Source organism: Orcinus orca, chromosome 8, assembly GCF_937001465.1.
Source record: "Orcinus orca chromosome 8, mOrcOrc1.1, whole genome shotgun sequence".
Taxonomy (NCBI): domain Eukaryota; kingdom Metazoa; phylum Chordata; class Mammalia; order Artiodactyla; family Delphinidae; genus Orcinus; species Orcinus orca.
The window spans coordinates 89,189,405-89,333,583 of record NC_064566.1 but is presented as its reverse complement, the minus strand read 5'-3'; the positions used below and the strand labels follow the sequence as shown (position 1 = coordinate 89,333,583).

At 38.8% G+C, this 144,179-nt stretch overlaps 4 protein-coding genes and 1 long non-coding RNA gene across 12 annotated transcripts; 2 read left to right on the top strand and 3 right to left on the bottom strand.

Moving 5' to 3' along the window:
* The first annotated feature begins 10,386 nt into the window (after positions 1–10,386).
* PLET1 (placenta expressed transcript 1) lies at positions 10,387–20,705 on the top strand. Its single transcript, XM_049713840.1, has 4 exons — positions 10,387–10,570; positions 14,084–14,285; positions 17,728–17,789; positions 19,775–20,705. The coding sequence occupies exons 1-4, from the start codon at positions 10,387–10,389 to the stop codon at positions 20,239–20,241; spliced, it is 915 nt and encodes a 304-aa protein (XP_049569797.1). The 3' UTR covers positions 20,242–20,705.
* Positions 20,706–24,326: 3,621 nt separating this feature from the next.
* LOC125965129 (uncharacterized) lies at positions 24,327–141,621 on the bottom strand. The gene is made up of 3 exons (XR_007478669.1): positions 141,577–141,621; positions 31,099–31,737; positions 24,327–26,929 (listed from the first exon to the last, which is right to left on the bottom strand). It is a non-coding gene; the product is annotated as an uncharacterized LOC125965129 (long non-coding RNA).
* Positions 38,465–45,267, bottom strand: PTS (6-pyruvoyltetrahydropterin synthase). Its single transcript, XM_004273397.4, has 6 exons — positions 45,104–45,267; positions 43,597–43,676; positions 42,391–42,413; positions 41,962–42,018; positions 39,083–39,153; positions 38,465–38,893 (listed from the first exon to the last, which is right to left on the bottom strand). Exons 1-6 carry the CDS (start codon positions 45,184–45,186, stop codon positions 38,770–38,772), a joined length of 438 nt encoding a protein of 145 aa, XP_004273445.1. The 5' UTR covers positions 45,187–45,267; the 3' UTR covers positions 38,465–38,769.
* BCO2 (beta-carotene oxygenase 2) lies at positions 47,818–106,008 on the bottom strand. 6 transcript variants are annotated; one of them, XM_049713110.1, is made up of 14 exons: positions 105,779–106,008; positions 104,123–104,198; positions 103,245–103,356; positions 92,636–92,840; positions 77,939–78,150; positions 77,635–77,750; positions 76,136–76,238; positions 69,886–70,014; positions 68,429–68,589; positions 67,127–67,294; positions 57,172–57,309; positions 56,393–56,575; positions 55,755–55,865; positions 47,818–49,121 (listed from the first exon to the last, which is right to left on the bottom strand). In XM_049713110.1, the coding sequence occupies exons 1-14, from the start codon at positions 105,799–105,801 to the stop codon at positions 49,008–49,010; spliced, it is 1,851 nt and encodes a 616-aa protein (XP_049569067.1). In that variant the 5' UTR covers positions 105,802–106,008; the 3' UTR covers positions 47,818–49,007. The 6 variants fall into 6 exon arrangements, with proteins under 6 accessions (XP_049569067.1, XP_049569066.1, XP_049569068.1 ...); XM_049713109.1 differs by having other exon boundaries at positions 105,939–106,005; XM_049713111.1 differs by lacking the exon at positions 105,779–106,008 and adding an exon at positions 104,493–105,764.
* On the top strand, positions 109,244–132,963 carry IL18 (interleukin 18). 3 transcript variants are annotated; one of them, XM_033434603.2, is made up of 7 exons: positions 109,260–109,406; positions 123,327–123,468; positions 123,954–124,040; positions 124,832–124,843; positions 129,020–129,154; positions 129,969–130,102; positions 132,719–132,963. In XM_033434603.2, the coding sequence occupies exons 3-7, from the start codon at positions 123,962–123,964 to the stop codon at positions 132,938–132,940; spliced, it is 582 nt and encodes a 193-aa protein (XP_033290494.1). In that variant the 5' UTR covers positions 109,260–109,406; positions 123,327–123,468; positions 123,954–123,961; the 3' UTR covers positions 132,941–132,963. The 3 variants fall into 3 exon arrangements, with proteins under 3 accessions (XP_004273447.1, XP_033290497.1, XP_033290494.1); XM_004273399.4 differs by lacking the exon at positions 123,327–123,468 and having other exon boundaries at positions 109,244–109,406; XM_033434606.2 differs by lacking the exons at positions 123,327–123,468; positions 124,832–124,843 and having other exon boundaries at positions 109,251–109,406.
* Positions 141,622–144,179: the final 2,558 nt, after the last annotated feature.

Here is a 144,179-nt window from a genome sequence, read left to right as displayed (position 1 = left end):
AATAAAGCCAACTTATTTCTTACTTTGCCAAATAAGGACATTTTAAAAATAAACAGATGAGTGGGAGGGGGTTCTACTATCTACAATCTACGAGGACGGTATTTTCATTTAAGAAAAAGGACATTTTAATAATAAAATGTCAAAAAGCTGTAATGTCGGAATAAAAGGCAGACCTTTAAATTAAATAAATTTTTGTGTTTTTTGTGTGATTTTTGTTTTTGTTTTTGTTTTCTGCGGTACGCGGGCCTCTCACTGTTGTGGCTTCTCCCGTTGCGGAGCACAGGCTCCGGACGCGCAGGCTCAGCGGCCATGGCTCACGGGCCCAGCTGCTCCACGGCATGTGGGATCTTCCCGGACCGGGGCACGAACCCGTGTCCCCTGCATCGGCAGGCGGACTCTCAACCACTGCACCGCCAGGGAAGCCTGTGTTCTCTTTTAAAATCTCACCATCTTAATCTCATTTCTCTCATTCCATGAAGACAAGTGAACGTTGATCAACCCTCTCCCTGGTGGCCCTTCCTCTTAGATTTGCACTGTGACCTGCCATCAGTGGCTAAGAACCACTCCTTACAGAGCGCTGACTGTGGCAGGCACATTATCGCTTAAAGCTTGACACAGTCCTGCTGTGTCAAGCTGGTATTATTTTCTCCATTATATGCATAAGAGAACTGTGGCTCAGATAGTTCTCTTATTCGTAAGTGAAGTACAATCCAAGGTTACGATGAGGTCTGAGGCCTCTCTGACTCTAAAGCCTGCGCTCTTTCCCCCATGATGCCCATGTTGCATCCCAAACACCTTTGACATACCCAGGACACTGGATCAAGAACCCCGAAGCACCTCAGGCTGATGATCCCTGCAGTCGCCAGGGGTTGCTTCTGGTGAATTTCAGGGGACCTCCTCTCAGACTTTGACCTTAGAAGAGCAGCTGCCCTCTCCTCTCTGACAGCTCTCCTTCCCAGAGAAAGCAACCAGGTATTTAAGTGCCCACCACACTTTCTACAGCATGAAGAGTTTCAGCAGATAAGCTCTAGGCGGACTGGAAAGTTTGGGGTGCACGGTACAGTCATAGAACCCAGCTTTTTCAACTTTAACAATTAGTCTAACATTCAGCTTCAATCTGTTTTATGCAGATCAGCTGCTAAACCTTTGCTATTCAAGGTGTGGTCCATGGATCAGCAGCATCTTGGCATTACCTGGGAGACTGTTAGAAATGAGGGGCCTCAGGTCCCACACCAGACCGATCGAATCAGAAACTGCATGTTAGCAAAATGCACCAGGTGATTTGAATACACGTTAAAGTTTTAAAAAGCACTGTTCTAGAATCACCTATGGAGTTTTTTCAAAGTGTGCATTTCCAGGAAATAGAGTCCAAAATTTCAGAGAAAGGGGTGGAGGAGAGGGAAGCCCAAAGGAGTGCATTTTTTAAAAACTAGTTTTCTTGTGTTCCCTGTCCTGAAGAAAAATAAAGTCATTTCTGGCTGGAATCAAAGAACAACTTTGTTTTGTCAACAGCTATCCCTGTAGCTAATAGCTCCCTCCTTCCTAGAGGCAAAGTTGATGACTTCCTACAGACCCTCTCTTGGGCTGAGCTCCACATTGCAATGAATGAATGGAAGACTTCTGCTTAAATCAGAGTTTTCCCCTCTGAGTTGTCCCCCATTCCCCCCAGTCTTCTGCCCCAATTCACAGGGAAGGTTAGACTATTGTCTCCATATAATAGCAGGACTCCTATATTTTTTTTTTCTCCTGATCCAGTGCCTTAATCCAGTATGAAGGAAGAAAGGAAAGAAGGAAAGGAGGGAGGGACAGAGGAAGGAAAGAAGGAAGGAAATAAATTACCATGCGTTATACACCTACTATATGTCAGACCCACCCCATCCCCCAAAACAGTTTACATATATTTCTCATTTAATGTACATAAAAATATGTAAGATTGGTATTAATGCCTCAATTTTCAGCAGTGGAGACTAAAGCTCAGATAGATTAAAACTCTCCTAAAGCCAGGTTTCTAAACAGGATCTAATACTAAAGTTCTGTCTCATTCTTTCTACTACCCCAACTTGCCTTCACAGAATAGTATATAAATAAAAGAATTTACTGAGGTATAATTCACATACCATAAAATTCAATTCAGTGGTTTTTAGTATATTCACAAGATTTTGAGACTGTCACCATGATCTAATTCCAGAACATTTCCATCACCTCAAAGAGAAAACCCAAACCAAGTAGCAGTCACTTTCCATTCTCCTTGTTGCCCAGGTCCCTGGCAATCACTTTCTATCTCTATGGATCTGTGTATTATGGATATTTCATATAAATGAAATCATAGGATAGATGCCTTTAGTGTCTGGCTTCTTTCACTTAGCATAATGTTTTCAAGGTTTATCCATGCTGTAGCATCTATCAGTACTTCATTCCTTTTTATAGTTGAATAATATTCCATTGTATGGATAGGCCACATTTTTTTACTCATTCATGAGTAGATGGACATTTGGATGTTTCCACACATGTTGGCCATTACAAAAAATGCTCCTATAAACATCCATGTACACGTTTTTGTGTGGACAATGTTTTTAATTATCTTGAGTACATACCTAGAAGTGAAGTTGCTAGGTCATATAATAGTAACTCTATGTTTAATTTTTTGAAGGAAAGCCAAACTCTTTCCCAAAATGGCAGCATCCGTTTACATTCCAATCAGCAATGCATGAGAATTCTGATTTCTCCATATCCTTGCCAACACATGTAATCATCTGTCATTTTGATTATAGCCATCTTAATGGCTGTGAAGTGGTATCTCTTCACAGTGGTATCACTTTGTAGTTTTGATTTGCATTTTCCTAATGACTAATAATGTTGAGCATCTTTTCATGTACTTATTGGCTATTTATACATCTTCTTTGGAGAAAGTATTCAAATCCTTTGCCCATTTTTAAATTGGGATATTTGTCTTTTAGTTGTTGAATTGTTAGTGCTCTTTATATATTCCAGATACTGGGCCCTTATCAGATATATGATTTGCAAATATTTCCTCCCATTATTTGGGTTGTCTTTTCACTTTGACAGTGTCCTTTGAAGAACAAAAGACTTCAGCTTTGATGAAGCCCAACTTATCTATTTTTACTTTGGCTGCCTTTGCTTTAGGCATTATATCTATTAAACTGTTTTGTTTTGTTTTGTTTTTACATCTTTATTGGAGTATAATTGCTTTACAGTGTTGTGTTAGTTTCTGCTGTATAACGAAGTGAATCGGCTATATGTATACATATATCCCCATATCCCCTCCCTCTTCAGCCTTCCTCCCACCCTCCCTATCCCACCCCTTTAAGTTATATCTATTAAACTGTTGTTTAATCCATGGTCTTAAAGATTTACATCTCTGTTTTTTTTCTAAGAGTTTTATAGCATTTAGGTCATTGATCCACCTTGAGTTAATTTTTTATATGGTATGACATAGGAGTCCAATTTCACTCTTTCGCATATGAATACCCAGTTTTCTCAGCACCATTTGTTGAAAAGACTAGTTTCCCCCCATCAAATTGTCCTGCACCCTTGTCAAAAATCAGTTAACCATGTGGTGATCATTTTGTAATGTATAAAAATATCAAATCACTATGTTGTACACTTGAAACCAGTGTAACACTGTAAGTCAACTATACATCAATTTTTAAAAATAGTTTTTAAAAAAAGAATGTGTGATGGGTAGAAGAGGTTATAAGGTTCAAGACAAAATGGAGTTTGAGAGTGTTTCCAAGCACATAAATATATTATTTCATAAGAATTCTTAATTACATAAAAGGAGTCATAGGACCAATAAATTAGCAAATTGTTTTAATTCTAACATTCAAAATGATTTCACTCTTTTTTGAAGCAACATGCAGCAAAAGCACTCTAGAAGATACATTCAGTAAAATTCATTTACTCAGATTCATTGGGAAAAGGCGTTTAATCTTGTATGAATCTCCTCATAACAGAAGTTTAATCTTCATGTAATAGAATTTATCTTAAATGACCAAAAAAATCAGTTGATCATAAATGTATGTGTTTATTTCTGGACTTGCAACTCTGTTTCATTGATCTATATGTCTATTCTTATGCCAGTACCACATTTGTCTTTTTTTAATTAAGGTATAGTTGATTTACAATATTACATTAGTTTCAGGTATACAACACAGTGATCCACAATTTTTATAGACTATATTCCATTTAAAGTTATTATAAAATATTGGCTACATTCCCTGTGTTGTACAATATATCCTTGCAGCTTACTTATTTTATACATGGTACTTTGTACCTCTTAATCCCCTACCTCTATCTTGCCCCTCCCTCTTCCCTCTCCTCACTGATAACTACTAGTTTGTTCTCTAAATCTATAAGTCTTTTTCTGTTTTGTTAAATTCATTCATTTGTTTTATATTTCAGATTCCATATATAAGTGATAACATACAGTGTATGTATTTTTCCGTATGATTTATTTCACTAAGCATAATAACCTTCAGGTCTATCCACATTGTTGCAAATGGCAAAATTTCGTCCCTTTCTATGGCTGAGTAATACTCTATTCTATTACATATATATATGTAATAGTAGATAGATAGATGCACATACACACAATAGAATATAAATATAAATATAAATATAAATATAAATATATATATATATATATATATAAAAAACAGATTCTTTATCCAATCATCTGTTGATGGACACTTAGGTTGCTTCCATATCTTGGCAATTGTAAATAATGCTAGTATGAACACTGGGGTGCATGTATCTTTTCAAATTAATGTTTTCATCTTGTTTGGATTTCTGGATCATATGATAGATTCTATTTTCAGTTTTTTGAGAAATCTCCATACCATTTTCCATAGTGGCTGCACCAATTTACATTCCCCCCAACAGTGTACTAGGGTCCCCTTTTCTCCACATCCTCACCAACATTTGTTATTTGTGGTCTTTTTGATGATAGCCATTCTGACAGGTGTGAGGTGATATCTCATTGTGGTTTTGGTTTGCATTTCTCTGATGATTAGCAATGCTGAGAATCTTTTTGTGTGCCTGTTAGCCATCTGTATGTCTTCTTTAGGAAAATGTCCATTCAGGTCCTCTGCCCATTTTTTAGTTGCATTGTTGGTTTCTTTGATGTTGAGTTATATGAGCTGTTTATATGTTTTGGATTTGGATGTTTTGGATATTATATATTTTGGATAAGGATATTAGTCATATCATTTGCAAATATTTTCTCCCACTCAGTAGCTTGTTTTTTTCTTTTGTCAAGGGTTTCCCTTGCTGTGCAAAAGCTTTTAAGTTTAATTAGGTCCCATATGGTTATTTTGGTTTTGTTTCCTTCGTCCTTAAGAGACATCCAAAAAATATTGCTACAATTTACATCAAAGAGGGTTTGCCTATGATTTCTTCCAAGAGTTTTATGGTTTCCAGGTTTACATTGAGGTCTTTAATCCATTTTGAGTTTACTTTTGTATATAGAGTGAGAAAATATTCTAGTTTCATTCTTTTACATGTAGCTGTTCAGTTTTCCCAGCACCATTTATTGAAGAGACTGTCTTTTCCTATCGTATATTCTTGCCTACTTTGTCAGATTAATTGACCAAAAGTGTCGGTGTTTACTTCTTGGCTCTCTATTCTGTTCCATTGATCTATGTGTCTGATTTTGGGCTAGTATCATACTGTTTTGCTTACTGTAGCATTGTACTGCAGTCTGAAGGCTGGGAGCATGGTGCTGCCAGCTCTGTTTTGCTTTGAGATAATTTTGACTATCTGGGGTCTTTTGTGTTTCCATACAAATTTTAGAATTATTTTTTCTTGTTCTTTGATAAACATCAGTGGTATTTTAATAGGGATGCCACTGAGTCTGTAAATTGCCTTAGGTAGTATGGTCATTCTAACAATATTCATTCTTCCAGTCCCTGAACATGGTAAATCTTTCCATCTGTTTGTGTTGTCTTCAGTTTCTTTCATCAGTATCTTATAGCTTTCTGAGTACAGGTCTTTTACCTCCTTAGCTATTTTATTTGCAGGTATTTTATTCTTTTTGATGCTATTGTGAATGGGATTGCTTTCTTAAATTTTCTCTGATAGTTCACTGTTAGTGTATAGAAATGCAACAGACTTCTGTATATTAATTTTGTATCCTGCAACTTTACCAAATTCATTGATGAGCTCTAGCAGTTTTTTGGTGGTGCCTTTAGTGTTTTCTATGTATAGTATGATGTCATCAGCAAACAGTGAGTTTTACTTCTTCCTTTCCAATTTGGATTATTTCTTTTTCTTCTCTGATTGCTGTGGCTAGGACTTCCACAACTATGTTGAATAAAAGTGACAAGAGTGGGCATCCCTGACTTGTTCCTGATCTTAGAGGAAATGCTTTCAGCTTTTCACCATTGAGCATGATGTTAGCTGTGGGTTTGTCATATAGGCCTTTATTATATTGAGATATGTTCTCTCTATGCCCACTTTCTGGAGAGATTTTATCATAAATAGATGTTGAAGTTTGTCAAAGCTTTTTCTGTATCTATTGAGGTGATTATATAATTTTGATTCTTCAGCTTTTTAATATGGTGTATTACGTTGACTGATTTGCAGATATTGAACCATCCTTGCATCCCTGGGATAAATCCCACTTGGCCATGGTGTATGATCCTTTTAATGTATTGTTGGATTTGATTTCCTAATATTTTGTTGAGGATTTTTGCATCTATGTTCATCCACGATACTTGCCTATTATTTTCTTTTTTGGTGATATCTTTGTCAGGTTTCAGTATCAGGGTGATGCTGGCCTTGTAGAATGAGTTCAGTGAAGTTCCTCTGCAATTTTTTGGAATAGTTTAAGAAGGATAAGCATTAAGTCTTCTCTAAATGTTTGGTAATATTCACCTGTGAAGGAATCTGGTCCTGGACTTTTGTTTGTTGGGAGTTTTTCTTTATTACTGATTCAATATCACTATCTGTAAGTGGTCTGTTCATATTTTTTATTTCATCTTGGTTCAGGCTTGGGAGATTGTACATTTCTAGGGATTTGTCCATTTCTTCTAGGTAGTCCATTTTTATTAATATATAGTTATCTGTAGTAGTCTCTTTAAGCTCCTTTATATTTCTGTGATGTTGGTTGTAACTTCTCCTTTTTCATTTCTGATTTTATTGATTTGGATCCTGTCTTGGGCCCTGGGACCTCTGGCTGCAGGGCCCTGGGCATTCCAGGTCTAGTGCATGTGCACTAGTGTGTGGGGCCAGGTCCTGAGCCTTCTAGTGGACAGGGCCTTGACCGGGGTGGCTGTGGGCTCTGGGGGTATTAAGGTAGCCTGCCTGCTGGTAGGTGGGACTGTGGCCCCCACAGGTAGTTGCTTGGCCTGAGGTGTCCCAGTATTGGTGCCAAAAGCCTGGTGGGTAGGGCAAGGTCCTGGCATTAATTAGCTAGAGGGAGGATCCCAAAATGGTACTTGCCAGCACCAGTGTCTTTGTGGTAGAATGAGCTCCCAGAAATGGCTGCCACCAGTGTCTATGTCCCCAGGGTGAGCCCCAATTGCCTCTTGCTTCTCCAGGAGACTCTCCAAGATCAGCAGGTGGGTCTGACCCAGGTCCCTTTCAAATTCTGCCCTGGGTCCTGGAGCATGTGAAATTTTGTGTGCACCCTTTAAGAGAAGAGTCTCTATTTCCCCCAACCCTGTGGGTCTCTGCTGGCCTTCAAAGCCAAACATTCTGGGGGGTTGTTTTTCCAGTGTAAGACCCCCAGGATGGTGAGCTTGATGTGGGGCTTATATTCCTCACTCCTTGTAAAGAACCTCTGCAATTGTCATTTTTTTCTCAGGGATATGGGTCTTGATAACTCCTGACCTCCTACTTGTCTCCTTGTGGTTCCTTCTTTATATCTTTAGTTATAGAAGATCTTTTCTGGTAGACTCCAGTGTTTCTCATCAATAGCTGCTCTGTAAATAGCTGTACTTTTGGTATGCCCACGAGAGGAGGTGTGCTTATTGTCCTTCTACTCCACCATCTTTCCACACTGTCTTGATTACAGTACCTTTGCAGTTTTGAAACTGGTAAATGTGAGTCCTCCAACTTTGTTGTTGTTGTTTCAAGATCATTTTGGCTATTATGAGTTCTTTGTTATAGTTTTCAGTATACAAGTCTTGCGCTTCGTTTGTTAAATTTATTCAGTATCTTCACTGAATATCTTCAAGCTTATTGATACTTTCTTCTGCCAGTTCAAATCTGTTCTTAAGTCCTTCTAGTGAATTTTTCATTTCAGTTATACTTTTCAACTACAAATTTTCTGTATGGTCCTTTTTACCATTTCTATATCTTTATTAATATTCTTTTTTGTTGAGACATCATTCTTAAACTTTTCTTTTATTCTTTAAACATGGCTTTTGTTAGTTCTTTGAACATATTTATAATGACTGAGTTAACGTTTTTGTCTAGTAAGTCCAACATTTGGACTTCCTCAGGGACAGTTTCTATTGGCTGGGAGTTTTTTTCTATATACAGAACACACTTTCTTGTTCCTTTGTATGTCTTATAATTTTCTGTTGAAAATTGAACATTTAAAAAATATAATGTGACCATTGACCATTATGCACACCAGATTCCCCTCCTTCCCAGGGTTTGTTGTAGTTCGCATTAGTTATTATTTGTTGTTGCTGCTGCTGCTGCTGCTGTTTATTTAGCAGCTTTTCTGAATTAATTCATTCTGCAAAGTCAGTATTCTTTATTATGTGTGGTCACTGAAGTCTCTGCTTAGTTAGCTTAGTGGTCAGCTAATGAATAGACAGAGATTTCCTAAATGTCCTGAACGAGTAAGTCTCTCAATCTTTGCCAACTTCCTCTCTGTGTGCATGCCTTCACTGGTCAAATAGGCAGTTTACAACTCAGCCTTTGCCTACATTTCTTACTTGTATAGACCCTCAAGGTCAGCCAGAGATAAGTGATTAGGGCTTTCTCAGATGTTTTCTGGGCATGTGCATAGCTCTGTACATGCAGATGACCTTTTAGATCCCCAGGAATTTGTCAGAGCTTTCCAAGGCCCCCAACCAACATCTCAGTCCCAGTTTTTTCTTTTAAATTTTGTGCTCAGCTCCTTGTTAGTCCCAGTTGCAACCACTGCTTCAGACAGCTGCAATGTTAAAAACTTCCCACTGATTATTTTCAACAAATACCCTAGCAATAAGGCTGTTTGCAGAGAAAGTTCTGAAAGCCCTGAGAATTCAGCTTTATAGGCAATTTGCAGACAGGTCATATAGGGACAATTCTCTGGAAATGAAGCTTTTTGGAGCACTCCAAGCCCATTCTGTCCCCTCCCTATTGGCTGCTAGTTTGCTGGTCTTCATGGCTATCATAGTTGCAAGGCTGTTGGTTTCTAAGGCTACTTGAAGAGGTGGGGTAAGAGGGATGGGAACAGGGCAAGTTAAAATGCCTCGATGCTCACTATGTTTAGAGATTCAGCCATTTTTCTTAAACAAATGCTCCTTGAATTGTTGCAAGTCTTTGCTTAATTTCTAGAGTTCTGAAAAAGTTGATTTAGACTGTTTTTGCTCATTGCTTTTCTGGAGGAGTAGGTTTTTCAGAGGTCCTCACTCCACCATTCTGTAAGTGCTTCTCCTGAAAAAACATTTATAAATATCTCTTTGATTCAATTCTACATTTTTTGTTTTCTTTCCACTCACACAGAATACATCTCTCCTCTTTTCTCCTTCAGTGAGTGAATTAAAATCAGAGAAGAAGTATGAAAAAAACATATTTTCTGATTTTTTTTCAGTAGTTTCCTTGTGCTACAGTAGTATAGAGGAAAGTGTCAGGCAGAAGCAAGGTGAACCAAAGCTGTTTCTTTCCAAAGAAACAAATATAAATCCAGAAGGACAGTCTTTCTAGTTCTATGATAGTCGCTAAATGAACTGGGACAGGAGACATGTTCGATTAAGGAGACTTGGAAAGGATACGTAATATTCCATGAAGAAAAGTGCTTTAATGCCTGAGTTTCCTGTAGCGAGAAGAGTGTAGTTCCTAAACAGGACAGGTAGGTGATGATTACTCAACTCTGAATTTCACTTTGCCAGTATTAACCCCTCCTCACAGCTTCCTTCAAATGTCAGATGCTGAGGTGAATGAGAGGCAAAATAAAACCACGATCAGTACATTCCCCTTCATGAGCAAAACTGGAATTCGCAAAGGGTCATGGTGACAGATACAAGGAGATTCATTCCTGGTGATATCTTGGGCCAAATTCCAGAAGCCCGTTCATCTTAGGGAGGAGTGGGCAGGAGATTTGCATGTATGACCTCACCCAGAAGTTCCAGCCCCAGAGCATATAAACAGGTGAGTTGTAGCTCTTACCCAGTTTCAGGCCCAGTAGTTTCCAAACAGATCAAGACCATGGCAATCCTCGGGTCCCTGCTGCTGCCACTGGGGCTGTTTCTGTGCCTTGGACTGCTGTGTTCTCCTGCCAGCTGCATAAGTCACAATGGCAACTGCATGCTCTTCAATAAGGTTATTGTCGCCACTTACTCAGGAATCCATGCCAACCCAAACGTCTATAAAAGCAATACAGTCTACACAGGTAAGTAGAAGCCATTCTCTCTGCTGTCCTCTGTTTTCTGAGGGTAGATAAAACTGGAATTGCAGAACATACCCCTCCATCCCTGCTCTCAATGACACAAACAAAACATGTGTTTTTGACCCGTCTGGGACACAGAGGCAGAAAGAGGGAGAATGAGAACATGTGAGAGGATGGGTTGGGTGGGACTATTTCCTATTTCTGCATGTCCCCTGTGTGAACCTGAGCCATGGGAGTCATTACATCCCAACACTCAGGTTAACCGAGTCCCAGCAAGAGCACAACTGCGGCAAGTCCTCTCACTTAAATAATTTGGGCTTTTTTTTTTTTTTTACTTAAAACAGTCTGTATTGGGGGGGCATTTTTATTATTTTAAGGGATTAAAAATTGCACCACAGTTTGTAGTCTTTTTCCATCCACTTGATGAAACAATGCCACCATGAATGATTGTATACGGCACAACTCCAGGAGACGCTGTTCACTTTTAGTCTGTGGGTGGAAAATCTAGTGAGCTAGACAGGGAAAGTATTACTATCCCACCTGATAAATGAGGAGCCTGAAGCTGAGAGAAGTTAAATGACTTGCTCAGGGTCTCACAACTAATAAGTGGCAGAACTGCCTCTTGAATCTTGGTCTTTTCATTCCTAATCCAGTGCTTTTCTTTGAGGTGCCTAGAAATATTTTACAGACATCCCTTTTGGGATCAGTCAAACCTACAAGTCAAGGCAAGTGCTCTCGAATAACTTTCATAATAACAACAAATTTAATATGGCTGTTTACATGTACTAATGTATTTAGTCCTCACAATGACCTACTAGGTAGATACTGTTGTCATTTCCTGTGTGTCAATGAGAAAACAGAGGTAGAGATGCTAGTGACTTGCTCAGGTCACAGAGCTGCTTAAATGATGGACCTGGGACATGAACCCAAGCATTCTAGCTTCAGAGACCCTGCTCTTAACCACTAGACTATACGCCTCTCAGTTAAGGTAATGAGAGCTAAGACGTCATACTGTGTGCTGAGTACTGTTCTAAGGGTAAATGCTATTATCTTCCCCATTTTACAGATGAGAACTGAAGCACAGGAAAATTAAAGTTTTACCCAAGGTCACTAGTAGGTTGCACAGCTAACATTTGAACCTAAATAATAGCCAAGATTTGTCCTGCTTTGTCTAGCCAAGGCGTCCAGCTTCAGAGCCTGACTCATCTACCATGTTATCCTGCCTCTCTTAGAACTCTAACCAAATTTTGCACAGAACACCAGGGTGATATCTATACCCATGCTCTACAGATTCCAGGCTTCAGCAGGAGAATGACTATGGCCTGCCTTCACACACTCATCCTGGCTAGTCCTTTTTTCTATTTTTTCTTGGGGACTGTCACTAAGTGCCTCAGCTGTGGTGGGTCTCCCTATGTCCCACTCCCTCAGGCAGCAGATCTTGTCCTAAACAGGGCAGGGAGGGTAATCTTGTGCTTCAAGATGAGGACCAGGAGGGCATGTGTGTGACCTTGTATACAGAGCAGGACCTGGATGGTCAGGTCTCATACCTCTGACTTAAGGTAACACATCACGAGGTGAAGAATTTTGCTGTTGAAATGGAAAAAAAAGAAACCTATCTTGTGAAGATGCAAGGGGTGCGGGGTTGGAGGTGGGGGTGGCAGAGGAGCCATGTGAAAGTAGGAAGACAGAAGAAAGAAGAATCAAAAGATGATCCGTAAGACCCCTTGAAAGGGAACGTGCTGGATGAGAGGGACAACACAGCATTTACAGAGGCACCGGGTAGAGCAGAGAGAAAGGAGAAGAGGAACTAAGGCTCACTGAATGCCTACTACGTGTCATGTACTTCTTATGAGGATCATAAGAGCCATGCACTGGGTCCTGCAAGCAACAGAAGCAGAAATATAAAACCAGAAACGTTTAGAGGCTCTAGAAGAGCACTTTGAAGGTTTTGGACAGGTGTGTGTCCTGATGGAAGTGTTGAGTGTGGAAGTCTGATCAGTCTGAAGCCTGAGGGAGGCCAGGAATCTGGATAATACAGATAACTAGGAGGGACGAAAGGCAGATTTAAGCCAGAGAGTGGGGTGGAAAACAGAAGAAAGGACAAAGGCAAGCCCAGGGGAGAGCTGACAGGCTTGATGACTGGATGACACCGTCACTCATCACCATCCACCTTAGCACCATGCACACACATCTAGGACAAATGTCAGGTTCTCGCTGAGCAACTCAGGGCGGGGGGATCTGGCTCAGCAACCTTGACTGGCAAAAACAAACAGAACAGAGAAATGTTTCGTGCTAAGAATAACAATGGCAACTTATCCAACACCCACCAGTATTAAAGTCTTTACATTCTTCTCTTCAGTCTCCCAGGAACCTTTCAAGATAAGGTATCATGATCTCCATACAATGAGAGATAATGTCATTATCCTCAGACCTAGAACCAACCCTAGTGCAAAGCGGGCATTCAATAAATATTTGTGGAGTGAATGATGAACAGGAAAGAAACCAAGGATCGGAGGGGAAGTGACTTGGTCTTAAATGTTAGGGCTAGGATTCAGATCCAGGACTGTCTAATCCTATTGTGCTGCAAGATCAATTTTCTTTATTTTGTAAAGGAGAAGCCTTTAAAATAAGTTGGGGTGGCTGAGAGGACCCTAGCATTGAGAAATTTGTTCAGAAGGGATCTTCTAAGGGAGGAAACGGACAAACTGAAATAGTCTCTTGAAATTCCCTCCCTATTACACATCAGAAGGCTGAAAATAACAGGTGGAATTAACAAGTGTCAGTGGGGTCCCTGTGGGCACACGCTGGGCTAGGTCAACAGGTGAGACTCACCTGAGTGGAGGAGGTCACGGAACCCTAAGTGCTTACTTAGAGGTACTTGGATTGGGGCTTTGGCAGGTACTTGGACTAGGTACCTGGATTAGGGCCTCTGGGTCTCAGAGGCCCCCCCTTCCCTCACTCTCAACAACAAAGACCAAGAACATCAGCATTTCTGGAACCAGGAAATAGGCTTTGCTTTGACTTGGCAGTAACAGTTCCTTACTTCTGGAAGCACTTCCCAGGAGGTCCGCTTGACCCTTTCACATGCATCCACCCCTTCTCTCCCCACACTGCATTCCTCCTGAGAGAAGGGCAGAACTCTCATCTGGCAGAAAGGAACAGGGCTCAAGAGGTTAAAAGTCAGCCAGGACCTCATCCCTGATACGTAGCAAAACCAGGGCCAGAGTACAGGTCTTCTTTTGTTCACCTTTTCCTGTAGAAAACTTGGAAAACACAAAGAAGAACTAGGAAGAAAATAAAAACCATCTATAACCCCACAACCAAGAAATCCTCATAGTTAATATCTTCATGTATTTCCTTCCGGACTTTTTTCACCTTATTTCACAAAAATGGGACCACACTATATTTACATACTACTTGTAACTTTCTTTTTTCACACTTAATTTTGATTTCATCACCCCCATCTCTTGTCTTACTGCACAGACGGCTGATTGTTTCCTTCTCATTTCCTCCTAGTGTCAGTTCCTGTGAATAAAAATATTACCTCTGTGATCCTGCGAGCAATAGACCAGGACAACTCACTCATTGGCTCCTGGCAAAAAGCTGACAAGTATTGCAGCAGCAGCGTCTTGTACCACATGAAGAGCCGATACAGCAAGTTCTTCGAGGCAAAATGGGTATCTCCTAGTTCCATGAACATAACTACAGTCGAGCTACAGTAAGAACCTATCCATATATGATTTGCTTTGGGCTTTTACAATTTCATATTATGTTTGTACAGTTTTATACTGACTTTAGAGGACTCAAAATGCAATCCAGATATGATGTGGATAATTCAGTAGCTGTACTCCTTTTCTGCCTCACCATTCTTTGTCCTACCTTTATCTGTAGAAGTTTATACATCACACACACACACACACCAGGTATGCTCAACATAAACAGAAAGAATTGGTGTTAAAGAAAACCAGAGCTGGATAGTAGTTAAAGCAAAACTAATGAATGAATGAACAAAAACAGATTGTATTCAGGACTATCACAATAAGAGAAAAGAGACCTCCGTATGGAACAAGTCTCAACTCTGAATACAACATGGGCAAGTGGGAATTTACAGCCCAGGAACAGGGTGAGGGCTCAGTGGATGGAAAATCACTAAGAGGAAACATCAAGACCTGTAAGGGGGCTCTGGCTAAACTGACCTAACAGGATTCTTGCTTAAGGGAGGCCAAGGCTGAACCGATATCACCTGGGGGATAGTAAAGGATGAGGAATTCAATCAGATAATAAAGGTGATCAGATATCAAGGGTGGAAGGTTCTTGCTAAACCGACTTATGAGGATTCTGGCTAAAACTGGATTTTATAAGGAAGTACACAGATGGGCCTAGGAGAAGGTTCCAGAGCCTGACTAAAGTTTGGTCAAGCAAAGAATCCTGGCACCCAGTTTGCTTCAAATTCTCTATATTCCCTCCTACTCCCACCCAATTCATTCCTATTAGTCTGGGGCAGACAGTACTCCAGAGCCAGGCAGGGTTGGGGGCAGCAGCAGCAAACAGTTAAAAATAAAGACACTCCTCTTGAAACCATCTGGCCACCTGAGTGTTCCCCTCTCTGCCAACCCCCAGGGCAGTCCTCCAGGAGGCCTTGCTAAACTGGGGGTGCAGAGAAGCTGCCAGTAGCCAAGAGCCTGGAGGAGGGGTACTCAGTCCCCATTGTTACCAAACTGAACTTGGGTCCACTCGCCTGCCAAACAGCAGAGACAATTTACTGACTCCGGGTTGTGGTGAAGGAAAGTGCAGCGTTTATTGCAGGCACCAAGCAAGGAGAACAGGTGGCTCATGCACAGAAGACCCGGCCTCCCCAATGGCTTTCAGGGAAGGGCTTTTAAAGGCCACATTTGGGGTGAAGTTTTCAGGGGGCATGACTTTCTTCTGATTGGTTGGTGGTGGTGAGGTAACAGGGTGATGCTTCAGGAGTCTGAATCATCAACCTTCTGATTCCAATCAGTCTGGGGTCTACGTGCTTGTGGTCACCATGTAGTCACCATCCTCCACTTGGGCAGGGGTCTTAGTTTCTGCAGAACAACTCAAAGATATGTGTCAGATTGTTATATGTATCCCTTGAGGAGAACTAGGACTCTGTTTTATCACTGAAGTATTATTTCTTGACTGCTTTCCTTTGTTTCTGCATTCCCTCACTTCCCTAATTAGTAACTGCTTAAGTCTGCTCTTTGGAACTCGAGGAGGGTCTAGGAGACTAAAGCCTTTTTCTACAAACAAGAAATGGGGGGACACAGAGTGGCTTTTGTACTAGGGCGGGCCCCCAGGGTCCTGCTTGGTTTCAGTCCCCCCGTTTCTTTGATACTCTTCAATCCTAAGGGGAATGGGGGTGGGGACTGGGACAAGAAAGAGAATAAAGTTTTTGAGAGTGGTTAATCATAAACTCAGCAGGGGATCTCAGTTTTAGGGAGACTCGGTTTCACCATGACACAGAGAATCATTTTTTAAAACATAGATTCATTTTGGAAATGCCTTGCTGGCAGAAAGTGTGATGATTGTACAGTAAAACCGGCTTCCTCCTGTTGCACAAAATGGACACACTCAGATTCTGAGGTGAGGCCACCTGGGGACTCTAACAAAAAACTTCCCTCCCAGCTAGGGATTTATTTTCAAGTTCACTTTAAGAACCAAATGTTGAGAGGTCCTTACACTTTCAGACTGCCATTTTGTACTGAAAGGGCAGGTCTGACCATCAGGCCATGTCCACTATGAACTGCCACTAAGTCTCTGTAGACAGCGGTGATGGTGATGCTGCCAAGTCACTCCAGCCTCTCCAGCCATGCCCAGGCTTGGTTGGACCTAGCTGGCTCTGGAGGAGGTGCTATTATGCCCACAGAGCGACCTGCAAGACTAAAATCCAAAGGGAGGTGCTACAACCCAGCCTCACGATGACAGCAGCTCCTTAGAAGCCGGCCAGGGCTAATGAGGCAATGGTTTTCCTTTCATCTCACCTCCTTAAGGCCTCCACACTCCATGCAACAACAGATAAAACACCAAATGGTGGTGACAATCTTCAATGGAAACAGCACATTCTCACCAACAGTGCGGTCTCCAGACCCCTCTTCACTCGCACCTGCTGTGATGCACTGGCCTCTCTGCTTGTTTACGATGTACACACGCAGCCTTGATCAGCGAGGCTGACAAGGGGAGGGGAGCAGCACATATGATGGGGGAAGCCCACTACGCTGAGTAGCGCACAAAAGGCAACATGAAGAGGTTCCTGCCCACCGAACTTTACAGTGTGGGTTGGGAGGCAGGGCCTATACAGAAATAATTATTGAGGTTACACAGCACTTCCTCAGAAAGCACTCCCTGAACCCCCAGATCAAGTTCCGCTCCCTGTTTACTCACTCTCATCACTGCCACTGCTTCGTTGCAATCACTTATTTGTCAGTTGACTATTCGGTTAAAGTCTCCAGGGTAAGAACCACGCCTGCTGTGTTCACCACTGTTCCCTCAGCAGTAAGCACAGTGACTGGCATGTACTTCACTCTCATTAATTGTTCAATGTATGAACAAGAGACTGATATAATAATGGACCCAATGATATCAGAACAACAGACCAAGCTGTACAGGTCATTTAATGAACATTAAGCACCTATGACGCTACGTGTCAGGCGTTGTTGACAAAAGAACTTGCCCTCGAAGAGCTGGCCCTCCAGTCGGGGGAGAGGCTCACAGCAAGGCAGTGTAGTAGAGGGGCATGCATGTCTCTCTGATGGAGCTCTGTCTGGGTCCATGACAACCAGGAGAAACAATTTCATAGAGGCTACTGTCGAGTCTGTGGGCAGATGTGCCCGGGACTGGTATTACAAGCAGAAAGACTAGCCTGAACAAAGACCAGCCGTGTATACCAGCCTGTGGGGAATCCAGGGTGCTGGTGTTGGTGGGGGAGAGGGATGGACATGATCTTGTCTGGAGCAAAATTGTGGAAGATCTTGGTCAAGACAGTATACAGCAGACCAGTACTGAATGATCTGCTACTTGTGCTGTAAAGAATTTAAGCACAAAAGAAACTAAGAAGTTGGGATCCCCTGGGAAGGCAGTAATGTGAGCTGAGCTTGTGAATTCCCCACCATTATCTCTCATCAATTTTCCCTCCACAGAGTCTTCACAGTCGATTTGCACAAGGTGGCTAGAGTTTCTTTTAAGATACTGAGAAGAAATGGTAAGTTCCTCTGCAGTCTATTTACATATCTGGCAGTGAAATCCATTGGCCCGGAAAATTATCTTGTGGGTACCCAGAAAAAAGTCTTCTAATCATGCGTTACCCAGGTACCAGTTGAGTCTCCCAGCACCCTGAGGTCTACATAAGATTAGCTCAACCCCTTATCCTGTGCCCTGTGGAAAACAAAAGCCAATTCCAAGGGGCCTTCGATTCTCATGGTCACTTGTGGCTCCAGACGCCGGCTTCCTTAAGAGCTGTTTCCATTCAACACCACAGAGACATGGATATGGAAGTTGGTTCCTTCCTCAATTTTCACAAGAATACCACCTCACACAGAGCCTTCATTGGTATAGCAGACTTTACCAAAGGGTTTAAGGGATGAGAAGGGAGATTTGCACAAAGCAGGGTTGATAGCATAGAAAACCAATAATTTCATTAGTTCTCAGAGTGGCCTCTGGCCTCCAGCACAACCACCAGGAATTTCCACTGGCCTTTCCCAGGCTGTAGTCCTCAACGTCAAACCATTCTGAGGCTCCCTGCCCTTCTCCCTTCTCTGCACCCTTCCTTCTCTCTTATCTCTCTCTCGCAAGCAAAAACAAATTCAAGAAACTGAGGTTCAGAAAAGATAGGTAATTTGCCCAAGGCCACACAGAAAGTAAATGGCAAAACGAGGACTCAAATTCCACATCTTATACTTTTCTCGACTTTTCTTAAACTTACTTTAAAACTAGAAAGACAATCTTTTTTTTTAAATGAAGTTTTTAAATACAAGCTTCAACCAAGAACAAGTAATATTAGTCTTTCTCAGTGTCCAGATAACAGGTCTTCCTCGTGAGCCCCCAAACACTGAAATGCATCTAGTACGCTGCCCATTTTCGGGTCAGTCAAGCATTGCAAATGTGATCAAAGGCATATCTATCTTCAACAACCAATATTAAAGTGATTATGCCTAATGAAACTATTATATGAAAGCCTTAACTGTTTCCTTGGTGGTTTCCCCTCTGTGAAAAGTTTGGGATGTTATTTTCTTTCTCCAGGACATTTTTGAAATGAACACTCGTATACATGCTAGGAAAGGAAAAAAAAAAAAAGTTTGTCTCTAGTCAGGACTCCTTAGCTCCATGCTAATAAAATCCAGATTTTAAAAAAGGAGAAGAAAGCGGTTCTGTTCAGACTTTGGGCTCAGTGGTGTCCTAGAGAAACATTTGCCCTGAGGAAATGCTAAATGAGATAAGACAATGCCACAGAGCTGGAAGGCACCCTGCAAGTGGGCAGAATGTACAGGTCTGCGCAAACTGCTTTGCATTTCCCTTCTTCGTCCTTATAGTCCCCTCTGTGGTTCACTCAGATCCTTGGAAGTATCATTGCCAAGCTCCAGTTTTTCAGGATCAGACAACCGCCCAGGGGTGTAGGCCTGGCTTTCTCTGCTTCTCTGCAAAGCAACCTCAGAGAACCAACGTGTGGTCAGATCAATGCCTGTGAAAATGACCAATGCCTCAGACACCACAAAAAGGGATTCAAGCATTTGGACAGGGCCTCCTTCCACTTCCTTTAAAGCCGAGTCAGCCATCCTCAAGTCTGGATGGTGTCTAGTTCTTATAACCTTTACATGGAAACTTTGAAATTAGCAAAAATAATAAAATAAAATTGTACCACTCTGGATCATATTTGCACTGATTGAGCAAATATAATATTAAGGACATGAGGACATTTGAAGGCAGACTACCTTCCCAACAGCAAATTCAATAGTTATGTAAGTTCAGTATAAATTCCTTCTTCCATAGGTCTTAAGGTCAGAGTGTTTCTTATTTTTTGTTAACATTCTGTACCCCTAATTTCCCCTCCTCTAAATACACTTGGCCCTTGTGAAGTGTTCACTGAATTCTGCCCATGAACTCTGGCTCCAGCATTCCATCACATTAGCCTCGTTTCTCTAGTGCCTACTCGCCACCCAAAAGAGATCCTGATGCCATTTTTTTTTCCAGGGACAACCTCAGACTTGACCACCAAGATCTCCACAATCAAGCCAACCACAGCCACAACCCCAATCCCAACCCACAAGCTAACCACAACCCCAACCCACAAACTAAACACAAGCCCGATCCACAAACTAAACACAACCCCGACCCACAAACTAGCCACAACCCCGACCCACAAACCAACCACAACCCCGACCCACAAACTAGCCACAACCCCGACCCACAAACTAACCACAACCCTGACTCACAAACTAGCCACAACCCCGACCCACAAACTAACCACAACCCTGACCCACAAACTAACCACAACCCCGGCCCAGGAACTAACCACAATCCACAAAATAACCACAACCCATAAATTAACCACAACCCAAACCACAGCCAAAAGCTTGGCCAACAGAGCCTTCCTCAGCCCCATGAGAGATGCCATTCAGATCCTGCTCGTCTTTCTCACCAGCAAACTCCTCTTCTAGAAGGAAGCTGGGGGAACAATTGCTTCTGCCTCCACTGCATCCTTCTATGTTCAGTCCCAAGACAGGGCTCTGACCTGTGTGAATGAAGACTCTGCGTTCTCAGGGTACAACTCTACTGCCACTGCTTCAGACCCAAATGGAGACCTGAGGGTCACTTAGTGGAGGGTAGCCAGTCTGCTCACTGCTGTTCAACTGGATCTCTCAGGACACAAATTAGGCTTTTTGTAACCTGGTCTGGGTGTAACTTGGAATTCTGGCTCTTAATTTAACATGTTGACAGCCAATTCCGCAGTCAGTCTAAACTTTTGTTTAGATGCAACGCCAGTAGTATTTGAAGGGAAAGAAAATAAGAATGTACCATGTCTGAGTAGCCAAGGATAGGGAAAGATTATGGTATAAAGGCATTATTTTCTGTCATACCAAATACGCTATGCTTCAAGCAAGAATAATGAATGTGTTAAATTCAAATATGTCTTTAATGAGTGATTAACTTAAAATACAGAAAATGTCATCTAATTTTATTCATTTATGTGAGCATTTAAAAATCAATGGATATAAAATAGGTAACTAATAAGGACCTACTGTATAGCACAGGGAACACTACTCAATGCTCTGTAATGGCCTATATGGGAAAAGAATCTAAAAAAGAGTGGATATATGTATATGTAAAACTGATTCACTTTGCCGTACACCTGAAACTAACATAACATTGTAAATCAACTATACTCCAATAAAAATTTTTTTTTAAATCAGTGGGATGGTGAGAGTGTGTATATTTTAAGGCCAGATATAAAAGTAAAATTTTCTCAATTTTAATTTTTCTCAGGTGCAAACTGGTCATTTTTCCCCTAATGGTAACTTCCACTAAGAGAAATGGGCAAAATATTTATAATACTCATAATATACATAATACAATACATAATACATAATACAATATAAACCAAAAGTAAGTATGGTATTTCCCGTAATAAGCAACTGCGTTTTAATAGTTATGCTAAATTCCAGTATGCCAACATTCAGTGACTGGATGCCAACTTGCAGCTGGCCTTCCTCAGGGACAGTTTCTGTCAATTTCTTCTTTCTCCCTGTGAATAGGCCATACTTTCCTATTTTGTATGTCTAATTTTTGTTGAAAACTTAACATTTTCAATATTGTAATGGTGACTCTGGAAATCATATTCTCCCTTCTCATCAGGGTATGCTGTTGTTGCTTGTTGAGGGCTGCAATCATCCATTTGTCTAGTAACTTTTCTAAACTAGTTTTGCAACGACTGCGTTCCTCGTTGAAAGTGGTCACTGAAGTCTCTCTTCTGTTCTCTCAGTGGTCAGCCAGTGACCTGACAGATTTTCATGTATGTCAAAATTTAGCAGCCTCTTTCCTCATTAAGCATTCCCCTAACAACTACAAGTTTTTTTTTTTTTTATTAGAGTCTAGAGTTCGGAACAAGTTGACCCTGACAGATTTTGCCAGTTTAATGGCTGCTTCAGTGGAGGGACCAATGCTTGGCACTCCTGACTCCGCAATTTTCTGTGATGTCACTTGGTAGCCACTATAGGTATCTGCCAGGCGCTATACTCAGCACTTTATAGGCGTCATCTCACTTAATCCTCACAACAACCCTATGAGATATAGCCATTTTACAGAGGATGACACTCAGGCAGAGAGAGAGAAATAATTTGCCCAAAGTCAATCAGTGTATACACAGTGAAGCTAGTGGGTTTTGAAGAGTGGTCTGTACCACTTTAGAGCCTGCACTTTAACCAGGACACCCTAAGGGCACTGTTGAGAAGGATTCCGAAGCAAAATCCAGGTTCAAAAATACTTCATATTCAATTAGTGATATCTTCCTTGGGCTCAGGAGGCAGGAATTGAAGCAGAACAGGCTCCAAATATTTGCCATCCTTGGTCACTCCTTAAGTGAATCAGTAAGTGGCAAGCGCAGTGAGTAGCAGAAGAAGAGTAAAGGGCTAAAGAAGTATGTAGCTTCACAGTCTCAGGGACAGCTAATCCTGATCTTGACTAATGGGAAGTGATAGACCAAAACAAAAAAAAAAGGCATACAAGCAATGGCAAGGAAGCCCACAGGCTGCATGCACCTCATGCACAGACAAGAGACAGACTATTTATCGCTCCCATACTCCCTTGCCCAATCTTGTTCTTCCACTTGTGGGTTTTCTTGTTTGCAGCTTCGTGTTTTGTAAATTCAATGCATTCCTATTCTGTGTCAGAAACAGCAACTGCCTACCCATTGTAAGGGAAGTGATAATTCATTCTGAGAAAGTAGAAAAGAAAATTAATGTCTTCCAAATCCCGTTACCTCAAAGATTTTTCACACACCAGAAAGGTTCCAGACCTGGTCAACACAATACCTGGTATTGTAGTCCAACTACAATACCGACCATTCAGAGCAAGAAAAAGACTCAGAACAGGGAGAAAATGTAGACAGTATCTTATGGTCTATCAACCCCCAAGTTATTTTTTAAAGTAAGTGTTGAAAACTTTCAGTAAACTTTATTATTTCATGAGAGGTAGTTTTGGCAATTGTCTTAAAGGATAAATTCTGAAGCCAGACTGCAGGGTTCAATTTCATTTTATTTTACCCCTTATAAGTTACCTTATAAGGTATAAGACCTCGTATAAGTTACTTAACTTCTGTGTACCTTGGTTTCTTCATTTGTAAAATAGGGAGAAAAATAGTAGCTACCTATTGGCTGTTGTAGAAATTAAATCAGTTAATATATATAAAGCACCCAGAACAGCACCTGGCACAAAGTTAAACACTATATAATTATTTAATGCTTTAAAAAGGCACCACGAACGATACACTGATGTACAAGTAAGCCAAGCATTTCAATACTATATATATATATATATATATATATAATATAAATATATACAAATAAAATGGTGCCCTAACAAGGACTAAAATTTCTCATTTGTAACTGTTGTAAGAAATGGCTAATGTCTGACTTTTCACCGTCTTTCTCCCTCCAGCCCCACCTTCACCTCCACCCCTCAGGATTCTAAGTAGAATGTCTTCTGGCTTTCTGGGTCAGCTCCTAGGCTCTCTCGTAAAGAATCTAAATAATGAGTAAAGGGGTTAAATTATTCTACATAATAGAGAGCTGGGACAAGGGAGAGGGTGGGAGAAGAGGAAGCAAAGGCAAAGTTTGGGTTGAGTATTGTGTGGGCTGAGATAGAAAGAAGCTTTGGAGCCTCTGTGGACTGAAAGGAGAGGCAAGGCGTTTCCCAAGCACTACTCTTGGTTACAAACCAGTTCTGGCAATGTCGTTCAAGAGATACAAGTGAATATCAGAATTATTTTAATTCTGATTGCTGGGCTGTATTTCTCTGAATGTGGCACAGCAGTGAAACCAGGACATATGTACCATCCCACCCTGCTTTTATGTAAGTTATATCCATATATAGATAAAGTTAAATGTATATAGCTAATATAACTGGGAAATAATGTAACATATGCAAAAATACCTGCTTATTTATCGATGCATACATATATAACCTATATGTAAAAATAACTTCAGACTCAGATGCTTGAGTCCAACAAACTCAAAAAGACTTTGGCGAAAATAAAATGTGTAGACAAAGCATATTTAAAAAGCTTGGGATATTTTTTGAAATAGTTATTATAATTGTTGAGTCGGGGTTTTTTTCTTTTTTCTTTTTTTTTTTTTTAAGCCACACAAACCTAGGTTCAAATCCCAGCTCTCAATCTACTGAAACCCCAGATTCCTTTTAGTAAACTGGAGCTGACTCCTACCTTAAAGGGCCTGATGACTGAGATACTGGACACATTGTGACTGACATAATGCTAATTTACAATAAGCCAATAAACGCCAAAAACTTGTTAGTTAACTACACAGACATCAACACAACTTCAAACGAAGGTGGAAGACGTCACACCCCACACCTGGTTAGGCTGCATTTTTTCTTTTCTAAACAGTTTTCTCCTTCAAGAAAGGAACCTTGACGTTCCCCCTAGTTCTTTGGGAATTACTGAAAGTTATTATGGCAACAAATTGAGCCCTAGTTTGCTGAAAAACACATATTGCCTCAGTGTTGCCACCGATCTGTTAGATCTACACTCTACAAGGAACCCTGCTCCTAGGGGCTAAACAGATGGAATGATAAAAGGCATTCTTTGCAAGACCAGCTGAGGCCTCTCTGCCTGGGGTAAATCCACTCTCCACAAGCTGGGACAGGAACTACCCACCAATCTTCATTGTCTGTCCTGCCATAAAGGGAGTACCTTAGTGAGCCCCTGAGTGAGCGCTGCTAACAAATGATGGTGTGGTCATAAGGACAGCAATTTACTAAAAGACCCGTGATTCAGAATTCTAGCTTATCTGTGCTTAAATTAGTAGTTGAGGACTAAGACAAATTTTACCCACAAATGGAAATGGAAAATCCCCACGAAGATAAAGTTAGCCAGACAAACAAGTTTGGAGGAAGACGGGATTTTATTTCATATTGCAGTGGTTGTTCTCTAAGCTGAAGCATGTAAAAAATAACACCTATCTGAAGTATACTTTAAAGTTTGGTGTTAAACATTGTAAATCAACTACACTTCTATTAAAAAAAGACGTTTTGGTGTTAAATCTCAAAATTTTTACCAAACCAGTTTCAACCAGTTCTTTACTTTCGGGCACTTTCATACATGCAATAATTATTCAGCACCTGCTCTGTGGGAGGCACTAGGCTAGGTCCTGGGGAAACAATGAATAAGACAGGGCTCTGGTCCTCATGAAGTTGACATCCTCGAGGTGAGTATAGACAATAAACTAACAAGCAAATAAATAAGACAAAAGGAAACATATATGTAATTTTAAAACTGCAAGAAAGGGCACTGTATAGGTATTATGATAGAAAATAACAGAGGATTTCTACCTATACAGGGTGACCAAGGAAGCCTTCAAGAGGGTGATATTTAGGGTGGGATCTGAAGAACAATTAGGTTTTATGAAAGGAATGAGGAATGGGCCAGGGGCAATGGTTGGGGCAACATTCTAGGCAGAAGGGAAGTAAACACAAAGCTCCTGAGAGACACTGCTTTGGGAAAGATCCCCGGTGTTCTCCCTACTTGCTGCAATTAATAAGTTTTTCTCTCGCTTACAAAAAAAAAAAGATCCTGAGGCACGAATGAAGTGAGTGTTCATTAGGATGAGCAAAGGCCAATGTGACAAAAACACAGTGATCATTTTAAGGCTGGGGAAGTAGGCAGTGACTGGATCATAAGGGGCTTGGCAGGCCAATGTCAGGAGTTTGGATTGTATTTTAAAAACAAGAGGAAGCTCTCAATGATGGGGGATGAGGGGGATGACAGTGTGGAAGAGAACCAAAGTGGAGCAGGACACCAGTTAAGAGGCCATGTCAGAAATCCAGGCAAACAAATGGTGGCAATCCGGACTGCCGTGGTGACATTGGAAATGGAGAGAGAGAGGCAAAAATCATTGTTTATTTAGAGGTAGAACTTTCTGATAGATTGGAGGTAAGAAGTGAAAAGGGGGAGTGGGAATCAAGGACAACTTCCAGATTTCTGGCTTGAAAAAAATGAATGGATGGTGGTCCATACTCATTCCCATGAGTATTTTTAGGGAACTAGTAAAAGAAGATTCTGAAGGAGAAATCAGAAATTCAGTTTTGGAAGTGTTAAGTTTGAGATGTCCACAAGACACCCAACCACCCATATGCGGTTCTATCTGTGCAAACAAAAACTTTAAAAGGTAAAGGCCAACACTAGTTCTATTTCTTCAGGTTGTCCCCAGCCATAGCACTCACATTTATTAAGATATTTGTGAAAAGTAAAAAAGGGTTTTTAAACTTAGTTCATACTTCTTATCATACTAAATTGGGATTTTTCATTGACTAGTAAACTGGTTGTATGAGGGTGAACCTGGGCTTAAGTACCGATGACTTGTTTCTTGGGCATCTTTAAGAATACATGCCTGAGATGTCACTTCTTTAGCCAACAACCAGGAAAGAAAAGGGAAAGGAATTCTAATTCTCTTTTTTAATGATTAATACTTCTGTCTAGATGGTGACAGAATACTGGTAGGAGTGGGTGGGTGGATTTTGAAGGAAGCAAACTAACTGATGAAAGCATAACTGCTGCTTTGAAAATCTTCCAGTGCAAGAATCACTTTCCCCTACTTTTCTTTTATGGTGATAGCAGTTCTCTCAGTAGCTATGCAGAGATAGTGTTTATCTGGGGCATTTTCCAAAATGTCTGTCTTGCAACAGAATCTTGTTATAAAGTTAAATTGCGTGAAACTAACAATGATTTTTCTATGTGCAAGGGAGGCTAGAAATATCCCAGACATAACAAAAGCAAAATGAGCACAATCTGTTTCCCGTCTTTAAGATAATTCCATTTCCAGGAGGAATGTAAAAGTTTGCAGTTTAAAAAACAAAACGGACACTTATCATAGATCTTTTTCACTCTTGCAAAATGAAATGTGCTTTACTCCCCTGGGGTCAAAAAGCGCATGCTACACACTCCCTGCCTACCTCTCCAGCCTCATCTCCTGCTATTCTCCATATCACTTTACACACTAGAATATGTTTAATCCCCTCCCCTTGAGTGTGGGACGGATCTGGTGACTTGCTTCTAAGGAACAACAAACAGAAAAGTGATTAGGTTACCAGGCTGTGGCTTCCATCCTGCTAACGCTCATGTTCTCACTCACACACACCCCACTTTTCTCCCTCCCTCCTCGCCCCCCTCCTCTCACTCTCACTGGCACTCTCCCTCGCTCACTCTGATGAAGGAAGCTGCTCTATGAAAAGGCCTACATGGCAAGAAAGGAAGGCAGGAATGGAGGCCTAACTCCAACAACCAGTGAGGAACTGAATCCTGCTATCAACCACACAAGTGAGCAAGGAGGCTGATCCTTCCCAGTCAAGCCTTGAGATGCCTGCAGCCTTGTGAGCGACTCTAAGCCAGAGGTCCTAGCTACGCCACATCCAGATTTCTGGCACATTAAAAATGTGAAATAATAAATGTTTAATATATGTAATAAATGTAAACATTCATGTAATAAATATTTAATAAATGCTGTTTTAAGCCCCTACGTTTGGAATAATGTGTCATGCAGCAGTAGGTAAGTAGTATGCTCACCCCGCAGAGTGGTTATAAGGATAAAGTGATGTAACATAAAAAGTATTAGCAAAATGCCTGACACCACAGCAAGGGCCGCGTGACATCAGCTCCATTTCCCTTCCCATCACTCTATCTTCACTGCCGCCACCACACGCATGACACCGTCACCTCCTGTCTAGATTCCTGTAATGACTTTGCAACTGGTTTCTTTGCTTCCCTTTGTGCAGCTGGCTATCTTCCTTAAAAAGCAAGCAAATAAAACTTCAACAGCTCCTTACCCCTGGGTTAAAAAAAAAAAAATTTCACATATTGAGGTATGGGGAAGTCATTCTGGCTTATACATGAGTTAACTCAAATGTTATTGCTAACTAAAATAGACTGTTTGTGGCTTACCAAACCTGCACTGTCCATCTGCTTTAATTATTAAAGGAAAAGGGCATGGTGACCAGAAGTGTAAAGAACAGCCATATTAAAAATAAAGATTAAATGCCTCCCTTCCTGGGACGCCAATGCTGGTACTCCTTCGATAAGACTCCCTTCTCAGGTGCCAAGGCCATACTGACTCGCTATGTACATGCTGATCTGGTTTTTTTCAAACGTTGAAGGAATGTATCCCCGACTTGTTTGACATTCTCTGTTCTGACAAGACACAAAACTGTGCTTTGAGCAGTTCCTCAGAGTTATCTGAGAGACTGTCTTCTGGACTATAGTCCTCAGTTTGGCTCAAATAAACCTCTTTCCTATTCCTATTATAGACTGTTTATTGATTATTTTCATCAACACCCTTAAAGAATAAAAATCAAACAAATATTTAAGGCTCTCTAGGCTGTCTGCATCCTGTATTTCCAAGCTAACTTCCCATGGCTCTCTCACACAGCATCACCATTCTATTAAGATTAATCTACTCATTATATCCCAAATATACTTTGTACACTCCCACCCTGGTAATCTCACTTATGAAATTTTACCCTTTCAGTATTTTCTCCCCTTTTCTCCTGAATTCTAAACCAACACCCTCCCTGTCCCATCACTTTAAACACCATTCAGGACTAACCTTGTCCACACTAAGCTTTTCCAAACCTAACCACCCCATAACAATTTTTCCCTTCTCTAAATTAATATTTACTCATTTGGTATTTAAAGTCATCGAGATACAAAATCTAAAAACAGGCAGAAGCAACTTCAGAAAACATCTGTCCAACATTCATTTTGGAGAACTAAGGCTCTGATATGAAAGTGACACAAGTGGGCAGTAATGGCACTTGGACTAGAACTCAAGCCTCAAATTTTTCATGTTATTCAATTCTAAAAATATTTCCCAAATGTCCACTATGTATAAGACACTGTAAAATTTGAGCAGTTTCTACCATTACGCCATTCATTTATTTAATCAGTGAAAATTACTGAGTACTATTTACCAGATACTCTGCTTAGAATAATTTTGCCCACAAGGTATCGGAGTAGTGAAAAAACGAAAAGGTAAAGCAATAATAAAATAGAGCTTACTAAAGTCTCTGATAGCAGGTTCTAGGGAGACTTAGAAGAAATCATCTATATCCTATCTTTGGTCCTTCACTCATCTACTCACTCACTCATTCACTAAATAGACAGACAGACAGACAGTAGGTACACAAACAGAATTCTCACTTTCCTAAGGAGAGCAAGTAGGAAAAAAAATGTTCTCTTGAAGCAACTCATGAACAACAAACACCTGGAGTGTCCCTGTTACTATTTAAAAAATGATGTTTTTCTAATATGATATCAGATCTGCATAATGTGGTATTAAAAAATCTTGAGGGCTTCCCTGGTGGCGCAGTGGTTGAGAGTCCACCTGCCGATGCAGGGGACACGGGTTCGTGCCCCGGTCCGGGAAGATCCCACATGCCGTGGAGCGGCTGGGCCCGTGAGCCATGGCCGCTGAGCCTGCGCGTCCGGAGCCTGTGCTCCGCAACGGGAGAGGCCGCAGCAGTGAGAGGCCCGTGTACCGCAAAAAAAAAAAAAATCTTGAAATGTATACACTATCCTTTTTTTAAGAGTCTGTGCTTGACCCCTCCATGCCACACGGGTTCTTGGGGGCATAGGAGGGAGGCCGGGGAGACCAGGAGAGGAAGGCGGGAGGGGTCCTCCAGGAGGAGCAGGAGAGGAGCAGAGGGCGTTTGCCCTGCCCGCTCGGGCCCAGGGACGCTGCTGAGCTCCCAGGCCAATCCCCTGCCCTCCAAAGCCCGCTCCAGGTCATGTGGGTCCTTGGGGGCATAGGAAAGAAGCCTAGGGGAGAAAAAGAGAGGCAGGCGGTAGGGGGCCTCCTAGACTGGAGGAGCAGGAGAGGAGAGGAGGGCATTTGCCGTGCCCACTTGAGCCCAGGAAGCCTGCTGGGCTCCCAGGTGAGGTCCCCCATCCTCTGAGGCCAGGGGTGGGGGGCACGCCTGGGCCCCTTCTGTTCTATTAAGCCTAAGCCCCACCCCCACAGCCTTTTCCAGCCCTGTGGGTCCTAAGCATAGGCCCCACCCACCACCCAAACTTCACCCTTGCTTAGGCCCTGCCCTCCACAGCCAAGTCCTTCCCCCACCCCTTTCTTTCCCTCCTCCTTTTCTTTTACTATTGTGGTACTGTTGTACCTTCTAGTTGCTGATTCATCTATATTTTTACTTTTATATTCTTTCTAACGTGTCCCTTGGTTTCCTCTGTTATTCTTAGCATTTTTTTTTCCTGCTGCCCCATGCTGCTTGCAGGATCTTGGTTCACGAGCCACGTGTCGGGCCGAAGCTCCTGCAGCGGGAGCTCCGAGTCCAAACCACTGGACTAACAGAGAACCTCAGACCCCAGGGAATATTCATCAGACTGAGGTCTCACGGAGCTCCTCATCTCAGCACCAAGACCCAGCTCTACTCAATAGCCTACAAACTCCAGTGTTGGAAGCCTCAGGCCAAACAACCAGTAAGACAGGAACACAGTCCCACTCATTAAAAAAAAAAAAAAAGAGAGACAGCATAAAAATACGTCACAGATGAAGGAGCAAGGTAAAAACCTACAAGACCAAATAAATGAAGAGGAAATAGGCAGTCTACCTGAAAAAAGAATTCAGAGTAATGATAGTAAAGATGATCCAGAATCTTGGAAATAGAATGGAGGCACGGATTGAGAAAATTCAAGAAATGTTTAACAAAGATCTAGAAGAACTAAAGAAGAAACAGAGATGAACAGCACAATAACTGAAATGAAAAATACACTAGAAGGAATCAAGAACAGAATAACTGAGGCAGAAGAAGGAATAAGTGAGCTGGAAGACAAAATGGTGGAAATAACCGCTCAGGAGCAGAATAAAGGAAAAAGAATAAAAAGAATTGAAGACAATCTCAGAGACCTCTGGGACAACACTAAATGCACCAACATTCAAATTATAGGGGTCCCAGAAGAAGAAGAGAAAAAGAAAGGGTCTGAGAAAATATTTGAAGAGATTATAGTCAAAAACGTCCCTAACATCTGGAAGGAAATAGTCACCCAAGTTCAGGAAGCTCAGAGAGTCCCATACAGGATAAACCCTAGGAAAAACACACCAAGACACATAATCAAACTAACAAAAATTAAATTCAAAGAAAAAGTATTAAAAGCAGCAAGGGAAAAACAAAAAATAACATACAAAGGAATCCCCATAAGGTTATCAGCTGATTTCTCAGCAGAAACTCTGCAGGCCAGAAGGGAGTGGCAGGATATACTTAAAGTGATGAAAGAGAAAACCTACAACCAAGATTACTCTACTCAGCAAGGATCTCATTCATATTTGATGGAAAACTCAAAAGCTTTTCAGACAAGCAAAAGCTAAGAGAATTCAGCACCACCAAACCAGCTTTACAACAAATGCTAAAGAAACTTCTCAAGGCAGGTAACACAGAGGAGAAAAAGACCCACAAAAACAAACCCAGAACAATTAAGAAAATGGTAATAAGAACATACATATAGATAATAACCTTGAATGTAAATGGATTAAATGTCCCAACCAAAAGACATAGACTGGCTGAACAGATACAAAAACAAGACCCATATATATGCTGTCTACAAGAGACCCACTTCAGACCCAGGGACACATACAGACTGAAAGTGAAGGGATGGAAAAAGATATTCCATGCAAATGGAAATAAAAAGAAAGCTGGAGCAGCAATACTCGTATCAGATAAAATAGACTTTTTATTTTAAAATAAAGACTGTTACAAGAGATAAGGAGGGATACAACATAATGATCAAAGGATCAATCTAAGAAGAAGATATAACAATTAAAAATGTTTATGCACCCAACATAGAAGCACCTCAATACATAAGGCAAATGCTACAACCATGAAAGGAGAAATCAACAGTAACACAATAATAGAAGGGAATTTAACACCTCACTTACACCAATTGACAGATCATCGAAACAGAAAATAAATAAGGAAACACAACCTTTAAATGACACAATAGACCAGATAGATTTAATTGATATTTATATAACATTCCACCCAAAAGTGGCAGAATACACTTTCTTCTGAGGTGCACATGGAACATTCTCCAGGATAGATCACATCTTGGGTCACAAATCAAGCCTCAGAAAATTTAAGAAAATTGAAATCGTATCACGCATCTTTTCTGACCACAATGCTATGAGACTGGAAATCGATTACAGGAAAAAACCTGTAAAAAACACAAATACATGGAGGCTAAACAGTGCACTACTAAATAACCAAGAGATCACTGAAGAAATCAAAGATGAAATCAAAAAGTGCATAGAAACAAATGACAATGAAAACACGACAACCCAAAACCTATGGGATGCAGCAAAAGCAGTTTTAAGAGGGAAGTTTATAGCAATACAATCTCACTTCAAGAAACAGGAAAAATAAACCATATAACCCTACACTTGAAACAACCTCAGAAAGAAGAACAAAGAAAACCCTAAGTCAGGAAAAGGAAAGAAATCAAAAAGATCAGAGAAGAAATAAATGAAATAGAAATGAAGAAAACAATAGCAAAGATCAATAAAACTACAAGCTGTTTCTTTGAGAAGATAAACAAAATTGAAAAACCCTTAGTGAGACTCATCAAGAAAAAAAGGGAGAGGACACAAATCAATAAAATTAGAAATGAAGAAGGAGATATCGGGACTTACCTGGTAGCGCAGTGCTTAAGAATCCGCCTGCCAATGCAGGGGACATGGGCTCGAGCCCTGGTCCGGGAAGATCCCACGTGCTGCGGACCAACTAAGCCCACGCGCTACAACTACTGAGCCTGTGCTCTAGAGCCTGCGAGCCACAACTACTGAGCCCACAAGCCACAACTACTGAGGCCGCATGCCACAACTACTAATGCCCACAAGCCTAGAGCCCATGCTCCACAAAAAGAGGAGTCACCACAATGAGGAGCCCGCGCACCACAACAAAGTGTAGCCCCCGCTCTCCGCAGCTAGAGAAAGCCTATGCACAGCAAAGAAGACCCAACGCAGCCAAAAATATATAAACTAATAATAATTTTAAAAAGTAGAAATCACAACTGACACCACAGAAATACAAAGGATTATAAGAGACTACTACAAACAACTATATGCCCATAAAATGGACAACCACGAAAAAATGGACAAATTCTTAGAAAGGTACAATTATCCAAGACTGAACCAGGAAGAATTAGAAAATATAAACAGACCTATCACAAGTAATGAAAATGAAACCGTAATTAAAACCCTCCAACAAACAAAAGTCCAGGACCAGATGGCTTCACAGGTGAATTCTGTCAAACATTTAGAGAAGAGTTAACACCGATCCTTTTCAAACTCTTCCAAAACATTGCAGAGGGAAAAACACTCCCAAATTCATTCTATGAAGCCATCGTCACCCTGATACCAAAACCAGAAAAAGATATCACAAAAAAAGAAAATTACAGACCAACATCACTGATGAACATAGATACAAAAATCCTAAACAAAATACTAGCAAACAGAATCCAACAGCACATTAAAAGGATCATACACCATGATCAAGTGGGATTTATCCCAGGGATGCAAGGATTCTTCAATATACGCAAATCAATCAATGTGATACACCACATTAACAAATTAAGAAATAAAAACCATGTGATCATCTAAATAGATGCAGAAAAAGCTTTTGACAAATTCAACACCCATTTATGATAAAAACTCTCCAGGAAATGGGCATAGAGGGAAACTACCTCAACATAATAAAAGCCATATATGACAAACCCACAGCAGGCATCATACTCAATGGTGAAAAACTGAAAGCATTTCCACTAAGATCAGCAAGAAGACAAGGATGTCCACTCTCGCCACTCTTATTCAACATAGTTTTGGAAGTCCTAGCCACAGCAATCAGAGAAGAAAAAGAAATAAAAGGAATACAAATTGGAAAAGAAGAAGTAAAACTGTCACTGTTCGCTGATAACAAGATACTATACATAGAAAATCCTAAAAATGCCACCAGAAAACTACTAGAACTAATCAATAAATATGGTACGGTTGCAGGGTACAAAATTAATGCACAGAAATCTCTGGCATTCCTATACACCAACAATGAAAAATCAGAAAGAGAAATTAAGGAAACACTCCTATTTACCACTGCAACAAAAAGAATAAAATACCTGCCTAAGGAATAAACCTGCCTAAGGAGGTGAAAGACTTGTACTCAGAAAACTATAAAACACTGATGAAAGAAATCAAAGATGACATAAACAGACGGAGAAATATACCATGCTCTTAGACTGGAAGAATCAGTATTGTGAAAAAGACTATACTACCCAAAGCAATCTACAGATTCAATGCAATCCCTATCAAACTACCAATGGCATTTTTCATTGAATTAGCACAAAAAATTTTATGATTCTTATGGAAACACAAAAGACCCTGAATAGCCAAAGCAATATTAGGAAAGAAAAACGGAGTTGGAGGAATCAGGCTCCCCAACTTCAAACTATACCACAAGGCCACAGTAATCAAGACAGTATGGTACTGGCACAAAAACAGAAATATAGATCAATGGTACAGGACAGAATGCCCAGAGCTAAACCTACGCACATATGGGCACCTAATTTATGACAAAGGAGGCAAGAACATACAAGGGAGAAAAGACAGTCTCTTCAAATAAGTGGTGCTGGGAAAACTGGACAGCTACATGTAAGAGAATGACATTAGAACACTCCCTAACACCATACGCAAAAATAAACTTCAAATGGATTAAAGACTTAAATGTAAGTCCAGACACTATAAAACTCTTAAGAGGAAAACATAGGAAAAACACTCTGACATAAACCACAGCAAGATGTTTTTTGACCCACCTCCTGGAGTAACAGAAATAAAAACAAAAATAAACAAATGGAACTTCATTGAACTTAAAAGCTTTTGCACAGCAAAGGAAACCATAAACAAGACAAAAAGACAACCCTCAGAATGGGAGAAAATATTTGCAAATGAAACAAGAGACAAAGAATTAGTCTCCAAAATGTACAAACAGCTCATGGAGCTCAATATCAAAAAATCAAACAATCCAATTAAAAAATGGGTGGAAGCTACACTCAACAATAAGAATGAACCATAGCTTAATAATATCAAATAGGAACTTCCCTGGCAGTCCAATGGTTAAGACTCTACACTTCCACTGCAGGGGCATGGGTTCAATCCCTGGTTGGGGAACTAAGATCCCACATTCTGCGCCATGTGGCCCAAATAATAATAATAACAACAATAATAATATTAATATCAAATAAAATATTTAAGTAATTAAGTCTAGAACATTAGTGTACAATGTTCTGTTTACAAAGTGAAAAAGTTAAAAAATATGTTATATAAAGATATATAGTTTTAAGGAATATATATGTGTATATATATTCCCTATAAATTGTATACACGTATACATATACATACATATATGCAAATCAAAGGAATAATGAACCCAGATTTTGAATGATGGTTACTTCTAGCTGAAGGAAAAGGAGGATGGACGGAGTACATATGACTAGATGTCAGTTGTCAAGATCTCAGTTTTTATACTGGGTTGTGGCTTTATAGATGCTTATTATCTTATTAAATATAACCAGCTAACAGACTGAAAAGAGGTTCTGAATGGATCAGTGGCAAGAGTGTGTCATAAACCAAGGATTATGCATAATACAATTCTGTATACCTGAATGCATTTTAAAAAGGTTTATGGCTTTGTATTATATAAAATTTTGTCTATTTAAAGAAAATGTTAAATTTAATGTAAAGTACTTATTCAGGCTGTGTTTATACATTAACTAGACGTATATAAAAACATTATATAAAATATTTTTAAAATCCTAAAAAAAAAAAAAAAATGGGTGGAAGACCTAAATAGACATTTCACCAAGGAAGACATGCAGATGGCCAAGAGGCACGTGAAAAGATGCTCAACATCACTAATTATTAGAGAGATGCAAATCAAAACTACAATGAGTTGCAGATACAACTACTATGGAAAACAGTACAGAGGTTCCTTAAGAAACTAAAATTAGAACTACCATATGACCCAGCAATCCCACTACTGGGCATATACCCTGAGAAAACCATAATTGAAAAAGACACATGTACCACAATGTTCACTGCAGCACTATTTACAATAGCCAGGTCATGAAACCAATCTAAATGTCCATCGAGAGATGAATGGATAAAGAAGATGTGGCACATATATACAATGGAATATTACTCAGCCATAAAAAGAAACAAAATTGAGTTATCTGTAGTGAGGTGAATGGACCTAGAATCTGTCATACAGAGTAAAGTAAGTCAGAAAGAGAAAAACAAATACCATATGCTAACGCATATATATGGAATCTAAAAAACAAAAAGAAATGGTACTGATGAACTAGTTGCAGGGCAGGAATAAAGAGGTAGACATAGAGAATGGACTTGAGGACATGGGGTGGGAGGGGGAAGCTGAGGTGCAGTGAGAGAGTAGCATTGACCTATATACACTACCGAATGTAAAATAGTTGGCTGGTGGGAAGCAGCTGCATAGCACAGGGAGATCGGCTCAGTGCTTTGCGATGACCTAGAGGGGTGGGATAGGGAGGGTGGGAGGGAGGCTCAAGAGGGAGGGGATATGGCGACATGTGTATGCATATGGCTGATTTGCTTTTTTGTGCAACAGAAACTAACACAGTATTGTGAAGCAATTATACTCCAATAATGATCTATTTAAAAAAAAAAGAAGAAGAATATACATTTCAACTTCAGGATAGCTGTTCTTCTGGGGAAAGAGAAAAAATGAGCCCCCCATATTTTCCTCCAGAGAAAAGGTCACTCTACCAGGATGGACTGATGGACTCTTGAGATGCACAGTTCAAGATTAGGAAGAGGTGGGAAGAAGAGAAAAGCTAATTGATGTAGGGTAATTTAAAAATAAGTGACAGGGACTTCCCTGTTGGCGCAGTGACTGGGAATCCGCCTGCCAGTACAGGGGACACTGATTAGAGCCCTGGTCGGGAAGATCCCACATGCTGCGGAGCAACTAAGTCCGTGAGCCACAACTGCTGAGCCTCTGCTCTAGAGCCCTCATGCCACAACTACTGAAGCCCACGCACCTAGAGCCCGTGCTCCTCAACAAGAGAAGCCACCACAATGAGAAGCCCACACACCGCAACAAAGAGCAGCCCCTGCTTGCCACAACTAGAGAAAACCACGCGCAGCAACAAAGACCCAATACAGCCCAAAAAGTAAATAAATAAATAAGTGACAAAGAGGCATGGACAGAAATGCAAACCAGTTGAGAAAAGGGGAACTGTATTGGAGTGTGGTTTGTAAATAAGAGGCTCCAGAGTAATGTGGGTTTACAGAAAATTGAAAAGGAGAGAAAAAGAGATATAGGAAGTGTTACTGGGGTGTATCAAAGGGAATTTATTAACAATTTTAGACGAGAGCCAAGTAAATTATTAGAATTCCTTAAAAAAAAAAGTGTGTGCTTGAGAGTCAGACTGAGTATCAAACACTCAGTTTGCTATTAATTTGCTGAGTGAGCTTAGGCAAGTAGCTTAAACTCAGTTCAATTTTAATTTTCTCATCTGTAAAGTGGGAATAATACCTTGCATGGAAGCTGTGGGAATTAAAACATAAAGTGCCTTAGCAAATTATCGCTATCCTGCCTTTCAAGTAATCAATACAAAATATACATGAATAAGTAACATAAAAATTGTGTTGATAACTAAAACACATTTAAATTTAATCAAGTGGGCATTGTATTATTGTCAAAATTTACCATAAAATTCCTGTAGTTAATAACTCTCCAAAATAAAAGTGTACTCCTTGGAAAATTTTTTTAGTATAGTAATCACCACACATGTCCTTTTACTATTTTCAGGCAGCAACATTCTAAGAGTCCATTGTGTACTAGTTGCTATGTGGAGAGAAAAATGAAACCCTATATTTAAGAAGTCCAGAATACAAATGAGAACACAAGTGAGAACAGTTCTTTTTGCAAAGAAAGCAAACACGTTCTTGTGGATTTAGGCATCAGAAAAAGATACCAGGGATGAAAAATATAGTTCAACTAAGCAGATAAATTTAGTGATCAGAACAAAATGGAATTAATTAGGAAAAACTGTATATAAGAGATCCTTTACAGAGTAATATATCCTTTTCATGTTGATTATTTTAACAGGGTTTAATACATGTGATTATTCTTCAGCCTTCTGAGTTTAAATTGTTCATGTAGCCACAAGGTCTGGAAACACAGACAAATATACATAAGCAGTTTACTGATCTTCCATGATTATGTTCAATGTGCTATTCCTCACTAGCAGTTCATAGTTCAATAAGCTGTGCAAATGTGCAATGAACAATGTGTATTAAAGCAACATTCCCATCAGTCCTTGTACACCTATTTACAATGCATTGCCTCAGATGATTTGTGACTAATTTTCACTGAATAAACTTGCACCTTTAGCATATTCTAGAAGTGATCAAGGGAGCTCAATCTACTAAGAAATAGAATGTTGTCTATGTTTCTAGACTTGGTGATCACCTGTATTTTATTTTTTATAAGATTCACCTACTGTAAGTCTTATAAACATTTTTGCCATTTACATTATACCAAGAAAAAAAATGAATACTACAAATGATATAATGGAAAAAACAGATTTCTTTTGCTTTCATATAATTCTACACCAAACATTTTGCTGAAATGATTTTAATCTATAGATGAAAGACTCTTTAAATGATACTCAGAATACATTACAAATTTGATTTTAAAATAGATTTGAGTCTAAAACAGGTCTTATTCACAATGATTCCAATAAATCAAGTGCTCCAGAACTCAATATGGAGATGCAACAATTATGTGATGACTTCTTAATCATCCAAGGGGATAAAGATCTTCTTCAAATATGGAAAAAAATTAAATCATTCTATAGAATTAACTTCTAAGAGTTATTCTCCTTTATAGACTACAATATTATTATCAGTTTCATATACTTTTACTTTATAAAGAACTCCTATAGGAAGAAATTTCTGGAGGTTTTCCCAGATATATACAGCTACATTTTCTGTCGTGCTGTAGAAGAAAAGGAAAGAAGATCAAAAGGCAAATAAACAAAACTTCATGTTTAATACTTACAGAGAATAGAAATTCTAGTTTTAAAAGATATTACACTAAAACTTTAGAAATCACACAATAATCAAGTAAAATGTTAAAATCGATTCTTCTTTCTTACTATTTACATAAAGTAAAATAGTCACTCACCTTACAACATCTGCAAAATACGGCACATCCAGATCCAGATTCTTATGATCAAGGGGCTTCATAATTGCCTCCTATAGACAAAACAAAGGAAAAACATCACTAATTCCATTTATGACTCATATTCCAAAGTATCCTACCTTTGCCTCTAAACCTTACCTTATCATTTAGTCACTAACTCGATACTTGCAAGTACTTGGTGTCTTATAAAACAATCTCAGAAAGTTTAAAGTTGTAAAATAAAGTAAGGCCTAGCTCTCCACAATGACTGGATATCCTCATTACTGAATGCAAAGAGGTAAGAAACCAAAAAATAGAGAATTCACTGGAGCTTTCTCATAACAAGCCATTGTGATTCAGAATTTAGTTTAATACTTCTTGAATTTTGTCCAAAATGTTACTAGAAATACTAACAGTCTCACCTTCAGCACAATGCCACAATTTAATTAGGACAAACATTCAATGAGTACTACATTTATAAAGCAGATTGAGACTAAAATTATGTAAGGAGTTCTAAATTTCTGCTGTAAGGTGTAATTTAAGAATGCTCTCGAGCTCTTAGAAGAAAAAATAAAAACATGTAAAGACTATTGCTTCCTAATACCTGTATTAGGAATATTAAACATAATGTTTTTCTTTGTCAATGGCAAGAATTGTAATTGCCTTATTCTTTGTAAATTTTTACTTTTAGCTATTGTAAAACATCTAAGCAATCTAAAAAATACAACAAACTAGTGAATATAACAAGAAAGAAACAGACTCTCAGATGAAGAGAACTAGTTGTTACCAGTGGGGAGAGGGAAGGGAGGAGGGGCAGTAAAGGGGTAGGGGATTAAGGGGTACAAACTATTATGTATAAAATAAGCTATAAGAATATATTGTACAACATGGGGAATATAGCCAATATTTTATAATAACTATGAATGGAGTATAACCTTTAAAAATTGTCAGTCACTATACTGCACACCTGTAAATTATATAATATTGCTCATCAACTATATTTCAATAAAAAAAGCATTTGTGAAACAATCTAAGTTTCCATATGGTATGGTTCCAAGAAAGGTACATTAATGACAACAACAGCAATCACTGTCTGAACAAAATCAGAATCATATTAAAAAAAGTAAGTTCTAAACCAAACAACTTTTAAAATAAATCAAATGATATCCATATGGATATCAAGAAAATAAACCTTTGTTTAATCTTTGTTTTAATTGAAAATTCCAGTTCAGATCTCAACTTTTCCATTGAAGCCTCTTCTACAGGGCTCCTTCTAATTTGACTCTGTATGCCATGATCAGCCACTTTTACTCATGTAAAAGTACTAAAGTGTGTGGTGTGTGGTATCCCTCAGGTATGCAAATATGGAGAAAAAGTGTAGAGAACCTCTCCTTTAGTATTTAACTGTATGCCTGCTTGGGGTGCCTCTTATATTTCTCAAGTTGTTGTCTTGTATTTGTGTGTGCGTGTGTGTGTGTATATATATATATTTTTTTATGTCACCAGTAAATGTAAGCACTCTGACTTTACAGCTTTCCTACAGTACTTTGAGCACAGTACTGTTTGTTCATTCACTCATTCTCCTATTCATTTATTCAAGCAACACTTATTGAGCACTCACTATTCTTTACCTGCTATAAAAAGTCACGTGAGAGCTTCCCTGATGGCGCAGTGGTTAAGAATCCGCCTGCCAATGCAGGGGACACGGGTTCGAGCCCTGGTCCGGGAAGATCCCACATGCCGCGGAGCAACTAAGCCCATGCACAACAGCTACCGAGCCTGTGCTCTAAAGCCCGCATGCCACAACTACTGAAGCCCACACGCCCAGAGCCTGTGCTCTGCAACAAAGAGAAGCCACCGCAGTGAGAAGCTCTCACACCACAACAAAGAGTAGCGCCCGCTCGACGCAACTAGAGAAAGCCTGCGCACAGCAACAAAGACCCAACACAGCCATAAATAAATTAATTAATTAAAAAAAAAAGAAAGTTTAAAAAGTCATGTGAGCACTCTGTGGCTAACAGCTATGTCTCATTCATCATTGGATTCCTAGTACTCAGCTCAAAGACTGATGCAAAGCAGGCATACTTATTGAATATATGGGAGATTAGTAACGTGAAAGAAGTAATGATTATTAATAACAGCATTTTTATGAAACAAATGTCAAATTTTAGAACAAAATAAGGAGCAAAGCTGAAGCAAAGTAAACAGGTGAAATGAAGGCATTTTAAAAACTAAGGTGGATGGAAGAAAATCTAATCTCAACTTTGTAAAGGACTAACTACATGACCTAGGGCAAGTCAGTTGGTTAACTGTTCAGCATCTCTCAATCTCAACCTATGGAATGAAGAAGTTGGCTTAGATAACCTCTGAGGTCTCTTACAATCCAAGAATTCTGTAATGATATAATCAGTAAGTCTTTTACCGAACAACCTCTTTTTTGTTATCCCTATGATGAACTGCCCCAGTGAGTTTATAATAAAGCTAAAGTGAATAAAACAGGGTAGTACTAAAATCTGTGATCAAAGGTGTAAGGAAAATTCACAGAAGAAGCAGAAAGTTTCAAGAAGAAAGCTGTGTCTTGAAAGAAGGGCAGAATTTGTTAAACAGAGAAAATCAGGATACACCAACAAAAAATACAAGATGAGCACGCTACATTTATTCCTATCATTGTAAGACAACCATGACTAATTTCCATTAAGTCATCCAAACACCTTTAGGAGAACATTGAGAGAAGTTCCTCCAACTACTACCCCACTCCCTCACCCAATTCCACTTGCCAGGTCATAGGACCTCTGATGATACTTGGTTGGGGAAGTGAAAAGGGGGCCATCAAATATTATATTCAGAAGACAGCACAAAATAAGCATCCAACATGCCATTACCTCCATATACTCTTTGAGGTCAGTCAAATTCATGACCATTCCTGTAACAGGATCAATCTAAAAAGTAAACAAAGGTGAATATTACTATAACATGCTCTTCATATTTAAACCTCTGGTAAATTATTAAGCTGCACAATGTGCAGAAATTGTCCCCACATTGGCCTTCATCCCCGAGACAATCCATCTCAGCATGGAAACACCAAGTGCTCTAGGCTTCCTTTTCACTGTACTGCTCTTCTATCTGTCCACATACAGCACATTAAAGAGGACATTTTGGGAGAGGAAAGGCCTGAAATGGCAGCAGCTCACCATACACAAAGACCAACAATGAAGCAATACTGATTTGAACAGAATTTTTCAGCACAGAATCCATCACGTTGGCTGAAAGAGGGCCCAGCAATGTGCACAAACCACATTTTCAGCACGTACCTCTCCATGTACTGTCACCACAACTATGGGGAAGAAAACAAAATACCAAAAAGAAACATGACTTTCAACAGAGTAACATCCAAACACAAGTTACTAACATAAATTATTAGATCTCACCCCACAAAGCTATATTTTCCCCCAGAACATCTTTTAGTTTAGATCTTTTTATCAACCAAGACAGAGGAACTTAGAGGTGCTTAGCCAAGGCCAAAAAGGGTATAAATTCTGTTTATGATGCACTTGGAAGGAATCTCCACTAGGTAAGATCAAGATGCTGCTTGATCACTGCCTGTAAAAGTAGAAAATATACAGGAAGAAATTCAGCTACACACTGAGCTGGTCCAAGTACCTTTCTGAGCAAGCAAAACTACTACTGGGCCTAAAATTCTTATTCCTTTACTCATGTGAATGTAAACACAGTTTATAGTAATGCTCTGTAAATTAACAAGTACTTGTATGAAACTTCTGAAAAATCTTGATGATCAGAGTGCTCTACAAATTAATGACTTTTTCATATTTTTTTCAGCTCCATACAGACACCATTAGGTATTATGTGATAAGTGAGCAAACGGAGAATGAGAGATATCATAGGTCAAGTAAGTTAGGCAGTAACTAAACTAGAAATCCCAAACTTCTGACATCTTTTCTGGTCTTTTTACTCCATCATACCATATGCTGTGATGCTCTATGGCTTACATAGCTGTTTTGTGAGATATCATCTGTATCTCAAATAATCAAGTCCCTTGTCCTTGCATAAATTAATTACTTTCTTGGAACACTACTGTCAAAGTTTTAGACCCAACCTATTTTCCTGCCATGCCGCATATCTTGAGCCAATATGCTCCTTTTGTCAGTCATTATTTACTCAATGAATACAATCTAATTTTAACATTGACCTCAGCAATACCTAATTAGAAGGAAACATGGTGCCAAAAGAACGTCATGTACTCTTAAGGCCAAGGAAAAAAGTATTTAAGCCATTCATTGTTTTGATCTATAACAGCAGACAATTGCATAGTAAAACTTAAGATACATCCAACTAAGGCAACAGATCTTTTCATTTTGAACTTCCATTTAATTTCTCATTCAAGGCTCAAAGCATTCATGTTCTGTCCATAAGGTTTCTTATACTCATTTAGACTGTATATGCTGAACACTCTTTCATCACTACCGAAAGGGCTAAAATTTCACCAGTTTTTCTCTCACCTTTATAATTGTGCCCATGGCCATTTGGGTTGTTGCATTTCCCAAACAGTTTCAAGTTTTCCTCATTACTCAGAGATTTGCTGACCAAAAAAAAAAAAAAAAAGTCAACATGATACATGTTCAGATACCTTCTCTGTTCCCTACACTTATTGTTTGCTCTAGCCTTTGAAAAACTTCACAACTTACTATTCTTTAGCTCATCAAATGGAGAGTCATAAATCAATTTGATTTCATTACTCAATTTTATGTCAGGAACCAGTGTATGCCCCCTAATTAGAGGACTATACCATACAAATTAGCTTAAGTAAATTCAACATCCTTGTTCCACAGCAAGACTTCAACAACTGATCTGCTCAAGGCCCTTCCATTTTTCAATTCAACATTTACTGAGTACCTACTACATACTAGGCACAGGCTGAATGAAGCAAGGGCACATGGTGATTAAAAAAGAAAAAGACGCTTATCCTCAAGTGGCTTAAAATCTCATTCCCCCTGAAAAATAATTACATGACCTAGTACATCTTCTCTTTAAAATCTTGCTTCATTATCCCTCAACTATTGCCTACTGATAACTTCAATCCATTCAGGGGTATTCAAAGCAGGTTAAATTTTAAAAGTACAATACTCAGCCGTTGTTCCAGGCAGAAATCCGTTTTCTTAATGGATTTTTATACATATACCTGTCCAATCAACTGTGCATCTTCAATGAGGCCGTACCACTCTCATATGTTTGAGCTTCCTATTACATAACCCCTTTCTTTTTTGAGACTCTCTTTATTACTTTCCTTTCTCCTGCTCATCTACTTCTTACATTTAGAGTACTACAGTTCACAAAGCTTTTGCACAAAATTATCTCACTGTACTCTCCACAAAATTGGCCAGTTTGTACACTGCAGATAGAAAACTGTGACAGGTCTTGATCACTGCTGCACCCGTTACCTAGCACAAGACCTGACAACAAATACCTGTCCAAGGAATAAATGGATAGGTGAATACTGTTAGGTAGAAATTATCCTCATTTTGCAGACGAGGAAACAGATGCTCAGAGAGTGGAGCTTGCTAATGAGTGGCAAAACCCTGCTCAAAATCAACTCTTCAGTGCGATGAAGCAGTATGAGTACTCTGGGCTCAAATCCCAACTGCGCTGCTTGCTCTCAGGAAAGTGAACATCTGGGTTCATTTTCTCTTCGGTATAAAGTGGACAAAACTCGCCTTGCTGTAACTATATTAGCTATGGGTAGCTAACATGTACTGAGTGTTTACGATGTGCCTGGCACTGTGTAACCTGGGCGAGTTCAACACCTTTCAACGTCACATCGATCCCCAGAAGGCTGGTAGACGCCGGTCGCGGGTGTTATGACGTCATCAACGAAGCCTGGTGGCCGCAGGAGTGCACCGCGCCCCCCGCCCTCTCATCAGCGAGCACCCGTACCCCTCCCGCACCCGGGACCCAGCTCCGGAGCTCGAAGGTGCTGCCCCCACCACTGGTACTGTAGGCACACCCCACCTGTGGAGCCGATGGGTCGCGCTGAAGGAGACCAGGCGGGACACTCGCGCCCGCCGGCCAGGGCCCGAAGCCGCCGCGCTCATAGTTTTGCAAGCCCGCGTCCCCTCCAGCGCTTCCCGCCCTAGGCCCGCCGCCAGGCTGAGAAAGTGGGTGGGGGAAAGGCCCGTCCGCGGCTGCGCAGTGCGGACGGCGCCCGGCAGACGTGCTCTCTGCTTCACCCTGCGACTGGGCTCCCTCTGCCGGCCTGGAGGCCGTAACAGGCGTTTCTTGCTATCTCAATCTCTTGGGAGAGCAAGCGATCAGAGAGCTGGGTCCGCCTTAGAGCGGTCAAATAAGGTGGGTGGGGTCTTAGTGTACTTCATTTTTACGTCTGCTCAATGAGGTCCCTCTCACTCCCTTCTAGAAAGCCCTGGGTTGTAGAAACCTCCAGTCGCTGCTTACTCTGCGACGAGTCCCAGGGCCAGCCTACTTATAGCTTAAAGGGAGCAGAAATTTGAGTGCACGTGTGGGACCACGTGGCTTTAAGAAATGATACTACCTTTGGACTATTTGTAAAGATTCTTACAAAGGGAAACTCTCGAGCTGTCCTTATCATCCATATGCATGCATGGAGCCGTTTATCACTCTGGGTTGCTGCAGTATAAACACATGCACTCATGAACACACACACGTTAGCTATTCTCTGTCCAATGTAGACACCTCCAGAGTGAAAGAATCTTGTTCCCTCGCCATCTACTCATAAGCGGTGGCCAAACTACTTATAGTTCCCAGTACGCACCAGTGCATTTCTCGCCTACATTCATTCTTTCATTAATTACTGAATACCTACTGTGGCTGGCACTGTTCCAGGCACTGGAAAGGAGGGATAAAATCATGGACGTGGTGGAAATATAAGCCCCATGATGGTTTCTCCCAGATGTCTCCTGTCTCCAGCTATATATGCTGTTTGTTGTGCATTAAATTATTAATGTGTAGCAAACTTCCTCACACGTTTTCAAATATTTTTCTCCTTTCCCCCATTGGGCTGTAATGAACTTTAAATAATTATAAACCAGAGATTTTTGAGATGGAAACTCAAAATCTAGTTCAGTCCTCTCACTTTACAGATAAGAAAACACAGACCCAGATAAGTGAATTATTTACCCAGGATCACTTATAAACAATGTTTCCCAGGCATTGACTGCATCAGAGATAAATACTATAACCATCAATGGTTACACAAACACTTCCCTTGTTCCCAATTCAGTTTAAAGAATCAAAATAAAATAAAAGGTAAAAGGTAGAAAGAATTTCTGAGAAATTGCTTTAGTTATTTGCTTTAGTAAAATATGTCACTGCATTTGCAGAGTTCTTACTCTTTTATTAAAGCTAATTCTATGTAAAGGTGCTCACCAAATTCACCCTCAGTCATCCTGTTATGCATTGAAACCTATGTACCTATGTACCTCCCAGATGTCCACTGGAGTCTTCTTCACCTTTCAGATCCAAATAAGATCTGGATCAAACTTCCATGTCTGATCTGGGGGAGTACAATGCCTTTTTGAAGACTTCTGTGAAACACCAAGGGATTTATGTTCTTATGGTTATCTCAGCCTCTACGCTCCCACATCTGCTATATTAGTTCTGTTTAGGCATCTTCTATTCCGTACCTATTGCTATTGCTCTGTATCTCACCAACACAGACACAAAACTTAGAACCTTTATTTTATTGCCACAATGCAAACCCTGACATGTGGCATTTGTATGTATGGAACCCTTTGCTAAGGTGAATAGGGTTTGTGATGTTTATAATAACTCTCAAGGAAAACTGAAGAGAAACTGACTATGTTGGTCCAGGACTGTGCCGTGAGCCTAATGAGTTCACACTGCCCCAAACTACATGTTTGGGGGGCTTCTCCAGCACCATTCAACATGCACATGGAACATGCACAGTTTAACTGGCCTGGGCTTGGAGTATAACTGAAGGAAAAGGGAACACGGTATTTTGACGTGAGGTTTAAATGACAGATCTAGGCTGATTTGGGCTGTTGGTAAAAACTAACGGGGTTGGGCTTCCCTGGTGGCGCGGTGGTTGAGAGTCCGCCTGCTGATGCAGGGGGCGCGGGTTCGTGCCCCGGTCCGGGAGGATCCCACATGCCGCGGAGCGGCTGGGCCTGTGAGCCATGGCCTCTGGGCCTGCGTGTCCGGAGCCTGTGCTCCGCAGCGGGAGAGGCCACAACAGTGAGAGGCCCGCGTACAGCAAAAAAAATAAAAATAAAACTAAAGGGGTTTAGACATGCAAAGATTATATGGTCTCTAGTGCCACCTGTTGCCCAATTAAATGAAGAACTACCACCTTTTTTTTAACATCTTTATTGGAGTATAATTGCTTTACAATGGTGTGTTAGTTTCTGCTTTATAACAAAGTGAATCAGTTATACATATACATAAGTTCCCATATCTCCCTCCCTCCCACCCTCCCTATCCCACCCCTCTAGGTGGTCACAAAGCACTAAGCTGATCTGCCTGTGCTATGCGGCTGCTTCCCACTAGCTATCTATTTTACGTTTGGTAGTGTGTGTATGTCCATGCCACTCTCACTTTGTCACAGCTTACCCTTCTGCCTCCCCATATCCTCAAGTCCATTCTCTAGTAGGTCTGTGTCTTTATTCCTGTCTTACCCCTAGGTTCTTCATAACCTTTTTTTTTTCTTAGATTCCACATATATATATATATATATATATATATATATATATTAGCATACAGTATTTGTTTTTCTCTTTCTGACTTACTTCACTCTGTATGACAGACTCTAGGTCCATCCACCTCACTACAAATAACTCAATTTCGTTTCTTTTTATGGCTGAGTAACATTCCATTGTATATGTGTGCCACATCTTCTTTATCCATTCATCTGTTCATGGACAGTTAAGTTGCTTCCATGTCCTGGCTATTGTAAATAGAGCTGCAATGAACATTTTGGTACACAACTCTTTTTTTTGTGTGTGTGTGTGGTTCGCGGGCCTCTCACTGCTGTGCCCTCTCCCGTTGTGGAGCACAGGCTCCGGATGCGCAGGCTCAGCGGCCATGGCTCACGGGCCCAGCCACTCCGCGGCATGTGGGATCTTCCCAGACCGGGGCACGAACCCGTGTCCCCGGCATCGGCAGGCGGACTCTCAACCACTGCGCCACCAGGGAAGCCCCACAACTCTTTTTGAATTATGGTTTTCTCAGGGTATATGCCCAGTAGTGGAATTGCTGGGTTGAATGGTAAGAACTACCAACTTTTCATCGTTCTCTGAAGAACTAGACACCTGGAGATTAGGAAAAAATGCCTGATTTTAACAACATCCCTCAAAACAACAGCCTCCCAAGGCTGAGCTGGGGGCAGGGTAGGAGGTGGTACTTGGTGGTTCAACTGCAGTGGCGTCTGCTCTGGACAGCAGAGAAATAGCCAGTTTAGAAGGAGCCTCCAAGCATGACAGCCTCTGTGAGTACCTTAGGACCAGTAGCAACAGGCAGGCTGTAATGGAAAAAACAAGGGGCTTTTCAGACCTATATTCGTATTCTACTAGCTATGGTTATCTGTATTTCTTCTCCCAAGTGTGGGAACCTCTGTCACCCACTTATCTGGTGGTGATAATCAGGTCTAGTTTTTCTTTCATGTATTCTTATTACCTGTAAGATATATCCAGTAAATATAAATTTAAAACTCTCTTCAAAAGGTTGTATCAACACTTGCTTAATGTTTTCAAGGAAGATCCCTAAGAAAATATAAAACCATAATTATCTCATGAATTCCATTTTTAATAGAAATTTTAAAACCAGGTGTCTATGGTTTGGAAGGTAAGGTGCACCTTTGCTCTCTCTTTTGTACAGAGCACATTCATTTAAAACCTAGTTCCCAGACCTTGTGGATGTTCCATCAGATGGTCACGAAGGTGCCATGGAACCCGTAAGGCATTTGCACAGGCACCTCTGCTCGGCCCAGTTCTTCAAAGTTCTTGGCATCCAAGACTAGGAGAAAATTTCTTTCATTCTAGAAAAGGAAAGCCAATACTGAATATTCTCTCTTATTTTTTTCCTACAAAAAAATCTGTCTGTTTCCTCCAGTGGGCTATAAAATTCCTAAGAGACTACATATTACTCATCTTCATGTCCACCCCCAGCATCTGGCACAGTGCCTTGCCTATTCATTCACTAAATGTCTGCAGAATGCTGAACTGAACAGAAAAGGAAATTACACCTGAAGAAGTACATATGTAGAGCAAAGAATAAGTTCTCTGTATCAATCACCTTCATAGGATCTCTTTGGGTTTAAGGATCTTTTTACCTGCCCCTTTCAATCTCCTAAGAGACATAAAAATTCTTCTAAAATGAAATGTCTCCATTTTGTGTTACTTTGGAGCTGTTCAAAAGGTAGCATTGCAAGGCAGACTGAGATTTGCCCTGGTCTAATTACAGGAGGGGCAAGTACCTGGCATGAGGACAAAGTCCTCCTAAGCCCATGGCAGGCATTATTAATTGATCACAGCACTTTCCACATCTAAACCTTAAAAAGCCTCAGAATCCAACACCCCAGGTAGCCAGTAATAATTGATCAAAGCTGGTACTCAAAGTGAACCTACTGCCACAAGACTGCCCTAGACAAGAAGTTATATATCAACATTATTGGGACTTCCCTGGTGGTCCAGTGCTTAAGACTCCATGCTCCCAGTGCAGGGGGCCCAGGTTCGATCCCTGGTCAGGGAACTAGGAGCCCGCATGCCACAACTAAAGATCCCATGTGCTGCAACTAAGACCCAGTGCAGCCAAATAAATAAATAAATATTAAAAAAAAAAAAGATATCGAGATACACCAGAAATACATCTACGCGTGGAACAACTCCTACGGAGCACCTACTGAACGCTGGCAGAAGACCTCAGACCTCCCAAAAGGCAAGGAACCCCCCACGTACCTGGTTAGGGCAAAAGAAAAAACTAAACAGAGACAAAAGGATAGGGACGGGTCCTGCACCAGCGGGAGAGAGCTGTGAAGGAGGAAAAGTGTCCACACACTAGGAAGCCCCTTCGCGGGTGGAGACTTCGGGAGGCGGAGTGGGGGAGCTTGGGAGCCGCGGAGGAGAGCACAGCAACAGGGGTGCGGAGGGCAAAGCGGCCGGATTCCGGCGCGGAGGATCGGGCCGACCGGAACTCACCAGGCGAGAGGCTTTTCTGCTCGCCCGCCGGGGCGGGCGGGACTGGGAGCTGAGGCTCCGGCTTTTGTCGGAGCGCCGGGAGAGGACTGAGGTTGGCGGCGTGAACACAGCCTGCAGGGCGATGGTGCACCGCGGCTAGCCGGGAGAGAGTCCGGGGGGGGGTCTGGACCTGCCGAAGAGGCGGGAGACTTTTGCGTCCCTCTTTGTTTCCTGGTGCACGGGGAGAGGGGATTGAGAACGCTGCTTGAGAGAGCTCCAGGGACGGGCGCGAGCCGCGGCTAAAAGTGCGGAGCCCAGAGGCAGACATGAGACGCTAAGGCCGCTGCTGCCGCCACCAGGAGGCCTGTGTGCGAACACAGGTCACTAGCCACACGCCCTTCCGGGGAGCCTGTGCAGCCCGCCACTGCCAGGGTCCCGGGATCCAGGGACAACTCGCCCGGGAGATCGCACGGCGCGCCTCAGGCTGCAACGTCACGCCGGCCTCTGCCGCTGCAGGCCCGCACCACACTCCGTGACCCTCCCTACCCCCCGGCCTGAGTGAGCCAGAGCCTCCGAATCAGCGGCTCCTTTAACCCCGTCCTGTCTGAGCAAAGAACAGACGCCCTCCGGCGACCTACACGCACAGGCGGGGCCAAATCCAAAGCTGAGCCCCTGGGAGCTGTGAGAACAAAGAAGAGAAAGGGAAATCTCTCCCAGCAGCCTCAGAAGCAGCGGATTAAAGCTCCACAATCAACTTGATATACCCTGCATCTGTGGAATACCTGAATAGTCAACGAATCATCCCAAATTAAGGAGCCCTGTGGATGAAAGGCTCTTGGTGCTGCAGCCAGGAATCAGTGCTGTGCCTCTGAGGTGGGAGAGCCAACTTCAGGACACTGGTCCACAAGAGGCCTCCCAGCTGCACATAATATCAAACAGCAAAAATCTCCGAGAGATCTCCATCTCAACGCCAGCACCCAGCTTCACTCAACGACCAGCAAGCTACAGTGCTGGACATCCTATGCCAAACAACTAGCAAGACAGGAACACAACCCCACCCATTAGCAGAGAGGCTGCCCAAAATCATAATAAGTCTACAGACACCCCAAAACACACCACCAGACGTGGACCTACCCACCAGAAAGACAAGATCCAGCCTCATCCACCAGAACACAGGCACTAGTACCCTCCACCAGGAAGCCGACACAACCCACTGAACCAACCTTAGCCACTGGGGACAGACACAAAAAACAGCAGGAACTACGAACCTTCAGCCTGCAAAAAAGGAGACCACAAACACAGTAAGATAAGCAAAATGAAAAGACAGAAAAACACACAGCAGATGAAGGAGCAAGATAAAAACCCACCAGACCTAACAAATGAAGAGGAAATAGGCAGTCTACCGGAAAAAGAATTCAGAATAATGATAGTAAGGTTGATCCGAAATCTTGGAGATAGAATGGACAATAGAATGGACAAAATGCAAGAATCAGTTAACAAGGACCTAGAAGAACTAAAGATGAAACAAGCAACGATGAACAACACAATAAATGAAATTAAAAGTACTCTAGATGGGATCAATAGCAGAATAACTGAGGCAGAAGAACGGATAAGTGACCTGGAAGATAAAATAGTGGAAATAACTACTGCAGAGCAGAATAAAGAAAAAAGAATGAAAAGAACTGAGGACAGTCTCAGAGACCTCTGGGACAACATTAAACGCACCAACATTCGAATTATAGGGGTTCCAGAAGAAGAAGAGAAAAAGAAAGGGACTGAGAAAATATTTGAAGAGATTATAGTTGAAAACTTCCCTAATATGGGAAAGGAAATAGTTAATCAAGTCCAGGAAGCACAGAGAGTCCCATACAGGATAAATCCAAGGAGAAATATGCCAAGACACATATTAATCAAACTGTCAAAAATTAAATACAAAGAAAACATATTAAAAGCAGCAAGGGAAAAACAACAAATAACACACAAGGGAATCCCCATAAGGTTAACAGCTGATCTTTCAGCAGAAACTCTGCAAGCCAGAAGGGAGTGGCAGGACATATTGAAAGTGTTGAAGGAGAAAAACCTGCAACCAAGATTACTCTACCCAGCAAGGATCTCATTCAGATTTGATGGAGAAATTAAAACCTTTACAGACAAGCAAAAGCTGAGAGAGTTCAGCACCACCAAACCAGCTCTACAACAACTGCTAAAGGAACTTCTCTAGGCAAGAAACACAAAAGAAGGAAAAGACCTACAATAACAAACCCCAAACAATTAAGAAAATGGGAAAGGGAACACACATATCGATAATTACCTTAAATGTAAATGGACTAAATGCTCCCACCAAAAGACACAGATTGGCTGAATGGATACAAAAACAAGACCCATATATTTGCTGCCTACAAGAGACCCACTTCAGACCTAGAGACACATACAGACTGAAAGTAAGGGGATGGAAAAAGGTATTTCATGCAAATGGAAACCAAAAGAAAGCTGGAGTAGCAATTCTCATATAAGTTATATATATATATATATATATATATATATATATATGTAGTTTGCTTGAGTGCAGTGTTTTTTGTTTTCTGTACTGAATTCATTAGCATGGGTCGGTATAAAATTTAGCATAGGTCAATATGTAATTTGTAAACTAATAAGGTCTTAAAAGTGAGGAATTAAGTCTTTTAAATTTAATTATTTATTGTAAAGAGCAGAATAGCATACATAAACAGGTGCCTAAGGAAAACTTGTATTCTAATATGGAACTCTCATGAACACCTTTTTTTTTTTTTCTTTTCAAAAAAAAAAAAAAAAAAAAAACAATACCATTTACATTAACACCCAGAAAAGTGAAATATGTATAAATCTAACAAAATATGTATAAGATCTATATAAGAAAAATGAAAACACTATGAAGAACAAAATCAAAGAAGATCTAAATAAATAGATATTTCAAGTTTATGACAGGAAGACTCAATATGGTCAAGATGTCAGTTCTTCCCAACTTGATCTACAGATTCAATGCAATCCTAATAAAAATTTCAACTAGTTATTTTGTGGATATCAACAAAATGATTCTGAACTTTATACAAAGAGGCAAAAGACCCAGAATACCCAATACAATATTGTAGGAGAAGAATAAAGTTGGAGGACTGACACTACTGGACTTTGAGACTCACTGTAAAGCAACAGTAATCAAGACAGTGTGGTATTGGCAAAAGAATAAACAAATAGATCAAATAAACAAATGAAACAGAACAGAAAGTCCAGAAATAGACCCACATAAATACAGTCAACTGATCTTTGACAAAGGACCAAATGGAGAAAAGATAACATTTTCAATAAATGGTGCTGGAACAGCTGGACATTCACATGCAAAAAAAAAAAAAATCAGTCAACATACACCCTTACAACAAGACCTTACACCCTTCAAAAAAATTAACCCCCAGTGAATAACAGACATAAATGTAAAACACAAAATGATGAAACTCCTGGAAGATAACATAGGAGAAAACCTAGATGACCTTCATTACAGCAATGAGTTTTTAGATAATATGACCAAAGGCATGGTTCATGAAAGAAATAATTGATAAGCTGGACTTCATTAAAATTTAAAATTTGTGGTCTGTGAAAGACAATGTCAAGAGAATGGGAATACAAGCCACAAACTATGAGAAAATATTTGCAAAAGACACATCTGGTAATGGACTGTTTCCCAAACTACACAAAGAACTCTTAAAACTCAACAAAAGGAAAACGAACAACCCAATTAAAATATGGGCCAAAGACCTTAAGAGACAACTCACCAAAGAAGATACACAGATGGCAAACAAACATTTGAAAAGATGTTCAGCATCATATGTCATTAGGAAATTGCAATGAGATACCACTACACACTTTATAGGATGGCCAAAATCCAGAACACTGACAACACTAAATGCTGATGATGAGGATATGGAGCAACAGGAAATCTCATTTATTGTTGGTGGGAATGCAAAACGGCACAGCCACTTTGGAAGACAGTCTGGCAGTTTCTTAGAAAAATAAGCATACTCTTACCATAAAATCCAGCCACTACACTCCTTAGTATTTACCCAAAGGAGCTGAAAACTTATTCCCATACAAAAACCTGCTCACCAGTGTCTATAGCAACTTTATTCATAATTGCCCAAACTAGGAAGCAACCAAGATGTATTTCAGTAGGTGAATGGATAAATAAGCTGTGGTACCAGACAGTGGGATATTATTCAGTGTTAAATTCAGGGCTAAAAAGAAATGAGCTATCAAGCCCTGAAGAGACCAGAGGAATCTTAAATGCATATTAATAAATGAAATAAACCAATCTGAAAAGCCTATATACTATATGATTTCAACTACAGGTCAGTCTGGAAAAGGCAAAACCATGGAGACAATAAAAAGATCATTGACTGCCAGTGGCTGGGGGTGAGAGGAAGGGATGAATAGGTGGTGCACAGAGGATTTCAAGGGCAGTGAAAATATGCTGTAATGGTGGATATGTGTCATTATTCATTTGTCCAAACTCATAGAATATATAACACCAAGAGTGAACTGTAATGTAATATAAACTCTGGTCTTCCAGTGATTATGATTATTAATGTAGGTTCGTCAATTGTAACAAATGTATCACTCTGGTAGGGGATGTTGATAATGGAGGATGGTATGTGTGGGGACGGGGTTATATGAGAAATCTCCGGACCTTCCCCTTAATTTTGCTGTGAACCTTAAAACTTCTCTAAAAAAATAAAATAAATGTTAAAAAATTAAAAAAAAAAAAAAAAGATATCAACATTTTTGAGACACTAGGTCAGGGCCTATCACATTAGATTTTTGGGTCACTCTATTTATTTTATTTTTTTTTTAGGTTTTTTTTTTTTTTAATATTTATTTATTTTGCCTGCACCGGGTCTTCGCTGAGGCATGCAGACTCTTTAGTTGCGGCATGCATGCGGGATCTAGTTCCCTGACCAGGGATGGAACCCGGGTCCCCTGCATTGGGAGCACAGAGTCTTACCCACTGGACCATGAGGGAAGTCCCTTGGGTCACTCAATTTAAGTTGGCAGCACAGATGGTGGTATGAAATATTAGACTAGAATTCAGAAGTTTGGGATTTAAATACTGGCTTTACCACTATGAGATCTGATGCAAGTCTCTTTCAACTTCCTTAAGTTACAAATTCTACGTGTAAAATGGTACCCCACAAAGTTGTTTTGATGACTAAATAAGATAATATGTATGAAAGAGGTTTGTAAATAAATTCCTATGCAAATGTTAATTATTATTATGGTTCTAAACTAGAACTTTAAAACAGTAATAAAGTACTGATTATGATAAAAGGGTACCCAAATAATAAGGAGAGGAAGAAAAGGGAGAAGGTGCCAAATTGGAATCAAAATAAACCATCAACAGCATCACTAAATATAACCCTCAGAAGGCCCAGTGCTATTTCTCTTTCTGACGATGACGGAAATACATTTACCTGGTTGGGAGTGATCACCACAGAAAGAATAACCCCACCATCTTCTTCATTGGCTCCTGGTACTGGAACAAAAACAGGTTCTGAGGGATAAAAGCCATCTTCTCTCCAAACCTGTAAGTCCCCAAAAAAGTATTTGATAAAAGACTGGTTATGAACTGGAAGCTTTCTATAGTTATTGTCAGTCCCAGCATGAATTTGACTGTCAGTGCGATGGTCCAACAGTAGAAGAATCGGGCTTACTGAGTTAAATATAGAAGAGGGAGCTTTTGCAGCTGTAGATTCCATTATCATCAAACACAACTGGTGTAATAATAGTTTCCCATCAACTTGAAATAGAGGTGTCCCATGATTTCTCTCAAAATACTATCAAGCATAGAATTGTTTCTCTGGGCTTGTGGTTCATTTAGATTCCCTAGAGGGAACATACCCCTAATCTATGTGATTCCATAATTTAATAAAAGTAAGTGGCTGAGCTGCTTAAATAGTAAAAGTAAGTGGCTCAGATTTAATAAAAGTAAGTGGCTGAGGTGCTTAAATAGTAAAAAATCTCAAGACCTACCTTAAAAAAAAACAGAAATTAATTCAAAGGGCAGAATAGGTTTTTTAAGAGTTCAGAAAAGGAAAGAGAATTTCATTACCGTCAGTGTCTTGTTCACCACGTCAACCTTGATCAGAGAATCGCCCACCAAATGCCGAAAGCCACAGCCATAGAAGAACTGATACTTTTTGCCACTGAATTGGCCATAGTTGATCTGGGGAAATTCAACACCTCCTTCCTCTTCTAGGTCCTCAGGATATAGATTTTCATAAGAGCACAAAATCTAAATGAGGGCATAAAAGGATTTGTAGTGATTGCTTAATTCTTACTTTTTTCAGTGTAGGTCAGCGTGGGGCTAACACCCTATAAGAGTTTTTGACAGGGCTTGAAAACTGAGGTTCTATGTCATTTTTTAATATTGTTCCTCTTTTCATCATGTGTATGAACATATAAAAGATTATCTGGTTTTGTGACTAAGTTATCAAATGGCATAGGAGGTAAAAGTGGGCTTTTATTCTACTAAAGCTGAGACATTGTTAGCTACACAATGATATGTAAGTGCAAATTATCTAAAAGGTGGGGATGGTCAATTCCTATCTCAAATACTTAGACATTCCACAACCATTAGAAAGTTTCATATATTTGTTTCAAAACACAAAAGGGATAGGTAACTACACTGCTCACTCCCACCCAGAATTCTGTGGCTCTTTTGCAAGCCATGCTCCATGACCTTACCCTGCTCAGCTGAATGTTATAAAACTTACTGGGCACCAAACATTGTGGAGAACAGCCACACTACATAGCCACACTACTTTACTAGTGAATGAAGAAACACTACTGAGGATCAAAGTGTTAGTCTAATGTCCATTCATAGCATACCTTTCCATCAGCCTGTTTCACAGCACTGGCTGAAGAATAGGTCAAGGGGCTGAGGTTCTTTCCCTCAGGGGCATTCAAACCGACATGTAAGGGCAAAACAAACCTTCGAGGGAAAGATCTGGCTACTGAATTATAGACCTGTTCAGGAAAGAGAAATAAACTGTTGAGAAAATTGTCATTCATAGAATAACAGCATGTCCCAATAACTGAGATCCAGCCAGTATTATTGGCATTTCTAAGTAATTGCATAAATGATCATTTTCATTCATTCATTTACTCAGCAAATATCAGTTGAGTACCTACAATAGGCCAAGCTCTGTTTCAGACACTGAGAACACAACAGTGAACAAAACAGTGTCTGGCCTTCTATTCTAGTGGAGAAAGAATGATAATAGATAAGAAATATATGTTACTTAAGTAGTGTCAAATAAATAAATGATTATATAGCTCAAAGTCAGATAGTGATAAGTGCCAATAAGAAACACACTGAAGGGTGAGGGACTAGAGAGTAAAATGGGTGCTTCCTTCCTCAGGTTTGGTCCAGGAAGAACTCTGTGTGGAAATGGGCTAACTTAGCAGGCCTGGGTTGCTCAAACCCTGCACATTCTCAGGGAAAGCCCTGTTTTCATGACTGGTCCTTGGCCAGCACCTGGGAACGGAGCTCTTTGAATGTTCAGTCTGATAACAGTATGTTCGCATGCCTGAGGCCTTGAGGCGTGCGGTACTAATTTGTTCTTATAGTTTATGCTAACAACGTGATTTATAATGAACACCTGCCTTCTCTATGGGGCTCTAGAACTTCAGTAATTGAGATTACTCATGTAGGGGCCATATATGTTATGTGTTGATCCCCAACAAACACCCTGGACCACCAGCTTGGGTGGGCTCCCCTGGCAGGCAACATTTCACACGTGTTGTCACAACGAGTTGCTGGAGGAATCAAGCATATCCTGGGAGAGGGCTCTTGAAAGCACGCACCTGGTTTCCTCCAGACTTCATCCCATTTACCTTTCTTTTTTTCTGATTATTCTGGGACCCATGAGCCCTCCTAGTGAATCATCAAAACAAAGAGTGGTTTTGGGGACCCCCAACACAGCATCTCTGCAGAGATGATGCTTAAGCAGGAGACCCTAATAAAATAAGTGTATTTTTTATGACAGTAAGAATGGCTTAAGCACATCTTCCTCTCTTGAAATATTGTAAGATGGGGAACAAACTATGCCATTTTCCCCCATATACCTAGCCCATATCATCTCCATAACATGCAGAAATGTTTTTACTAAGTAAAGACTTAGTGCAATTTTTAAGCTTCATAAACAATTAGCTTTTAAAAATTTACTTTTAAATTTATGTAAACATTTTTGTCTTTTGCAAAACCATAAGTGAACAAAAAGAGAGTGCCAATAATGGTGAGTTAGGCAATATGGATCAACTGTTTCCCTGAGAACAGATAGAAAAACTGGACAAAAATGTTTAAAACAGCTATTTGAAGGTGCTGGTGAGCTTAAAAAAGGTAATGAAGAACAACGGGGCATAGATTTGGAAGAAGGAAACCCACAGAAACTACATATTGGGGGCAAATTTTCCACTAAGGACATCAGCTGCTTTTAAGAACAGGCAGCTGAAAGGCTGAGAAAATATAAAAGAATTTTTTATTAAACTTTTTAATTGTGAGATATATATTGCAGACCCACAAGCAGCTGTAAGAAATAATACAGAAAAGCAAACAACTGATTTTAAAATGGGCAAAGGACTAGACTAGACATTTCACCAAGATATACAAATAGCCAATAAGTACATGAAAAGATGCTCAACATTATTAGTCATTAGAGAAATGAAAATCAAAATGACAATAAGATAATACTTCACACTCATTAGGATGGCTATTATAAACCAAAAAACAAAACAAAACAACAAAACAAACAAAAAAATCCAGAAAACAAGTGTTTGTGAGAATGTGAAGAAAGTGGAACCCTAGTGCATTGCTGGTGGGAATGTAAAATCGTGCATCTGCTGTTAAAAACAATCTGGCAGTTCCTCAAACAGTTAGATATAATAGAATTATCATATGATCCAGCAGTTCCACTTCTAGGTATATGCCAAGAAAGAACTGAAAACAAGGACTCAAACAGATACTTGTACACCAGTGTTCATAACAGCATTATTCATAATAGCCAAAGGCTGAAAACAACCCAAATGTCCCCCAACAGATGAATAAACAAAAGGTAGTATATACATACAAGGAATATTATTAAACCTTTAAAAGGAATGAGATTCTGATACATGTTACAACATGGATAACCCATGAAAAGATTATGCTAAATGAAATAAGCCAGACACAAAAGAAAAAGTCTTGTATGATTCCATTTATATGAGGTACCTAGAATAGGCAAATTCATAGAAACAGAAAGTAGAATAAGGGCGACCAAGAGCTGGGAAGAGGGAGGAGATAGGGAGCTGTTATTTGATGGGTACAGCGTTTCTGTCTGGGATGATGAAAAAGTTCTGTAAATGAATAGTGATGTTGGTTGCACAACATCATTAATGTATTTAATGTCACTGAATTATACACCTAAAAATAGTTAAAATAGTAACTTTTGTGTTATGTATATTTTACCACATTAAAAAAAACAAACAATGCAGAGACATCCCATGTATCCTTCATCCAGTCTCACCAATGATGACCTCTTACATAACAACACTACAACAGGGAAACTTACATGGATATAATCCACCAACATTACTCAGATTTCACCAATTTTACACACATTCATTTGTGTTTGTATGTGTGTTTAGTTTTATGCAATTTTATCACATGTAAATTCATATGATCACCACCATACTCAAGGTACAGAACAGTTCCATCACCACAAGGCTCCTTCATGTTACCCTTTTATAAGGATATTGCCACACCAACTCCCCCATCACTTGGCCCTACTGAGAAGAGATTTTGATAGTTTTGAGGAGCCAGAAAAATAAAAGTTGTAGTTCAAAGTCTCCAAGAAGGGGAAGCCTTGATAAACCTCTAGCTCTTTGGCTGTACCCTAGAAGTAAAAATAAACAAAAATAGTCCAGCTCTTGCAGCAACTGTATCATGTTTCAAATTTTCTCAATCCCTATAACTAGATTAAGAATATCTTCAATTGATAATGTACCCTAGCCATCTGCCAGAAGCAAATGAAAATCTTCCCCAGAGGAAGATAACAGAGTCTCAAAATATCCCTCCTACAATTTTTCAAACACAGTATTCTGTATAGAATAAAAATTAGCACATGAGATGACAAGAGAGCATGATTTTAAAAACAACAAGAAGATAAACAACAAATGATAGAAACAGAACCACAAGTGATCCAGATAATAGAGTTATCAGACTTTAACTATTCCGAATACGTTGGAGGAAATTATTTTAAATTGGGATTGTAGCAGAGAACTAAAATTAAAAAAGAGAAGGGAATCAAAATTCTAGAACTGAAAAATGCAATGAGTTTAGGAACATAGTGCCTAGGTTTAAAAGCAAAATATACACAGCTGAAGAAGAATGTTTGGGGCTTCCCTGGTGGGGCAGTGGTTGAGTCTGCCTGTCGATGCAGGGGATGGGTTCATGACCCGGTCCGGGAAGATACCACATGCCACGGAGCTTCTAGGCCCATGAGCCATGGCCGCTGAGCCTGAGCATCCGGAGCCTGTACTCCGCAATGGGAGAGGCCACAGCAGTGAGAGGCCCGCGTACCGCAAAAAAAAAAAAAGAAGAAGAAGAATGTTTGAACTGTAAGATAGATAGGAAGAAAATATCCAAAGCAAGATACTTAGACCAAAGGATAGAAGATACTAAAAAGAACATAAGCAACAGAGGGTTAGAGTGAAAAGGCGTAGCATATGTGTACCGTAATCCCAGAAAGAAAAGAGAGAAAAGACTTACCAGATACAATATTTGAAGAAATAATAGGCGAAATTTTTCAAAACTAATGAAAGACATCAAACCATTGATTCAAGAATCCTTAAGGGGGCTTCCCTGGTGGCGCAGTGGTTGAGAGTCCGCCTGCCAATGCGGGGGACACGGGTTCGTGCCCCGGTCCGGGAGGATCCCACATGCCGCGGAGCGGCTGGGCCCGTGAACCATGGCCGCTGAGCCTGCGCGTCCGGAGCCTGTGCTCCGCAATGGGAGAGGGCACAACAGTGAGACGCCCGCATACCGCAAAAAAAAAAAAAAAAAGACTCCTTAAGGAAAAAAATAGTAAAAATAAATCAAAAGAAACTCATACTAAAAAATATCATAGTACTAACTACAGAAAACCAAAGAGAAAATCTTTGCGGGGGGGTGGTAGTTCAACTTCAAAGGAGCAAAGCTTTAGACTGAATCAGAAGACAATGAAATGATATCTTTAAAGTTTCAAAAGAAAATAACAACCTAGATTCTTTATCCAGTGGAAACATCCTTCAAGAAAGAAGGTAAAATAAAGACATTTTTCTGACAAGCAAAAACAGAGATTTCATCACCAGCATATCTGAACTAAAGAAAATACTAAAAGGTGTTCTTCAGTCAGAAAGAAAATGATTCCACATGAATGCTCAGAGAGGCTAGAAGGAATTAAGAGCAAGAGAAGGTACAGATGTGGGTAAATGGGTAATATGGGTAATTATGACTACATAAAACAACATTAATAATAATGCCTTATAAGGGTTAATATAGAGAGAGAATTAAAATATATAAAAACAGTAGCATATAAATCAGGAGTAGAGTAAATGAAGTTAAAGTGTTCCAGAGTCCTTGCATTGTCTGGAAAGAATTAAAAGAACTGATTTATAATATACTGTGTTAAATCAAGGATGCATATTGTGATTTCTCAAATAACTACTTAAAGAATGTATAACTACCAAGCTAATGGTCAGAGGGTGGAGTGATGTTTGGGGGAGGGGAGGTGGAAATGAAATAATAAAATATGCTCAACTAATGTAGAGAAGGCAAGAAAGGAGAGAAAACAAGAACTAGTGAGACAAATAGGAAGCAAATAGTCAGATGGCATATTTAAACCTCAAAATATTAATGACTGGTTTAACTAAATGTGCCAATCAAAAGTCAAGAATTAGCACAATGGGGCTTCCCTGGTGGCGCAGTGGTTGAGAGTCCGCCTGCCGATGCAGGGGACATGAGTTCATGCCCTGGTCTGGGAGGATCCCACATGCCGCGGAGCAGCTGGGCCCGTGAGCCATGGCCGCTGAGCCTGTGCGTCCGGAGCCTGTGCTCCGCAACGGGAGAGGCCACAACAGTGAGAGGCCCGTGTACCGCAAAAAAAAAAAGAATTAGCACAATGGATTTTGTAAATGTATATTGCTTACATGGTACATATTAAGAAAGGTTAAAAGTAAAAGGATGGGAAAGTTATAGCACGCAAACATCATGGCAAAAAGCATTACTTAGAGATAAATATTCAATAAACCGGGAAGGTAAAACAATTCTAAATTTGTATGCACACAGAGCACCACCATATGTAAATTTAAAATTAGCATAACTATGAGGAGAAACAGAAAAATCTATACTCCAAGCAAAAGATTTTAATATACATTTCATGTTATATGATAACTGATAGAGATCAATAAGAATAAAGAAGATTTGAATAATATTATTTTAAAATATGACCTAATCAACATATATAAAACACTACATCCAAAATTTATTATTTTAAATGCACATAAAACAATTTTTAAATTTTTTTAAAATAATCTTTTCTGGGCCATAAAGCAAATCTCAATAAATTTTATAAACTTCAAATCATACAGTAAAATTAAGCTAGAAATCAATGGGAAAAATAACTAGAAAGATTTCCATTTGTCTGAAAGTTTAAAAATAATTTTCAAAGAAGAAATCTCAGTGAAAGTTAGAAAATACTTTAACTGAAAAGTAATAAAACATATCAAAACTTGTGGGATGCTCTGCTAGACAGAAATTTATCATCCCAAAGGTATATATGTTGAGGAGGGAAAGGTAGAAAAATAACAAACTAAGGTTTTATATCCTTAGTTAGAAAAGGAACACATTAAGTACAAAGAAAGTAGAAAAGGAAATGAAAATAATAGCAAAAATTGATGAAACTGAAAATAAACACACATTAAAGAAGATCAACTAAGCCAAAAAGTTGGTCTTTTGAAAAGCCTCATTAAATTGATGAGAACCTAGCAAGCCTAAAGGAACAAAAAAGACAGCACAAATAACCATATAAGGGATAAAAACAGGGGCTATCAATTAACCCTACATACATTTTTTTAAAACATAGAATATCATGAATAACATTTGGTCAACAAATTTGAAATTTTAGATGGCATTAATAAATTTGTTAGAAAAAGACTATTTACCAAATCTGACACAATAAGAAATAGAGAATCAGAATAACCCTATACTATTAAAGAAATGTAATTTATAATTTAAGATCTACCTATAAAGAAACTTACAGGCCCAGATGACCTTACTGTTGAATTATTCCAAACATTTAAGAAATAATGCCAATCTTATACTTTTCATGCAGAGAGTAGAAAAGAGAACAATTTCCTACTCACTGTATGAGATCAGCGAAACCTTAATAACAAAACCTAACAAGGGGGCTTCCCTGAGGCGCAGTGGTTAAGAATCCGCCTGCCAATGCAGGGGACATGGGTTTGAGCCCTGGTCCAAGAGGATCCCACATGCCGCAGAGCAACTAAGCCTATGCACCACAATTACTGAGCCTGCGCTCTAGAGCCTGCGAACCACAACTAATGAAGCCCACGCGCCACAACTACTGAAGCCCGCGCTCCTGGAGCCTGTGCTCCACAACAAGAGAAGCCCCTGCAATGAGAAGCCCGCGCACTGCAACGAAGAGTAGTCCCCGCTAGCTGCAACTGGAGAAAGCCCATGCGCAGCAACGAAGACCCAACACAGCCAAAAATTAAAATTAATTAATTAATTAATTAAATCTATTTTAAAAAACTAACAAGGACATTATAAGAAAGAAAAATTACAGGCCAATCTTAATCATGAAATTGATGCCAAAAAATGCTAAATAAGATATTAGCAAAGCAAATCCAGAAATATATTAAAAATACAGTGCAACCAACTGGGATTTACTTCAGGAATAGAAGGTTAGTTTAACATTCAAAAATCAATCCATGGCTATTATAAACGTTTTAAAATCAATCAGTGTATCTCACCACATTTGTAGAAGAAAGGATAAGTCATGTCATTATCTCAACAGTGCAAAAAAAAATTTGATAAAATCCAACATCCATTCATGAGAAAAATTATTAGTAAATAAGCACATCAGCGTCATGCTGTACACATCAGCGTCATAGTGCATGATATGCTCCCTTTGTCTCTCCCCTTCAGTCTACAACCAATAACATAATGTTAACTCAAGAAAGGTTCATCTGCTCAACACATTGGAAGGCTAGAGAGTTCCACACATTTGTACATCTAAAGGTGGGTGGACTGGAGCACACTGAAGAGGCAGAACTGAGAGGATAGCAGAGGTGGTGCTTATAATCCCGACTCCCAGCTACAGTAGCTGAGCCTGCAGCCCCAGAGAACCCAGTAAGAGCAGGGGAGGCAGCACACATGACTCCGACCTCCTGGCTGCAGGAGCACCCACAGCCGCAGGGAATCAAGCAACAGTGGCAGCGGGGCCTGTGACCCCTCCAGTCATGGAGGTGGCCATGACCCAGGCCCCTATCCACAGCTGTGGTGCCTGGGAACCCAACAACTCCAGACACAGCAGAGGCCCCAGCCACCCTGGCTACCCCCACTACCACCCTCCCCCAACAGCAGCAGTGCCTGCAACACAGGCAACCCCAACATGACAGACGTACCCATCACCCCGATGCCTGAGGCAGCAACACCAGCAGCAGCAGTGACACTGGCAGCAGCAAAGCACCAGTGACCCTGGAGGCATAAGCTATGAGAGGGAGGGCACCAGGCAACACTTCTCACAGAGGTGGTAGAGGGTGGAAAGTGCTGATTTTCAAATATAGCCACAGGCAGCTCAAGTAAGAGAAACCAAAAACTTGTGCCACCTACTTATGAACAAAAGAAAGGCCTCTAATAACTAACCTGTTGAAATGCTAGCATCTAGTAAAAAAAAAAAAAAAAAAAAGCTTTACCTAAAGAAGAAAGGTGTTTGCTACTTCAAACGTGCTGGCTACATCAACTCATTAAGCACCATAAAAAAAACATGGTAACACAGTATCACAAAAAGAAAAAGACAAATCTCCAGAAATCAAACCTAAAGTCATGGAATATTGCAATCTAACCGACAGAGGATTCAAAATAGCTGTCCTGAAGAAACTTGATGCGCTACAAGAAAACTCAGAAAGGCAGTTCAATGAGCTCAGAAATAAAACAAATGAACAGAAGAAATACCTTACCAAAGAGATTGAAACTATGAAAAATAACCAACCAGAAATTCTGGAGCTGAAGAATTCAGTAAATGAGATGAAGAACATGTTAGAAAGCACTGGAAATAGAGCAAACCATATGGAAGAGAGAACTAACAAGCTTGAAGATAGAAAGCTAGAAATTAGACAGAAGAGGAGAGGGAACTAAGATCTAAACAAATGAAAGATTTCTACAAGAATTATCCAACTCCATTAGGAAGGGTAACATAAGGATAATGGGTATCCCAGAAGGAGAAGAGTGGAAGAAAGGAGCAGAGAGTTTATTTAAAGAAATAATAGCTGAGAACTTCCCAAACCTGGACAACTGGATATCCAAGTCTCTGAGGCAAAGATAACACCTAATTATCTGAATGCAAAAAGACCTTCTCCAAGATACATTATGTTAAAACTGTCAAAAGTCAATGACAAAGAAAAAATTTTAAAGACAGCCAGGGGAAAAAAAGATAGTAACCTACAAAGGAACCCTCATTAGGTTACTGGCAGATTTCTCAGCAGAAACTCTACAGGTCAAAAGAGAATAGAATGACTTACTCAAGATATTGAAAGATAAAAACTGTCACCCAAGAATATTCTATCCAGCAAAGTTATCCTTCAGATATGAAGGAGAAACAAAGGCATTCCCAGACAAACAAAAGCTAAGAGAGTTCAGCACCACTAAACCTGCCTTTCAAGAAAGGTTGAAAGGAGCTCTTCTACCTGAAACAAAAAGGCGGAAGAACACAAAACTTTGAGTAAGGTCATAAACAGAATCAGAAAACTGCAACTCTGGACTTCTCTGGTGGCACAGTGGTTAAGAAGCTGCCTGCCAAAGCAGGGGACATGGGTTCGATCCCTGGTCTGGGAAAAGCCCATATGCCATGGAGCAACTAAACCCGCAAGCCACAACTATTGAAGTCCGCGCACCTAGAGCCCGTGCTCCGCAACAAGAGAAGCCACTGCAATGAGAAGCCCGCACACCATAACGAAGAGTAGCCCCTGCTCGCCGCAACTAGAGAAAGCCTGCACGCAGCAACAAAGACCCAACACAGCCAAAAATTAATTAATTAATTAATTAAAATAAAACTATAGCAGAAAACAATTTACATTACATAATCCAAGGAAAAATTCTGCCTTTAACTGCTTATCAGGAAAAAGTAAATCCCTTCAAGCTAGATGAACTGATACACTTTTTTTTATCGAAGAATTAATATTATAGTCCATTTTACTATTCCGTCCAGTAAATGTAAGTATGTTTAGTGCCCAAGTGTAATAAGGAACTAATCACAAGTGCTTCAAAACATATTTCTTGGCTTTCTTTAACATACTTTCTATTTATTAGGTATTATGTAAATACATACTTCAAATTATTTTGAAATATTAATTACAAAGCTGTATCTTCAACGCTTTAAAACCATTCTCCCTCCTTATTTACAAAAGAGGCAAGAGGAAAAAAAAAGAAAAAGAGGCAAGAGAAACAGCTAATTCCAAACGCAAAGCCAGAACTTGGCTAGATCAAAAATATTTTGACAACTCATGACAAATCAGAGAATTTTACCTGATCAAGCTCTTTCCCAGTTTTCCTAAGATTCTGTAGTTGGTAAACTTCTAGGCTTCTTCCATCATCCTGACAGCACAAATCAATTACGACACAGTCCTGGTCCTCAAAGGCATTGATTTGGTGAAAAGTAACAAAAGGTTTACTGTAGTACATCCCTGGAAGAAGCTGCAGGGGAAAACACAAACAGTGAAAAATAGATTTTTTTTTTTTTTTTTTTGCAGTACGCGGGCTTCTCACTGTTGTGGCCTCTCCCTTTGCGGAGCACAGGCTCGGGACGCGCAGGCTCAGCGGCCATGGCTCATGGGCCCAGCTGCTCCACGGCATGTGGGACCTTCCCGGACCGGGGCACGAACCCATGTCCCCTGCATCAGCAGGCGGACTCTCAACCACTGCACCACCAGGGAAGTCCAAAAGTAAATATTTTATTTATTTCCTTTAGGGTACAGATCCACAAAGCTCAAATTAAGAAGATTTCCCCCTCTTTAAGTGACAGGCTTGGTAGGTATAAAAACCAGAATTTGGAATGTAGAAGCAAATATGCTTTGATTTAAAATCATCTCATCTCATATTAATCAATGAACTGGGGCTATTTTATATAGACCAATCAACTGTTTCAACTAACTTTAAAGTTCTCATGAAATACGGCCCAATATTTTGAAGAATAAATCCTAGACTCTTAACTACATGGTTAAATAGAAAATACTTCTATTAAGAATTTATGATAAATTAAGTGACTAATCCTTTGAAAAATGCACTCATTACTAAAATGGGATTTTTTTGGTAATGAAATTAGGGTACAGTAAATTTAGGATACTATTTCTTTAGAGAGGTTAAAAAGTAGACAAATACAATAGTGCTATTAATCAGGAGTATATAGAAAGATATTTAACTAATATGCTTTAGACTTTGGTAGGATTATCATATTTACATATCAAGAAATCATAGAAGCAGCTAATAAAAATATCACTGCAAAAGTTACAGAAGACCTCTGCATGAACAATATCCTCTTTAGCAAATATTATATGGAAAAATCCATGCTAAAATGCTAAAAGGATTTCCTAGATGTCATTTTAATTGAATCAGATAATTTAAAGGATAAAACCATTTCCTACAATTTTCTAAAATGCAAAATCCACTGTACTAATTAATAAATAACTAGCCCTACTTATGGAAGAAGGTAATATCCTTGATTAAGATTGTCTTATGCAAGTAATGCCCAGTGAAGGCAAAAGTCAATCACATGGAAATTTGCCTTCATGTCCAATCATTTTCAAAATAAATACACTCAAAATTCTCCACCTGACCAGTGTGCTTATCCACCACATGAAACCATGTATTATACTGGGGTTCCCAGCTTATTCCATCTGAAAAGGCCTTTCCCCGAATTTTAGAAGTGATGATTTTCCACAGATTCATCTTTAGAGGCTGTTCAATGAAGACAATGTAGTTCCTTGTCATTCCTAAAAGGTTCAAGCAAACAATAAAGTGTTATTTGGCAAACTAGAGTTGTCTGAAATGTGACAGTTTGGGAACTTGTCTGAAGGCTTGGACACATTACTGCTGACCTAAACAAATGCCAGCCAGAAATAATTCTTCATCATTTCCCAGCTTTGCTATATATATTTTCTGTTCCTACATAAAAATAGGAACTGCTTAGAATAGCTTGGGTTGAATGCCCTCAACTTGCTTTTTGTCTTTTTTTTTCTTTCTTTCTTTTCAGATTGTTTTGGTTTAGGAACAAAGAAGCATTATATTAAAGTGTCATTTATGATCTGGACCTGTATTCCTTAATCCTTTTGCTATTTATACTGGAGGTAACAATCCAGCAGCAGATTGGCTATAAAGGTTTAGGATGCAGAAGATAAATATTCTGAGAAAAAGCTGAAGCAATCTACATGGAATATGAATTGCCTCCCGCAAAATATAATCAAGGTCTTTCCTGTATGTTTATTATTTGTGGTCCTTAAAGTTACCTAAAATATTGAATTCTGTCAATTTTTTATGGTCAAATTATTTTTTTAATTAAGACTTTATATTTTGGAGCAGTTTTAGGCTCACAACAAAATCGAGGGGAAGGTACAGAGGTTCCCCATATACCACCTGTCCCCAAACACGCACAGCCTCCACATTATCAATTTCCTCCACCAGAGTGGTCCATTTGTTACAACTGATGAACCTACATTGACACATCACAATCACCCAAAGTCCATAGTCTCTGTTGTGGAAACATACATAAATGTATTTTTTTCCTTTGTATTTAGATATTCAATGACATACAACATAATAAAAAACAAACCAAAGAGACTGATTTCTATGACTAGGGGTTACTCATTGTGTCATCCTGGAGCAGGGGGCTGAAGGGAGAGGCTGTTCTCCATAAAGAACTGAAGTGGAGTTAGTGCTGGGTGACTAAATCTCAGCCTGACTCAATGTGCTGGGAAGGGACCAATGATTTCTTAAACTGACAACTATTTCCTAGAGCAGTCAATTAATTAAAAACTTTAAAATTAATTGGTGTTTCCAATTAAGTTTTTAGTAATTGCTTGTATTAAAATATCTTTTCAATCAGTCAGTTGGCTAGGATAAGAAGTACGTGACTAAACAGAATAAACTTAATTGGCATTAAAATGCAACCTTCGTCTCTTATCACCATACTCTGATAAACTGTATTAACACAGTACTTGCCAAAATTAATCCCTCTGCAACAGTAACTTTAAGGCAGCCCCTATTAAAATTTGCCTTATCTTTGGGCTCACCAAAGCTGTGGTAGTAAGAAGGTTTCATCCTCTCTGCAGAAGCAATAGAACATATCACCTGGGCTCCATGGATTGTCTCCCCAGGGTCTACTTTCTCCGGAGGAACCCGAATAACATTATAGCAAGAACCTGGAAAATGGAAAGTCCTGTCTTAACCGTTTTACATTCATTTTAAGAAAAAAGATAAGCCTTGCACTTGTGAATTAGGCAAAAGCAGTTAAGAGATTTATACAATATGCGTGACACCCATATTTCTTTTTTTTTAAACATCTTTATTGGAGTATAATTGCTTTACAATGGTGTGTTAGTTTCTGCTTTATAAAAAAGTGAATCAGTTATACATATACATATGTTCCCATATCTCTTCCCTCTTGCGTCTCCCTCCCTCCCACCCTCCCTATCCCACCCCTCTAGGTGGTCACAAAGCACGGAACTGATCTCCCTGTGCTATGCGGCTGCTTCCCACTAGCTATCTATTTTACGTTTGGTAGTGTATATGTCCATACCACTCTCTCACTTTGTCACAGCTTACCCTTCCCCCTCCTCATATCCTCAAGTCCATTCTCTAGTAGGTCTGCATCTTTATTCCCATCTTACCCCTAGGTTCTTCATGACCTTTTTTTTTTTCTTAGATTCCACATATATATGTTAGCATACAGTATTTGTCTTTCTCTTTCTGACTTACTTCACTCTGTATGACAGACTCTAGGTCTATCCACCTCACTACAAATAACTCAATTTCGTTTCCTTTTATGGCTGAGTAATATTCCATTGTATATATGGGCCACATCTTCTTTATCCATTCATCTGTTGATGGACACTTAGGTTGCTTCCATGTCCTGGCTATTGTAAATAGAGCTGCGATGAACATTTTGGTACATGACTCTTTGAATTATGGTTTTCTCAGGGTATATGCCCAGGAGTGGGATTGCTGGGTCATATGGTAGTTCTATTTGTAGTTTTTCAAGGAACCTCCATACTGTTCTCCATAGTGGCTGTATCAGTTTACATTCCCACCAACAGTGCAAGAGTGTTCCCTTTTCTCCACACCCTCTCCAGCATTTATTGTTTCTAGATTTTTTGATGATGGCCATTCTGACTGGTGTGAGATGATATCTCACTGTAGTTTTGATTTGCATTTCTCTAATGATTAATGATGTTGAGCATTCTTTCATGTGTTTGTTGTCAATCTGTATATCTTCTTTGGAGAAATGTCTGTTTAGGTCTTCTGCCAATGTTTGGATTGGGTTGTTTGTTTTTTTGTTATTGAGCTGCATGAGCTGCTTGTAAATTTTGGAGATTAATCCTTTGTCGGTTGCTTCATTTGCAAATATTTTCTCCCATTCTGAGGGTTGTCTTTTTGTCTTGTTTATGGTTTCCTTTGCTGTGCAAAAGCTTTGAAGTTTCATTAGGTCCCATTTGTTTATTTTTGTTTTTATTTCCATTTCTCTAGGAGGTGGGTCAAAAAGGATCTTGCTGTGATTTATGTCATAGAGTGTTCTGCCTATGTTTTCCTCTAAGAGTTTGATAGTGTCTGGCCTTACATTTAGGTCTTTAATCCATTTTGAGTTTATTTTTGTGTATGGTGTTAGGGAGTGTTCTAATTTCATACTTTTACGTGTACCTGTCCAGTTTTCCCAGCACCACTTATTGAAGATACTGTCTTTTCTCCACTGTATATTCTTGCCTCCAGCTATTGTATTTTAATGTCCACAAATGGTTCCCCTCTAGCTCTCTGAAGATGAACTCAATCCCATCTTCATAGGAAACGATAAGGTAGCAGCCAGGAATATCCTCAAATTCTATTTGTCCTTCTTCCCACTCCCCAGCTCCATAAACTACAATCTCCATTTATACCCATGTCCAACTCCTTCCTTTCAGTGTTCTAGATCCCTGGGGTCACTTTGGGTCCCATGTCATCCTGTCTCATCAACATTCATTCATGCAATCATTCATCTGACTATTACTACTTCCTCAAGTTACCCACTCCTCAAGTAGCCTTTCCTGACTTTTCCCCACCCAAAGGCATTTGGTGTCCCTCCTTTATGTTTTAATTATATCCTATACTATCATAGTACTTATCTCATTGTACTATAATTTTCTGCTTATTTATCTGTTTCCTAGTAGACTGAGCTCTTCTGGAGCAGGAATTTTGTCTGATACATCTTTGCATCTTCAGTACCAAACAATGACTTGGCATTTAGTAGGTACACTATAAATAACTACTGACAGATTAACTAACAATATATGTTTGTTAAATCACTCAATGAATGAACAAATATTGAGGTCATATTGAATTATCTTCCTAGTGTTAGAAGTGCCAATGTAGGTCCTGAAGAACTTAGGTAACTTATAGAACTTCGCAATCACTAAGCTTCCTTTGGAACAAGATAACCATACAGTTCCCTACTCATTATCAGCAACTACTTACTGAGTGTCAACTATGTTCTAGGCACTTGTAAGAGTCCTAAGTACCATATCCTAAACACTTGTATACACCAGTGTACAAAATAGACAAAAGGCTCTTCATTTATAAAGCTCAAATTCTAAAAAAAAATCATACAATAAGTAAAAATATAATGTATCAGATGATGAGAAGAACTATATTGAGAAATAAACCAGGGAATGGGGATTAGAAGTGAGTGTATAAGGACGGGGGCTACTGTTTGCAATTTTAATTATGGTGGTCTGGGAAGGTTTCACTAAGAAGGTGACATTTGAGTAAAGACCTGAAAGAAGTGAGGAAGAGAGCCTTGAGGATATCTGGGAGAAACACATTTCAGGTGGAGAGAAGATCAGATGCAAATATTCTCAGCCAAGAATAAGTTTGGAGTGTTCAAATAAGAGCAATGAGGCCAGCGTGGCCCTATCCATAGAAAGCAAAGAGAAAATTCTAGATGAGGTGGGGTGGGTTAAAAGGATAACTGGCTGATATGCTAAGAATAAACTGAAGTGGGGCAAGGGGAGAAGTAAGGAGACTAGTTAAGAAGCTACTACAATAATTCAAATGAGAAAGAATGGTGGCCTAAACCAGAGTGGTGGCAATGGAGGTGATACGAGGTAGTCGGATTTTTGATATATTTTGAAGGCATTATTGAAATTACTTTTTGACCCATTAGATGTGGATGTGAGAGAGGTATAAAAAATGATTCCAAAGTTATCATCTTAAGCAAGTGGAAGGACAGAGTTACCATCAACTGACATAGGAAACATTTTAAGCAGAGAAAGTTTAGGGGGAAAGATCAAGAGTTTGGTTTTAAAAAAATTAATTTTGTAACATCTATCGACATCTTAGTGAAAACACTGAGTAAGCAACTAACTGATGGGGAGGTCTAGGTTAGGACATTATATGTTTTGAGAACCAATTATAAATAAAACACCATGCTTTATACAGTGATGAGTTATAAAAGAAATGAAAGACAAACTCTAGAGTTCCAAGAGTACCATACTACTATCTAACTGTTTATGTATTTTAAATTAGTACTTAAAACTAGCTGGATTAATGTTTAGAGGATTTTTTTTAATTTTAAAAAGCCTTTTTAAAATACCTGGAAAGGTAGAAATTATTAGCAAGCACTTTATTTACAAAGAAAATCACTAAATTTCCCCCAAATGCATACTATCTAGTAGAGCTCCCTGCAGCTACATGTACATTTGCGTTCCAGTTTAAAAATTCATCACTGAACCAAATAATCAAGTAAGAAAGAAGTAAATCCAGTTTTAGTTGAGATTAGAAGATCAAGAGAAAAAATTTCTGTCTCAGCAATTGGATTAAGTGACAATTACTCAATTCACTAAATTTGAACACTGCTAGTTAATGAACTGTCCTAACTTCAAGTCTTGAAGGCATGAGCAAAGCAGACAGACACCCAGGAAACACGCAGCAGAGAACTGAATGCCTAGAGGAATGACCTGCCCAATACTGTGAGCCTAACTCTGGGAGATTCTTCAGGACTTTGTATAAACATCAAATTGAGGCAAAATAACAAGCACAGCCTCTGATGATTGGTGGCAAGGTTTCTCAAAGATTCATGGGCCACTTGCACCAAAATCACCTGGAGATCTTCTTAAAATGTACCAAGATAAGGAGTGAAAGTGTAGTTACAATGCAGATTCTTAACCCCTTTTCAGGTCTCGTGAACCAGAATCTCTGAAGATGAAGCCCAGTGATCTACATTGCTAGGAAGCATTCCAGATGGTTTTTAGGTGCTCTAAAGGCTGAGAATCACTGATCTAATGACTATTTATTTTAGAAAAATAATTAAGAATGGTTAAACAGTATTTCTCATATTATGAACTAGTTACAAAGTTATCTACTTGGGTATTAGAGTTAATTTATTAAGAAATAAATTTTTTATGATCAAAAAAATGCATGGACAAAATACTGCTGAGTCAGTTTACCCATTTGCTGAAAGATTTTACCTAAAAAGATGTTTGCTGTCTCCTATAACAGCTTTGAAGAATACATCCCAACCCGAGGTCAGGTAACAAAGAAGAGAGAGGGCTGAGTGATGAAGTTTCCAGGGTACCCTATCTCTTCTTGAGCTGGTAAAAAGCAAACCTGCAGTATTCATTTTCATATACACTCATACATGTAAATATGGAGAGGTAGAGATGAACAACCCACAAAGTCAATTACTTACCAAAGGTATATATTAACCTATTCAAAAGTTAACCCATACAAAAGATTCGTAGTAGGGCTTCCCTGGTGGCGCAGTGGTTGAGAGTCCACCTGCCGATGCAAGGGATACGGGTTCGTGCCCCGGTCCGGGAAGATCCCACATGCCACGGAGCAGCTGGGCCCGTGAGCCATGGCCACTGAGCCTGTGCATCCCGAGCCTGTGCTCCGCAACGGGAGAGGCCACAACAGTGAGAAGCCCGCGTACCGCAAAAAAAAAAAAAAAAAAAAAAAAGATTCGTAGGTTATAGATGACAGAATGACAGCTAAGATAGTCAGAAACTTCTAATGCTTACACTTACACGTTCCTTTTCAAACAGAGAGAGATGTATACTTGGGTACAGGATAATGAATGTGCATGCCCTGAGAGAATCCTCTGTAGTCAGTGATGAATAATTAAGATGATCTAATGGAGTGACTAGTAGCAAGTTTTTGTGTGTTACTCAGACTAGACACCCGAAGCTTGCCTAAGCAAGCATCTTAAATCTTCTCAAGGTTCACTGCCCTTGTCTATAAAATGGGGGTAATAACAGCCTTTCTTAATGCCATGGATAGACATACAGATTATCATACTAAGTGAAGTAAGACAGACAGAGAAAGACAAATATCATACAATATCATTTATATGTGGAATCTAAAACATGGTACAAATGAACAAACTTATGGTTGCCAAAGGGGAAAGGGGTGGGGAATAAATTAGGAGTTTGGGATTAGCAGATGCAAACTACTATATATAAAATAAACAACAAGGTTGTACTGTATAACACAGGGAACTATGTTCGATATCTTGTAATAAACCATAATGGAAAAGAATATATATATACATATATATGTAACTGAATCACTTTGCTGTATACCAGAAACTAACACAACATTGTAAATTAACTATACTTCAATTTTAAAAAAATAAAAATAATAGTACATTTCTCAGAGACTTTCATAAAGATTAAATGAGAAAATATATGGAAAATACGGTTAACACCAGCACATACTAGGCACTCAATAAATGCTGGTTATCGTTATTAGCCATTAGAACCTTCTGGAACAGAATAATAGGCAGCTGGGGAAGTATATGGATGACCAGGAAAGAGATGTGATGTAAGTGGTTGTGAATGCAACCAAACTTTAACCTTAACTTACTTTGTAGTGTTTTACTCCCATGGTAATAATAAATTCCTTCCTATGTAATATACAGTATACCTTCTCTATATCTCTTTGCTGTAGCATTCTAAATTTCTTATACTTACAATATGGTACTTCCTAAAAATTCAAGTTTGAGAAATACATTACTCATCCCTACAATGCTTGTGAGCCAAAAAGCATAATGGAACATAAAAATGTGAGTCATGCTGAAAAGATCAAATAGAAAATCAGCTTCCAAGCATATGTGCAAAAAGACAACAGAACTTAATTATAAATTATATATTTTAAGTTCAGTAATGCTACTTCGGAGATTTCTTTCTGAACCTTTCAAATGAAGTTTCATATATGTTAACATCTTGGCCATAATGGAACTGTGGGAAGATAGTTAACTCCCAATTATTTTTTAAAAGACCCCCATCCCAACTTTACCATGTTGCCCATAGGAGTTCCCCATGTTGTATGCTGTTCCATCTTTGTCATAATGAGGATGTGCAGTTGCTCCATTCACAGCAATAAATTTGCTCCAGTCTACCTGCAAATTTAAGACCATACAGAGACTTAAATGTTACATGGGAAGATCTCTATTTAGACGCATAGACAGTAGGGATGTGTCAAATATTTTTAAAATAAGATATAAAAACTACAGTTTAAGCCCTAATGTCTCACCTCTGAGAAATCAAAATTATTTTTCCTACTAAAGAAAAAGAAACTAAGACCAAAGAACAACAAAACCAAACAAAAACTCTACCACCACCACCAACAAAAAATGGACAAAAATGATTATCCAGTACGAATTTTTTATTTTGCCCAAGATCACAGGAAAGATCAAAAGAATAAGAATTAAAATTAAAATTCTGGCCCAAAGTTTTATTTTATCTTTAATTAATGTGTAACATGAAGGCAGTATGGGTCTAGATAATCTCCAGTCCAGTTCTACCTGTAGCTAGGCAGAAAATGAATTGGCAAAAATAAGTCTGGCTATTGTAAATAGTGCTGCAATAAACATTGTGGCACACAACTCTTTTTGAATTATGGTTTTCTCAGGGTATATGTCCAGTAGTGGGATTGCTGGGTCATATGATAGCAACCTAATGGATCAAGAGATGAATGGATAAAGAAGATGTGGCACATATATACAATGGAATATTACTCAGCCATAAAAAGAAACAAAACTGAGTTATTTCTGGCAAGGTAGATGGACATAGAGTCTGTCATACAGAGTGAAGTAAGTCAGAAAGAGAAAAACAAATACCGTATGCTAACACATAGATAAGGAATCTAAAAAAAAAAAAAAGGTTCTGATGAACCTAGAGGCAGGACAGGAATAAAGACACAGATGTAGAGAATGGACTTGAGGACAGGGGGAGGGGGAAGGATAAGCTGGGACGAAGTGAGAGAGTGGCATGGACATATATACACTACCAAATGTAAAATAGATAGCTAGTGGGAAGCAGCTGCATAGCACAGGGAGATCAGCTTGGTGCTTTGCAACCACCTAGAGGGGTGGGATAGGGAGGGTGGGAGGGAGATGCAAGAGGGAGGGGATATGGGGATATATATACGTATGCATATAGCTGATTCACTGTGTTATACAGCAGAAACTAAAACAACATTGTAAAAAAATTATACTCCAATAAATATGTTAAAAAAATATTAAAAAAAATAAGTCTGTACTACTCTATTTCTCCTTCGCCCTAGCCTTCAGACATTAGGACTAAGGAAGAAGTCTAGAACTATCTTTAAGGAAAACCCCAACCCCACAGGCCCTTCTAACCAGGACAGGGGGTACACAATGACGTGAATCAGTGGGTAACTTTGATTTTGTTTAAGGATCCAATTTTTTCTTCAGATATTAGCTACTCTACAAAGTATTTTGAATGGAGAAAAATTTTAGGGTTTATTATATTCGTTTTTAACCTATATTTTACCTTTTCTGTTTTTTCCAGGGTTTCAATGTCCACTTTATTCATGAAGTTGGTTTCCGTACTAATGTAGTAATCACCCTTGTACTGCACATAGTTGACATTGGTGTTGTCAGTAATTGCTGAAATCAAACCCCAGAGTTATTTAAACACCACAGCTTTCTCAAGGGAGAAAGCAGTTTAAACATTCTCTCATATCAAAAAAATATATATTTCAATATTCATATTTATATAGCTTGACATATATCATAATAATTTAAAGAATCATCACTATCCCCTGCAAATTCTGAGCATATTAAAGGCTGCTTACCAGGCGGTTCAAATTTTGACATGAAACGTTCAAAAACATTCTTGCATGGATCAGGGAGAGCCAATGTGCCAAATTCTGAGATCACAATTCGATCATGAACACTGTTGGCCTTATATGTATCACTCTGTAGAAACTTGCTCCTGTATGTCACTGTGCCCTTCTCCACCCTGAACTGGTGAAGTAAAGCCATTCCATCAAACCAGTGATTGTACCTTTAAACAGGAGCAAAAATAGAAAAATAAATATTAGGAAGATAAACATGGGGTCAAAATGAGAGATTTCAAATACAGAAATAAGGAAGTGGGATGGCTTCCCAGCAGAACCTGCTCAGTCAAAGAACTTGAAATTAAGGGTTGATAGCTTTTGAGTATATCCTGGAGTACAACAATGAAAGAGCAACTTACATTCTCTTGGCCCTTACCCCTTCTCAAAAAGCTCACACAGCAGAGGGCTAAAGAAAAACCCTAAGCTGGTGACGCCTAAGATAATTCCATCTTTAACCTATAGCCAAGATATCATCATATGGAATGCTTGACATTTCTCAAATTAAAATGGATTCCAAAACTTTTAGAGATAGTTATCTTCATATCTTATACATATTACATTTTCTATTTATTTAAAATTTTTTCAAATTTATCAGAACTATGCTAAAGTAAGCAAGTAAGATGACTATCCTTACTGGATAATCATTTTCGTCCATATAATTACACTATAGAAATGATGTATCTAAATGATGGAACATCAAAACACTGTAAGGAAAAGTTTGTGCTTTGCTTTTAAAAGGGTTTAATATTATTTAGTCTTTCCTCTCATATGCTTGACAGATTGAATGCTTAATGTCTTCAGCATGAATAACAACTAAAAGGCTTGGTCTTCTCTTAAAGGCTTGTCTTAAAAGGCTACGGTCTTGAAAGCAGGGATTCAAAGAGCTATTTGTACACCCATCTTACAGCAGCATTATTTACAGTAACCAAAAGGTGGAAACAACCCAAGCGTTCATCAGCTGAAAAATGGGATAAACAAAATTTAACATACAACGGAATATTATACAGCCTTAAAAAGGAAAGAAATTCTGTCACATGCTAAACATGGATAAACCTTAAGGACACCATCTAAATGAAATAAGCCAGTCACAAAAGACAAATACTATATGATAGCACTTACATGAGATATCTAAAGTAGTCAAATTCCCAGAAACAGAAAGTAGAATGGTGGTTACCAGGGGCTCAGGGGAGGGGGAAATGGAGAGCTATTGTTTAATGGGTATAGAGTTTCAGTTTCTCAAGATGAAAAAGTTCTGAAGATCTGTTTCACAACACTAACCTGTACATTTAAACATGGTTGAGTTGTGTTTTTTACCACAATTTTTTTTTAACTGCAGGAAATAAAGGTGTTTTTTTTTAAGGCCCTCTTTATGCAGTGATTTGAGATGATATCTTTATAATTTTATCATTTTTGATATGAGAGGATGTTTAATCTGCCTTCTCCCTCAATTTTATTGAGTTTATAAACTCAATTTCCGTAAGTTCTTGGGTCCATTTCTGGGCTTTTTATTCTGTATCACTTGTCTATTTGTCCATTCATGCATCAATATCACAATTTTTAATTATAGTCTTTATAGTATATTTTAACATCTGACAGGGCTAGTCCCCACCCCTCGCTGAGAATTTTCTTTTTTAGTGTTTTCTTGACTATTCTTGCATATTTATTTTTCCACATGAACTTTAGTATTCATTTGTCTAACTTCCTTTAAAAACTGGAATTTTTATTAAGATTGTATTAAATTTAAAAATTAACTTAGGGAGAACTGACATGTCTGTGATGTTGAATCATCCAGCCTATTCAAGAACAGAGGATCTTTCTAGTTAATTGTGTCTTTTAGGAGTGTTTGAAAGTTTGCACATTTCTTGTTAAACTCATTTCTGAGCATTTACTCTTCTTTGTTGCTATTTTAAATGAGGTTTTTTCCTACCATTATGCCCCCTAACTGGTTATTATTTGTGTATATGAAAGCTAGTGATTTCAGTATGTTAATTTTACATCCTGTTACCTCACCTTCTATTTGTTTGTGTTATTTTGTCATTAATTCTCTGCGGCTTTCCAGGTTTACTTTATTAATCCGTGTGCCTCTAATTAATTTCTTTAGTCTAATTGTATTGGCTACATCTGGTTAAATAGAAGTGAAGATAGTAGCCATTCTTTCCTTGTTTCTGCTTTAGAAAAAAACTTGTAATGTTCCCCAATTAATATTACTGGTTTTAGGACTAAAATGAAAATAGATTAATTTATACCTGTGTGTAGATATATACGTGTATATATATGTATACATGTATATATATACACACACATATACTCACATATATAAATATATGTATATATAAAATACATACATAAATAGGTATGCATGTGTATATATATATATGTACAAAATCGTGTTAAGAAAGTATCCCTCAAGTCCTACTATCTTGAGTATTTTATGAGGAATGGATGTTGAATTTTGACCAACATTTTATTAGCATTTATGGAGAAGATTATGATTATGACTATGATTATGATTATTTTTCTTGAGATCTATTAATATGGTATATGACAGTAATGGATTTCCAAATAATGAACCTATCTTGCATTCTTGGAATTAATCCTGCTGAATTATAGTGAATTATATGTTTAATGTAGTGTTGCATTCTGTTTGTTAAGAAAATATTTATTAGTATTATATTAGTACTATATATTTTGTACTTTTTTATGGATATTCATAAATAATATGAATAATTGTCTTCTTTTTTGTAAGAACTTTATCTTGTATAGATATCAATATTATACTTGCTTCATAAAAAGAAGTGGGAAACTTCCCTTCATTTTCAATCCTTCAAAATAATCTATAGAGCACTGAAACTATCTGATATTTGAAGGTTTGGTAGAATTTCCCTGTGAAATAATCTGGGCCTACTGCTTTTTTTAAGAAGCAGTTTCACAATAAGTTTCTTGTTTTCTTCAACAGAAATTGGTCTGTTTAAACTTTCTACCTCTATCAATTTTGGTAATCTGTATTTCCTCAGGGAATTATCCATTTCCTTGAGGTTTTCAAATGTATTTGCATAAAGGCCAACAAAATCTTCTATAATTTTTTATCTATTTCAATGGCTTCTTTTTCATTGTCATTTCTCTCTTTTCTTCTTTTCTTTTCTTTTCTTCTTTTCTATTTTTCTTTTTTTTTTTTTCTGGCCACACCATGCAGCTTGTGGGATCTTATTCCCTGACCAGGGATCAAACCCGTGTCCCCTGCAATGGAAGTGCAGAGTCCTAACCACTGGACCGCCAGGGAATTCCTTCATTGTCATTGCTTTCTCCCTTTTTCCTTGATAATGTTAGCTAGTGGTTTCTCACTCTATTTTGGTAATTTTTATCAAAAAACATTAAAAACAAAATAGTTTCAATAATTATTGTTATTCTGGTCTAAATCCCAATAAAATCATGATACGTAGAGCCAAACACAATATTCTGTGTATAAACTCAGACATTCAGATTCCTCATTTAAGATATTTCATATTCTTTTCTTTCTTTCTTGTTTTTATTTGTTACCACCTCAAATTGCTGACTTGCACTGAGCTGTCAAGCAAAACCCCTAATTTTTAACACATTCTGCTGTTAAACCAAACCAATCTCTTCCATCTTCATTCTTGTAATAACTGGTTTTCTTCTTTTTTTTTTTTTTGCGGTACGCGGGCCTCTCACTGCTGTGGCCTCTCCCGTTGCGGAGCGCAGGCTCAGCGGCCATGGCTCATGAGCCCAGCCGCTCCGCGGCATGTGGGATCTTCCCGGACCGGGGCACGAACCCGTGTCCCCTGCATCGGCAGGCGGACTCTCAACCACTGCGCCACCAGGGAAGCCCATAACTGGTTTTCTTGATCCATATTTACTTTTAATAAATTTTAACTTGTTAGATTCCACCTCACAAGATCCTTCTAGACTACCCTGTCATTCTATGCATTCATTTATTCAAATCAACCAACATTTTTTGAGTCCCTACTATCTGCCTGGCATTGTCCAAGCCCAGCAATTACAGGCATGTAAATAACTATAATACAAAATGATTACTGCAACAATGGAGAAGTGTTAAAAAACGTTATCTATGCACAGGAGCAACAGGATGGAAGGATGAGGTTATCAGGGAAAGATCAAGAGGAAAGAAGACATTTGGCTGGTCCTTTAAGGATGTTCGCCAACTGGAGAAGAGTAGAAGGGTATCCTAGTGAGAGGTAATAATAAAAAAAAAAAAAAAGGCAGAGCCTGAAGGCATATGGTATCTTGGAGGAATAGCTAGTAAACAAATTAGTGTGTAGACAAGAGCCGTCAGTGGCGGGTGATGATGATGGAGAAACAGGTCAGCACAAGACCTACCAGCACTTAAATTTAAGGCTTAAACTTCAACAGGAAAGCATGAAGTTTTGGAACAGGAAAGTGAAACTGTGAGACTCGTATCTTAAGAAGGTCACTCTGGACACAGAGTAGAATATGGGACAGAAAGAAGAGCATTCAGGCAATAATACAAGTGAGAAAAGATAAGAGACTAAACTGAAGCAGTACAGTTAGAAAGGAACAAATAGCAGAAATAAGTCAGAGATGACTGACAGGAGGTAGGCAGTGACAAAAAGAGAGAGTCCAAAAAGTCACACCTGAATGGATGGTGATGCTTTAACCGAGACAGAGAATACATGAAGAGCAGGTATTGGGGAAAAGCAAACAGTTCAGTTTTGAACAAGAGTCTGAGCCGTTTGCAAACCATCAGGGTAGAGATGTTCCACAGCCAGTTGGGAAAATACAGGTCTAGAGCACATGAGATGGGTGTGGGTTGGGAGAGAGATATTTGAGAGTATCTCTGTGTGACAGACATAACCATAGGTGCAAACGGGATAATAACACCATCTACTGAACACTTACTATATGCCAGGTACTGTGCTAGGCACTTCACCACATCTCTTCATACATATATATATATATATATATATATATATATATATATATATATAGTGTGTGTGTGTGTATAGAGTTGACCCTTGAACAACATGACTTTGAACTGCGTGGGTCCACTTATACACAGATTTTTTCAGTAGTTAATACTGTGGTACTACATGATCTGCAGTTGGTTGATGCAGAACCATAGATGTGAAGCAACCATGGGTATAAAGGCTTGACTATAAGTTATACACAGTTTTCCCACTATGCGGAGGGCTGGCGCCCCTAACCCCCAAGTTGTTCAAGGGTCAAATATGTAAATATTTATCCCCCCCTTCACATTGATTAGAGATGTGGAACTACTATTACCATATTACAGATGTGGAAACCACAGTTCAGAGCAACAAGTCCAGGGTCACAGGGTTGGTAAGTGGCAGAACAAGGATCTCAACCCAGTGCTGACTCCAAAACCTGGGATCTACAACACCCACAAAAGTAAGGTGAACCATAAGAAGTTATTTGGCAAGAAAGGGAGTGGAGAGAGAGGGCACTGAAGGAAAGAAGAGAATGAAAGTGCACTGAGTGCCCATCCCTGTCAGCCACCGAATGAAGCTCTTTGTATGCATTATCTCCTTTAATCATCATATCCAGTCATTAAAATCGATTTTATTAGCCCCATTTTTCACGTGGAAAACCTTGCTCAAGATCACAGTGCTGATAAGTGGTGAAAATGAAATCTGAACCCACCCCATCTTACTCTAAAGAATGTATTATCTCTACTATAGCAAAGAAAGCATACAATGAGAGAAAAGGAGGGAATGCTCAAGTCAGAGGCTGGGGTATATCAACATCAAAGGGGCAGTGAAGTGAGCAGCAAAAAAAATTATTTTGGAACATGCAATCAGAGGGACAGGCGAAGAATCAAGAGAAAGTGTTATGTGGGAATCCAGGACCAGAGAATGTTAAGACGGGTGGTCAAGAAGGTCAAACGCTATAGAAAAGTCAGGCTGAGGACTGGAAAACCCATTTCATTTATATTTAAGAGGCTTTGGTGACCTTTGTGAGAACTGATAGCATGCACGGTGGGGTGAAAAGTCAGATGGCAGTGAATTGAGAAGACCTCAGGAAGGAGGAAAACAGAAATGGTGAGAAGAGGAAAGAGGGTATTTGCTGGAGAGGAAGGTGGGGAGGAATGAGGGTTTTTTAGGATGAGAGGACATTTGCAGGCTGAGATGAGGGGTTAGTGAAGCAGAAACAGATACAAGGGGAGGAGCATGAATGAGGAGGGAAGAGGGCCACTTCCTCTGATGATGATGAGAGCCAGGAATTGGTACCTCTGTGGGGAGACGGGGAGGTGGGGAAGACGGCAGCTGAAGGAGCTCAAATCCAATTGCCCCTCTATCCATTACAAAGTAGGCAGGTCTATCTGTTGAGAGTGAAAGGGACAGGGAGAGTGACACAGGCTTCAGGAAAGGGACCCTGTGGGAAGCTGGAAAGAGCTAAAGATTTCCTGGCAGCACCAAGGACTCAGCTGGGGCTGGAAATAGTAATTTTGTAATTGAATCAACCCGCAAGGTTCTGTGTTTCCTCTAGAAGTGCTCAGCAGGCCTGGGCCCTGAGTGGAGGAAACCAGAAATAGGCTAATGTAGGACCAGAACTGGTCAGAGGAGAGGCCGAGATCGCCAAGGCAAAGGAAGTGAGGATGGTGATGAGAGTGTATTTGAAGGGATTGATCGTGGAATCTGCACCTGGGAGAAGAAACTAAATGAAAGCTGATAAACTGAGAAGATGGAGAAGAGTAAGGAGAAGAGAACTTGGTGCGATTGAAAATAAGTTTCATGGGAATGGAGGAGTGTGGAAATTGGGGCTTTGAGCACCGAGTGGAGTTTCAGAGTTCAAGATTTCAGGGGTAGGGCAATTCTGTGGAATAAGATGCAGGATGTGGCCTCAGTACATGGCCTTAGTGAAGTGGCAAAGAGGGGGAAAAATCATTGCAGTGGGGACGGTCAAGGAATTGCAAGGCTGAAGTATCTTCATCATGGATCCTGAAGTCATTCCAGAAGAGTGGTAGATGGTTAAATCCTGAGGATATTTACTATTCTGCCCAGAGTCATGTGATTTTAAAAACTGATTAGCATGCCTTCAATGCAATCATTGATAAAAGTTTTTAATTAAAGAAAGGCCTTTGTCATGTCACTACTATGTCTGCATGTTGATCTTTTGAGTGGCATCTAACAAAGAGATCAGAGATTCACAACCATGTGGGGCTATTCTTGTCCACAGGTTAAGAGTCACATTGACTTCAGGTCTCTACCTCTCCCTTTAAATCTAATTTGGGATCTCAAAGATAGCGGAGTAGAGGGACATGCATTCACCCCTTCTTGCAAGAGCACTGGAATCACAACTGCTGAGAAACCATCGATGGAAAAACACTGGAACCTACAAAAAGGATACCCTACATCCAAAGACAAAGTAGAGGCCACAGTGAGATGGTAGGAGGGGTGCAATCGCAATAGAATCAAATCCCATACCCGCTGGATGGGCAACCCACAGACTGGAAAGCAATTATACCACAGACGTTCTCCCACTGAGTGAAGGTTCTGAGCCCTGCGTTGGGCTTCCCAGCCTGGGGGTCCAGCAATAGGAGGAGGAGTCCACAGAAAGACCAGCTTTGAAGGCCAGCGGGATTTGATTGCAGGACTTCCACAGGAATGGGGGAAATAGAAACTCCACTCTTGGAGGGCACACACAAAGTCTTCTGCTCACCAGGACCCAGGGGAAAAAGCAGTGAACCCATAAGAGACTGGGCCAGACTACCTACTAGTATTGGAGGGTCTCTTGCAGAGGCAGGGGACAGCTGTGGCTCACTGTGGGGACAAAGACACTGGCAGCAGCAGTTCTGGGAAGTACTCATTGGTGTGAGCCCTCCTGGAGGCCGCCATTAGCCAAGAGAATTCAGCACCACCAGACCAGCTTTGCAACAAATGCTAAAGGAACTCCTCTAGTCGGGGCAGAGACCAGAAACTTAAAATAACCTTGTACACATATAGACTGCTATATCAAAACCTCATGGGAACAGCAAGCCCAAAAACTACAATAGATAGACACACACAAAAGAAAAAGCAACCCAAACACAACACTAAAGATGGTCATCAAACCACAAAAGAAGAGAACAAAAGAGGAAGAGAAGAAAAAAGACTTACAAAACAAACCTAAAACAATTAAGAAAATGGCAATAGGAACATACATATCAATAATTACCTTAAATGTAAATGAATTAAGGGGCTTCCCTGGTGGCACAGTGGTTAAGAATCCACCTGCCAATGAAGGGGATGTGGGTTCAAGCCCTGGTCTGGGAAGATCCCACATGCCACAGAGCAACTAATCCCATGCACCACAACTACTGAGCCTGCGCTCTACAGCCCACGAGCCACAACTACTGAGTCTGTGCACCACAACTACTGAAGCCCGTTTGCTCTAGGGCCTGTGTGTCACAACTACTGAGCCCATGTGCTGCAATTACTGAAGCCCGCAAGGCTACAGCCCATGCTCCGCAACAAGAGAAGCCACTGCAATGAGAAGCCCGCGCACCACAACAAAGAGTAGCCCCCACTCACCGCAAATAGAGAAAGCCCACACACAACAACGAAGACCCAACACAGCCAAAAATAAATAAAATTTTTTAAAAATGTAAATGAATTAAATGCTCCAACCAATCCTGCAGTACTAAGAGGGAAGTTTATAGCAATACAATCTTACCTCAAGAAACAAGAAAAATCCCAGATAAACAACCTAAACTTACATCTAAAGGAACTAGAGAAAGAAGAACAAACAAAACCTAAGTTCGTAGAAGGAAAGAAATCATAAAGATCAGAGCAGAAATAAATGAAATAAAAATGAAGAAAACAATAGCAAAGATCAATGAAACTAAAAGCTGGTACTTTGAAAAGATGAACAAAATTGATAAACCTTTAGCCAGACTCATCAAGAAAAAGGCGAGGGGACTCAAATCAATAAAATTAGAAATGGAAAAGGAAAAGTTAACAACTGACACCACAGAAATACAAAGGATCATAAGAAACTACTACAAACAACTGTATACCAATAAATGGACAACCTGGAAGAAATTGACAAATTCTTAGAAAGGTACATTATCCCAAGACTGAACCAGGAAGAAACAGAAAATATGAACAGGCCAATTACAAGCACTGAAGTTGAAATTGTGATTTAAAAACTCCCAACAAACAAAAGTCGAGGGCTGATGGCTTCAGAAGTTCTACCAAACATTTAGAGAAGAGCTAACACCTATCTTTCTGAAACTCTTCCAAAAATTTCAGAGGAAAGAGAACTCCCAAACTCATTCTATGAGTCTACCATCACCCTGATACCAAAACCAGACAAAGATACCACAAAACAGACAAAGATATCACTGATGAACATAAGACGCAAAAATCCTCAACAAAATACTAGCAAACAGAATCCAACAACACATTAAAAGGAACATACACCATGATCAAGTGGGATTTATCCCAAGGATGCAAGGATTTTTCAGTATACACAAATCAGTCAATATGATACTCCACATCAACAAACTGAAGAATAAAAACCATATGATCATTTCAATAGATTCAGGAAAAGCTTTCGACAAAATTCAGCACCCATTTATGATAAAAACTCTTCACAAAGTGGGCATAGAGGGAACATATCTCAACATAATAATGGCCATATACGAAAAACCTACAGTTAACATCATACTCAATGGTGAAAAGCTGAAGGCATTTCCTCTAATATCAGGAACAAGACAACGATGTCCACTCTCGCCACTTTTATTCAACATAGTTTTGGAAGTGCTAGCCACGGCAATCAGAGAAGAAAAAGAAATAAAAGGAATCCAAATTGCAAAAGAAGAAGTTAAGCTGTCACTGTTTGCAGATGACATGATACTATACATAGAAAATCCTAAAGATGTCACCAGAAAAATACTAGAGCTCATCAATGAATTTGGTAAAGTTGCAGGTTATAAAATTAATACACAGAAATCTCTTGCATTTCTATACACTAACAACAAAAGACCAGAAAGAGAAATTAAGGAAACAATCCCATTTACCATTGCATCAAAAAGAATAAAATACCTAGATATAAGTATACCTAAGGAAGCAAAAGACCTGTACTCTGAAAACTATAAGACGCTGATGAAAGAAATCAAAGATGACACAAACAGATGGAAAGATATACCATGTTCTTGGATTAGAAGAATCAATACTATGAAAATGACTATACTACTCAAGGCAATCTACAGATTCAATGCAATCCCTATCAAATTACCAATAGCATTTTTCACAGAACTAGAACAAAAAATCTTAAAATTTGTATGGAGACACAAAACACCCTGAATAGCCAAAGCAATCTTGAGAAAGAAAAATGGAGCTGGAGAAATCAGGCTTCCTGGCTTCAGACTATACTGCAAAGCTATACTCATCAAAACAGTACAGTACTGGCACAAAAATAGAAATATAGATCAATGGAACAGGATAGAAAGCCCAGAAATAAATCCACTCACCTATGGTCAATTAATCTACAACAAAGGAGGCAAGACTATACAATGCTGGAAAGACAGTCTCTTCAACAAATGGTGCTGCGAAAACTGGACAGCTATATGTAAAAAAATGAAATTAGAACATTCTTTAACACCATACACAAAAATAAGCTCAAAATGGATTAAAGACCCAAATGCGAGACCAGACACTATAAAACTCTTAGAGGAAAACACAGGCAGAATGCTCTCTGACATAAATCACAGCAATATTTTTTTTCGATCCATCTCCCAGAGTAATAGAAATAAAAACAAAAATAAACAAATAGGACCTAGTTAAACTCAAACGTTTTTGCACAGCAAAGGAAACCATAAACAAAACAAAAGGACAACCCACAGATTGGGAGAAAATATTTGCAAATGATGTGCTCAACAAGGGATTAGTCTCCAAAATTTACAAACAGCTCATGCAGCTTATATCATCAAAACAAATAACCCAGTCAAAAAATGTGCAGAAGACCTAAATAGACTTTTCTCCAAAGAAGACATATAGATGGCCAAAAGGCACATGAAAAGATGTTCAACATCACTAATTATTAGAGAAATGCAAATAAAAACTACACTGAGATATCACCTCACACCAGTCAAAATGGCTATCATCAAAAAGACTACAAACAGGGCTTCCCTGGTGGCGCAGTGGTTGAGAGTCCGCCTGCCGATGCTAGGGGACACGGGTTCGTGCCCTGGTCCGGGAAGATCCCACATGCCGTGGAGCGGCTGGGCCCGTGAGCCATGGCCGCTGAGCCTGCGCGTCTGGAGCCTGTGCTCCGCAGCGGGAGACGCTGCAGCGGTGGGAGGCCCGCGTACCGCAAAAAAAAAAAAAAAAAAAAAAAGACTACAAACAATAAATGCTGGAGAGGATATAGAGAAAAGGGAAACCTCCTACACTGTTGGTGGGAATATAAATTGGTACAGCCACTATGGAGAACAGTATGGAGGTTCCTTAAAAAACTAAAAATAGAGCTACCATTTGATCTTGCAATACCACTCCTGGGCATATATCTGGAGAAAAACATGGTCCAAAAGGATACATGCACTCCAATGTTCATTGCAGCACTGTTTACAATAGCCAAGATATGGAGGCAACCTAAATGTCCATCGACAGAGGAATGGATAGAGAAGAGGTGGTACATACATACAATGGGATATTATTCATCCATTAAAAAGAATGAAATAATGCCATTTGCAGCAACGTGGACAGACCTAGAGATTGTCATACTGAGTGAAGTAAGTCAGACAGAGAAACAGAAACATTGTATGATATCACTTATATGCGGAATCTAAAAACAAATGAACTTTTTGAGAAAACAGAAAGAGACTCACAGACTTAGAGAACGAACTTATAGTTACCAGGGGGGAAGGGTGGGCAAGAGGGGCAGTTAGGGAGTTTGGGATTGACACGTACACACTGCTATATTTAAAATGGATAACCAACAAGAACTTACTGTATAGCACAGGGAACTATCCTCACTATCATGCAACAACCTAAATGGGAAAAGAAGTTGAAAAAGAATAGATACATGTATACGTATAACTGAATCACTTTGCTGTACACCTGAAACTATCACTATCACAACGTTGTTAATCAACTACTTTCCAATATAAAATAAAAAGTTAAAGAAATGCCTCCCAAAATGTTTGCAAGTGAATTCTATTGAAAAGACATGAAAGATATGAATGAGACTTAGGGGTCCACAAAAGAGAAAGTTGTATATTATGATAACAAAAATAACTGATGATGCCTTTTAGAAATAAAAAAGAAAAGTCTCCCATGAAAATAAATAAGTAAATCTAAGTTGGGAGCCAAACCACTAAACTAAGCCTCAATTTGTTTTCTCTTCAACTTGAAGATACCTGTACTTCTCACCCAAGAGGCAGGCAAGACCTTGTTCTTGCTATAAATGCCTACTGCTGGCTCTGAAAAAAAATTGATTTGAAGGACAAAGTAGACACTTATGAGGACCAACCACACCACCCATTTTCCTTCCCCCACAAAGATCTTTATATTAAAAGAGGCCTGTGGTGCAATCCCAGGCCCTGAGTAGCTCTGCTACTTGGCTTTACAATTGACTAAAGCTGCTCCTGTAGCAGATGAAATACCACGTGCTTTTTGTAAGAGACTGTTACCCTCTGGGCAGTGGACTAGTAGTTTTATTTTTCTTTTCCTCCTCCTCTTCCTTTTTGCTTCATAATCTTTTTTCAAATTATAACTTTCATGAAATCCAGATAAAAATAGGGAAAAGTAGAGCTTCTCTGTTAGGGCTAAGGGTGGGTGTCCATAGGTCAGTTCAGTCATTTTCTTTTTTTCTACCTCCAAATCAGTCCCCTACCTTCCCAGCCCCCCAGCCATTACCCTAAGCATTTAAAGTAACTTCTTAAGCGCTTCTTGCAGCAGCTGGTTGGGGAGGGGTAGGGTGGTGGAAGAACATTGCATTTTGTTTCCTTCTAGCGGTGGCATTTTAAAAGTCTAATATTCAGTAAAGACAAGATGCAACAGGTTCAGCAAATTAAAATATCTGGGTTATTAAGAAATATATCTTAAACATGCCCCTAATTCTTGATATGTTTCTAACAACAGCTGGAGAAACACAATAGGACCGTAATCAGATCCCCACTAGGCCCATAGGAATGATATAACTAATAGAAGGTACAATTAAGTGGTTGCCAGGAGCTTGGGGAAGGGGAGCATGGGGAGTTACTGTTTAATGGGTACAGAGTTTCAGTTTTGCAAGATGAAAAGTAGATGGACGGTGGTGATGATAGCACAGCAGTGTGAATGTACTTAATGCTAATGAATGTACGCTCAAAAATAGTTGGCAAATTTTAGATGGAAAATTTTATGTAATGTGTATTTTATCATATTTTTTTAAAGGGCAGTGATTTCTGGAATATCATCCAGCCATTAAAAGTAATAGTCATTCAGACTTTCTAGCAACACAGATAAAAAGGCTTATGACAGTATGAAATTTTTTTAAATGAGGGCAAACAAATTCAGTTAATATCTAAAATATATAAAGAACTCATACACTCAATAGCAAAAAAACATAAACCTGGTTTTAAAATGGGCTGAAGATCTGTATAGACATTTTCCAAAAAAAGACATACAGATGGTCAACAGGTACATGAACATATGCTCAACATCACTAGTCATCAGGCATATGCAAATCAAAACCACAATGACATACCACCCTACACCTGTTAGAATGGCTATTATTGAAAAGACAAGAAATAACAAGTGTTGGGGAGGATGTGCAGAAAAGAGAACACTCATGCACTGTTGGTGAAAAAGTAAATTAGTACAGCCAGTAGATTAGTAGATTAGTAGATTAGTAGATTTTTTTCCTGACCATAGTGGTTTCTTCACATCACTTCATGTCCCTGTAGACACACAGAGAAATAATTCACTAAAGAGTTATTGGATTTTTTCAATTATTTACATATATTTATTAAGTGCTATTTAAGTACAGGGCACTATCCTAGATATTGGGGATATGGGTTTAACAAGAAAACATCCCCACCGTCATGGGACTGCCATCTAGTGAGGAAACACAGCTAATAAATAAATAAACAAACAAAAATATACTGGATATTGATAATGCAGAGAATTAAAATAGGTAATATAAAAAATAGTAGCATTTTTAGATTGGGAGATCAGGGAAGGCTCAAAGGATGTGAAATTTGAGCTCATATCTGAATGACAAGAATCAGACTTGGGAAGAGAGATGAGCAAGCCAATGCCAAGACCCTGAGCAAAAATAAACATGCCTGGTTTGAGGAACTGAAAGAGCCATTGTGTCTGGGGAGTACTGGGTAAGGGAGTGGTATGAGGTGAAGACATTGCCCCTTCCTTCAGGAACTTGTGATGAAATAGAGCTTGCTAGTCCTATAGATAGTTCCTGACACTTCTCTTTTAGCATAAAAGACTTAAAATGACTTAAAATTTACAATATTCTGCAAAGCAGAAAAGTCAAAACTTTTAAAAAAGAATTAAATCTCCATTTTTTTTCTGTAGACTATAGTTTCCTCATCTGTAATCAAAGGGAGTGCATGGCAATGTTAGCCTCAGAGAGGAAGCAGATATTAATGCATATTCCATAGAACCAGTCCATGCTAAGAAATCCAAATTGTTCTCCAAAATCAAGGCTTACTTATCCTTCCCATACTCGAACTTCCCAGGTCCAATTCGAAGCAGACGGCCATTGAGCCACTTAGGAAAATGTCCCCGGACTCGAGCAGAGATGATCTGCGGAGTCTCCTCCACCGTGGTTAAAAGTGGTGCAATACACGGAAGGCTCTTCCGCTTACTGAAAATCACTTTTTTCTGATGAGTATTTTCCATGTACTTCTTCAACACTGTGAAGAGGAAATCAAAAGCACAAAAATTTTACCAATCTTCTATGAACATTCCTGTTTCTCCATAGACAATATTCTCATCTACTGGTAAGAGAAGTATAAACCTAACACCAAATATAGTCCCCAAATTCCTCTCCTTCCTCATTCTCAGACCACCAACTCTTTGGTTCTCCATTTTTGAACCACAATAATCCTTTTTGTGTTCTTGCAGTACAAATCTGCCTAAGAATTAACTCAGGACTTTAGTTACCACTATTGTCATTTCTCATAGTTGAACAATGCTGGTCTTTTCACAACACTGAATCTACATGCTAAGCACAGATGTACTAATAGCTACACATCATTGTTATAATAAAAAATACCCACCATTCAATATTATCATAATTACATTGACCTCAGTACTTTAGGTACACCAGAATGTGATCCCAAAGATTTCATAGTGATTTATGAGAATTTAATAGGATCTGCAATTTAATTTCTGCCATTTTTTAAAATTTTTATTTATTTATTTATTTTTGGCTGCGTTGGGTCTTCGTTGCTGCGCGGCCTTCTCTAGTTGTGGGTAGCGGGGACTACTCTTCGTTGCAGTGCATGGGCTTCTCATTGCGGTGGCTTCTCTTGTTGCGGAGCACAGGCACTATGTGTGTGGGCTTCAGTAGTTGTGGCACGTGGGTTCAGTAGTTGTGGCACTCGGACTTAGTTGCTCCACGGCATGTGGGATCTTCCCGGACCAGGGCTCAAACCCATGTCCCCTGCATTGGCAGACGGATTCTTAACCACTGCGCCACCAGGGGAGCCCCTAATTTCTGCTATTTTAATGGTACACACATGAGTGAACATGGCATTTTCTAGGAAAAAGGTATCATAAATTAAATTATGCAGTGAAACCTGGTCTGAAATTACCTGAAATTCAAAAGCCACAAAAAAGTCATTATTTTATAATAGAGCTGAAAATTATCCCTTTATTTCATATTTATTCAGTGTTCACAGGCAGGATTTCCTAACACAGAGGGGTGGTCAAGTACATAATTAATTAGATACTATAAAATATAGTCTTTTATTTTATTTCATAAAACTTTAACAGTGATGAAGTCTAAACTAGAAAACCTAACTAAAACATAGGGACACTATTGTTTTAGCAGAACATTTTACAATTTTGTATCTATTATCCCACTTCTTTCAACTCTTTCAAAAATTGAGTTTAGAGCACTTGAGTCCTTCTACTTTCCTATAAGTAACAATTTGGTCAAACCCAACTATTTCCTGATTTCCCAAAGAAAATTCACTTTCACCCTGAATGTCCTTCCCACTGATCTATCCCTAAGGAAATTTTATCTATTGTTCAAAGTCTATCTGAAATGCTATTTCCTTTAAGAGGCAGCATAGTGTAATACTTAAGAGTGTGGGCCCAGGCTCTGACTGGCTCTAGAATGCTTGGGTTCAAATCTTGGCCTCCCATTTTCCAAATAATTAGCCTTGAGGAAGACCACCTCTCTGTGCTGCTTCCTCCTTCTAAGATAGGAATAATAATAATCCTTATTTCTCCTAAGGCTATAAATAATAAACAGATTAGGTTATATTAAGTTTTTAGAACATAGTAAATACTCAAACAATTTTCTGAGTCTTTTTTTATAAATTTTTTTTTAATTTATTTTTGACTGCATTGGGTCTTCGTTGCTGCGTGCAGGCTTTCTCTAGTTGCGGTGAGCAGGGGCTACTCTTCATTGCAGTGCATGGGCTTCTCATTGCGGCGGCTTCTCTTGTTGCGGAGCACAGGCTCTACGCACCTGGGTTTCAGTAATTGTGGCACAGGGGCTCAGTAGTTGTGGCTTGCGGGCTCTAGAGCACAAGCTCAGTAGTTGTGACGCACGGGCTTAGTTGCTCCATGGCATGTGGGATCTTCCCAGACCAGGGATCGAACCTGTGTCCCCTGCATTGGCAGGCGGATTCCCAACCACTTCGCCACCAGGGAAGTCCCTCAAACAATGTTACCTATTATTATTTATGTAGCTTTCAATGACCAATCAACAAGATGTAATATCTTCTTTCTTTGAATTATTTATTCATTCAACAAAGTGATAGGCACTGCTGAGGGATAAAAAGTGTTAGAACTCAGACATAAAGGAACTCACTGCCTAGGAAACAGACATATAAGTAGATCATTTATACTGTAGTCAGCGTTTTGTTTGAGCATTATTTCTCAAGGTCTGGCCTGGGGTCTACTTGTAACAGAAATACCTGGTGTTATTGCTAATGAGCAGATTCATGGACCCCGCTCTGGACCTAAGAAATCAGAATCTCTGAGGTAGGGCAAGCAGGTATTCTTAGGCATGCTACAATAAAATTTGAGAACCACAAGACTAGAGGTATAAAGAGGATGCTTTGAAAACTTAGAAAAGGAAACCCTCTGGTATTTATCTTACTACTTTTATTATTATTATGCATATTTATCTTATTTTCACTCTTAGATTAAAATAAGTCCCCTGAGGTCAGATCTTTTACTCCTCTTACTTAAGTAGAAGTAAACTGAATACCCTGATTGGGTATTTGTCTTAATAGAGATTCATGAACTTAAAACATTTTACATTTTAGAAAACATTTACATGTTTATATGTTCTGTACTCCATAGCATCCTGGTGGCAGTTTATTATATATTCTTCATATTTCCCATAGTGCTTGATATTGTAGGCAACAGCTCCTTAAACCCCCTTCTATTCTTAGCTTCTGAGACATTGCACTTTTCTAACTTTCCTGCTTCCTCTGTTTGCTTTATGCCAGCTTCCTACTTACTAGCTAGCAACCTTGGGCAAGTTACTAATCACTCTGAGCCTCAGATTTTTCAATGATAAAATGTGGATAATGAGAATAAAAGGCAGATAAAACTTCCTGTTCAAGTCCATCATCATAATTAAATATAATAATAATAATTTCCAAAAGTTAATTCCCTTTATTGGTTCCTCTTCTTATCACCTCATGAATGTGTTCCTAAAGTCTGACCTTGGACCTTTACTCTTTAACCTCAGCACTCTCCCTTGGTAATCTCATCTAGTCCCTTATTTTCACCAATTACTTCTTGCAGGTGACTCTCAACATGTCAAAAGAGAATTTTTCATTTTCCCCCTTCCAAATCAATTTTCCCACCTGCTAAATAACATAGCTTCAAAATCTCTGTGGGCCTTGAATTTGTCTTCCTTCACTGTCCCCCTAACGTTCAATAAGTGGTTAAATTCTGCTGATTATACCCACACAATGCCAGGAAGAGGACAAGGGGATGATATAGGGTAGCCATTATATATTACTAGGGCTCAGAAGTTTGCAAGGGTGCCTGGGACAAATCCTTTGCAAAGATTTTTACCAGTCCACCTCTCCTGGGTAGCTCCCCCAATTTTTCTTGCAGCCTGAACCTGTTCTCATAAGCACTGATGCTTCATATTCTCTTGCCTAGCAGTAACTTCCTTTCTACTGTCATAATTTAGGTCCTCACAACCTCTTAGATGGATATTATCACAGCCTCTTACATTGAAACTAGATAGGGAAGCGATCATCTATGCCAGAGCTTCCTAATTGGTGGGCCTCTTGATCCCCTTAGTCCTTAGGATGGCCGAGGCCCCATGTCAATCACCTCCAGCTCTACACAGCTCATGGGGTTCCAGATCCCATCCAATTTACTCCACTATGCAGTAAAAATATTATCATTTTCTATGTGAGCTATAACGTAAAAGCATTAGGGAGCACTGCTACTGAATTCATCTTCTAAGCACAGATCTGATTGTGTTGTATATTCCTCTATAAAACCTTTACTAATGACTCCTCACTGCCTACCAAATAAGGTCTGAACTACTTGGCCAGGCATTGATGAAGGCACTGTACAGTCTCACACCAACCTACCTGTCCAGTAATGCCTCTCACTAATACCTTCTCCTCCAGCCAAACTGGACCGCTCTCCAGTCTCTTCTCATCATAATCGTATACCTGTCTTCACCTAGGATATTTCTCATCTACGTAAGGTGATGCATCCTTCAAGATGTCACCATCTTCATAAACACAATATTCCCATTTCATATAGTAAGAACTGATTCTCCTTAGTCTGAAATCACACAGCATCTGTTTTAGCTCTCTTACGGCATTTGTCTTACTCCACCTAGTGTGATAAAGATGAATATAGTTTATGACTTCTACTACCAGTACTCCTTGAGTACAGGGTCTTGTTTTTGTCTCCACCCCATTACCTAACACATTGCCTTACATAGAGCAAGCACTACATTACTGAATTAAATAATTTATTTTTTTATTTTTCATTTTTTTGCAGCCCTGAAATTGAGCATTTATTCTTAAATCTGATGCAGCATATTTTTTTATAAGATATATTTTACATACTGCCCCTTTCTCAAAAGAAAGCAGCAAGACTCAGCAATTAATTATCCAAACCTAATGAGGGAAACGTTCACAAGTGACTGCAGCCTGATATTTATCAGAAAGATATAACAGCCTGGGCGGTTGTTATTTTCCCTCTTCAGGTGCCATCCCCCCATAAAGCAGGTTTCAAGAACAATGGGAATGTGTGGTTGAAGGACAATGAGGTTTTCTCTTGTTTTTTTGTTTTGTTTTTGAATTTTTGAATTTTATTTATTTTTTATACAGCAGGTTCTTATTAGTTATCCATTTTATACATATTAGTGTATATATGTCAATCCCAATCTCCCAATTCGTCACACCATCACCACCACCCCCGAATTAAATAACTTTAAAGTTTTTAGTGCATATCAGTATGATGTCTAATAGCTCTATATCAGCCAATTTCAAGAATAAAATCATGTAACAGTTAGTAGATACAACAGAAAGCTACAAAACAATAAACAGAGGTTTTAAGGCAGTCCCCCAGAATGCAAACAGAAGAACCAAACATTTACATTAGAACATGTAGCAGTGATTCTCAAATGAGAAAATTCTAAATAGTGAATATTCTTCCTATTGCAGATCCAAGAGAATTCCTAAACTCTGAATCCCACCCCTTTATGTTGTATAAAATATACAAACAGAAAGGCTGTTTCCCTGAAAACAAGTAAACAAATCCTGACTCAATCTTCTTTAACTCCCAGCTCTGCAGTGCTGCCGCCTGTATCTGCTCCACACAGATTGGAAAACTTCAGAAGCCCCTAGTATTCTTCAGGAAAGAGGCACAGAGATCTAAGTTCAGGCTGGTAGAAAAAGGAGAAAGAGGAAGAGGAAGGGGCAAATCCCCTACCTGGAATCCAGTGTACTACCACAGAAAGGAAACCAGTTACAATGGTAGAAAGATTGCTGACGAAACGTAGAAAGATTTGAAAAAACATCTTTGTATCGAGTTCAGTAGCAGCAGATCCTGTGATTTCCAAATCCTCACATTGACTGGCAGTGAAACGCTCACTTCCTGGGCTCTCCCTGGCTCACTGACAGAATAGAAGGGGGTGGGGATTAAAGGGCAGGACTTCAAAATGCCTGCAACCACTCTTGGTCTCATTTCCAGAACAAGTATCCCAACAACCTATCTATAGTAAGTTGCTGTTAGAAATACTGAAATTGGACCACCAATAGTGGTCTCCCTCCCTAAACTTTCCTCTTTCAAATCTGTCCTCACACTACAATTCAGTTGATCCAGGGGATCAATTTCATTACGCCACTCCTCTCCTCTGAATGATTCAGATCTCCTCTTCCTTTACAGAATAAAGTCCAAATTTAATCTGTCAACAAAGGACTTTACAATCTGGCCACAACCTGCCTTTCATCCTTTGTCTCTCTGCCTTTCTAGCATCTCACCTTTCCTTTTCTATTCACTTAATTTGCAAAACATTCTCTAACAATCTAGTATGACTAAAGCCCTGTGAAGGTATACCCTTAAAAAACTAATAATCATAAATAATTTATTAATTTAACAAACATTTCTGAGCTCCAATGTATCAAATACTGTGCTACAAATTGAGAACAGATTCTGTCCTGCTCTCTAGCAGTTTAGATGATACACTATTCCCCTTTGTGAATTCTCAGCCCAGTAAAATGACTTACCACGTTTTTTTCTTCTGTGCCTCTGATCAAATTTTTCCCTGCCTGAAATATCCTCCCTCTTTCCTTTCCAAAAACCCATTTCAAAATCTACCTATCTGGGGCCTCCCTGGTGGCACAGTGGTTGGCAGTCCGCCTGCCGATGCGGGGCACGCGGGTTCGTGCCCCGGTCCGGGAGGATCCCGCATGCCGCGGAGCGGCTGGGCCCGTGGGCCATGGCCGCTGGGCCTGCGCGTCCGGGGCCTGTGCTCCGCAACGGGAGAGGCCACGGCACTGAGAGGCCCGCGTACCAAAAAAGAAAAAAAAATCTACCTATCTGGTCTTCCCTGGTGGCGCAGTGGTTGAGAGTCCGCCTGCCCATGCAGGAGAGGTGGGTTCGTGCCCCGGTCCGGGAAGATCCCACATGCCGCAGAGCAACTAGGCCCGTGAGCCATGGTCACTGAGCCTGCGCGTCCGGAGCCTGCGCTCCGCAACGGGAGAGGGCACAACAGTGAGAGGCCCGCGTACTGCAAAAAAAAAAAAAAAAAAAAAAAAAAATCTACCTATCTGACCCCCTTGCGAAAGCCTTCTAGTAACTTCCACTAAAAGGAGTTAGTGCCACAGAAATACTTTTAACATTGACATATCATGTCTTCCTAGCAAAGACACGTAAGTGTATTTCAAGAAAAGAGTGCTTACACAGGGAGATCAGCTCGGCGCCTTGTGACTACCTAGATGGGTGGGATAGGGAGGGTGGGAGGGAGACGCAGGAGGCAGGAGATATGGGGATATATGTATATGTATAGCTGATTCACTTTGTTATAAAGCAGAAACTAACACACCATCATAAAGCAATTATGCTCCAATACAGATGTTAAAAAAAAAAGAGTGGTCAAACTTGTCAGAAGGGAGAACAGAGTATCTTAAACTATTCTGTACTCCCCACAGTGTCTAGCAGATCATGATGTACAAACAGACTCAAAATATATTTTGATTTGTAATTAGTGAAGAATAATTTAAACTTTATGAAATCTTATTGAAATGAGTGATAAGTATAAATCAAAGGGCAAACATATTCCTGCAATAGCATATTTCCAGTTGTGAGATAATTATTCTCATGTGGATGGTACCAAAGACATCCAATTTGATTAAAAAATAAGCATTAATTAGGCTTTCAGGAACTTTCTCCCCGGAGGTAGATGTTCTGACCAGTAAACACACTGTGACTAAAAATCAGTTCCCTAGTCTTATACACACCCAATGAAATGATCAAATTTAACCTACACAGGGAAGAACCAGATGCTGAACAATGGTGACACTATCAAGATATAACAAATATAATGCGAAATCCACTCTGAAACAATGTTAGCCTTATCTTTCACATTAATAACAAATGCTTAGGAAAAATATAACTCAAGAACATTTCTTAATGATGATAGGCCAGCAGAGTCATCTTCGTATTTACATTAAATAACTCTCAGGTAACAGAATAACTCAAAATCCAGCTGATTTGTCATATCAACTCAGAGACAGTCTTCCTGTTGCACTCAGTATTTAAAAATCCCATTTCTATGGATGGACCTAGACTCTGTTATACAGAGTGAAGTAAGTCAGAAAGAGAAAAACAAATACCGTATGCTAACACATATACATGGAATCTAAAAAACAAAAAAATGGTTCTGAAGAACCTAGAGGCAGGACAGGAATAAAGACACAGATGTAGAGAACGGACTTGAGGACATGGGGAGGGGGAAGGGTAACCTGGGACAAAGTGAGAGAGTGGCATTGACAAATATACACTACCAAATGTAAAACAGATAGCTAGTGGGAAGCAGCCGCATAGCACAGGGAGATCAGCTGGATACTTTGTGACCACCTAGAGGGGTGGGATAGAGAGAGTGGGAGGGAGACTCAAGAGGTAGGGGATATGGGGATATATGTATATGTATAGATGATTCACTTTGTTATACAACAGAAATTAATACAACAATGTAAATCAATTATACTCCAATAAAGATGTTTAAAAAATTTTTTTTAATAAAAAATTTTAAAAATCCCATTTCTAATCTTCATTGACCTCCAACCTATCCTGGGACGTTAACATATCCCTCTACAAACCAAGTAATTTTTTCCACTTAATAACCAATACTTTTAGTAAATATTCTTTTATTTCACTGTTTTCAGTGCTTTCTTGTATGAATATTTATTATATGTGGTATATATGACTTAAAATAGTAATTTGATGAAATGAGATTTTAACATTTAGAAGGCAGCAAGGCAAACATGCTGTCCACCTGAGGAATACCAAATTCCCTGTAGTACTGCCTGTAAATATGTCCAAATTTGTAATTGCTTATATAGGCAAAATATACAAATAATAGATCGAATTATCTGTATGACTGAACAATTGGTGCTGTGATTTTTAAAAATCTGATCAATATAGCTATCACATGTAATTATATAACATTAAAAGTTTTCAATAAAATCATAGCAGTACCTTCCAACAAAGGGAGAATTTTTTCAGCTAGATAAATAGAGATTTCCTAGTCCGAATTCAATTTCTGAATTATAATAGGATTGAAATGACTCACTGAGATTGAATTGTTTAAACAATCTCTTTACTTCTGGACCACTAATCTTTATCCCATACCACACAGCTAGCTGCTAAGGCTTCTAAATATACTTCATTAACTGTACCATTGATATGGCTGATGTGTAAAAAAGTCAATTCATATAAAGTTCTGGTTAGTAATTTCTGGTTTTTATTTTACCACAAGACAATAATTTTAAACCAAATTTTTATTAGCAATGTATAATAATAATAGTGAAAATAATCAAATGGTAATATTAAATAGCAATAGCACAGTTTAACTACATATTGAGAAACTGGACAAATTACTTTTGGGTTTTAATTTTTTTCAATGCTGACCATGAAAAACATCTTAAAACCATCTCCAAAGCTATCTATCTGCTATTTAAACAAAATATTCTAAAAGAAAAAGTGCAATGTTGTTAAATATTATCAAATTAACTCACTGAGTCTTAGAAATTTAAGAAAGGTTAGGAGGTTTAAGAAAAAAAAAGAAGAGGCTCCATATACAATTTAAATAGTTTACACTTTTATAAAATATGACAAATATTTGACTCTCAAAAGAAAAGCTATGTATCATATTAATGTCCAGCTTAATGCCCCTTTTAAATCGAGAAAAGAAATTTAAGGAGTTTCCCCTTCTATATTTAAGGTATACATTTTCTTAACAACTGGAGAGCATTCAGAGCACAAATGCCATTCTTTCATTACAACAATACTGGGCTTAAATTCTCAGCTTATTTTAAGTATACAATTTTATCTGTGTAGTGTGTTTGCAATCACCGTAAACCTCTGTCTCAGGAGCTCTCTTTTCTGTATTAGAAAGTTTTCAATAGTATTGGCTTCTTTGAAGAGTCCATCTATCTCGTCAATATAAGATGCATCTACTGCTGCTCTGTCACTAATGGGGAAAAAAAGTTTTACATTAAACTAAATAGTCATAACATCTAAATACACTATCATAGTGACGTGTTCTATTATGCTATATTTGTTAGCTATTTCATTTAAATGGCTTTGTACATCAAAAAGCTTCATTAATTTACAAGCACTGCTCAGTAAAAGTTAAATTAGTTCCACAAATATTTTTGACTACTCAAAGTCCCTTCACACAGCAGAATGCGTATCTTACACATTATAATTCTAATACTAAACTATATACATTATCTTAACAGCCACACAAACCATTATTCAAATACAGTGACTGTCCAGTAGTTTTAAAAAACACCTTATAAAACATGATAGTCTCAGGTCAATAGAATATTTAAATTCAGCCTTCAAATATATATTGATAATATTTAAACATTTCATAAATATATTTATCTTTAATATCACTCTATTATTATGGTTAACTTCACCAAATGGTATCTTTCTGAAAATTTTTTCATAAAAATTTAAGTGTTTTATCATCTATTGATAGAGAATAAAATATATCCAGCCTCGTTTCAACTCTGAGAGTATCAAAAGATGTTTAGTAGAAACGGTAGTCTTTGAAAATAAACAACTAATCTATTATAAGAAACTGAGGTAGAATAAGAAATTTCAAAATTATAATTACTAGATAGGTTTTGTAGCCCCTGCACTAAACTTCCCATTACGGAGTTTCCAGAAGAAAACTTCTGTGTGTAAAATCAAGAGAATATACTATAAGTACTTGCCTTAAGATCTTTGCATATGTAGACAACATTAGATTAATTTCCTTGCTCATATCTGTTCAAAAATAAATCACTAAGTTAACTATAATAAACTTTCCATATTATAGTATCAATGTATAGAAATACAAGCACTTTATAGATCACCATTCAAATCTTTCTCCAGGGCTTCATCTTTATAAAATAGTCCAGAGCTTTCAGAGAAAGAAGAATCTGATTTTCCAAGACAGGACAGTTGTGGACTATCTGGCATTTGAGGCTAACAAAAGAAAGTAGAGAAAATATGTAAATTGCTAGCAAGATGCTTAAGATATATACATTCTGTTAAAAAAAAAAAAAAAGCAAATAAAACTTCTTTCAGAAAAAAGCAAACATGCTGGAAATTATATACTCTTGTGTCCTGATTAGTTATTTGTAATTTTATTAACCAGGAAACTTTTAGGCCCAACTTTGTTCAACATAATAATTTTATTATGTGTTTAGACTTTGAAAATAGTATTAATCCCCTGATGAAAAAGTTTCCTGTATCTTGAGCCAGCAGATGTTTTCCATAGCAAAAGAGCAAAACTTTCATTTGGATAACAGCCATATGTTTGCAAATTTTTGCAAGATAACATAATCTTTAAGGGAACAAATAATGTTCCAAATGTAAACAGATCAATTGGTGGGGTAGTAGTGACGAAAGGCAGGATGCAGTGCTCTTTTGCAAAACTATCAGCAAGTATAGTACCTAGGTATCCTACTTAGATATCAAAATAATTATGTAAAGTCTTATGTATTATAAAGGCATGAACCCACTTCTGTCTCTAGATCACAAATTACCACAAAGAAACCTCCCAATAGTTTCCTGGAGGCCTATACTTAGTGAAAAGGCAGCTGGAGTCAACATAGTTCCTGCTGGGACAATCCCAGCTCTGGGAATATGAAGACATTAAATTCCATTTATCAGTAGAATTATCTTTAATGGAAAAAATTTGAGACATATATAAAATAAAAGAGTAAGGCTCCACAAGCACAAAGATTACCTCCAACTCTCTTGGTCTCTTGCAATTTCTAGAATCAGGTTTTACAAGGTGACTGGCCATATTCTGGAGGCAAGAGCTGCAAAGTTTAGAGCAATGTCAATTTTAGGTACAAACTCATGCTGCAACTCTCTTGAATCCTTCCCTTTCTTTCCACTCCTCCTGCCACTGTTAGTTTGGGCTCTCATTATTTGTCACTTACCTAACCTACTCAAATTCTCCCTTCTCTGTTTCATTCTACCAACTGCTGTTTGGGCAGTCTTTCAAAACTCTGATTACTGCATTCCCTTAACTCAAAAATCCTTCCCTTGACCATTCATTGCTCCAGAATAAGCTCAAATTCTATGGTAGAGCATCCAAAGTCATATATCACCTGGGCCAACCTGCCATTCCCATGATTTTCTTCTACTCCCTCTATATGCAGTCGGCCAAGCCTGTCTCTTTGGCACTTTCTGCCTTGTATCGGGATTCATTCAGGATTTTTCAGCCTTCACAAAATCCTAATGTTGAAACAAATCTTACAGTTCATCTAATTCAATCTCAATTTTACAGATGTGAAAATAGAGGCAGAGATAGTTGACCAAATTCAAACATGTAAAACCGTGCCAGACTAGAACCAAGATCTCTTCTAGTCTAAAAGAGACTTCTGTTTCCACTGTCCTATCTTACCTTCATATAGCATCAAATTTTACTTTTAAATTACTTTCCCATAAATTCTGAAGATAATTTCCCTGGGAGTCTGAAAGATTAAGTTTAAACTTGAAAAATGTTGAAACCTAGAATGGTATAGTCTCTACACCCTAACAGATAAGGATCTCTGTCTACACTCAAGTTATCATTTACTTTGCTTGCTTTTTGAGAAACTCTGCTGACCTGGAAAATTGTAATGAATCTGTTTGCTTAGTCATGTATAATATTCATATATATGACAGAAAGACAGCAACAACAAATAATAAAGATGTCTGTTTTGGGCTTCCCTGGTGGCTCAGTGGTTGAGAGTCCGCCTGCCGATGCAGGGGACACGGGTTCGTGCCCCGGTCCGGGAAGATCCCACATGCCGCGGAAAGGCTGGGCCCGTGAGCCACGGCCGCTGGGCCTGCACGTCCGGAGCCTGTGCTCCGGAACGGGAGAGGCCGCAACAGTGAGAGGCCCGCGTACCAAAAAAAAAAAAAAGATGTCTGTTTAGTAAATTCCATATAGTGCTTCTACATTCCTGTCGGTAACTTTCTAGTATATAAATTTAAGCGCTATAACGGTAAGACGCTGAAAATACTACACATGCACAGTAGTGCTCACTCTGCCTGGGAAAGTCTGAGAATGTTTCAGAGAAGCGAACACGAGAGTGGTTCTCGTCTCCCTTCCTCTTTTTTCTCTTCCCTTTTCCTTTTACACCTCTTCTCACCTCTCTCAAAGTAAAAGAACATGCATGTATGTCAAATCAAAACTCTTCTAATTTGGTAATTCTGCTTCTGTAAAAACAGATTTTCTGTCATAGTTTAAGCCCTCAGCTGAATCAAGGCCTGGTCTAGAGGCTGGGCCTCGCCACCTGTGACAAATACCATTCACAGCCATTGACCCCGGCTGTGCAATCTGAGGTGTTGGTGCCTTCGGCATTACCAAGCACTACCCCCAGGCCTTGTGCAACCGTTTTCTCCTCACCTTCTCTTTCCTCCCACCGCCATCTCGGCCTACCAGGCCATCCCACCTATCTTACTTCTCACTTCCCGCAGCGCCCCTCCTTTCTTCCCCACTAGCTTTTCAGCCCCACTAGAGACCCTCCGGGTAAGTGTCCACCCTCTCTCACTGCCTTGCTTCACACCCTGTCACACGTTCATCGGCGCTCATCCCCACAGCCCCTGCCCGAGAGCAGTCTGCGGCTCGGCGGCATCCGGAACTTACTCGTCAGCCGAAGCACAGGAACGAGGAAGCCCGGCGTACACGCGAGTGCGCAGGCTCGGGGAGGCGGATTTCCCAGCGTGCAGCGCGCAGATTACGTGAGGCGCCTGCACCGCCACCCGCGCTGCCGAGGAGAGGGGGTTTTTTCCCGCCTTGCCTCTCGCTTTGGGGTCTCCGTGAAACAGAACTCGCCACCTCCGAGTTAGTGTCTGGGGAAGAAGGGAGAGATCTGAGACTAGTTTCTCAAGAAAGACCAAGGAAGAACTGCCAGAGGAAGACCGGGTGTGTCCCAGCCTTTTGGAACCTCAGAAAAGGAACACGAAATAGTAGCACACCACCACCACTTTCCAAGTAAAAGTTACATCCTGTCCCAGATGGTGGGTCTGCAGCAACGGTTTAAACCTGAGTTCCCCTGGCCCTCAAGCCGAGACTTTGTATCCAGAACCTCCGTTCCTTCACCTCTTTCTCTTTGGTGCAACCAAACTTTCAGAATCACACCGGTTGAGAAAATTCCCTTCTTGATGTGTCAATAACTAATCAACTTCATTGGCAGCTTTGAAAAAAAAATTTTTGTAACACACGTGGCTCACGTATTTGAAGTTTAGCCTTATGGGGAGCTTTAATGTGGTGACTTTGACCTGCAACTTGAAAGACAGACGTTCCACACTTAATGCTCCGTTAGTTGTGGAAGAAAATAAAAAGCATATCACCTCATAAAACAAAGGTCAGTAACACTTCCCATAAATTCCAGGTCCACAATCACACCTTAGCAAATTATGTTTAACACATACATATTATTGTTTTTTTCCCTTTGGCTTATTTAACTGTTAGTTGTCAAGATGTAAGTATTGTGTGCATATGTTTATTTATTGGTTTGTGGAAAAGCCAATTGTTTCAAGTAAGCTACTAGGAAAAAAGTACTCGGTTTAACTTGAGTTGGCATTATTGTGAAATGTAAGTCATTTAATAAAGATAGACTAGTGGTTATGGTGCAGTTATTGATAGTCTTTAAAGGATTCTAATCACTATCTGAGGACTGATAGCAATCTGTATTGAAATGTTCCCTATTTGTGATAAAATGAAGGGAAAAGTAATGAGTTTTTCCTAAAGTTAATGCACTCACTTTAAAAGATTCTTTTACTCTGTTACTGTGTCATAAATTTTTTGATGTTAACTTGTCCTCTCAAGAAACAAAAAATATAAAATTTTTTAGATTTTTAATGTCCTTACTTGGTAAAATGTAAAGTTATCCACTCAGTGTTTATCTCTTCTTCATTATTGTCATTGTTGTTGTTATTATTCTTAATGGTTCATCAAATCCAAAAGTCTGAGAAATACTGACCTAATTCCTCTCCCAGCCTTCACATTGTATGATATCTAAACAGGTAGTTATCTAGTTGTTAAAATATTTCCAGGAAAAAATGATTCCACCTAATACATAAATGTTTACATCAGATTAAGAGAACAGCAGAGACATTTTATTTTTTAAATCTTTTCTCCATTGTATAAGCTACATGAGTGAGAATAAGTGAGAGGGCACACAGCGTTATAGTTGTCTGGTGCTTTAGAATATTCAAAGAATGAGGACACGGGGAGGGGGAAGGGTGAGCTGGGACAAAGTGAGAGAGTGGCATGGACATATATACGCTACCAAATGTAAAATCGATAGCTAGTGGGAAGCAACCGCATAGCACAGGGAGATCAGCTCGGTGCTTTGTGACCACCTAGAGGTGGGATAGGGAGGGTGGGAGGGAGACGCAAGAGGGAGGAGATATGGGGTGGGATAGGGAGGGTGGGAGGGAGACGCAAGAGGGAGGAGATATGGGGATATATGTATATGTATAGCTGATTCATTTTGTTATACAACAGAAACTAACACACTATTGTAAAGCAATTATACTCCAATAAAGATGTTAAAAATATATATATGCTCTTATCTAGGATCTCACAAAAAAATAAAATATTCAAAGAGCTGTCATCATCTCATTTAATCTTCACAAACAACCCTGTGAAGTAGGTAGGACATAGAGACATTTGGGTTGCTCTATGTCAAAGGAAAAAATGTTTGTCCCCAAAGTAAGAAATGGGTGAATTATGTATTATATATCTTTATAGCTGGAGAGAAATAATTGGCAATGGACCATTTAAAATGAACTTGCTTAGTGTTCTACTTATTTAAATCACAGTTTACTTAATGCTTTTGTGTTAATTGGCCCGATTGGACAACACAGAGGATAAAAACTTATTTCACTTTCAATCGTGTATAGTCTTATCATACACTTTTTTTATATATATAAATTTATTTATTTATTTATTTATCTATCTATCTATCTATTTATTTATCTTTGGCTGCGTTGGGTCTTCATTGCCGCGCACGGGCTTTTTCTAGTTGCTGCGCTTCTTAAATGTGCTTTTTTTTTTTTTTCTTCTGATAGTCACTGCACCAAGCACCTTCAGCCATCCTATCTTAGACTTCCTTTGTAATCACTGCTGTGGACATGATGTTTTGTGACCTTATGAAATGAAAACTCTATCTTGTTAAAAACAAAAACAAGCAAATAAACAACGACAACAAAAACACCTCAACTAGCTGCTTATATAAGCATTTTGTTTCCTAACTCTAGAACCCCTCTGTTTCCATACAGTCTCTGTATTGGCAAAAAAGCAAAAACAAACAAAAATCACCTTGTTAATTCCCTTGCTAGCAAGGTAATACAATTTAGCACATGTTCAAGAGAAAATTGTCTAAGAAACTTTGTTTCTGCTACTTTCAAAGCTGTGATAGTAACGCTCTCTTCTTTAAAAGTTTCATTTTAAGTGGTGTGATTACATTATAGGAATTATCTTGTAGGGCTGATTATTCAGCAGTGGTAGATGAGAAAAAAAAAATGTGCTGAAGTCTGAGTGGAAAGTTTCAAAAGAGAAAGATTAATGCGAGAAAAGATGCTTCTAATTGACCAAGCAGGTGCTTTTTTTTTTAAGTGCTTGGATGTATTTCGGAAAGAGGTACAAGCTTTGAAGGGCCAGAACTGCAACAGAAGAAATGATTTCATTAAAACCGTTATTTTACATTAAAAGATATTCCCGTATTCTCTGACACTGTATTTCAGGTTCCATTGCCCTAGGAAAGAGCTCACGTTTAAGGCGGGTCTGAGGCGTGCCAGAACAGTCTCCTCCCTCCACCTTCTTCCTCCTTTCTCCAAAGGGCTAGGCACCCTCCTCCCCCAGACGGCTGCTGGATCCGGAGAAGCAGCGGGGAGTTCTGCTACCCAAAGCTTTCTACATTCCTGGCTGTCTGCTTCGGCTGCTGAAGAGCTGCCTTCTATCGGGAAAAGAAAGGGACTTCAAACCTTTCATATAACGTCCTCTCCTAGGAAATTATTGAGCACAGGTAAGAAATATCATTACTCGTTATTTAGAAACCCAGGCATGGCAATTCGAGGTAAATAAATAAGCTAGAAAAGCGATTGAGAGGTAACTTCTCTGACATCACTCTGATGGGCGACTAGTCAGTAACAACATAAGGAACATAGCATATTCAGAGGAAAATCTTTTTCTCTCTTTTAGCCAGCCTTGGAGAGTATCACTTCAGAGGAAATGTTCTCAAACTTTTTGGTCTCGTGACCTCTTTATACTCCTAAAAATTATTGAGGATCCTGAAGAATTTTTGTTTCTCTATGTTTTTTACTGTAGTACTGTCATTTACTGTATTAGAAATTAAAGCTGAGAAATATAAAAAAATAGTGACCTATTAATTTAAGATAACAATAAGCACATAACATGTTAGCATAAATAACATTTTAAATTACGGATAACTATATATTCCAAAAAAAACTACTATGAAGAGTGACATTGTTTTTATTTTTACAAATCTCTGTAATATCTGGCTTAGAAGACAGCTGCATTCTCATCTGCTTCTGCATTCAGTTTATGCAATATCACTCAAAATGTAGCCCCTGGTAAACTTTATTATACACTCCTGAGAAAATGAGAGTGAAAATGACAAATTACATCTTAGAATTATTATGAAAATCGCTTTGACCTCGTAAACCCCTGAGAATCACTGCTTTAGAGTGTTAAAATAAATAAGCTTCTATTTAAAGGGAGTCTCAACTCTGAATCAACTATTTTAAAAGCAAACAAAAAAATTGCAAAAGGTTGATAATCTTGATGGAATCTGCATCAGCACCCTTAGGCTGGCCTACGTTGGACAATATTATAGCATTCCCCAGGAGAATTTTATTTCACATGAAGGAAGGGCTGAGTAAATATCTCCATTTGAAAGTATAAATAACAAAAATTAGGACACTCTTAAACTCTTCTTTTTGCCTATATCTAGCTATTTCAAGTTCTATTAAATCTTTCTTCAAAATATCTTTTTAAATCTGGCCTGTCCGTAATATCCCTACATGAATATTATGAATTCTTACATGAATTCTTATAGTTTCATAGCCTGTCTCTAATCTTTTTCATAATACCCTTGCCAGCTCAGTAATCTGCTTTCCTATTGCCTGTGAGATTAAATACAAACACTTCTATGTGAGTTCCCAAGCCCTCCATATTCTAACCCCACCCTACCTTGTGTTTACTGCAAGACAGCAGAATTGTTCCACTACAGTAAAAAAATAGCTCCAGGGCTTCCCTGGTGGCGCAGTGGTTGAGAGTCTGCCTGCCGATGCAGGGGACACGGGTTCGTGCCCCCGTCCGGGAGGATCCCACATGCTGCGGAGCGGCTAGGCCCGTGAGCCATGGCCGCTGAGCCTGCGCGTCCGGAGCCCGTGCTCCGCAACGGGAGAGGCCACAACAGTGAGAGGCCCGCGTACCGCAAAAAAAAAAAAAAAAAAGCTCCTTTCAGTCCACCCCCCACCATAATTTTGTGTTAATTATCACATAAATGCTCTTCCATGTTCTCCTCCATCTATTCAGTCAAGCAATCAGGATTAAATTCAATTCTCCTTTTCCCACAAGGCCATTCCAGCAGTTCTATTTTGGCTTCCTGCTTTGAGTCTGTATTTAGCAGTTGATTATATACATCTTTTTTTTTTTTTTTTTTTTTTTTGCGGTACGCGGGCCTCTCACCGTTGTGGCCTCTCCCGCCGCGGAGCACAGGCTCCGGACGCGCAGGCCCAGCGGCCACGGCTAACGGGCCCAGCCGCTCCGCGGCACGGGATCCTCGCAGACCCGGGCACGAACCCGTGTGCCCTGCATCGGCAGGCGGACCCTCAACCACTGCGCCACCAGGGAAGCCCTATATACACCTTTTATCTTTAACTATTTACCTAAATTTTTACCTGAGTCTTCTTCCACCCCCACTTGTACCACGCCCACATACTTACCTTCGTAAGATGGCAAAATTTTGAAGGACGAAATGACTTACAGAACTGAAAATTTAGATTTTGATCTTGTTGCTGTAGAGATGATTACCTGCCTGATTTTAGTGAATTAATTAGGTAACATGCTTCCTCATTTCATCCCATACCTATTCCACAGAATGAGAATTCCAGAGCAAAGATAAACATAATCATTATTGCTTTTCAAGTTCAAGACATTTTTACTTTTAATCTAATAGTATGCTTTTAAACTCCCAGTGGCTTAGCAAAGCTGGTTATATAATAAATATTCCATCAATATGTGTTGTTTTAGAATTATGAGGAAGTGGCTACTAGGGCATTTGCCACATATAAATAGTTCTCTCTTTGCAGCCTTAACTAGAATCTACAATTACAGAATGCTGGAGCTGGAAAAAAACTTAAATATTGACCATGCAACTCTCTCTTGTCTAAATGAGGAAACTGAGACCCTCAGAATTAAATGACTTGCCCCAGAAAAGATTGGAACACATGTGGTTTAATCTCCATCATGATTTTCTACTGTTCACTAGCCTCTGGCTAGTTTCCAAGGCTTGTATAACTGAAACTTTTTGTTGTTGCAAAGAATCAATTATTGCTGCTTACTCCTGAGAGGATCTATCTGGGGTGGTTTATAACTCTTTTTTCTTTCAAGTCAATAATCGCAGAATCTTAGATGAAATAATCAAAACATTTTTATCCAATGGGAACTATAATTTTCACAGATTAGAGTTAAGAAAGCAAAGGAACATGGATGAGAAAGGAAAAGAGGAAAATAAGGGGGAGGAGAGGAAGAGGAACACAATACTTGTAACCATAGATGTATTGAGATCCAACAAAAAGTGCTAAGAAAATAAAGAATTCAAAATAAACACTCACATGAAATAAAAGAGAAAGTAAAGAAACTACTAGGAAAAGAAAGAAGAGGAAGAATATTAGAGAAATTATTTTATTTTTAAAAATCTGTTTTCAGACTTCCTTCATACTCTTTCCCTTTCTCAATGGCTTTCAGATGGAGTTTAAGTTTTAAGACAGAAAAAAATTTCTACCATTCCCTTTACACTCTGTTGTCATGGCGACAAGGCTTATAGCAAACATTTATTTAACATTTATTGAGCTCCTACTCTGTATAAGCTCTTTCCAGGTGTTAAAGATTGAAAAAACAAGACAACTCATTGCCTTAGAGAAACTCGGACGGAAGTCGGCACACCTATTTGTAATCTTAATTAAGGGTAATAAGAGGTATTTTAGAAGCATGAACGTGGGGAGGAAATGTGGGCACTGAGGAGAGAATGATTAGCTAGGAATGGAGGAGTCAGGGAAGTTTTCCTAGAGGAGATATTTGACCTGTGACTTAAAGGATAAAGGGTGAAGAAGGGTTTGGCAGGCAAAAAAGGGAGGGGAAGTTCTGGCCTGGCAGGGGAAATAAATGAGTACAGCATGGAGTGAGTGAGAATCTGAAAGCAAGAAAACCAAGTAGAGGAATATTAAATAGAAAATACCAGAAGTGACAAGGGCTAGATTTAAAATAGTGCTGGTGGAGATGGAGAGGAGATACCAAATTCTAGACACATTTCTGAGTTATAATCTACAGTATTTTTGAGACAGGAGAAGGTTAGACAAAAGAGTTGAGAAGGACTCCCAGGTTTCAGTTTGGGACAGATTATTTGGACATACTTTAGAAAGTAATTCATTAGTATATCTTACAGTTGGAACTGTGGATCTGGAGCCAGAAATTGAAATTTGCAAGTTATATATCCCCCAGTAACCGCCATCCTCTCTCTTTATAGCTAAACTTCCTGAAAGAATAGTTTATATTCACTGTCTTTACTTTTCTTTTTCATCCCATTCTGTCCTAGATCTTTGTCCACCTGCCTTCCGTTCCTCCACTTTCCCTAAACTGTTCTACTGATACCAAAACTTCCTAATTGACAAATTCAATGAACAAGTTTAAGCTTGTATCTAAATTATGGACTGCAGCTTCAGACTCCAAGCAGCTCCTCTTGACGCTCCTTTGGGTTTTTTTGTTTGTTTGTTTGTTTGTTTTTGTTTTTGCGGTACGCGGGCCTCTCACCGCTGTGGCCTCTCCTGTTGCGGAGCACAGGCTCTGGACGCGCAGGCTCAGTGGCCATGGCTTACAGGCCTAGCCGCTCCACGGGGCATGTGGGATCTTCCCAGACCAGGGCACGAACCCGTGTCCCCTGCATCGGCAGGCAGACTCTCAACCACTGCGCCACCAGGGAAGCCCTCCTTTTTTTTTTGACTTCTGTGATATCTCTTAGATTTGCAAAACTGAATTATTTTCCACTCAAGCCTGTCTTTCATCCTCTGTTTTCTTAATGAGGTAACCACTCAACAAATTGCCCAAGCCAGAAACTTTGAAGTCATCCTCAGTTCCCCCTTCTTCCATTTGACCCACAACCAATCAGCTAAAAAATCCTGCTGTTTAAGCTCTCTTGAATCATCCCCACAACCACTGCCTTAGTTTGTAGCCTCATGAACTCTTAACTGTTAAAATTGCTTCTGCAGTTGTTTTCTGGCCTCTGCCCAACTTTATCCCATCAAATCCGTTCTCTACACTGCTGCCAGAGTGAGGTTTTTGAAACATAAATTTGACCATGTCTTTCTCCTACTGAAAGTAAGTCAGTACTTTCAGGAAAAAAGTTCAAACTCTTTAGCCTACTTAAACAAGGACTTTATAATCTGACTCTCCTTTACAAGCTTTTGGCAAACAACTACACTGCAAGTTACATTTTTTCTGAATTGAACTAGTCAGAATCAAACTAATTTAATATAAAAATAATAGTCTCACTTTATAGGCAAAATGAAATATGTGAGCTCCAAATGAAATAGTTTATCTAGAATGACAATTTCAAAGCTGGTAGGCCAAGTGAGTTGTGAACTGTTGACAATATTGCCACATGGAACTGTCTTGTATACCTGGTAGAAATAGCTGCTTTCATGTCATTATAATGTAAGCTCAGCTATTCTTTAAATACCTCAGAAGTTCTTGAGACATAACAGCTTATTGTGGTATTATTTTTTAACAGTTATTACTATCATAACTTTAGATATTTTTTCATTTATTCATTCATTCAGCAAACATTTATCAGACGTCTGCTATGTACCAGGCACCATTCTAGGTACTTGGAATACAAAACTGAACGTAACAGAGGTTCTTTCTCTTATGGAACTTACATTCTAGCAGGGGAAAAATAATAAAATAATAAAGAATGTGCTAACAACAAACCATGTTAAAATATTTGAGGCCAGATTTTGATGAAATTGTCAAGAAGGTATAATTTTTCTTTGGGAATCTCAGCCATTTATTTTCAATATCCCCACCCCCACCCCTGCCATGATGCCCTTTCATCAAGGCACTTAGATATTCCAAAAGCTCATTCTTTCTCTCTTTTGTTTTTTTATTTAAACAATATATAGAGAGAAGCCTGTGGTTCTCTACACAGGGTTCTCTATAGATATTGTTTAAATTAAAATATAAAAAAAATTTTAAATAAATTAAAAACCATACATATGTGTGTGTATATATATATATATATATATATATGCTTATATATTATATATGAACTGAATCTAGATAAAACTGTTAAATAGCCACCAAATAGAGAGTTGGTTCAAGATGGTGCCCTCAGAAGATCTGGAACTCACCTCCTGCCACAGACAGCAGATCTACAGCTACATATGGATCATTCCCTCTGAAAAAGACCTAAAAACTAGCTGAAATCTCCTCCAAAAAAAAAAAAAAAGCCACATCTAGATGGGTAGGAGAGGGAGAGACATGATCTCACCAAAAAACTTACCTATGGTGCAGCAACCCACAATCAGGATTGATATCACAAAACAGAGCTACTACCTGAGGAGCAAGAGGTCAGTGCCCCACATCAGGGAACTTGGGAACCGCACCAAAGAGATGAGCCCCCAATACATCTGGCTTTGAAAATCAATAGAGTTTACATCCAGGAGAACCAAAAGGCTGTAGGAAACAGAGATTCCACTCTTAAAGGGCTTGTGTGCTGACTCACTTACCACAGGACCCATCACAAAAGTAGCAGTCTGAAAAGCACCATATGTGAAGGAGATTCATTTGCTAATCTTAAAGCATCTGAGGGAGATGCAGGAGCGTTTTGGGACTCTTTCCACCTGGATGGAGGCACTGGCAGACGCTATTTTTGCATTTTCCCTCTATCTTGCTAGCACTGGCACTGGTGGGTGCTATCTTTGCACTCAACCTTTAACCTGCTAACACCACTGGGTACACCACACCCCCACACTGCTCTTGTGGCCCTGCCAAGGTGAGGCATGTGTGCACAGCCCACATGAGGGATGCTCCTCCAGCCCCTAGCTCTGGTGGCTGGAGGGATTGCGTTTCTGGGTCCCATGAATCTGAAACAATCAGGGAGTTCTCTGAAGGCTACCACCCTCAGGGTACTGCACAGACAGCAGACTGTACCTCCAGTCTTCCTGTGAAAAAGGACTGATGACTTGTCCTGGGGCTTCAGCCTGAAGGGCACACTTCAGGTTTACCACTCATCTAGAGGCTATAGAAGTGCTCTCAAGGAACACAGGCTGCGGGAACCATCTCTGCACTCTCTTTCGCCTTTGCTACAGTTCACCAGCACCTACCAGAAAAGAGCTCACGCACTCTACTGGAGCCCCGATTTTTGCAACTGTAGTCAAAGAGACACCTTCAGATGGCCAGGTCTGGAGGCTAGCAGAGTTTACAATTGCAGTCCCACAGGGCAATATATATTTGCATATCTTAAAAGCTGCTGCCTGAAGGTCTGGCTTCTAATCAGCCTGAAACTAGGTGCTGACTGACATCTCCCCCTCTGGAATACTCACAGGTCTTGGCACACCCTCAGCACTTGGGACCTATCAAGAATAAATCAGGCTGCATAGACAATCACAAAGGTTGAGTGACAACCAAGAACTAGGGCAAGGTTAAACAGTAAGGTTCATCTCTATACAAGGCCATTCCTTCCAGACTAGGAGAGATAGCTGTTTTGCCTAATATATAAAAACAAACACAGAGAGTCAAGGAAAATGAGGAATGAGAAGATTATTTTCCAACGGAATTAATAAGATAAAACTCCAGAAGAAAATCTTAATGAAAAGGAGATAACTAATTTACCTGATAAAGATTTTAAAGTAACGGTCATAAAGATGCTCATTGAACTCAGGAGAAGAATGGATGAACACAGTAAGAACTTCAACAAAGAGATAGGATAAATAAGAAAGTACCAAACAGAAGTCACAGAGCTGAAGAATACAACAACTGAACTGAAAAATACACTAGAGGGGTTCAACAGCAGACTAGATGAAGCAAAGAAAGAATCAGTGATCTGGAATACAAGGCAGTGGAACTCACCCAAACACAGCAAAAAGAAAAACAAATTTTAAAAAGTGAAGATAGCTTAAGAGACCAATGGGACAAACATCAAGCAGAATTGCATTCACATTACTGGGTTCCCAGAAGGAGAAAAGAGAAAAAGGGGCAGAAAACTTGCTTGAAGAAATAATAGCTGAAAACTTCCCTAACCTGGGGAATGAATCAGACATCCAGATCCGGGAAGTCCAGGGAGTTCCAAAGAAAGGTGAATCGAAAGACACCAAGACACATTATAATTAAAATATCAAAAATTAAAGAGAGAATCTTGAAAGCAGCAAGAGAAAAACAATTTGTGATATCCAAAGAAGCCCCATAAGAGTATCAGCAGATTTCTCAGCAGAATCTTTGCAGGCTGGAAAAGAGTGGCATGATATATTCAAAGTGCTGAAAGAAAGAAACTTCCAACCAAGAATACTCTACCTGGAAAGGCTATCATTCAGAACTGGAAAAAAGATAAAGCGCTTTGCAAACAAACAAAAGCTAAAGGAGGTCATCCCCACTAAACCAGCCTTACAAGAAATGTTAAAGGGACTTTTTTAAGCTGAAAAGAAAGTGCACTAATTAGGAACAAGAAACATATGAAAGTAAAAATCTCACTGATAAAGGTAAATATATAATAAAGGTAGTGGATTAATAACATTAGTATAAAGATTAAAAGACAAAAGTAATAAAAAATAACTACAGGGCTTCCCTGGTGGCGCAGTGGTTGAGAGTCCACCTGCCGATGCAGGGGACACAGGTTCGTGCCCCGGTCCGGGAAGATCCCACATGCCACGGAGCAGCTGGGCCCATGAGCCATTGCTGCTGAGCCTGAGCGTCCGGAGCCTGTGCTCCGCAACGGGAGAGGCCACAACAGTGAGAGGCCCACATACCGCAAAAAAAAAAAAAAAAAAAATAACTACACAATAACTAGTTAAGGGATACAGAAAGTAAAAAGATGTAAAATATGACATCAAAACATAAAATGTTTGGGGAGGAAGTAAAAATGTAGTTTTATAATGCATTCAGTCTTGACTTCTTATCAACTTAATATATACTCTTTTATATATAAACTGTTACATGTGACCCTCATGGTAACCACCAAGCAAAAACCTATAGTAGATACATACCAAAAAAATGAGAAAGGAATCTAAGCATAACACTATAGAAAGTAATCAAACAATAAGGGAAGAAAGAAAAGAAGAAACAAAGAGGAATGATAAAACAAAGAGAAATGAAAACTATTAACAAAATGGCAACAAGTACATAACTATCAATAATTACTTTAAATGTAAAGGAACTAAATTCTCCAATCAAAGACAGAGAGTGGCTGAATGGATAAAAATATAAGAACCGTCTATATGCTGCCTACAAGAGGCTCATTTCAGATGTAAGTACACATACAGATTAAAAGTGAAGGGATGGAAAAAGATATTTCATGAAAATGGAAACCAAAAGAAAGCTGGAGTAGCTATATTTGTATCAGACAAAATAGACTTTAAAACAAAGACTGTAATAAAAGACAAGGATGATCATTACACAATGATAAAGTGGTCAACCCAGCAAGAAGCTATAACATTTATAAAGATCTATGCACCCAAAATAGGAGCACCTAAATATATAAATCATATATTAATGGTCTTAAAGGGAGAAATTAACAGTAAAGCAGTAAGAGTAGGGGATTTTAATATCTCACTTACATCAATGGATAGGTCATCCACACGGAAAATCAATAAGGAAACATCAGCTTTAAATGACACATTAGTCCAATAGACTTAATAGATATATACAGAACATTCCAGCCAAAAGCAACAGAATACACATTCTTCTCAAGTGCACTGAAGTTCATGTGGAACATTCTCCAAGACAGACAATATGTTAGGCCACAAAACAAGTCTCATCAATTTAAAATGAAAATCATATCAAGCATCTTTTCTCACTACAATGATTTGAAACTAGAAATCAATTACTAAGAAAACTGGAAAGATCACAAATATGTGGAGATTAAACAGCATTCTACTGAACAACCAATGGGTCAATGAACAAATCAAAAGAGAAATTAAAAAATTATCTTGAGACAAGTGAAAATGGAAAATTAGCTTGCCAAAACTTATGGGATGCACAAAAGCAGTTCTAAGAGGGAAGTTTATAGTGATACAGGCCTACCTCAAGGAACAAGAAAAATCTCAAGTAAACAATCTAACTTTATACCTAAAGGAAATTAAAAAAGAACAAATTAATCCCAAAGTCAGTAAAAGGAAGGAAATAATAAAAATCAGAGCAGAAACAAATGAAATACAAACTAAAATGACAATAGAAAAGATCAAGGAAACTAGGATCTGGTTCTTTGAAAAGATAAACAAAATTGACAAACCTTTAAGTAGACAAGAGGAAAAGACAAAGAGCTCAAACAAAAAAGATCATAAATGAAGGAGGAGAAATTACAACTGATACAAAGAAATACAAAGTATCATAAAAAACTACTATAAACAATTATACAGCAACTAATCAGACAACCTAAAAGAAATGGATAATTTCTGGAAACACACAGTCTTCCAAGACTGAATTGAATCAGTTATCAAAAAACTTCCAACAAAAAATGTCCAGGACAGAAGTCTTCACTAATGAATTCTACCAAACATTCAAAGATTAATACCAATCCTTTTCAAACTCTTCCAAAAAACTGAAGAGAAGTGAATGCTCCCAAACTCATTTTACAAGGCTAGCATTACCTTGATACCAAAATCAGACAAGGAAACCACAAAAAAAGAAAATTACGGACTAACATCCCTCATGAATATAGATGAAAAGTCCTCAACAAAATATTAGTAAACTGAATTCAACAATACGTTAGCAGGATCATACACCATGATCAAGTGGGATTTATTCCAGGAATGCAAAGAGGATTCAACATCCACAAGTCAATGTGATACACTAGATTCACAAAATAAAGGATAAAAATCATATGATCATCTCAATAAATGCAAAAGTCTTTGACAAAATTCAACAACCATTCATAATAAAAACCCTCAACAAAGTGGGTATAGAGAGAGTGTACCTCAACATAATAAAGGCCATATATGACAAGCCCACAGCTAACATCATAGTCAACAGCAAAAAGCTGAAAGCTTTTTGTTTAAGATCAGAAACACAACAAGAATACCGCCTATTGCCAGTTTTATTCAACACAGTATGGGAGTTCCTAGCTAGGGCAATTCATTAGGAAAAAGAAATAAAAGACATCCAAATTGGAAAGGAAGAAGTAGAACTGTCACTATTTGCAGAAAACATGATTTTATATATAGAAAACCCTACGACTCCAAAAAAAAAAAAACTGTTAGAATAAATGAATACAGTAAAACTGCAGAGTACAATATCAATATACAAACATCTGTTGCATTTTTATACACTAACAACAAAGTATAAGAAACAGAAATTAAGAAAACAATCCCATTTACAATTGCATCAAAAAGAATACAATATCTAGGAATAAATTTAACCAAGGAGGTGAAAGATTTGTATGCTGAAAACTATAAGACATTGATGAAAGAAACTGAAGAAGACACAAATAAATAGAAATATATTCCATGCTCACAAATTGGAAGAATTAACATGATTAAAATGTCCATATTACCCAAAGCAATATACATATTCAATGCAATCCCTATCAAAATTTCAATGGCATTTTTCACAGACATAGAACAATAAATCCTAAAATTTGTATGGAACCACAAAAGATTCCAAATAACCAAAGCAATCTTGAGAAAGAAGAACAAAGTTGGAGGCATTACACTCCCTAATTTCAAACTATATTACAAAGCTATATTAATCAAAACAGTGTGGTATTAGCACAAAAACAAACACATAGATCAATGGAACAAAACAGAGAGCCCAGAAATAAACCCACACATATATGACCAATTAATCTATGAAAAAGGAGGCAAGAATATACAATGGGAAAAGACAGTCTCTTCAATAAATTGTATTGGGAAAACTGGACAGCCACATGTAGAAGAATGAAACTGACCAACTATTTTACACCATACAGAAAAATTAACTCAAAGTGGATTAAAGACTTGAATGTAAGACCAGAAACCATAAAACTCCTGGAAGAAAACATAGGCAGATATTTCCTTGACATCAATCTAGCAATATATATATATTTTTGGCTCTGATTCCAAAGGCAATGGCAACCAAAGCAAAACTATACAAATGAGAATATATCAAATAAAAAAGCTTCTGCACAATGAAGAAGCCATCAACAAAATAAAAATTCAGCCTACTGAATGGGAGAAGATACTTGCAAATCATATCCAATAAGGGATTAATATTCAAAATATATAAAGAACACACACAACTCAATAATAACAACAACCACAAAAAACCTGACCTTAAAAATGGTCAGAAGGGGCTTCGCTGATGGCACAGTGGTTAAGAATCCCCCTGCCAATGCAGGGGACACAGGTTCGAGCCCTGGTCTGGGAAGATCCCACATGCCACGGAGCAACTAAGCCCATGCACCACAGCTACTGAGCCTGCACTCTAGAGCCCGTGAGCCACAACCACTGAGCCCACATGTCACGACTACTGAAGCCCACGCACCTAGAGCCCGTGCTACGCAACAAGAGAAGCCACTGCTATGAGAAGCCCATAGCCCCCACTCGCCACAACTAGAGAAAGCCCACGTGCAGCAATGCAGACCCAATGCAGCCAAAAATAAATAAATAAATAATTTTATAAAAAATATTTTTTAAAATGGTCAGAAGGTCTGAATAGACATTTTTCCAAAAAAGACATACAGATAGCCAACATGTACATGAAAAAGATGCTCAACATCACTAACCATCAGAGAAATGCAAATCAAAACCACAACGACTTATCATCTCACATCTGTCAGAATGGCTATTATCAAAAGAACAAGAAATGACAAGTGTTGGCGAAGATGTGGGATAAAGGGAACTCTTGTGCACTGTTGATGGAAATGTAAATTTGTGCAGACACTGTGGAAAACAGTATGGAATCTCCTCAAAAAGTTAAAAATCGAACTACCATATGATCCAGCAATTCTTCTTCTGCTTATTTATCTGAAGAAAACAAAAAACACTAATTCAAAAAGATATATTCACCCCTGTGTTCATTGCAGGATTATTCGCAATAGCCAAAATATGGAAACAATGTAAGTGTCCATCAATGGATGAATGGATAAAGAAGATATGGTATATATAATGGACTACCATTCATAAAAATAATGAAATCTTGCAACAACATGAATACACCTTGAGAGCGTTATGCTAAGTGAAATAAATCAGACAGAGAGATAAATACTACATGATTTCACTTATATGTGGAATCTAAAAAAAAACAAATGAACAAACAAAATAAAATAAAGCTCATAGAAAACAGATTAATGGTCAACAGAGGGGAGGGGGAGGGGGTGGGCAAAATGAGTAAAGGGGATCAAGATGTACAAACTTCAAGTTATAAAATAAATAAATTATGGGATGTAAAGTACAGCATGTAGACTATAGTCAATAATATTGTATTGCAAATTTGAAAGTTACTAATAAGTTGTCTTAGAAGTTTTCATCACAATAAAAAAAAAGATTTTTGTAACTGTACAGTAACAGATGGTAACTAGATTTATTGTGGTGATCATTTCACAATGTATACAAATTTTCCATAATAAAAAGTAAAACAAAACAAAACAAAAAATAGCCATCAACTAGCATTTATTTTGTGTTAGCTTAATTTGGATTAAGTGTTTTCTACTGGGTATTAATTTCCTGCTTCCTCTGTATATGTTTGACCTCAGCAAACTATGCTAGAAAAAATTTGAGTCATTTCTCAACCTCTAAGTATAGACGTATGAACACCCCCATATATACCAACTGACAACTGTGACCCAACCACCTTCCTTGGAGCACCAACCATAAAACTGTCCTCAGGAAACCAAGGGACTTCTGAACTCTAGAGGAGAATTTCTTAATCATTTCTGTGGCATGGACCCTCATGGACAATCAGGTGAAGTCTGTGGACCCCTTCTCAGAATCACGCTTTTATATGCATAAAATTAAATACTTAGAATGAGAAAGGAAACCCTTTGTAATTAAAGGGTTATCAAAAAATTTTTAACAAATTTTGATAAGGTATATATGTGCATCTTTATTAACACATTAACAACAAGATGTCCTGTTGGGACTAATAACTTCCATATATTTCAAAGTAGAAATGAGTTTAAACCATATTTCAAGATCTCTACAACAATTACAATACAGTAAGAAATATGTATGTCTATTAATGATAGTCACAGGTACTGTGAATAATACTGTGGTCTGTTTCCTACACCATAATGGAAGGAACTGTTAAATTTCAGTTAGAAGTTGGTGAAAATAATTGTGTAATTTTTTCCCCATCCAAGTTCACAGATTTCCCGGATTTAGAACCCCTGCTCCATAAACAAAGATCTGGAAGGATATACACCATACTGGAGTGGGGTTGGGTGGGGTGGCACAAAGGAGAAGAGCAAAAAGAATTTTTAACATTTTCAAATCCTATATTATTTGATGTTTTACAGGAAGATTGTATTCATGTATTACTTGTGCAAAAAGCATAGTATAGTCCAGACTCCAGATCAAAAGCTGCTGTTGCTCAGAGAGAAAGAGAGCCATCAGATGCCAGAGCCCTTCAGCCTCCTCCCACCTAGCCCCCACTCCCAGGTAGAAACACCATTTTTTATCATTGCCTCGCCTTTAGCACTTTGACAATGAAGTCACAATCTGCAGTCTCTCACTCACAGGATCCCATTGGTTGTAAGACAGAGATAGAATCAGCCCCTAGTTAAAGGACAGGATTAGGTGTGTTTCTGGCATCCTGTATTTATTCTGATAATATACGTATATTTCCACCAAAATACTGGAACAATAATTCAGTTCAATAACGGACCACACATCCACCCTTTATAACATTGTTTAATGAGAAAATGCTTTCTAGATTCTGAATATCTAATGGTTTGCGAAAGAACATTTGAACTTGTACATTCATAAACTGAAGATTCCTGGCATTTATTAAATGTCCAGAGTGTTCGTCAGCATGCTGGATTTCTGAAATTGGAGGTAGAACAAGGCAATAAGTGGTAAAAGATTCCTTTTGTGTAAAAGGAACAATCACTACCTTTTAACAGATGACTCTTTGCTTTCATTAGGAATAAAGATGGCTGCTGAACCAGTAGAAGACAATTGCATCAGCTTTGTGGAAATGAAATTTATTAACAATACACTTTACTTTGTAGGTAAGTTCAAAACCGTAGGCCAAATACAGGGTTTAGATAAATGTATTCAACTAGAAAAGATGTTGTAAGGTGAACTATTAAGTGACTTGTTTTTTGTCACCAGATTCCATTGTAACACTAATGACACACTTCTCTTGAAAAAAACAAAAATACTGGATCTCTAGAAATTAACCATAGCATATCCAAGGTCCCAGCACCTTGTCCTGCCACATGTCCTGGCACTTAGTTAGTAGTAGCCTACTCACAAGGTGGCTGCAGGTGCACGTCATGAAAATCCCAGAAAATTGGATATACGATTTCCCAAAGCAACCTGGCAAATTATGTAAGAGATCATATCTGAAATCTAGAGTTCTGTGAGTTATACCATTTTATGTAAATACATTTGACAAATAAAAACAGATTCTTATGATTAAACTTCCTTGGGCAGTTTAGTTTCATTTGAAAGCTTCATAGAAAGTTCTTAGGTGACTTTCCATTGAAGCAATACATTTAAGAGTAAAATCTATCACTTTATAAAATTTCTTTTTGGCTACAATTTTAAATTTATAAACCCTAGATTTAGGTTTTATATCTAACATACCTGAGATCACACTAAGTCTACTTAGCTTCATTTTATGGGACCTTTTGGATGATTATATTATATTTTTATGGGGCCAACAAAAGCCATCACCAGTAAGACAGGGGTTAAAGAATGCAGAGGGGCAGAAAAGAGTAATAAAAGAGAAGGGTGAGAGGAAATTGAGTAGAAATATAGAATTTAACATATTTTGTTTCTCTTTTTTCCCCTTTAGCTGAAAGTGATGGTAAAGTATAAATTTATTTCTCTTTCTTTGTAAAAATAAATAGCTACTTGAGTAAGCGTCCCACCAGCACATCCATATCACCATTCTCAGCTGAAAAACTGGTACCAATCTATTTGAGAAGCTAATATTCCCTCAAAGGAATGTGGACTCAGTAGCACTGCCTTGGAATAAAGATGACTATAAGGGAATTTCTAATAAAATACGCTTCTCTACATCTTAGGAAATTCTCAGCTATTAGAATCTACAAAATAGACCTTGCCTGTTGCATAGATCCTGAGATTAGCAGAAAGTCATGGATTCTCTGGAGTACATAGGAAAAGGGGTTGAAGCATGAGAATTGTTGTCCAAAATCAGGAACATCTTCCTTCTTCAACCTTCCCTCTCAGAAGTGCTCTGAAAAGAAGCCTGGGAGGCTCCCAGGGTTCAGAGAATTCTGGAAGTAGAGGAGATGGGGGAAAGTAGAGCAAACAGACCTATTAGGTTGAGTCATTGTCTTCCTAAGCAGATGTACCCATTCCTTGTCCTGTTGGCATTCAGGGAGGATCATACGTGTATAAAGCCTATGATCCTCTAACGCAGGGGTCCCCAACCCCTGGGCCGTGGACCAGTACCAGTACCGGTCCGCGGCCTGTTAGGAACCCAGCCGCACAGCAGGAGGTGAGCAGAGGGTGAGGGAGCGAAGCATCACCTGCTGCTCTCCATCACTTGCATTACCGCCCGAACCATCCCGCCACCCAAACCACGGCCCCAGTACATGGAAAAATTGTCTTCCAGAAACCGGTCCCTGGTGCGAAAAAGGTTGGGGACCGCTGCTCTTACGGACCCCCAGATTATTAAAGGTCATTAGTTTTTCATACTTTTCCTTAAAAAGCACTTTCTCCATTCTTAAGATGATCCTTACTGGACTGGAAATATACAACAGGAACTTTTGAAAAATACTATTCCTTCCAGTTTCTTTTCCAGATTTATTGAAATGTTATTGTCATATAGCTCCTCATGTTTCTTAAAGATTGCCCTACTTCCATTTATTTGATTCAATAAATATTGGCATCTGTATCTCTGGCACTATGTTAGGCCCTACAATACAGTTGTGAGCAAAACACAGTTCCTATAGGGGGAAGCAGGCACATTAGGGAGGCAAATGGAATGTGGTATGTTAAGTGTTATGAAGGCACAGATGCTATGGGAGCACATAGAAGGGCACCTAATTTAGTCCAGTAGATTCTGGGAGGGCATTTTGAAAGAGGAACAGAATTGAAGAGTAAACAGGGGTTAGCCAAGAGAAGGTATTCTATGCAGAGAGAAGAACACATGCAAAGATCAAGATATGAAAGAAAGCATGGTGTGAGGAATTAAGAGTAATTCAGAATGGGAGTAGAGTAAGAGTAGGAAAATGATAAGAGAAGAATGATAAATAGGGTGCAGATCGAGAAGGTTCTGTTATTCCAAGATATGGAATTTGGACCTTATCTTTGGGGCAATGGTGATTCATTAAGCACAATATGTATGATCTAGGATACAGATTAGTTTGCTGTAACAAAGAGATCCAAAAATACAGTAACTGAATAAGATAGAAAATATTTCTCTCAAATATGAATCCAAGTAGGCAGTTCAGTATTAGTATGGCTGGATGCAGCCTGATGATGTTGGAATCTAAAGTTTCTTCTGTCTTCTTCCATTCCATCATCCCTAGTTGTTGAACTCATTTACATACTTGAAAATCATCATTACACTTCCTGGGTCCATATCCCAGCTAGCAAGAAGGTGTTCAAAATAAGAGGAAGACAGGCCCACTCCTTTTAAAAGCTCTATTTAGAAGTTGTAAACATCAAATCCACTCATACTCCATTGACTAGAATTTAGTCATATGGCACCAACTGCAAGGAAAATATGGAAAATATAATCTTTATTCTGGGAGGCAGTGTCATTCATTAAAATTCAAAGATAACATGATTGTATCTCTGAATTTTAACTTTAATTAAAATTGAATTTTAATTCCTTCTGGCTTCAGTATAAAGAATTGCTGTGGGGGCAAAAAAAGAGGGGAGGGGAATGCCAATTAAGAAGCTATTATTGTAGTCCCTATAAGAAATCATGGCGACATGAATTAAGGTAGGCACAGTGGGGTGCCATTGAAGAGCTGTGAATGGATTTTAGGAAAACTTGGAAGAATCAGCAGGACATGGATTTGGAAGGGGATGGAAAGAAAGACAGAAAAGATGATGCCTATGTTTTTTCACATAGGCAATTTGTACCATTAAGTGAAATAAGAAACACAAGAGGAAGAGCAGGGTAGAGAGGTTTGCAGGGCAAAGAGGAAGATAGATGATGAATTTATTGATGATGAATGATGATATCTGTGGAACATCCTAATGGAGATGTCCAATAGATTCTTGGACATGTGGTTCTAAACTCAGGAGAAAATATGGGGCTGGATATACGGATGTAGGAGACATACATACAATAGAAATTATATCTGAAGCTATAAGAATAACATGACAAATCAGAGGAAATGTGTAGCATGAGGAAGTAAAAGCCAAGGACTACACTCTGAGGAATACCTACATTTAAAGGATTCAGTAGAAAGAGAAGCTAATAAAGAACAGAGCAACCAAAGAGGAAGAAGAAAAACAGAGAATGCCACAGAATCCCAGGAGAGCATTTCAAGACAGAGATAATAGGCACTGTGTTGAACTTTGTAGCCTTGAAAACCAAGAGCCAGAAAGTATCTATTACATTTAGCAACAGGGAGTTTGGTGATCTGGTTGAAAGCAATTTGATGGAGAAATGGAGCCAGTGAGGAGAAGCTTGCAATGAGTAGAAGGGTGAATAGAAAGTAAGGAAATGATACATACAATTCTTGCCAGAAGCTTGGTTGTTAAAAGGAGGAGAGAAACAATACTAGCTACAAAGTGGGATTCTGTTGATGGAGGTGTTTTAAATCTCAAAATGTAAAGCCTTATGTTTTTCTGATTATAAAAATAATTTGTTTATTATAAATAATTCAGGCAATGAAGATAAGAAAATGAGAAACTAAAATATGAAAAAACCCAAAATATTCATTTCTATCATTTTGATGTTATATATATATATATAAAATACTATACCTAAGCTTCTTTTTCTAGTTTAATACACATGGACATCTTTCCATGGCAATGAATAATTACAATTATATTAAATTCATGATAATTCATAGTAAGGGCATATCAAAATTTATTTGATCGATTCCCAATTGATGGACATTTAAGTTATTTCCAGTTTGTTTTTATTATTAAAGTGTTCCCATAAGCATTCTGGTAGAGAAATATTTACACATTTCTCTAATGTTTCCTTAGGATAAAATCCAGGAAGTAGAATTGCTGAGTTGATGGAAGAGAGGGAATAATTGATAAATCAAGGTTTAATTGAAAGTACATGCAGAGCACAAATGGGGTGAACCTTAGGTAGCAGAAGATCCACCTTTTTCACATGTCCCTTGGGACAAGAGGGTAGAGAAAATAACAGGGGATGCCATAGTTAAGTTTGTAAGTGGAGTAGCAGGAAATCATTTGCTGAAAGTGAAAGCAGAGGTGATGATGCAGAGATCCTGAGGAGAATGAAGAAGGCTGGAAATTGAAGCTATGGACTATGGAAGAGAATGCGGAACTGGAAAAGAAGTATTGACAATTGATGGCGCCAATTTGTTATGGCGCCAATTTGCACATTTGTATGATTTTTTACCAGCAGCGCACTCAGCAGCCAGGTTTAGAGTTTTGTAGTAAAAGGCAAATGAGTTTGGGATTTAAGATACTGGCAAAAGTGTAGATAAAATGATGAACCATGAGGTCCAGGCTGCATAGAGAAGAAAGGGAAGACAGGAAGAGGTTAGATAGGAAGAAAATGTAAGCATCAGGAAGACTCAGTAAAGTGGAAGAGAAGTATAAGAAGACTAAAAGGATAGGAGATTGTGGTCAAAAGTAGGATATTTGAATTTAAGATTTCAAAAGTAGCGTGGTTCTGAGTGATAACAAGAATCAAGGTATGCCCCTGGAAGTGGGTAAAACACTGTGCAACTTTACCTTAGCTTCTATAACAGAAGATAGTGATTGTTATTGAAAACTGGAATATATAATATGCTTATTTGTAAATTTAGAAAAAAAAGATTATTTTTTAAATGAGATTTCGTGTGTGTTGTAGAAGACCTGGAATCAGATTACTTTGGCAAGCTTGAACCTAAGTTCTCAGTCATACGAAATTTGAACGACCAAGTTCTCTTCATTAACCAGGAAAGTCAACCCGTCTTTGAGGATATGCCTGATTCTGACTGTTCAGGTATTTTTTTATATACATTTGTAAACATGGAAATGACAAGCTACTTCTTCCCATTCCATTTAACTGACTACATTTTCTGTGATAGACCTAATGCTTACATGAAAAGTCATGGTAGTAGTAATTTCACTTACAAGAAACTTTATAGGGTATCCATAATTTTTAGTTGGGCTGAAAAATTGGTACAATAAAGATAGTGCTGGGGTCATGATCTTTGAGCCTACATTTGGATCACCTTCCCTTCACTGTAATTGCATTAACTGTTTATGCTCTCCATTGAGCTGGATCCTTAATACCTGCTGGTTATAGCTGAAATTGCTGATAACATTTTCAGAAGTCAAAATTAAATATAAATATACAAGCACTTCTAATAAGTCTGTCTTCCACCAGAAATTTAGAGTGCCTTAGAAAATGAATAACTTTACTGTGCCTTCCAAGGAATGAATTTCAAATAACAGAGTTTAGGCAGAGTTGAAAAAGTGAATGATGCACTCTTGAAACATGCTGAAGTTTTACCTTAACAGGTAGAGCTTTAATATTCTCTTTAGCGTTTAAAAGCTAAAGACAATCTTTTAGAATTCAGAATATCTCTAAAACACTATAAAAGTTGCTGCATTTGTATTATAATACATATTTAAATGTGTTTTAAAGAATATGCATGTCACTGTGTATAAGTCTCCTTCTGCTACATGGCTGAATCTCGGAGTGTGGGATTGGTAATGGTCCTATTAAGGATTATCCTTTGGCTAATTTCCCTAAATGCTTATTTGGAAAAATTCTTCTAACTAGTGTTCTCATTTGTGAATGTTTATTTTAGATAATGCACCCCAGACCATATTTATCATATGTATGTATAAAGACAGCCTCACTAGAGGTCTGGCAGTAACCATCTCTGTGCACTGTAAGAAAATTTTTACCCTCTCCTGTAAGAACAAAATTCTTTCCTTTAAGGTAAGACTGAGCCTTAATTTGTTTTAGTTATACTGATGTGCAAAATTAGAAAACCAAAATATCCCCAGTCCAACCTTTTGTCTAGAATAAGAATAGCAAGAAGTAGAGAACCATTAAAATAGACAGTTACTAAAAACTGTCAAGCTCTTTAACCTACTGTAGTAACATCATGGTTTTTCTGAGCCTGCCGTAGGGAGGAAGAGGATCAACACTTGTTTCATAACCTAGGTCTTCTGAACAATTAATCTATAGATAAATAATAATACAGAATATATATATAAATTATCATGTGTAAGAACTGCATGTGATTTTCCAGAATAAGTCCTGCTACACAGAATGAAGTTAATCGTTCTTCTGTAAACCCTCTACTTTGTAAGTTATGATGATAATATTTTAATCCCTAATTTTTTGTTTTTTGTTTTTTTTGTGTGTGGTATGCGGGCCTCTCACTGCTGTTGCCTCTCCCATTGCGGAGCACAGGCCCTGCGGCAATGGCTCACGGGCCTAGCTGCTCCGCGGCCTGTGGGACCTTCCCGGACTGGGACACGAACCCATGTCCCCTGCATCGGCAGGCGGACTCTCAACCACTGCGCCACCAGGGAAGCCCAATCCCTAATTGTTTTGTTCCTACTTCTTAGCCTAAGTCTATGTTAGGCTACAACTTTCAGCTTTCAGTTGATGTATGTTATTTTTAATGTTAATCTAAGTGAACAAAATTAATAGGATCTGTTGTAAAAGCAATGGTATAATGTATCTCAAAGCCAGGTATAAATTATTTCTGACCACTGCTTTTTTCTCTATCCTCCATCATTATTTTTCTCTATTTTTTCCATTATTATTAGATAAACAACCATTAACTGTAGATATGGGTTGACCCAGAAAACTTTCCTCCCAATGAAAGCAGGCAGGGTATGCTCACAAATTGGCAGTGTTTCAAAGGTGAATCCCGTGTCTTGAAGGCTTTCTGAGTGGGGATTTGCCAATAAAGAACCGCAATAAAGATCACCCAGTTCCCACTGAAAGTTAGAGTATGACTTTCGTAGACATGCCAAGGGGCAACTTGGGAGGGAGGAAAAAGCCACTCTAAAATGTAATGCAGATAAGATTAGTGTATCTGTAACAAACAGAGCCTCCAAACAAATCCCTTAGCCATCCCCTTCCAAGCAGAGTACCACCTCTTCAGGCGACAATTTGGAGTCCCTGCTCCCTGACCTGACAGGTAGGAAGCTCAGTTATTGTAATGGCGTTAGAAGCCTGGAGGTGGACAGGCAAGGTGGAGAGGATTAAGCATGTTGTTTCTTAGCAACAAAATCAGAAGGGAAAGAGGGAGATGGCCAAGCTGAAACCATGTGGGATAGAGGAAAACTAATTCAGCTGCAGAGACAGAGTCAAACTGGGAAAAGCCTGATCTATATATAAGTAGATTCTTACTGAGAGACTGGGGAGAATGTCAAGAAGATGGAAAAAGTGCTTGGCAAATAATAGAATTAGTTAATTCTATTATTAATTAATTATAATTAGGGAGAACTAATTAATCCTCTCATTAATTCAAGACTCACACTTATTGATAAAGGACAAAGGTCAAGAGTTATGGCTATAAATTCCATAATTGATTGAGAAGTTTGGGGGAAAAAAACAGGTTCTTTCAGGCATCTAAGCAGGATGCTGGGATGCTATTTTGGGTCTGAAGGTCTCTCTGTCAGTCCTTAGGATCATGAAGATCTTTGCTTCCAGAGGGTCAAAATTAAGTTCAAATTTTCTGCTGGTTCTGGGATTAACATGGAAAGAACCTGAGGTGGTCCTCACATTTCTAGTCCATCCTGAAAGTAGGCATGATGCAAAAATAGGAAAAGTGCCCGCAGTACTGTCAGTTAGGTGACCAGCCGGATTATAGTTTCAAGTGATCTAGCCATTCTTAGGAAATCCCTGCTCCGCAGCTGAGATATAGGAATCACCATCTGGCCTCCCAGGGCAAGGTCCAGCCAAGAGACAGACTACTTTCAGGATAGAAACTCAGGACTACTATGGAACTGGAATGCTTGGCAGGGAAGCACCAAAAGCTGCTAACTAAGCCCTAGAACAAATAACAGGTCTATTTATAGCCAGTTTTGGTTCTAGGCTCCACTGAAGGAAGCAGCTGAGATTACTGCCACTTCCTGCCTCTCTCACTGTTGGTTCACACACTGGAGCTACCCTAGGCTTATGGGTGGAGGTCATCAATGTCTTTAGCTGTGAATGGCTGGAGAAGACAGGAACTGATATTAGCCTAAAAAGGTTGTGGTCTTTGCTGGAACTCTACTTCATCTTAAGCAAATATGAACTCCACTTAATGCGAGAGGAGAGAAGGAAATCATCTGATGGGTATATTGGGAAAAACTAGAGGCCTGGACCTGAATGTGCATTCCATAGTGTTATAAGCCAAAGTGGACAAGAAGAATGGGAGGTTAGAAATTAAGAGGGAAAGGAGATCAGTATTGCTATAATCAGAGATTTTTTTTCTTAACTCTTGAGAATATAAACCTCTTTAGTTCTGTGTAGTAATATATTTCAAAATAAACTGCACATATTCATATTGGTCATGACCTAAAAAAATTAAGTAATTTTTTTTCTCTATAGGAAATGAGTCCTCCTGATAATATTGATGATGAAGGAAATGACATCATATTCTTTCAGAGAAGTGTTCCAGGACATGATGATAAGATACAGTTTGAGTCTTCATTGTACAAAGGATACTTTCTAGCCTGTAAAAAAGAGAATGACCTTTTCAAACTCATTTTGAAAAATAAGGATGAAAATGGAGATAAATCTGTAATGTTCACTGTTCAAAACAAGAACTAGATATTAAAATTGCATAATTTGAACTTTCTGAGTTTTTGTGTTTCAAAAGGGTTATAAGAGTTCGAACCTACAATTATAATGATGAAATAAAATGAATACTGATCTCAAAAAATACTACTGAGAAATGAATAATAAGCTTTCATGAAATTGAATGGACTTCCTCCTATCCAGGTGAATACAATATTTGTATAATGTAAAAAGAATGCATAGTTTGAAAACACATTCTACAGTGTTAATGGAAAATAGATTATATTCAATAGAAGTGTTTTGAATATTTTGGGTTATTGGTCCTAATGATGAATAAAACTGATATTTGAATTTTCTAGTTTTTAAGAAAATAATTAAATCCTTAAAGATTTCAAGCTATAAACAGTGATTCACCATGTAGTCTTAATCTATTACCTCATGCTTTGCCTTTTTGTTTGAAAAACTATTCCAACCTCTCTCCAAATATACTTCACAGAGATGTTGTGAGAAATCATATGACTTTCTGGAAATTGCTTTCAATTACTATAAAGTTGCAGAGAAAGATTATGTGTAAAGCAAAATTACATAAGCATTTGTGTGAGGGAATAAACAAGGAAGAGTATTTCAGTTCAAGAATTAATGCTTTGACTCAAGTTATGAATAAAAGGTATCATAGTTACTGGAAATTTTTTTTTAAAACCTTAAAGATTTTATAAAGAGACCACTTCACTTGACTAATTTTTTTTTTTTTTTTCTGGTACGCGGGCCTCTCACTGTTGTGGCCTCTCCTGTTGCGGAGCACAGGCTCCGGACGCGCAGGCTCAGTGGCCATGGCTCACGGGCCTAGCCTCTCCGTGCACGCGCGGCACGTGGAATCTTCCCGGACCGGGGCACGAACCCGTGTCCCCTGCATCGGCAGGCGGACTCTCAACCACTGCGCCACCAGGGAAGCCCCACTTGACTAATTTTTGCATTTCTTCCAAAGTCAGGATATCTTTAAAAGTCAGATTTCTCCTGAATCCAGCAACATATAAAAAGGATTATACACTCTGATCAAGTACCATTCAATCCAGGAATGCAAAGATGGTTTAATATTCTAAAATCAATTAATGTAATATACCATATTAATAGAATAAAGGATAAAAACCCACAATCATCTCAATAAATGCAGAAAAAGCATTTAAAAAAACCTAGTTCATAATAAAAATTCTCAACAAATTTGAAAGAGAATTTCCTCAATGTGATAAACAGCATCTATGAAAAGCAAATGCTAATATCATATTTTAATGGTAAAAAAAAAAAATGCAAGAATTTCAGCTCTTGCAACTTCTGTTCAGCATCATGCTGGAGGTTCTAGCCAGTATAATCACAAGAAAAAGAAATAAAAGTCATCCAGATTAGAAAGGAAAAAGTAAAACTGTCTTTATTTGTGGACAACATGATTCTAAATGTAGAAGATCCTAAGGAATATACACACGTGTGTGCACACAAACCCCTATTAAAATTAATAAACAAGTTCAGCGAGGTCACAGAAGATTAATATACAAAAACAAATTGTATTTTTATATACAAGAATGAACAATCTGAAAATAAAAATAAGAAAACAATTCCATTCACAAGAGTATTTAAAAGAATAAAATGCTTATGAATAAATTTGGCAAAAGAAGTGCAAGTCTTGAACACTGAAAATTTCAAAACATTGCTGAGGAAAATTAAATATAATCTAAATAAATGGAGAGACATTTCACATTCACAGTTTGGAAGACCCAATATTGTTAAGATGGCAGTTCTTCCCAAATTGATCTATAGATTCAACTCAATCTCCATCAAAATTCCAGCAGGCTATTTTGCAGAAGTTGACAAACTGTACCTGAACGGCATATGGAAATCCAAAAGACACAGAATAGCCAAAATTTTTTGAAAAAGAACAAAGTTGGATAACTCATTTCCTAATCTTAAAACTTAATATAAGCTACAGTAATCAGAACAGTTTGGTAATGACACAAGGATAAACATATAGATCAAAGGAACAGATTTGAAAGTCCAGAAATAAATCCTTATATTTATGACCAATTAACTTTTGACAAAGGCAATTTGATAGAAGAGGAGAGTTTTCAACAACTGGTACTGGTACAACTGAATATCCACATGCAAAACAAAAACAAAAACAGATGAACTAGATCCTTACTTCACACTATATACAGAATTAATTCAAACTCAATCAGAGACATTAATGTAAGAGCTGAAGTTATACAACTTTTAGAATACAACAGGAGAAAATGTCAAGACCTTCAGTTAGGCAAAGATTTTTATAGACACAACCCAAGAAGGATGATCCATAAAAGAAAAAATTTAATATATTGGACTTAATCAAAACTCAAATTTTGGGAGTTAAACTGGATGAACAGTACAGGGACCTCTTGATAATATCTTTGTAACTTTCTGAGAATATTATTTCCAATTTTAAAATTTAAAAAATACTTTTTTACTCAAAAGATGTCATTAAGAAAGTAAAAAGGCAAGCCACAGAGAAAATATTTGTAAATCACATGTATGGCAAAAAACTTGTACCTAGAAAATACAAATGACTCGTCAACTCGATAAGAAGACAATCCAATTTTTAAATGGGCACAAGATTTGAATAGACATTTCTCCAAAGAAGATGTACAAATGGCTAATAAGCACATAAAATGATGCTTAACATCATTAGTTATTAAGGAAATGCAGATTAAGACCACAATAAGATACCACTTCACATCCACCAGGATGGCTATGATCAAAAAGAAGGACAGGGAGGGGGCAAATTAGGGGTATGGGATTAAAAGATACAAAGTACTATATATAAAATAGATAAGAAACAAGGATATATAGCACAAGGAAGTATAGTCATTATCTTGTAATAACTTTTAATAGAGTATAATCTTTAAAAATACTGAATTACTATGCTGTACACCTGAAACTAATATAATATTTAAATCAGGTATACTTCAATTTAAAAAAAACATAACAAGTGTTGACAAAAATGTGAAACAACAGGAATTCTCAAATTTTGCTGGAAGGAATGTGAAGTAGTACAGTCACTTTGGAAAATAATTTTGCAGTTTCTTACAAGGTTAAATATAATTTTTTCATATGACCCAGCAATTCCATTCCTACATGTCTACTAAAGAGAAATAAAACATATGTTCACACAAAGATTCATACATTAAAGTTCATAGCAACATTATTCATAATAGTCAAAAAGTGGAAAGAGCCCAAATTCCATCAACTGGTGAAGAGATAAACAAAATTTGGTATAGCCATAATGGAATATCAATATTAATAAAAAAGTAAAATACAGATAAATACTACAATATGAATGAACTTTAAAAACATTATGCTAAATGAAAGAAGCCAAACACAAAAGATTATACATTATATGATATTCTATTTATATGAAATGTCCAGAAAAGACAAATCTATAATGACAGAAAAATAGATTTATGTTTGCCTAGAGTTGTGGGTGGGAATGGGGATTAACTGTAAACAAATATGAAAAATCATATTAGGGAGAAGAAAATGTTCTACAACTGGATGTGGTAGTGGTTTCACAACTTGGTAAACTTTCTAAAAATCCTTGAATTGTATACTTAAAGTTGGTGAATTTATGGTATGTAAATTATACCTCAATAAAGTTACTTTAAAAAAGTCAATTTGATTGAATTTTTACATTAACTTTTATTGTTTTTTCCTCACTATAAAATTGACATGTTTGTTACAGAAATTTTAGAAAATACAGTATAACAGAAAGAAGAAAATTCAAAGCACCCATCCTTCCATCTTCAGACAACCATTTTTCACATTTTGACATAGGTCCTTAGTTTTCCTTTCTATAAAAATGTGAGCTGAAAAACTAAAAGACTCCCTACCCCTTGACCTAGACAGAATCCGGTATACCTTTACAATAATCTTTCAAAGCTGCAGTTGAAATCTTGGAATACAAAAGGGTAGCCTGAGCTGAGTCTTGACATAAGGAATGGTTCTACCTAAGGAAAGAGGGGGTTCTGAGAAGGAGAGTACAATGAAGGTTCTAACTTGTGTTCTCTGCCCCCCTACACCAAAAACAGAGTCTACTACAGGGACTTGTGTGCAAGTAATTTACTTGAGAGATGATCCCAGGGAGCAAGAATGAGAAAGCTAGAACGGTGAGAATGGAAGGTGCAAAAGCTAGTATAAGGTGTGCTATCAAGGTTCTCACTGTGGGCTTAATTTGTCCAGAACCACCTGAGAAGCATACAAAAGGCCTCCCAAAATTATCTCCCTGGAGGAAGGGAGGCAGGGACATTTACCACCAGCTCCAGACACCCATTAATTGAAGGCTGCCCCTGGGGATGTTAACCCCACATTTCTGAGCACTGTTTGGCCAGGCAGATTTCCCTGCGGCAGAAAGTGAAAAGATACGCAGCACACTCAAGACGGTATTGTTAGTATGAGCTAGCATGGAACTGTCCACTGCAGTTACTATGGAAATCAGTAGTGGGCTAAAGCAATGTGACATAGGGCACCAGACTGGATCAAGCACCACAGCAAGAAGGTTGAGCTCAAGTAGAAAAAAATCACCAGAGGTCTTTTTAAGAACAGAGAAGCAGAATTCCCTTGATCATTGAATCTAAGATGTCATTGATTATAAAATGCACCATTATTTTATGTACCACTAAGAAAGAAAAGACACTGCCACCTAAACTATGACATGCCTTCAATTGTCAGGTGTATTCTTATTTCAGATATATTAAAATGTGAAAAGTTACATGTCTTCGAATTGATGAAATACAGATACAATTTTAAACTATTGGCGTCACTCTAATGTAAATGCCCCATCTCCATGAACATTTAACAAAGTCTGCTAAACACATAACACTAAGTGCAACACATTTTTTGTGGAAATTAGGTAGAATAGCTGAATTTCACATTGAATCAGTATGAACAGGGAAAGAGTGACATTCTTTGGATATCAAGATAATCACTGTTGGAGAAAGCAGGTGCTGAGAACCAAAGGTGGCCCTGAGTCTCAGGAATCTGAAGAAACTTTGAGAACAACATTGGACTTTCTTCAATTCATAGAATGGGAGCTTAGGCCAACCTTAACAAGACCTTAATAGACAGGGAGAGAACTTTTAAAAATATATAAATATAGGATCATATTAAACAGACTATTTTGTGTTCTTTTCCTCTTAATTACATAGTTTGATCACTTTTTAAATTGGCTGAAATTGGAAATCAGTCTTTGCCACAGGCCTGGGTCTGGGAGAGGAAAAAAGGAAATTATTAGCAAGGAATGCATTGTTTTAGGCAAGTTTGCCCTCCTAAGGAAAATGGAAGGGGCCTATTGGGTGGAATATCCCATTAGCGCTGACAGGTAATTCCAGGCTGACTGGTGAAAGGCTACATTGCTGGAGGACGTTGTAACTAACAATTCGGTGTTATGCCTTGGTTTGCTAACATAGGGCCTTAACACAAGTGACCCCATTTGTGGCCTATTTCTTTTTAACAATTCCCCTTTTTGATCAGACTCTCAGCTTAACTGAGAGATGTGATCAAAATTTAAGGCATTAGTGCCACTCTCACCACTCTGTAGTTCTTGCAGATTTTGTTGATCCTCTGTATGGTATACACAGGTCATGGCTTCAGGTTCATAGTCTTTAAGTTGTCATTCTCTTTGTTCCTTTTCTGATGTTCTGGTCTTAGGGAGATCATTTGCTTGGTGGTTAGTCACTGCAAGCTTGCATTGAAAGCTTTTGAGAGAATACAATGCACAAGGGAGATTATTATGATTATAATAAATGGGATAATTCCTAATGTTTGGAGTACACTTTGGAACCATGGTCCCCAAGACCCAAGCCAATGAAAATCAAATAAGTCAAAGAAAGACCTCACTGAAGGAGTCACCATTTTAAGCCAAGTGGGTTCTTCAGCGATCTTATGTAACTGAGTTTCAGCTTCCCCAGAATTGTTAATCCAGGTGCAGCAAGTGGTGTTGGCTACAGCACAGACATTTCCCTACTAGGCCAAAAGATAATCAAGGTCTATCCCATCGTCAAGAACAACTTTCAGAAAGATAAATTAAGGAAAAAATCCTATTTACCATCACATCAAAAAGAATAAAATACCTAGGAATAAATTTACCTAAGGAGGTAAAAGACCTGTACTTGGAAAACTATAAGACACAGATGAAGTAAATTGAAGATGACACAAATAAATGGAAATATACAGCATGTTCATGGATTGGAAGAATGAATATTGTTAAAATGACTGTACTGCCCAAGTCAATTTATAGACTCAGTACAATTCCTATCAAAATACCAAGGGCATTTTTTACAGAACTAGAACAAATAATTTTAAAATTTGTACAGAAACACAAAAGAACCTGAATAACCAAGACAATCTTGAGAAAGAAGAACAGAGCTGGAAGAATAAGCTCCCTGGCTTCAGACTATACTACAAAGCTACTGTAATCAAAACAGTATGGCACTGGCACAAACACAGACACATAGATCAATGGAACAGAATAGAGAGTCTAGAAATAAAACCACAAACTTACGGTCAATTAATCTATGACAAAAGAGGCAAGAATATACAAGGCAGAAAAGACAGTACCTTCAATAAGTGGTCCTTGGAAAACTGGACAGCTACATATAAAAGAATGAAATCAGAACATTCTCTAATGCCATATACAAAAATGAACTCAAAATGGATTAAATGGAGGCAGAGTCAAGATGTCAGTGTGGGAAGATGCCAAGTTAGCATCTCCCCACAATTAACGCTCCTGTCGGCCACTGGTGGAAGACCTTGATGCCCAAGGAGATGGGAGGAACCCCCAAGTGGGGGGACTGAAGGGTGAGGAGAAGTGGGAGCCAGAGAGGATCAGTGCCCCTGAGACCAGGGAGATCAAGAGAGGCAGGTGTGAGGGGTCCTTTGGGAAGAGTGGGAGAGAAACAGAGGGTGATCACCCAACCCACTCGGGCCCAAGGAGCCTGCCAAGCTCAAAGTCCAGTCCCCTGCCCTCCAAAGCCCCCTCCAGGCTGCATGGTCCTTGGGGGCATAGGTGGGAGGTCAGGGAGATCAGGAGAGGCAGGTGGGAGGAGCCATCAAGGAGGAGCAAGAGAGAGTGGAGGGTGTTTTCCCTGCTCACTTGGGCCCGGCGAGCTTACTGAGCTCCCAGGCCAGTCCCCTGCCCTCCAAGGTCCACCCCCTCCCCCCAGCCTCATTGGTCCTTGGGGCATAGGAAGGAGGCCAAGGGGAGAATAGGAGAGGCAGATGGGAGAGACCCTCCAGGACTGGAGAAGAAGGAGAGGAGGGGAGGGCATTTGCCCCACCAACTCAAGTCCAGGAATCCTGCTGGGCTCCCAGGTGAAGTCCCCCATTCTCTGACACCAGGGGTGGGGGGAACGCCTGGGCCCCTTCTGTTCTATTAAGCCTAAGCCCCACCCCCACCGCCTTTTCCAGCCCTGTGGGTCCTAAGAATAGGCCCCACCCTCCACCCAAACCTCACCTTGCTTAGGCCCTGCTCTCCACAGTCAAGCCATTCCACCCCCCACCCCGCTTTTTTTCCCTCCTCCTTTTTTTCACTATTGTAATACAGTTGTACCTTCTAGTTGTTGATTCATCTATATTTTTATTTTTATATTCTTTCTAACATATCTGTTAGTTTCCTAGTCTAATTTTATTTTTTACTTTGTTATTGTTCTCTCTTTTTGCCACCCTATGCAGCTTGCAGGATCTTGGCTCATGAGCTAGGGGTCAAGCTGAAGCTCCTGTAGTGGGACCTCCAAGTCCAAACCACTAGACTAACAGAGAAACTCAGACGCCAGGGAATATTCATCAGAGTGAGGTTTCACGGAGACCCTCATCTCAGCACCAAGATCCAGCTCTACCCAATAGCTTAAAAACTCCAGTGTTGGAAGCCTCAGGCCAAACAGCCAGTAAGGCAGGAACACAGTCCCACTCACAATCCCACTTTTTTTTTTTTTTTTTGGTTAAAAAAAAATGAGAGAGAGAGAGAGAGACAGCAAAAAAAATATGTCACAGATGAAGGAGCAAGGTAAAAAACAGCAAGACCAAAAAACTGAAGAGGAAACAGGCAATCTACCTGAAAAAGAATTCAGAGTAATGAAGTAAAAATAATGCAGAATCTCGGAAATAGAATGGAGGCACAGATTGAGAAAATACATGAAATGTTTAACAAAGATCTAGAAGAACTAAAGAACAGACAAACAGAGATGAGCAACACAATAACTGAAATGAAAAATACACTAGAAGGAATCAATAGCAGAATAACTGAGGCAGAAGAACGAATATGTGAGCTGGAAGACAAAATGGTGGAAATAATTGCTGAGGAGCAGAATAAAGAAAAAAGAATGAAAAGAATTGAAGACAAACTCAGAGACCACTGGGACAACACTAAACGCACCAACATTCGAATTATAGGGGTCACAGAAGATGAAGAGAAAAAAGAAAGGGTCTGAGAAAATATTTGAAGAGATTATAGTTGAAAACTTCCCTGACATGGGGAAAGAAATAGTCACCCAAGTCCAGGAAACACAGAGAATCCCATACAGGATAAACCCTGTAACATAAACAACCATGAAAGGAGAAATCGACAGTAACACAATAATAGTAGGGGACTTTAACACCCCACTTACACCAATGGACAGATCATCCAAACAGAAAATAAATAAACACACGCTTTAAAAGACACAGTAGATGGGGTAGATTTAATTGATAGTTATAGAACATTCCACTCAAATGTGGCAGAATACACTTTCTTCTCAAGTGCACATGGAACATTCTCCAGGACAGGTCACATCTTGGGTCACAAATCAAGCCTTGGATAATTTAAGAAAATTGAAATCATATCAAGCATCTTTTCTGACCACAACGCTATGACATTGGAAATCAATTACAGGAAAAAAAACCTGTAAAATACACAAATACATGGAGGCTAAACAATGCGCTACTAAATAACCAAGAGATCACTGAAGAAATCAAAGAAGAAATTTAAAAATACATAGAAACAGGGCTTCCCTGGTGGCGCAGTGGTTGAGAGTCCGCCTGCCAATGCAGGGGATACGGGTTCATGCCCCGGTCCGGGAAGATCCCACATGCCGCAGAGCAGCTGGGCCCGTGAGCCATGGCCACTGAGCCTGCGCGTCCGGAGCCTGTGCTCCGCAACGGGAGAGGCCACAACAGTGAAAGGCCCGCGTACCCCCAAAAAAAAGAAGAAAAAGAAAACAATAGCGAAGATCAATAAAACTAAAAGCTGGTTCTTTGAGAAGATAAACAAAATTGATAAACCCTTAGCCAGACTCATCAAGAAAAAAGGGACAGGACGCAAATCAATAAAATTAGAAATTAGAAAGGAGTAATCACAACAGACACCACAGAAATACAAAGGATTATAATAGACTACTACAAACAACTATACTCCAATAAAATGGACAACCACGAAGAAATGGACAAATTCTTGGAAAGGTACAATTTTCCAAGACTGAACCAGGAAGAATTAGAAAATATAAACAGACCTATCACAAGTAATGAAATTGAAACCATAATTAAAAATCTTTCAACAAACAAAAGTCCAGGACCAGATGGCTTCACAGGTGAATTCTACCAAACATTTAGAGAAGAGCTAACACCGATTCTTCTCAAACTCTTCCAAAAAATTGCAGAGGGAGAAACACTCCCAAATTCATTCTACAAAGCCACCATCACCCTGATACCCAAACCAGAAAAAGATAACACAAAAAAAGAAAATTATAGACCAATATCACTAATGAACATAGATGCAAAAAAGATGAAAAGATGCTCAACGTCACTAATTATTAGAGAAATGCAAATCACAACTACAGTGAGGTATCACCTCACACTGGTCAGAATGGCCATTATCAAAATATCTAGAAACAATAAGTGCTGGAAAGGGTGTGGTGAAAAGGGAACCCTCCTGTGCTGTTGGTGGGAATGTAAAATGATACAACCACTATGGAAAACAGTACGGAGGTTCCTTAAAAAACTAAAAATAGAACTACCATATGACCCAGCAATCCCACTACTGGGCATATACCCTGAGAAAACCATAAGTCAAAAAGAGTCATGTACCACAATATCCACTATTTACAACAGCCAGGTCATGGAACCAATCTAAATGTCCATCAACAGATGGATGGATAAAGATGTGGCACATATATACAATGGAGTATTACTCAGCCATAAAAAGAAACAAAATTGAGTTATTTATAGTGAGGTAGATGGACTTAGTGTCTGTCATACAGAATGAAGTAAGTCAGAAAGAGAAAAACAAATACTGTATGCTAATGCATATATATGGAATCTAAAAAAAAAAAAAAAGATGGTACTGATGAATCTAGTTGCAGGGCAGGAATAAAGATGTAGACATAGAGAATGGACTTGCGGACACGGGGTGGGAGGGGGAAACTGGGGCAAAGTGAGAGTAGCATTGACGTATATACACTACCAAATGTAAAATAATTAGCTAGTGGGAAGCAGCAGAATAGCACAGGCGGGTCAGCTTGGTGATTTGCGATGACCTAGAGGGGCAGGATAGGGAGGATGGGAGGGAGGCTCAAGAGGGAGGGGATATGGGGACATGTGTACGCATATGGCTGATTCACTTTGGTGTACAACAGTAACTAACGCAGTGTTGTGAAGCAATTATACTCCAATAAAGATCTATTTTTTTAAAAAAAACTTAAAGGAAAAGAATAAAAAAGAACCAGGGGGCTTTAAAAAAAAATAGATTAAACACCTAAGTGTAAGACAAAGAACCATAAAATTCCTGGAAGAAAACATTGGCAGAACACTCTTTGACATAAACTGTAGCAATATTTTTTTGGATCTGTCTCCTAAAGCAAAGGAAATAAAAGCAAAAATAAATAAATGGAAACTAATTAAACTTAAAAGCTTTCACACAGCAAAGGAAGCCATCAACAAATCGCAAAGACAAACTACTGAATGGGAGAAAATATTTCCAAATGATATGACAAATAGGGGGTTAATATGCAAAATATATAAACAGCTCATACAACTCAACATCAAAAAAACAAACAACCCAATTTAAAAATGGGCAGAAGAGCCAAATAGACATTTTTCCAAAGAAGACATACAGATGGCCAACAGGTGTATGAAAAGATGCTCAACATTGCTAATCATCAGTTAAATGCAAATTAAAACCACAGTGATATATAAACTCACTCCTGTCAGAATGGCTATCATCAAAAAG

Bases quoted from the DNA above. Each gene is read 5' to 3' on its own strand.
- PTS (XM_004273397.4), bottom strand. From the start codon at position 45,186: ATGAGCGCGGCGGCTTCGGGCCCTGGCCGGCGGGCGCGAGTGTCCCGC. The intron at 42,414-43,596 runs GTGAGAGAAAAA...TCTTCCCCATAG, and splicing joins CCATGGGCACAATTATAAAG to TTGTGGTGACAGTACATGGA. The intron at 42,019-42,390 runs GTACGTGCTGAA...TTTACTTTTTAG, and splicing joins TGGTGACAGTACATGGAGAG to ATTGATCCTGTTACAGGAAT.
- PLET1 (XM_049713840.1), top strand. From the start codon at position 10,387: ATGGCAATCCTCGGGTCCCTGCTGCTGCCACTGGGGCTGTTTCTGTGC. The intron at 14,286-17,727 runs GTAAGAACCTAT...TTCCCTCCACAG, and splicing joins ATAACTACAGTCGAGCTACA to AGTCTTCACAGTCGATTTGC. The intron at 17,790-19,774 runs GTAAGTTCCTCT...TTTTTTTTCCAG, and splicing joins TAAGATACTGAGAAGAAATG to GGACAACCTCAGACTTGACC.
- IL18 (XM_004273399.4), top strand. From the start codon at position 123,962: ATGGCTGCTGAACCAGTAGAAGACAATTGCATCAGCTTTGTGGAAATG. The intron at 129,155-129,968 runs GTATTTTTTTAT...TGTTTATTTTAG, and splicing joins GCCTGATTCTGACTGTTCAG to ATAATGCACCCCAGACCATA. The intron at 130,103-132,718 runs GTAAGACTGAGC...TTTTCTCTATAG, and splicing joins ACAAAATTCTTTCCTTTAAG to GAAATGAGTCCTCCTGATAA.
- BCO2 (XM_049713109.1), bottom strand. From the start codon at position 105,964: ATGAGCGCCGATGAACGTGTGACAGG. The intron at 103,357-104,122 runs GTAATCTTTGTG...TTCTTTTGTTAG, and splicing joins AGAGACCAAGAGAGTTGGAG to CCTCAAATGCCAGATAGTCC. The intron at 78,151-92,635 runs GTAAGCCTTGAT...TCCTGTTTAAAG, and splicing joins TTCGAGTATGGGAAGGATAA to GTACAATCACTGGTTTGATG.